Source organism: Fundulus heteroclitus, chromosome 1, assembly GCF_011125445.2.
Source record: "Fundulus heteroclitus isolate FHET01 chromosome 1, MU-UCD_Fhet_4.1, whole genome shotgun sequence".
NCBI lineage: Eukaryota > Metazoa > Chordata > Actinopteri > Cyprinodontiformes > Fundulidae > Fundulus > Fundulus heteroclitus.
The window spans coordinates 39,087,751-39,230,199 of NC_046361.1; the positions used below are offsets into that span (position 1 = coordinate 39,087,751).

The window sequence follows — 142,449 nt, forward strand, 5'->3', positions numbered from 1 at the left end:
CAAAACTGTAAGTTTTTACAAAAAGAAAAAATAATGCGTGCTCTCTGAAATCTCTGAAGGGGGCGGAGCTTGGTTCCTGGGTCTGCGTTGTGATTGGTTGGGAGGATGTAATGACTGTAATATTAACCTACATGGCTAGAATGTAAAAGGAAGGACAACTTTTTTTCTATTAAACTTTTTATTGACCTCTTTTTTTCTATCATCGATATACGTCTATTGATTGATGTATATTGATATTGAATTATCGTCCAGCCCTAATTGGAAGCATTTAATTCAGGAACATTTCAAAAGGTCAAATGAAACCAGTAATCTTACAGTCTGCAGAACAACTTCTGTCTTTTGTTTGTCTCACACTTTGTTGTGGAGGAAGTTTGACCCAAAAACAATGTTGTGGGACAAAAAAAAAAAAGTTTGTTTTCTGTTTGATTCTATTAAAATTGTTTTCAGTATTAGCTTCTCCTAAAACTCCTACAGCATTTTATTCAGGCTCAGGTCTGTACTTTGACTGGACCATCCCTTTTTTTCAGCAGTTCTGCTGCAGATTAGCTGCTGTGTTTGGGATCATTGTCCTGCTGATGAACCAGTTTGGGTCGGGCTTCAGCTGTCAGGCAGACGGACTCACGTTTGAGTCCAGAATACGATGGTGCACCGAGGAGTTCGGCGTCTACTCCATGACTGCAACGTTCCCAGATCATGTGACCACAGAACGAGTTTTATGAGGAGTTTGCGCTGGTATGCTGGGAATCTGGGAATCTGGACACTTTTCCAGAAGTCCTGTGGATCATTCACATCCAACACTGCAGACCTGATCAACTGTAGAGGAAGAGGTTTTCTCCTGCAAGTCATTCCAAGCAGGGTATACTTCTCTAGTGTTTTCTGGATTCAGACATTTAACATGCTAGTTGAGGCCTGTTACATCTTAGATGGCACTCTCAGGGGTTTATTTATGATTGGGATGACTTTGTTGCAATGTGCATTCCTAGATAGATTCACTGCTGACCTCAATATGTTTTAAAATGTTTCATTTAAACAGTCCAGGACCGATTGATGGGCAGCAACAGTTGCTTCTCAACGCTAATTTCTGATTGCTATTTGCTGTGCGTCCTGGTGCTATGTTAAAAAAAATACTTTCCAAAGTCCTTCTTTCAGATAAAAAAAATAAAAAATTAAAGAAGCATAAATTGTTAGAAGGACTGCTAAATCCTAGACATGCTCATCTGGTTCCACATCTGTTACGTTATTTCCACTCATCATAATTTGTGTTGTTCTCGGGAATTTCTCTTGGCAGTTTGACAAATCCAATAGCTAAAGCAAGACAAATGCATAGTCATCAGATCTGTATGAAAATCATACCTGGACACACGGTTGTTTTTTGACCTTCATACCAAATACTTAAACTTGCATATTTTAACTGTTTAATCCTTAGCCAAAAACTTAAATGAATGATTCTCTTCATTTATTTCACAGTTTTATGCTCATTCAACAACATAAAGCAGTAAAACCTTTGTGTTAGATTCACTTTAGGCTAGATTCACTGGCTGGTAAATTAGATTTGCTGTTAAAGGGATATTTCATACACTTACTGAACAAAGTATTTTTATGAAGCAGTGCTGTCTAACTGCTAAATTCACCTGGAGGACTCCTTGTGCAGGAAGAACATCAGGAATCAGATTTATGCAACTCATCCATCAAATTCAGTTCTTTTCTGATGGACAAGCTTTGTTTAAGCATCCATTTATTTAACATTTTTTTGGTTAATTGCTAAAAAAAATAAATAAATAAAAAGTGTTAATTTTCGGTACTCACTTGCCAATGTTTGTGAAGCTGCAGTCAGGAGCACCAGCAGCAGAGTGGACGTCCACATCATCTCGTCGCTGCGAGACCTCTCCTCACAAAGCAGGAGGCAGCACAGAAGGTCCTTTATAAACTCAGAGGTTTTATCTGCAGACGCACCGGCCTCCGCCTGCTGCACCACGTCTCTGCTGCACCACGTCTCTGCTGCACGCAGCTCCGCTGGATTACAGTCCCAGCAGACAAAGCGTCACATAATCACACAGGAATGTTCGGGTTTCACTTGAACCTCGCAGAAAAGCTGGGTGAGGAGTTGTGCATAAAGTGGGCAGAAGGACGGGTGAATGCCACAAATGCCATTTTAATGCATACAATTTCCAGTTTATGCATTAACTGGAAATTAAATGCTAAATTAAAGTGGTCTCGGCTGCCCTGGTTCACTTTTTTGGGCACAGGGCAACATACATTGTCGCAAACTCACAGCTATGGCCAATTTGGAGAGACCTATTAGCAGTTTTACTGTCATGTTTTTGGTCTATAGGAGAAAACCAGAGTACCTGGAGAGAACCCACCTCATGCACAGGGAGAACAAGCAAACTCCATGCAGAAAGATCTCAGGCCAGGACCTTCTAGCTGCAAAGCAACTGTGCTACCAACTGTGCTGCTGTGCAGCTGCCATGTTAGTCTGAACCCAGTAAATAAAATAAAATGCATTGAGTCGCTCTCAGAAGTCAGCCAACTATTAAATGCAGTCCACCTGTGTGTAATTTACTCTCCCAATTAATCTACCATAAGATATTTGTTAGAACAATAAGGGACTTGTTGATGATCAAAGAACACAGCAGACTGGACAGGATGGGTAAGGAGGGCCTAAGATGATCTCCATGGAAGGGTGGCGAGAATAAAGCATTACTGAATGAAAGCCACAACAGGTTCTGTTTGCAGTTTAGGCAAAAGAAAGTGAAATGAGACATGCAAAGCTCTATGTCTGGCAGAAAACGAGCATTGCAGATCACTCATTCACACTATGAAACATGGTGGTGGCAGTATCATGCTGTGGGGATGCGTTTCTTCACCAGGTCAGAGAACTGGAATTAAATACGAGGCAATCCTGACAGGAAGCTTAACGAAGGTTCACCTTCCAGCAGAACCAGCCGGTTCAGATCCAAGCGTATCCGTGTGTTAGAACGGCCTAGTCAAAGTCCAGACTTGAATCAAATTGAGTATCTTTAGCAAGACGTAAAAACTGATGTTTAGTGTTGGTTTGAAGCGTCGTACAAAGAATTAATGCCAAAAATGTGGAAAGCTGGTAGAGGCATGATGCTTGCTGTCTTAATGCATATTTTTTAAATCGCCGTTTTACATCTCTATGACGCGTTAGGCTGGTCTAGCTCATAAACTCCATGTAAAAACATTGAGATCAGTTAGTTATAATGCATCAAAATGTGAAAAAACTCCAGGTGAAAGAATGATTTTACAAGGCACATCTGTGGCATCATTTGGATGACTTCTTTTATCAATAAATATTACAATGTTTGGTGGTACTGTAACTAGATCATTTGTGTACAGATGACTATTAATATAAATGTCTGTTTAAGTCAGATTTTTGCTTGCACACATTCAAAATGGTGTAAATTGTTTTCTTCTATAGTCCCCGGACCCACTTTGTTCTGCCTCTCTGACTGTGCACAGATTTACTCTGAAGTCTTATTGCTCCAAGTCACTTAAATTTTTCCACCTGGAAGACTTTTAAAAAGTCTCGCATGTCTTCAGACTTAGATCTCCATGCTTCACTGTATGCTTTCATACTTGGAGAAAATTAGACCGTCTGTCTGATTGGGTGTAGATTTTTTTTTCTCATTAGAACAATAGGTTACACATGCCCACAAGGAAAGAAAAAAAAAAGATGGAAGGAATGCAAAAGTTAATGAGGATTACTGAGCCACTTGTGACTCTTAAAATTCATCCGGCTTTGTCCCAAACCCCAAAACTTTAATGACACGATATTAAGCTTTCCATTGTCTCCGTGTCATATGCCAAACCACAGCGCTATTTAAACCTCCTTTTGAACAATGTACACATTCACAGCAGCTCCAGCTCAGATGTGTCCGTCCTGGTGTTCGGCAACTCACTGCAGGCTCAGAGATCCGTCAAACCTACGCCTCGTCTTTCCAATACAGGCGGCTGACATTTTCATGTTTAAATATGGCAACAAAAAGAGTTTTAGTCATCCTTAGACTTTATTAGGTACCTGAAAGGCAATTTGTAGAGACCAATCAACCTAGTGGTCATGTTTTTGAACTGTGGGAGGAAGCTGGAGTACCCAGAGAGAACCCGTGCATACAGACGGAGAACGTGCACACTGCTTGCAGAAAGACCCCAAGGCTGGGATTTAAACCCGGGACCTTCTTGCTGCAAAGCAACAATGCTACCAGCAGCACCACTCTGCAGCCCAACCTACCCCATGCATTGGTATAAGAAAAGTATATAAACTTGAGCTGAAACTGAAGTTAAAGTGCAGCAGTTTGATAGCGACCTTAACTCGGTACATTATGTTTAAAAAGCCAGAGGCTGTAGCGCTGCGTTACACTGCAAAGCAAAGTTTTATGCATTCAGAGTCTGCATAGATCCGACTAGTGCTGGGCAATATATTGGGATTTTAAGAATATAGAGACTGTTTAAAAGAGATATAAGACAAGACCATACTATATTATATCGAGATGGTCTATGTTGCGTTAGAATGATACATTTATGTATTCCGGTAGGTTATTTTTCAGCTGTTTCTCATATTTATTTAAAGCTGTTTGTTAAATAATGTGCCTGCAAGACATTTGAAATAAGGCTTCATCCAGAGATGCCCTTTTATAATTACTTTATGAAAAGAAAAACATATTGATAAAAATATCATATGTCGGCATTCAGGCTAAGAACATCAAGATATTATTTTTGGTCCATATCGCCCAGCCACAGATCAGACAAACAAGTTAGATTAAAATAACTGAGAGGATAAAAGTGGACGGGAGTGTGGGGAAAGAAACAGAAATAACTGGTTAAAAGGAACACAGGCTAAAATCAAAACGCCAGCAAAGTGAACATCTGGGATGTTTGTGTTTTTGAGGAAAAGGTAAGATGCATTCTAGGGTTGGACTGATTCAGGATAAGAGTCTGCAAAATGGGGATGCAAATGTCTTAGCTGGAGGATGATTTAGGGCAGGTTTTAGTCATTGCATTTCTCTGACCTTCCAAAATCACAAATGTAAATAAACTGAACTTTTGGTATAATTTTGTTTGGTGAACACCTTACATGAGATTTTTCAGTTAGGAGGAACTGTGACAGCACCACAACATTTCCCTGTGTAATGGATAATACCAGGTAAATGTAATATATAACTGGAACTGGATATCTGCATAGACTGTATACAAAGATGGATAATCTTATTTTCTGTCACTGTAGGCCTGTTGTGAAAAGCTAAATGTTTCTATTAGCTAAACACCAGAATACTAAGAGATGTTTTTTTTATTTTTTGAGAATGTTTAAAAGCTTTCTTAAACTGGATCGTCACCAAAAGAAGGAGATCCTGGATACAAGCGGGCGAAACAAGGTTCCTCAGGAGGGTAACCAAGCTCAGCCTAAGAGACAAGAGCTCTGCTTTCTGCATCGGAAGGAGTCACCTGATCATGGAGGTTTTCACAGCATTCCTGTTTATAAAAAATTATGACAGGTGTGTCCAAAGTGCAGGGGCACCAGTCGTGGCCCCTGTACTGATTTTATGTTCATTTGTAAATTCATTTATTAAAATTGGCTAAATACAGCAATTGTTTACAAAGAAATACTGATCCAAATCCTGTTCCTATATCGCTGGAGCAAACAGTTAAAAAAATGTCAGTCAAGCCCAAAATAATCTGTAAACTTGGTGACCATCTTTAATACAGAAAATGAGGAAAACCCTTTTTACCATCTGACTCTGCAATGATTTACACATCTCTCTCCTACATAAAGCCCGACTAATTTGTTTAATTAAAATTAATATATTTTGGACTGCAGGCAAAAAAAAAAAAAAAAAAAAAAAATCAAAACATGCTTCTTTTTCCCCACGTTATTTTTAAAATCCTTTTATTACTTTTTGGCCCTTACGTACTTTTGACTTGCCGGTTCGGACGCCCCTGTATTTAGACATTCAATAGTCACGGAAAAATAATGATTAAAAAGTGAAACTGTTTTGTTTACCGGTGGGGTTTAGTATCTTACTATTTTAGATCAACTTGGGCAAATGTACAAGAACCGTACATTCGTACAAATATAGAAGAACCTTCCGCTCTGTCTGCAGGTCCCCGGTCTGTCCAGCAGGGGCGCTGTGGGGAGCCGGTCCGCCTTCCGGGGGCTTAGAAGGAGAGCAGCTCCAGTTTGATTGGAGGAAGTAGTTCATCAACAAGAAAAGATGGCTGAAGTGATAGAGCTGCAGAAACTAAAGGTTGGTACTGCCTTTAAATGTCTACCTCACGTTCACTTGTCGGGGTTAGTAGCGGGGAACGGGCCGTAAAGGCTGTGGTCACGGAACCGAACACCGGAACTGTGGCTAAATAAAGGTTTTACGGCGGTAAACGGATCCTCCGGGTGTGAGCGCTAGAACCGGCGTGTGTTCAATGAGCGGCTGCTAACAGAGTTAGCCTGGCTGGACATGAATAAAAAACATAAATACACGGATAGAAAATCCAATTAACTATATTCCTCATATCCAAAGCACAGAGTTTTTCCTTTTACGGTCTAATTAACTCAACTATGAGATAAAGGAGCTTCTGGGAGCTTTCGCTCTTTCGCGTCTCCCTCCCCCACTTCCCTGCCTACTTATATCAATCTCTATTGGAGCATCTTTTTTATTTTATTTTTTACATATCATTCAAACTATAAATTATGGCTCTGGTCAGCTGGACTCTGAATTTAACTGTTCAGATTTTCTCAATGAGAAGACTGGGCGGAGGAGAGCCGCCCTGTGCCCGACGGGACATGCGCAGCTGGACACCCGGTGGGAGGCGGATCGTGTTTGTCCGGTTTGTCAGTCGAGGATGTGAAACAAATCTGTTCAAAGTTGGATTTATGATAGCGGGATTTCTGGTTCTTGGAGCAGGCGGTAAATTGTGAAAACGTGGGCAGCTGTTTTAGCCCATGTGAAGGCTGCCTGATCTATGTGAGGGACATGATACCAGCACTGAAACGCTTTGGGACTGCAGGCCAGCTGCTGTCCCTGAACTTGCTGGCAGGATGGGAACGATCAGAGAGAAAGCTGGAAGCTGGACTCTGACAGAATGACCAGAATTTTGGCAGTTTTGGAATCACCATTGAGAAGAATCAGCGAGACTTTAAGGCAGACAGAAAAACAAGAGTCTGCCTGCCCAAAACAAATGTTATTATCCAAACTGGCTCCCCTGTAATCCTAATTTCTCCTGGATGGGATGTAAACAAGACGGTCTAACATCTGTGACTTTGAAACACTGAACTGCCTGATAACGTTCCATCACTATCAAAGACTAATGGCTGCAGGTGCTCTCTGCCACAGATCAGACTAACAAACACATGATTACACTAAGACACACACCGCCTCTGCTGTGCTATTCCCTTCTTTCTGTTTTAGCTGTAGTGTCAGAAAGTTTCAGATCAGAAACCAGAAACTGTAACTTTCTTAGATTTTTTTTTTTTTTGTGATGAATGTATGAAAGAATTCTAGTCAAGTAGTTATTTAGCTCGTTCCTTTGTTTTTCCTGTGTCTGTAATGTTCAGCACTTTGAGTGTCTTGTTACTGAAAAGTGCTTTATAAATAAACTTACCTTACCTAAACACTGGTAACAAGAAAGGTTCTGCCGGTCTCAGGTTGATAAGAACACATCTCGTTAGCTTTTAGCTTCAAAATATACTTTTAGAGTTTTGACTGTTTCTGTGTTAGCTTCGTTTAAAGTTGATGCCACCCTGGAGAGACTTAGTAAGGATGTAGATAAACAAAAATACCAAAACTGACAGAATTAAAAATAAAAACAGAAATATATAAATGGGCCAAATAAATAAACTAATACATGTAGCTATTTATAAAAAAGACTAAAATTCTATTCATTAATATGTCTTTGTTTAAAATATCTCATTTAAAGGGAAGGTGCATTGATCTGTGTGCAGCTCTGTTCCCTTTTAGTGCAGACATGCATAATCAAGCTGCACACGATCAGCTTCATGCGTGGTCGACCCGGTTCTTCTTCACTGTTCTGAGGACTAAATGAAGACATTGGGGTGACCGGGCTGCCTTAGTCTTGGCACCTAGACTCTGGTACCACAACCCCCTAGGTCTCCACTCATTAGCGCTGGGGGTGATAATTCGATTTATTCGAATTTACAATTTATTAAGGTTTAATTTTTTGGTAAATCAGGATTTTATTTAGCCAATAGTCTCATTGGGCTTCCATGCAGAGAACAGCTTCCAATACTGAATATATATTTAAGAAATATATTGTCAAATTTGTAAAAACAAAACGTTTTTTACCATAAGATGAAGCACTTTAATTTATTCATTTTTTAAAGTTAGTTTGAAGTTACGTAAGTGAAGTGAAGCCTGTTTTTTGCTCATTGTGCAAAACCACCAGCAGCAAATGTTGTTATATTTAAATTGTTTACAACGCCAAGGCCGCCATCTTGTTTTACAAACTTGTTTCACAGATTCTTTTAAGTTGCCCTTGGAATTCAGGTTAATTTCCTGACGAAATGCTTGAAATAAAAGCAAATTTTACATATAATTTATTTTTGTGACACAAAAAGGAGGTAAAAAACTAGATTAATCGGATTTAGGATAATAAAATCTGAGGGAGGAGTTTTAATACTCACTAGCACTGTAGGGTTTTATTCCAGACTTCTAACTTTTTTTATTTAATCTGCTGTGTTTTATGTTTTTGAATGATTTTTATGTTTTTACCATAAAACCTTTTCCTGTCTGGTTGACTGGTGACTTGATAGGACTGATTATTGCTTTGCTCCCCGTTTGGCCCCGCCGACTCATACGAATCAGGCCCCTGATCACACCCAACAGGTTTTAGCATCATTTGAAGTCATTCACTGCAGCGTGTTAAAATACCGTGTTTTTATTTTCTCTGCAGCTCGCTGAGCTGAGGCAGGAGTGTGAGGCCCGAGGTTTGGAGACCAAGGGAAACAAAGCAGATCTGATCGCCCGCCTCCAAGCCTACCTGGAGGAGCATGGTGAGGCTAAGTAGCGTTTGCGCTCTTATATTTAATGGTTGTTTAATGGATTACAACCACAGATGTATAATATAACCTTTTTGTGTTGGAAATGTCTTTGTTTCACATGGTGAACAACAGAAGAAGATGTGGACGTAGACGACGTGCTGGCTGAGGATTCAGTGGTGAAATAACTTCTCTCATTTTGTGCTCTTTCACTGGGCCTCCCATACCCATGTAACTTAGTTAAGTTTTAAAAGTTTCCATTTCATTTTCAGGACTTTGGGAAAGTGGAGAGCTCAGACACCATAAAAGTGGACAATGGTTCAGAAATGATTGAAAGTGAGCCGTAAGTATTTCATAATTCAGTTAGTTTCTGTTTCTCTTCTCTTTCAAAGCGTCATAACTGATTGTTTTTTTTGATTAACTTTACCTTCTACCATGAGAAATACGTCTTTGGTTGTTTTCGGAGAATCTTAAGCTGCCTGGGGAGATAAAACCTGAGCCTCACTGTGTTGTTTGAAGTAAAAAGGTTGGTTTAGTTTGACAAGAGATGTTCCTATGACACTTCGATAATGGCCAATAATTGATTAATTCAATTAGCGTGAGGAAAAAGCTACTAACAATGCATCGTTTTAAGATTTACATTGTATATAACTTTTTGAAAACCTGCAAATCTGTCCGTTGTAATACTAAAACGAAATATTTAAAGTAACTACACCTGATTCTGCACAAAATCAAACCGTGAGTGAGGACAGTTTAGTTTGAACAATAAGCCCCGCCCCCCCAGAGACTAAACATGTGCCTCAAGCTCGTGCACAATCCTCCGGAGGAAACAAGGCTTCCTCGAGGGATTTTTCTTCGTTTTCTTTGACATAAATGGCTACGTCTGAGGTAAATGATATAATATTTTTGTGAATGGTCAAAACTTACATGCATGCCGCGCTGCTCTCTTTACATCGCAGTCCTGCACGGCGCTGCGGGAGCTGCTGCTTATAGGGCTGCACGGTTCTGCCAAAAATCTAAATTGTGATATATTTTGTGCATATTTGCGATTTCGATTTAATTTAGACTTTTCTCTGCATTCACCACAAGCAACAAAAATGGCCTGTAAATAAAGATGTTTGTAAACAAGGACTATTTAAAACAAGAAATATAACTGTTTATAATAATAGTTTGTTGAGTTGGACATCAGTCCTTGCTGAACATAAAGTGCAACAAACAAACAAGTCTGTGTTAAACAGTTTGACCGCTACTTAACACTATGGTGAGATTCCTGAAAGTTTCTGCTAAAAAAGTATGATTATATAAACTCTAAAATAATAAAATTAGATTATATCACAGCTCTCTTCCTTTCTATGTGGAGCAAACCCACTTTAATCATAATTACCGACACCTAAAGGACGCGTCTGATCCATTAATTGCTACGTAGCCAAAAACTGCAGACTTCTGCCATTAGGAAATTAGCTGTTTTTTTTTTTTTTTTTATTGCTATTATATTGCAGCCCTAGCTGCTTAGCAACAGCTCCCCACCTCGTGCTGTTTGCAGAGAAAAGTCGTCCCAGATTTTCTTCTCTTCACTGCTTATTTCTACTAAAAAAGGCCTGGACTCGCTCAACCGTGCAATCAATTAGTCAATTATTATTTACAAATTATGTCTTTAACTCATAGTACATTGCATAAAAAGCATTTTTCTAACCAGACATAAATTAATTCAGGTATAGTTCCTTTAGATATGATAGAAATAAAACAATAAACACTATATGGTGACGTTTGGTTGCGTTGATGTGAAATATAGTTGAAATGGGCGTAAAATGACTTGTGAAGAGTAAAATTTAAGTTTCTGGCGTCACCTGATCTCCCTTCTGTTCTTGTTTCAGGCCCGCTGAGAAGAAGGTGGTGAAAATAAACCCGCCCTTGTCTGCCAGTGAAGTATGCATGACTTGTTTTCTCCTTCAGATCAATGATTCCTATTCTGTTTTAATTTGTGACATTTGACGCTGTGATGATCGGAAATCCTGAATATTAGTCAGTCAGTATAACGAAGGAGGTCGTCCTTTAACCTGACTTTCCTTCTGTAAAACAGAATATTACAGATGTATCAATGTTAGTAACATTTTAATTGTTAACAAGTTTATGATCGATATTCAACAAACATGAAAAAACAAAACTGGACTATTTTTCCGAAGTTTGAAGACGTTTAACAAACATGCTTTTGTCATCTTGATAATGGTCTTAATCATTATTCTTTACACCTATTTGGATTTTGACTTAAATTAAATTTTAATCCAATTCAAATTTGCTTGAATTACTCATTTTATTAATTGTAGTATAATGGTTATAGTAGTTAACAAAGTAACTTTATCATGAAGTTGTGCAGAGTCGTTAGAGCGTTACTGCAACAGGCACGAAACTCAATTACACACAATTAGTAAATTTTCTGAACTCTTCATCACTGTTAATTGGTGGTTTTCCTGTAACTCCACACCCAGCTCGTCTGCGCTTCATAGTTTAGTCTTCAGTGAGAAAAAGATGTTAACATGTTGACCTTTTTCTGAGCAGAGACTACAGAAAAGAGCCGAGCGTTTCAACCTGCCGGCCACCGCTGAGAGCAAGAAAGCCATACGTGCAGCAAGGTGAGGTTCGCCTCTGAGCCGCGTTAGGTTTGCTCCTTATCATCCTGAGTCTGTTGTCTTCACGCTTAAGCTCTTCCTTCACTGCTGTCATGAGAGGAAGCGTTAAAGTTTGGGGAAAATTCAAGATATCTAACAAGAACAAACAAATTTAAGAACACAGTTTATGTAATCTGAGTTGCTGTGAGCAGAAAACCGGAAGGAAAATATTACTTCAAGGTATTTATTTCTGCCCAGAGATTTAGCCGCTGTTTAATTAAACAAATTGGGTTTATTCTTTTAAGTAACATTGAATTAATTTAATATATTTTTGGGGTTTTTTTGTCCTGCAGGTTTGGCATGCCCTCCGATTCTTCAAGCCCCTCCCCAGGTATGTCACCTTGGGCAGGTGTACCGAGAAGATTTAGAAAACCTAAAAACATTTTTGTATTCTTAAAAAAACATCTTATTAACAACTCTGTGCAAACACATGTCCTTCTAAAAGACAGAATTCAGAATAAAAACTGAAAAGATCATGAATCAGTAAATGATGCAGAATCAGCTTTTTGTGTCACGTTTGGGACACAAACATGAAATTTGACTTCGGTTCCACTTTTACCTCGATGAAGATATTTTAAAAAAAATTAATCATTAACGTTAAAATGTTAGCGTCCCTTTTCCTGAGGCTGGACCTGGAAGTCATTGGTAATGAGAAGGTCAGCCCTGATTGATGGTTGTAGTTTGGACATAAAAGTAGGTCCAGTTTATACAGTTTATCTGCAAAAAACAGTTGATATTGTGGTGAGTTACACTTTAAACTCATCATTCTGCATATTTTTTTTCTCTTTTTGGACATTTCTGGGTTGTTTTAATGTGTGGTGGCAGGATGCTGTTACTACACTGTTAAAAAAATCAACGTTCGCTACAGGAGGTGCAGTTTTAGCCACTTTAAACCTTTTTGACAGGATGTGTCTGTTTTGGCTCTCGAGGGCCGTATCAATTGCCTTGGCGGCCCAGTTTCGGCCCACGCGCCTTGGGTTTGACACACGTGTGATCTACAACAACCATCAGAGGACATGAGTGTTGCAACAATGTTGTTGCAGCCGCTGGCTTTGGTGTCTAACCTAATGTCTCCTAGACATATCAGTCGGTATTACCTTCAGACCACCGACTTTTCTTCACGAGGTTCTACCGTAATTCACAGCAGATGTCGTCTAAAGACAAGCGGTCCGATTCTTATTCAACTCTTAAGAATCCCATCCGGTCCAAATTCCAGTCCTTCCGTATGATCTAATATTACATTTACTGAAGAGTTTTGTTCTTGTCTCTTTGTTTTCTTTTTTCACTTTTTCTTTTTTTCTTTTTTTAGGTGTTATAATAAAAGTGTAGCTGGATATTTTATCCAGCTACACTTTTATCTCCAACCTCCCGATCCTTTATCGAAACCCTCTAACTCAGGGGTGTCAAACTCATTTTGGTTTAGGGGCCGCATTCAGCTTAATCTGATCTCAAAAGGGCCACACGAGTAAACTCATTGCAAGATTAAATAGAACTAATAAATGTGGACTTTTTGTTGATTTTTATATTTTTTATACAATATATTATGAATAACCTTAGCGTTTTTAAGAATGTGCAATTTCAACAATACTTTTACTCAGTTAAACATGTACTTGTGCATTATGCATAAGAACTGATCACAGTGATTGTACAATGTTGAAAAACATTTATTCACATTTTTTAGAACTTAAAAACACTGTCCTGCATGACAAAATACATCAAACAGATAAAAATTACGAAATTATTTAAATTTTTCTACACCTGAAGCTTAATCTACTAATTAAAACTGCAGATTTTCAATTAAACGAAGTACATGTTTTTTTCAATAATTGTTTTATCATTCTCTTTCTTTTATCTCCTCTTTCTTTCACCTTTTCTTTTTTTTCTTCTTGTTCTTCCTTTCCTCTCCTACTTTCCCATTGTAGTGTCCATATAATTTGAGATATTCCCCACATGAATCATAATAAAACTAATCACATTCATAAATCAAGCGGAGCACTATGGCAAAAGCAGTACTGCTCTACTTGTGAAAGTCAAATCTGATGAGCTCTCTTTGGCATTAAGACAACAATTCTTATTGCCACATTGCCAGACAGGACACTGGAAGAAATTTTTTTTATTTTTTTTTTAAATAATAATGCATTTAGCCACCGGGCCGGACTAAATTGTTCGGCGCGCCGGATCCGGCCCGTGGGCCGTATGTTTGACACCCCTGCTCTAACTTATCACTTCTATACAACTTGAAATATTGGCTTTTAAGACGGCGGCGGCTGATATTGAGTCTCTTGATCAGTTTAAAGAGTTTTTAAACAAACCTCGTTGAGTCTGCATCTCGTTTTCATGCCGTTGAATCAGGAAACATTCAGAGTTTGATGTTGGCACAGAGAAAAAACGGAGCTCTGTATAAAATCTGCTTTAAATGACATAAACATCTGTACTTTGCATAGCGTATTATAATAATTTTCCCTTGTTCTTGTCTTGTGAACAGGCGTCGTTGCAAACAGCAAGGCTGCCGTGAGTTTTTCCGCTCCTGATTAACGCTCCGGCTGGTGCGGAGACGCCGTTTGTTTGATGGCTTTCTGTGTTCGGTGCAGGTCAACGTTGACGCTCTGAAGAAGCGAGCAGAACGATTCGGCATGAACGTTTCATCGGTTTCACAAAAGGTGACACACGTCTGCTCCTGAACATATTTGGGATTATATTTCCAAACATATTCGATGATTATCCTGGATGGTTTGGATGAAAAACGAATGAATCTGTTGGAGAATAAGGCGTATAACATGTAAAAAGTGGTAATAACCTGTCCGTTTTATTCATTTGAAAATATATTTTTTATTTTTTTTGCTTTAGATTGTGGAGGATGAAAAGCTGAAAAAGAGAAAGGAGAGGTTTGGGATCTTAACGAGCGCTCCGTCAGCAGGAGGGGAAGACGCCGAGGTAACGGCCGACGCTTGATTGGCAGTCATCGTTAGGATAATCACACATTGGATTGTTTGGTAATGCCTCTGTGTGCTTTCTCCTCTGCAGGCAAAGAAAATGAAGCGCGCAGAAAGATTCGGAAAAGTTTAAAAAGATGTCTGACTTTGTTTTTGTAGGTTTTTTTTGTTTTTCTAAGGCTGGACAGCTGGTTTTTGGGGGTGAAATCTCAGTGACTCAATCTGTGTCAATCAAAAGTACATTTAAATACAATATCATATGTGAGGGTTAGATTCTAGAAATCACTGTTGTCCTTTAACCCAAAGTTTAAACTTAGCTCAAAGCTGCTTATGTATCTGTCTTTACTTCTTAGGAAGTGTTGAGGAACAAACTAATTCCTGTTTTCCTCCAAATTAGCTCAAATAATGATGCAGCAGCAGACATTTTACTCCCTGCAGCTGCTTCATGGTAAAAGCTGTCCCCTGTGAATCATTAGTAAATAATCCTGCTGCATAGAAACAGCGATAATGATAAAAACATCCAGCTTTTATTGTGGCGTAGCGGCAGAAAGCTTCAGAATAGGACGAACCCGGCTCTGTTAAAGTGGGATGAGGGTGTCATTTTGGGGGCGACACCAATGTAGCTGAGTGACAGCTGAAATCAAAACGGTCCATTCAAATATTTTCATTTCTCTGATTGTTTAAAAGGTTACAAATAAAATGTTTTATTGTACTTTTTAAAATTTACTTGTACTTTTGATTCGGCGCACAGCCTTTTAATTTGTTATCCTTTTGGAGGGTACCATCCTATTATTGCTCCAGGTTATCTGTCCATTTTATAACCTTTTGAAATTTAAAATAAATTGTTTTCCATTTTTTGACTCCTGCCTAGTTTTCTTTCCTAGTTTGTTTGTTTTTTTCACTTGAATTGCTAAACACTGTGAAATCTGCGTTTTAGATTTCTGAAATAAAATGTGATGTGATATTATAATAATAATAATAATAATAATAATAATAATAATAATAATATAGAGAGATGTGAAAAAGTATTTGCCTACAGATTTCTTCTGTCCTGCCTTTTTGGCTCCCACCTTGTTTCAGATCATCAGTTAGTTTTATCAGTCATTTAAGAGGTAATCTGTGAAAAATATATTGCCCTGTAAGGCTGATAGCCAGTTGTAAGGTAAGTTTATTTATAAAGTACTTTTCAGTAATAAGTGCACTGCAAAAATGGATCTCATAGTAAGTAAAATTTTCTTGAAAGTTGTGTATTTTTCCTTGATTTGAGCATGTAATTAAGACCATTTGGCAATGGAATAAGATTTTTGCACTTAAAATAATATCATCTCCATCATCTTATTTCAAGTGCAGGGTATCTAATTATCTTATTTTAGGGGTAAAAATACTCATTCCATTGGCAAATAGTCTTATTTAGCTGTTCAAATCAGTGAAAAATACTGTCATTTCTAGAAAATTGTACTCACTTTTAGTTCCCTTTTTGCAGTGTGCTGTACATGAATAGAAAAATCATTAGACATACATGGGAAAAACAAAGGAATAAGCTAAATTAATCCTTGTACCACTCAAGTTGCATCAGTTAAATTCATTAACACAGGAGGTTTTGTTAGGATCAACAGCCTGTTTTAAAGTCAAAATGTAACGCCTGATTGTGATTAGGCTATTTCCAAAATATTTCCTCTTTAATTTTAAATCATTTTCAGGTGAAAATGCTGCTGTGCTTCAGATCATCACCTTGTTCTATAATTGAGCTTGAGCTTGCAAACTGATTCTGCCTCAGGATTTTCTGCAAAAAAAGAAAAAAGCAGAATTTATTATTCTGGCAACATAGAAGCCCCAGACATCACATTTATCACCAGGTTTGGCTGTAAGAGTTTTAAAGTGACAGGATGCAAACTGTTTACTAAGGTCAATATTGTCTCATCAGTCCACCAAATATTCTTCCTAGAGTTTTGGGCTTCATTAAGACGTTGTGTTACGGATTATTAGATAATTGCCTGGACCTGCAGAAAGCAGTTAACTAAAACAACAGATAAACCACAAACACTGGAGACTCAGAGCCTGACATACTTAGATTGGACAGAATGACTGATTAGGGGTAAATGGGTCAGCTTGGTTACGTCTACATTATGTTATGATCTCCACCAATGTGATGCAAGGAACACCGATGTCATACTGTACATGTTCATGTAGGGGTGGACACAACTGGTCCTACATAATGCTTGTGTGAGTAATGAACGTCTCTCATGTGGCCGGAAATCGACCCGTCTGGTGTTGTTGTGTATGAGAGTCCAGAACAGAAGCTGTAAACAGCCCTCTGTCTTGTTAGATTAAATATGTTAAAGATAGTTTCTGTTTCAAGAGTCTTTTTTTGTTGTTGTTACTACAGAAGTCACTGAAGTCTACAATTAGAGAACACCACATTCTTCGGGTAAAGAACCTCGAAGAACCACAACAGGTTGCAGTCAGTTCTCATCAGTTGGTAAAATGTGAGCCTGCAGTGCTTTGGATGTCGTTCTGGGTTCTTTTGGATTGGAGTTGTTCTTGGAGTAATTTTGATGAATCAGACGCTCCTGTGAAGGTTCAGCACTGCTCCATGTTTTCTGCATGGAGAAAATCTGCCGTTCACTTAAGTCCAAAACCATAGAAATGTTTCTCTAACCTTTACCAGATCAATTGATGGCTCTTTTTTTATATATATATATATAAAACAAAAAACTCCTTTCAACCTACCCCATGTTGTTAAACTTAAAGTGTCTCTTCAATTCTATAAGCTTGGAAGTAATCAGGCTAGGATGTGGATATATTTTAAAACGGTGTCAGGGTGGAAATCGTAATTTGAAAACAGCATTTTGTATTTACTCAGATCATCTTTGATATTAAAACGTCTTGTTGATGTGAAAGATTTTTTTTTTGTGACAGAATAAGCAAAAACAGAAGAAACATTTGGAAGAGCAAGTAATTCTTCGTAGCACTAAAACATTCTGAGATGTTCTGTCTGGTCCAGGGGTCTACAACGTCGACAAACCGAAGTTACACAACCTTTTGTAAAAAGGAGAAGCTATAATTGTGTATAAATATCCATTAGCTATAGCAAATTTGTAATTTTAAAGAACTGCTATTTTATCTATATTTCTGTTTAAAATATAAAAAAGTTCTACAAAAAGTGGGTTAATTTCCTTCAACATTATGTAAATTCTGTAAAAAAGTGACAATGTCTAGTCTAAAGTCAGAAAAATAGATGCAGAAATTATATTACAAGTGCTTTTAGTGTCACTCAGTGGAAAATCGATGCAATCTTTCCGTTAAAAATTCTAAAACACAACTTTTTTATATCTATATGTAAAAATAATGCGCATTAAAAAATATGTTTTAATGCGCATTACAAAGAGACACCTGCAGGCCCCTGTTCTATCCTTATTCCTCTGTGCTCAGTCGTTAACCTAAAAATGTTACTTTTGAGAAATGTTTTCTTTTTTTTTTTCCCCCATAACTGCATGTTGAAACTAAGACTCACCTCTAAATAAGAAACTTTTAATATCAAGGAATCGCTTACAAAATCAGTACTTCCAGTGACACTGACGTGAGCGCGAGGTTTGGAGACACCTGCTGTCCGTCTGCGGAACTGCACCGCGTGTGACGTATGTTCCTGTGACGCGAGGAAATTTTAAACTCTCGTCCTTCTCAGTGATGGCGGCTTCGTTTCGTTCTCTCCCTTCAAACTGTAACAACAAATGGTACTACTCCCGGCAGCAGATCGACAACAACCCCTCTCGGCGAGCTGGACTTGACCCGGACAAGGAGCTGTCCTACAGACAACAGGCGGCCAACCTCCTCCAGGACATGGGCCAGCGGCTCAATGTGTATCTTTTGTCGCGGTGCGTCGCACAGAGCTAGCGTTAGCATTAGCATTAGCTCTGCGGCTAGCAGCGGTTAGCTTCTCCCGGCACGACCAGCACCAGCAGTCCGGTTGCTTCATGTTGTTGTCGTGGTTTGGGTGAGGCTTTCTTGTTTATTTGTGTGTTTCGTGTTTTTTTTGCCGCTAATCGCAGCCCATCGTGGCTTGTTTATCTGTCCCGACAGCAGCCGGACATGCTAGCAGAAGCTAACAGGGCCCGTGAGATCCAAGGGCCTTAAAGACGTTAGCATTAGCTTTGGCTCTTTAATGTAGCTGTTTTAAAAACAAGAAACAAGCGGCGGAGCCAGAGCGCTTCTTATTCCTGTAATTATTTTATTTTGGGGCGTCTTAAACAACGCAGTTCTCGCGTAGAGCCAGCCTTCGGTGTATCGTTTGTACTTGATGCTTCTTCCGGCAACTCGCTGATGTTTAGCTAGCTTTGTTTTTAAGTTCTTCTGTTGTTTATAGAGTGGATGTGTGGCTTTCGTTCAGAGAATTTTGAAATGTATAGTAACTGATTTTAAGAAGATGTGTTTATGTTTAAAGGCAAAGCAGCGACAACATGTAAAAGCTGATATTTATGCTTAATAAAAAAACACTATAAAAGCTTGGACTTTAACAAAAATGGCTGATGGTCTCTTATTAGGTTTGTTACTGACATTGTGTTGACTTTTATTACCTAGATGGCAAGCAGTCCAATGTATTTGCATTGATTTCCTTAACTGTCCTGTGCCAGATCCCAACTAACTATTAATACAGCTATTGTGTACATGCACCGGTTTTACATGGTCCAGTCATTTACAAGGTTTCACAGAAACGTAAGTATTTGTTTTTCTTGTCATTACTGGCATGCAGCGGCCCACAGCTTAATGTTGACGAGCCTTATGGTTGTTGTTGTTGTTTTTCTTCTTCTTCTTCAGGTTATTGCTCCAGCCGCTCTTTTCCTCGCCGCGAAGGTTGAGGAGCAGCCCCGAAAGTTGGAGCATGTAATCAAGGTGGCACATGCATGTTTAAACCCTCAGGAGCCTTCACCGGACGTGCGCAGCGATGTAAGTGTCGGGGGGCCCGTGCAGCTAACCCGCGCACCCACAAAAAAGTAGTTTGTCGACGTATTTGTGGCGTTTAGATCCAAAAGAGCCTTTTTGTTTTATTCCACACGTAGACAAAGGGCGTAAAGCATTTTTAATTTTTTTATTTTAACAATCTCAATTAAGCCTGTCACGATAACAAATTTTGTTGGACGATAAAACATCCTAAAAATTGTCGAGATAAACCATAATATTGTCATTTGGAGACCTTTTTCAAAAACGGTTATTTGGCTTAAATCCCAAAAACTCCCACCCTGCAGCGGTCGGGTTCGGCTTTGAGGCCATTTCCATTTTCTTTTCCAACTAACGTTTCTCCGGCTCTCCTAACGAGGCTCTCATGCTAAACTTTAAGCATGTTTCTACCTAAAAAAGAGATTTAACTCCTCTTTCACTGACGAAACAAGGAAGTGGTGAGCAGACACTGATGCATCGTACTGAAACCTTTTTGTTATCCAGTCTCAGAGAGGAGAGGAAAACACAGGGGTTAAAAAAAAGCAAGCATGCATATGCAAATTAATGCTATTATTTCAATTAATCATGTGATTCAAATTAATCGTGGGATTGATTTATTGGTTATCGTGACAGCCCTAATCTGAATGATCCTAGATTTGCTGATTTTTACAGTGTTTTATGTTTAATTTTTATAAACAACACTTTTGCATTTCCAACATTTGTTAATTTCCTTTTAAAGGAGAAGGGGTGAAATTCTGAACTTTTTTTCCTTTTTATATAAAATGTTTATGTTTATTTTGGGAACATTGGGCCTTTTATCCATCCGACGATACTTAAGTGGCTTGAAATGTGGGTTGAGAGAGAAGAGACAAAACCGAAATCGGTCTAAGTGTCCGTTCTCCAGGTATTGTGATGTCTAGCAGTTGTAAAACAAGAGTATCTGCTTGTGCTATGTGGTGGTGATCATGTAGTCTGCAAGGCATCCTCAGCATAACAGGAAAGACGGGCTGTGGGACGGGGCGTCGTTTGTTAATTTCCTAATCGCCCGATCCTCGATTTTAAGGATTGGCCTTTCAGATGAACAGGCAAACATTTTAAAAACCACAAAGCATGTTGTGTAGCTCTTGTTTTGACAACAGTTAGAGGCCTCCCAGTGAGTAACATGCCTGTCCTCTCAACCTCAGGCTTACCTGCAACAAGCCCAAGACCTGGTCATTCTTGAGAGCATAATTCTCCAGACCCTGGGTAAGTTTAGAAGGAAAAACCGGGTCCCCTTTGTTTCCCTCCAGAAACGTCTGTAGTTTGTAAAGCTAACCTGCTTATGTTCACAGAAATGCCAAACGCACCATATCGCTGTTAGATGACTCAAACCAGCTCTTTAGTTCTCTCATTGTCACGTGGAAAGTCGTTTTTCTAACATTACTTTAGATTTCAGCTTTGAGTTTGGATTAATAAACCGATTTTCTGATTTTTCAGGGACGTTAATGTTACGTTTCCCGTGGAAACTGGATGTAATGCAGCCTAAACGGTTCACATGTCTATTGGTAATGTCCCGCGTTAACGCTTCTAAACTCTTCCACCTTTTTGTCCCCTTTTCATTGCAGCTTTTGAAATCACCATCGATCATCCTCACACTCAGGTTGTCAAGTGCACTCAGCTCGTGAGAGGTGAGCATCATATGGAAAGCTGTAGATGTTGGCAGGTGGAACTTGGTTTTTACCTGAAACTTATTTGTCAAGCTCTGTGTTTCCTTCTTCTGGTATTCCAGCCAGTAAGGATCTGGCCCAAACATCATACTTTATGGCCACCAACAGGTACACTCACTGTTAAATACATAGCTACATGTTTTTATTTACATTCTCCTGTATTGGTGCTTCTTTAGTCTTTACACATTTTGACAGATTACAAACACAAACTTTAACAGCTGTTATTGGGATTTTACGTGGCAGACCGGGAAAAAGCGATACCCGTGTATGAATTGGAAGAAATATACATGTTTTTTTTCATATATTTCATATATTCTCCCTTTACCTTGATAGTCAAAAAAAAAAGAAATATCCACTGCAATTCTCAGCGCAAATCCGTTCACACTGGTTCTGCTGTAGGTTTCTTCTTGTTAAAGGGGAGTTTTCCTCCCCACTGTCGCCACATGCATGCTCGGTATGAGGGATTGCTGCAAAGTCAACGACTCGATACAATCTGCCGGGTTTCCTTAGAGAGAAAACTTTTTTTAATCAATCTGTGAATGATCTGATTGAATCGACTTTGTTAAAGTGCCCTAAGATGACTGTTGTGAATTGGCACTTTCTAAATAAAATGAATTGAAAACTGAACAGCTGTAGAGATACTTAGAGCTGAGTTGGGTTATAAAGGAGTAGAAAAGTCTCTAAACAGAATCTCTGATCGAATTAGACCAACAATTGGAACTTCGTTGTGTGGTGAAGGAAGCTGACTCCCTAACCATTAAACATTAAAATGTGGACATGGAGCCAGAACTGCAGTAGAGGAATAGTTTAGATCAGAGTATAAAATCTGTATTTAAGCAGTCGTTAAGACCAGGGGTGTCAGACACGTTTCTATAATGTGGGGCCACTTTGGCATCATGAAGTCATTAAAAGGGCAGATTGCTCTTGTATAGATGATACTTTTGATTTCATAATTTCATTTCAGTTCACACAAAAATGTAAAAAACTTTCACAGTAACAGAGTAGCACATTAGACCCAGTTTATACAGTTTATCTGCAAAAATAAAGTTGATATTGTGGTGAGTGTCACTTTTTTTTGGACATTTCTGGGTTGTTTTAATGTGTTGTGGAAAAACTGACATCTAGTGGCAAATAAAAAAAATCAACATTAGCTACAGGAGGCAAGGTTTTATCCACTTTATACAATTTAAAAGGATATATGCCTCTACTTTATGACATTATATGCCTTTTGTGGCTCTTGAGGGCCGGAGAAATTGCCTTGACGGGTCGGATTCGGCCCACAGGCCTTGAGTTTGACACATGGTTTAAGCACTCTCCGTCCCATATGAGTTTCAGCTGCATTATAAAGATGATTGGGTGAGAATTCCCTTCTTAGATGTGGAAATCTGGGAGCCGATCGATTCACTGCTTTTGTTTCTGCTGCATAAAATCCCCAAAACATGTGTTAAAGTTTGTGTTTGTGGCAAAGTGTCCAAAGCGTTCCACATATTCTTCCTTTAGGTCGTGTAGTTTAACTAAAATCTTTTTTTTGTATGATCCGTAAAATTTTGAAATGCTAAAAATTGTTTGTCTCTGTTTTTTCTTCCTCTGATCCTGGTTCCTCTCCTGGATTCCTAATGCGACCCAGTCTGCACTTGACCACGTTCTGCCTGCAGTACAGTCCACCCGTCGTTGCCTGCGTGTGCATCCATCTGGCCTGCAAGTGGTCCAACTGGGAAATCCCCGTCTCCACCGACGGGAAGCACTGGTGGGAGTATGTTGACCCCACGGTTACCCTGGAGCTGCTGGACGGTATGCGCTGGATTCTGTGCTGTTGTGTTTGAGACAGCAGAACGCAGCAGTTTTTTTTTTGCTCAAAGACGGCTAAATATATAAGGTACTTTCTGTCTTTTGAGTGTCTTTGGGGCCATTTCTAATCGGTAAAATGTTTTTGCAGAGCTCACCCACGAGTTTCTTCAAATCTTGGAGAAAACGCCGAGTCGACTCAAACGAATTCGAAACTGGAAGGTAATTTGTTTTTATTTTTAACAGCAGCCTTTTGTCGCCAGGGAGAGTTTTTTTTCCATTTACTGCTAGTATACTATATCCAAAAAAGGCCTTTTTGTTTTATTCCACATGTAGACAAAGGGCGTAAAGCATTTTTAATTTTTTTATTTTAACAATCTCAATTAAGCCTGTCACGATAACAAATTTTGCTGGACGATAAAACATCCTAAAAATTATCGAGATAAACCATAATATTGTCATTTGGAGGCCTTTTTCAAAAACGGTTATTTGGCTTAAATCCCAAAAACTCCCACCCTGCAGCAGTCAGGTTCGGCTTTGGGGCCATTTCTATTTTCTTTTCCAACTAACGTTTCTTTGGGTCTCCTAACGAGGCTAAACTTTAAGCATGTTTCTACCTAAAAAAAGAGATTTAACTCCTCTTTCACTGACGAAACAAGGAAGTCTCAGAGAGGAGAGGAAAACACAGGGGTTAAAAAGCAAGCATGCATATGCAAATTAATGCCATTATTTCAATTTATGATGTGATTCAAATTAATCGTAATTTTTCAAATTTTTTCCTCTCTTCTTCACCCTTAGGCTGGAGGTCAGACGCCAAAAGTCAAGCCAAAGGTCCAGGAGGACGGTGACCAAAGGGACACCATGATCAACATGATCTCCATGGTCTCTCCTGAGAGCACCGTGGCGGGTCTGATGAGCCTCTCTGCTCCGCCGTCGGCCTCCTCTTCCTCGTCTGTGGGTGACAAGGAGCGGGCGGAACCGGGCAGCGCTGCGACGTGGAGCGGAAAAGGTCCGGTTGGGACCGAGGCGCCGCCCAGCCACGAGGTCCACGCCCCCGCCAAGGTGTCGCTGAGCGAGTACCGGGCCAAGAACGCTGACGTCCTGGCCGCCCAAAAGAGGAAGCTGGAGAACATGGAGGCCAGCGTGAAAAGGGAATACGCCAACGCGGCTCAGGCTCTGATTGGTCAGCACAGGAAGCATCATCACCAGCAGTCCAGCTCCTCCACGTCGTCCGACCTCAACCCCTCGCCCATTATCCTCAAAATCCCCCTGGAGAAGGAGCGGACCGACAAACATCTGAAAATGCGTTTTCCGATGCACGGCGGCGGCGACAAAGGCCAGGATCCGGACATTAAAGTCAAAATACGGGTGCCGGAGAAGTCTAGGGGGGCTTCTGGGGAGGAGGGCAAAGTCAGGGACAAACACAGGGACCGGTCCAACCATCATCATCATCACCACCAAAATCACCACCACCATCATTCCTCCTCCGGCGCCGCCTCGCTGTCCTCACACAAACACTCGTCCGGCTCCAGTGGCTCGCTGGGGGGCAGCAAAAAAGTCCCCGGCGATTCCTCCAGGTCCAGTTCTTCTTCCTCTTCCAGCTCCCGAAAGAGGACGCATTCCCAGGACCCGCTGGCAGGCTCCCACCCCGCCTCCAAGGTCAGCAAGAGCTCCAGGAACCCCTACCAGCTGCCAGCCCTGTCTTCCTCATCGGGACAAACTCTGGGTCACGGTTCCGACGTTCTGCCTTCCCTGGGCCTCTCCCACCACCCGGGGGCTTTCTCCCACTCAAAGGGGGACAAGATGGACACCAATGGGCACGGGTCGGCGGGCGGGGCCCAGTCCAACGAGTACCAGGACACGTTTGAAATGCTGAACTCGCTGCTGAGCGCGCAGGGCGTCCAGCCGACTCAGCCGTCCATGTTCGACTACCGGTCCCAGTACCCGGACTACCGGTTCCCCGGGGGCTCCAGGGGGAGCAACCCCAGACCCCCGCCCCTGCCTTCAGAACCGCCGCCCCCTCTGCCACCGCTACCCAAATGAGTTTCTGACCAGGAGACTGTTTATCTTTATGATTCTTTCTTTTTTTTTACTTGAAATCACATGCATCCGTCTTGTCATGTAAAAGTGTTGTAAAGGATTTTAGATTTTTTTTATTATTATTATTACTTTATTCACCCAGCATTGTTTTTTTTTTTTTTTAACGTATGTTTCAGGGTGACAGCAGAGAAATGTAATAATGCGGTTTGAGTTTTTTTTTCTCCAATTAACGTCAGGCAATAATGAATTTTAAAGCCTTGCAAACGTGAAAGAACAAAGATAATTTTATGTTTTCCTCTTCTGCTCAATTCCAAGGAAATGTGACGATAGGACGGAGTTCATGTCGATGAACTACTTCACACTGCCATCAACTATCTTTTAGCCCTTTTTATACTGTTTTTTTTATAGTATGTTATTTATTGAGTGCTTTAAAAAGAAAAAAACAGAAAAATAAGTCGACCTCTTTAAGGATCCCTCCTGTATGCGCAGGGCGAGACGTTTTCATCACGACTGTACAGGCGAGTTTGAGAGTGCATGTCAACAAAGCCATGTTTTTAAATGTTTCCTTTTTTTATTTTTATTTTTTAAAAAGGAAAAAAAAAAAACCTTCAGCCTCCATACCGTGGCGCTGTTTTATTTGTATGAAGATTGTATCGTGGAATCATTTTCTTTATTTTGTTACTGAAAACGACAAAAAAACAACAAAGAAATGTAAAGTAATGAAGCTTGTACTGTTTAGTTTTTAAGTGTTGCAGTCATTGTTTTAAATGGTTGTAAAATGTTCATATTCAGTTATTTGGTAAATACACTAGCTTCATACAGTGGGCAGACGCCTCTTCAGAAGGTTTAATCATATCTAGCCAGTATGTTCATTATGAAGGACAGACAGACGTGTATTATCATCTTTGATGGATTTATTAGGGTGTTTAAATGTATAATCCCTCATGTTAACACTGTTCTGTTTTACTCACGTTAAAGTTGGCTTTTGGCTTTCGACATGCAGATTTTATTAACCTTGAGCGTGTTCTTTTAAATCCATCCAAAAATGACCACTTTTGACAATAGTCTTGGCACGTCCTCCATAGCTACAGTCCTAGATGAGCGTACCTCCATCCCACAATCTTGAACATGTAGCCCCCTCAGAGAATGTTTAAATTTATGCTTTAGCAGATATACTATTTGTTGGCTGTACATTTCATTCACATAAAGCTTTATATGGGTTTGATTGTGATATTACTGCTCTTAACCTGCTTCTTTTTTCATCAGTTTTTATGTAAAAAATGTTTAAAGCGGATTTTGATAAGGCAGTACAATAAATCAGCCATGCAATTGTATTTCATTCCCCTCATAAATGATAAATATGCTGGAAAAGAGACTTTTTCTGGGGGCTTTTAGTTGTCACAGGGAAATGGTGAATGCACTGAATATTTATCTTTGTAGGTGAGCCTACAATTAAATTGATGAAGTGTTACATGTATAATGGTAAAACTACTAGAGTAGATTTCCAATATATTGTCATTTTTAGAACAAATTATCTAATTGGGACAAAAGTTTCAGTTTAAGTATTATGCTGTGAGAATAAGGACTTTTTGAAAGACCATATATAAAGTGAATGGAAGACACTCATGCAACCTAACAATGCAAAAAAAAAAAAATCACATTTACAAAAGCTTACGTTTCATGTTTCATTTCTTGGTGTTTTTATTGACACTCAGGTCTGGAAAGAAAAATATCGGATTTTTTTTTTTTTTTTCTTCATTTAATAAGTTATATGTGAATAATGTTTTTGATAAAAATGTGGTTGCTTTATTCCGGAAGTCAATAAATATTTTACGGAAAAGGGCGCTTTGGCTTTAATTTCTGTTTACGGGGCGTGGTAACTGGATTGGCCAATGACGAACCTTGAAATGTGTTCCAGCCAATGAGCGCTGGGAGTGGGCGGGGCTAGATCGAGACAGCGGCTGCGATCAGGGAATCCGGGGAGAAGTCGCTTTATTCGTACCTCGGGACGCTTTGGCTGCACATCTCACAGGAAGGTAAGCAGCTCTACGTCTACAAAACCAGGCTTTACGTACAGCACGGCGTCTACGCGTGTTAACGGCCTAAACACCGGCCGTTCGTTTTTGGCTGCGGTCGGTAGAGCTGTGTTTGTCGGGCCGTATTTAATGTAGCAGTTAGCTGGTGACGCCATCAGCCAGACAAAGATGGCGACGCTTCAACTGAAATAGTGACGCAGCAAAGAGGCGGGTTAAAGCCGGCAGCGCGTATTTGGATCCCTGAATCGGCGCTTTGTCCGGAATACAATGTCATCTTTTATAATTAGTTTAACTTTTATTGTTTGGATGCACCAGTTACGTTCACATCTTGTGTGAAAAAAAGGCATGTAGGTTAGTTAAAATGTGCAACTTACCCGTCCTTCAACCGTTTAGAATGTAACAGTTATGCTTCTAGATGTACGCTGTTTTAGGTACCTTAAACCCATTTTTTGTCTTTGTTTCTTTTTTGTGTATTTTCTATATTAAACGTAGCTTTAGGTTTTTTTTATACTATTTCCAGCTCATTTTGAACATTCTTAATAAACTGCTCTATCCCTCCTCAGACCAACAAGCTAATTTCATGTCCTAGATTAAACCAGTTAAAGTATAGGTTTGTGTTTTGTGCGTCGTCTATATTCAAAACACTCTAAAGTACAAGTGGGGGTCAGCAACCTTTAAGCCATTTTTGCTCTCCGTCCAGCTAAACAAATTTAGTTTAGAGCTTGTTTTTATAGTATACTATATGAAATTTGTTTTATTATTATTATTATTAAAGATCAACAGTTATTTAACCAACAGGATTTTTATGTTTAGGTTTAATACATTTTCTTCAATTGGACATTTGATTTTTATAGCAAATGGCATCAAAATGATGAAAAGGCAAGCTATTGACAAAAAGGTGCTTCATTTATTTATAGTAAAATATTCTCTACACCATTAGTTTCTTTCTCTCTGGAAATGTTATGCATATATTGCAGAACTAAATGCATCCTAAAGCGAGCAATTTTAAATTACCTTTACATTTAGAAACATTGACCAATTTTTATTTTTTTTAAGAGCCAAAGCTGAAGGTGTAAAGAGCCAAAGGTTGCAGACCCCTGGACTAGGAGGTAGGAGCTGTGTCTTAGGGCTGGATGATAATTCAATAAGAATATATATCGATTGATAGACGTATATTGACGATAGAAAAAGAGGTTCAATAAAAGTTCAATAGAATAACACTTTTTCTTAGTTTTGCATTCTAGCCATGTCATTAAATTCTCCCAGCCAATCACAACACAGACCCAGGAACCAAGCTCCGCGCCCTTCAGAGAGTTCAGAGAGCACACGTTATTTTTACTTTTTTAAATACTTGTAGTTTTGGTAAAAAGTTGGTTGAATAAAGGGTTGAGTTTGAATTCAGTGTATGTGTCTTTATCTAAATATAAGCTGCTAAACAACATAAAATGACCAGGGCTGCATTTTATCGATATACTTTTTTAATACTGGGTCTACCAAAGGTGTTTCACTGCCTACAGGGTTCGGTAGCTCTGACATGTTTTATTTATTTATTTATTTATTTAAACTAATTGAACTAGACAACCGTCTTCCATTGTAGCTGTAAGGCTCATTAGCTTGATGTTGGTTCTGGACCAGTTTCGGTACGATTACCTGAACTGGACCACATATCTGCAGCGTCATACATGACAAACTGCAGAGCTAGGTGTGTTCTGACGCCGTTCCATCAGACTTCATCAGCAATTTCAGCTACAGCAGCGCGCCCGGCGTACTGGACCACCCGGAGCCGCCTTTGCTTCCCTCATGGATCGATGAGCCGACTATCAGGGGGTTTGAAAGCAGAAATGCATCTGAACATTCAGGGCGCTGGTACCTGAGGACTAGGGCTGTGCATAAAAATCGATACAAAGATTAATATTGATGTTTTTAAAAGCAATTTCATATCAATATGCTGGGTTTCAATGCCGATGTACCTCCCAGCCCCATAGGGGGCGATATTACAGCGCGCCATCGCTATTCACAGCGAGGAAGTGAAAGGGAGACGAATCTGCAGAACGGCCGACAGGATTTTAGAAGCTCCTTCGTCCCTAAAATCAGACGTTTGGCACAATTTTGGTTTCTGTGATACATTAAATGCATTGAACCAAATGCTCTTTTTGTTCCTGTTAATATGTCAGTGTTCAATAAATTGACCATAAATATAAAATTTGGCTGGTTTTGGTGATTGAATGACTTTGAGCATTAATTTGAAAGTAATATCAAATCAAGCTGAGCTATGTATGGATAATCGTATCGGCTCATCCTAGACGAGGACTGGGATCGTCCACCGTTTCTTAAAATCAAAGAGGCCGGAAAACAAGCAACTTTTGTACCCTTTAAGTCCTGGAGGATATTTTTTGACTAATTTTAAAATAATGTCATACAGTGGAGAGTATCAGCAAATCCATAAATCCCAGATTTAATCGCCATGATTTATTTTTTGTCCTTCTCTCCAGACTTGAAATGAACAGAATACGAATACACGTTTTGCCCTCCAGTCGTAACCGGGTGGCTCAGCCGGCCCGGCCCCAGGAGCCCCAGGCCTGCGCCTTCACCCAGCGGCCGTGCACCCAGCCCCGCCTGGAGGGCTTCGAGTTCTGCATCAAACACATTCTGGAGGACAAAAACGCTCCGTACAAACTCTGCAGCTACGTCTCTGCCAAGAATGGCAAGCGCTGCCCCAACGCCGCCCCAAAGGCCGAGAGGAAAGACGGGTACGTGGACGGCCGTCTTCCATCTCCTAGTGGCTAACAGACTCACGCACGGAGCTTTTAAACCCTTCGGCCTCTTTGTCCCTCCCCCCCCGCAGGGTGACGTTCTGCGCCGAACACGCCCGGAGGAACGCGATGGCGCTACGAGCTCAGATGAGAAAGATGCCTTCAGGTCCGACTCCAGAGGCTTTGTTGTCCCAGCTCAGCTGCTTCAACCGGTCGGAGGGGCAGGGTCTCGACGGAGGACGCTCCGAGGCCAGCCGCATCCTGGGTAACGTACCTGTGGCTTTGGGTCGGGCTGGATTCTGGTTATTTTGGCATCTAATTGGCGTTCGTGTTGCAGATGAAGAGAGTCTGAGTGAGGAGGAGCAGGCGCCGCTGGTGCTGGACCAGACCTGGAGAGGAGACCCCGACAGCGAGGCGGACAGCGTGGACAGCGACCACGAAGATCCTCTGAAGTAAGAGAAGATATTCAGCTGTTTGGTTCATCTACTTTAAAAGTTATGATCTGCTTACATCTCAGATGAGCAGTCTGGGCTGACAATTAAAACTAGGGTTGAACGATTTTGGAAAATAATCTAATTGCGATTTTTTTTTTTTCTTTTCTTAATATTGCGATTTAATGCAATTTTTTTTTTTTTCAGTTTAATTTATCATGTCTTTTTAAATATATACAAACAACAAATCAATTTGTTTCCTCGCTGTGCAGATTAGTTGCTAAAAGACCCGCAGCGTCTAAACTCAGAGCAGAAATTATTGCGTTCTGGCTACAATATATTTCAACCAAAATTGCAATTTTGACTTTTCTCTGCGTTAACCACAAGCAACAAAAATGGCCTCTAAATAAAGATGTTTGTAAACAAGGACTATTTAAAACAAGAACTTTTAATGTTTCTATTAATCAATATTACTCAAGAGAACAGCTTTTAATTGATTTTGACATCAATCCTTGTTGAACATAAAGTGCAACCAACTAGCAAGTCTATGTATTAAACTGATTGACCTGTACTTAGTGCTATGTATGATTATATAAACTCTAAAACAAGTAATAAAATTAGATTATCTCACTGCTGCAACTGTCTTCCCTTCCATGTGGAGGCAAACCCACTTTAAACATTTTACCAACACCTAATGGACGTGTCTAATTTCCTAATTGTTACATAGCCAAAAATTGCAGACTCTGCGATTTGGAAATTGCGTTTTATTAAATCGTGATTATATTGAAAATGCAATTAATTGTTCAGCCCTAATTAAAATGTCTGTAAAGGAATGATGGCTTATTGTTGTAAAGCTTCATATCAAACACATTTCTGTTGTAATTAATTATGTAATTATTTTTTTATGCTGTGTATTTGCAGACATGCCGGGGTGTACACAGCGGAGGAAGTGGCGCTGATCACTCGTGAAAAGCTCATCAGGCTGCAGTCGCTTTATATCGACCAGTTTAAGCGGCTGCAGCATCTGCTGAAGGAGAAAAAACGCAGATATCTGCAGAACCGTAAACTGGAGCATGAAACGTTAGGTAAAAAAAAAACTTCCTTCAGCTAACGCCTTTTTGGAGAGATTTGTTCCCGCGGTGTTCTTCAATGAGCTGCGTCTGTTTCTGATGATGGCAGGAAGCAGTTTATTAACGGGGCCTGAAGGTCTTTCTATGAAGGAGAGGGAGAACCTGAAGAAGCTGAAGGCGCTGCGTCGTTACCGCCGGCGATACGGCGTGGAGGCCCTGCTGCACCGGCAGCTCAGGGAGAGGAGGCAGGCGGTGACAGAAGGAGCTTCTCAGGTAGATCCTGATGTAGGACGGGCACCTGTGGCAAGATGAGCCCGTGGCTCAGGTCCTGCTCTGCAGCATCCTTCAAAACAAAACCCTTTTATTGAACATACACAGGGGGGGGGGAGCACAATAAAATCATGACATAAAGGCACGGCAGAAAGAAAAAACACATCCACACAGTCGGCAAAGTGGAGTTCAGGATCCACAGACTGAACGGCCCGGTCCTGCTTAGCCCGTAGCCCCAAAGTGTTTGGTTACAGGCTGACAGAAAGGATCAGGAGTCTGGCCAGTCAGAGCCGGTAATTTAAACCAAATATTTACAATCCACTGTAGGGAGCGTAGGAACAGGGCGATATGAGGAAGGTCCCTGGGTTTAGGAAGAGGTCTGGCTGCTGCGTTCTGGACAGCCTGATACTGGAGATCAGTCCATGGAGGTAAAAAGAGGATTAGAGGCCTAAACACCACGTCCTCTGTTCTTTAGGGATGATATTGTTAAGGATTTATCCATTCTACTCTTAACGATGCTCCTTATAGATTTTACTGACAAAAGGGTAAAAAAAATACAAATAATGATCACTGACTGTTTTTATTTTTTACATTTGGAACAAGTGCTAACAAAAGTACAGTGTTTATAGAAATAGAGCAATAAAAACATAAATAACTATATAAAAAGGCTAAAACACCTTCTTGAATAAAAATAATGTTGTAGGAGAGAGAAATATCTACCGTATATTGACATGACAAAATTATTAAAAACACCAAATATACTCAAAACAAAAAAGAACTATAGAATAATTTCAAGTATTAAATAATATTTTAACCTAAATCCAAACTGCATTTAAACTTTTTTTTTTTTATGTTATCAATTTTAACAGCAGAGGCTCCAACAATGGATGAGAGGAATAAACCAGAGGCTGAGTGTGAATCAGTTACAGGTGGATCTATGCAGCAGTTTCAGAGAAAATAAAAACATTACCGTTAAAGATTTATTCTATATTATATAATCTAGTGGAAGCTTTGCTCATGCATGCCTCAGTTTAAACGGTAAAACAGACGAGTTGGTCTATTCTGACGCCGACTGACAGCTGATGGTTTGTGAAGGTAAACTCAGAGCGATCGCTGCCTTTACTTGTTGCTAAAGTCCCAGAAAACATGGAAGAAATGGGTAGAAAGTCACTAGAGCGCTCTGAAAAGTAGTTGGCAGCAGTGTTAGTCAGCCCCGCCCATCAGTGTCCCCCCCCCACGCCGTGTTTAAGGTGGAGAAGATCAGCAGAACCATGTTTGGGTTGGAGTCTGCCTGGAAAAATTAAACGTGAGCTTAAAACGCCGTTAAAAGGAGCGATGAGGCTGATGCCGTCCCCACGCTTCCTCTGTCCTGCTAACAGATTATTTTACTCCCCGCCACCCAGCGACTGGATCAAAGGTGTTTGTGTGGAAGTTTAAGTTCGTGCTGCTGCGTCTGTCTCTGTGCTTTGCCCTCCTGACGCCTCCTGTCTCGTCTCGTAGCTCCACATGAGGGGAGGGAGTGAAATCTGCGTGGCCTTCGCTGACGGAGTCAGATGCACCAGCCCCTGCCTCCCCATGGCCAGACACTGTCTCTCACGTATCCTTTGCTGCGGTGCTTCTGTTGCCGCTGTGCAGCTCGGCAGGTCTGCGTGTTTCTCTGGTTAACTCCAGACGTCAGACTCAACCCGGAGTTAAACCCTCCCGGGTTCCTTCTCTCTGCTTCGGCTCAGATCAGAAGCTGCAGCTTGCAGTAGCTGTTGGTTTTTCAAACAGAGCCCAAATAAAATCTTCCCATGGTCTGTTGATTTGCCCACAGGTTTACCGGGACTAATCAATTCAGTTGGAAGGAACAGCGGTTTTTAAAAATACTCCCCTGTACACTGACTTCTCCTGCATTGTCTACATTTAAATTGTTTACTATTAAATCACTGCTGCACCTTATACTGTAATTTAATTTTACTGCAATTTACAAGCTGTATGCAACGAAATTTCGTTCTGTACGCACTCTGTGCATAGAAAATGACAAAGTTGTGTAAGTCTAAGTTTTTCCATCTTCCTGGTTCTCTATTTAGAGCCCAGGTCTGTTTTAACGCTGCAGCACTTTTAATTAGTGTTGCCCCGATGCCATTTTTTGGCCCCGATACCTGGCTGGGCTGTATTGGCCATTACTGATACTATCTGTTTGAAATTGATGTGTGTGTGTATATATGAAGAACTGCATACTACTTAGGGTAGTAGAACTTTTTATTGCCTACATTGAATGGGTGACAATAGTTGAATAAACTTCTGACTCTCAAAGACCAAAATAATGCAACATTTGTGAAATTATAACATGTATAATAGTAGTGCAACAGTAAGACAATAAAATTACATTAATAATTGAATAATCTCTTATAAACCCTGAGTTTTGGCTCTCAAATGCTAAAATAGTGCAACTTTCATGAACTTATATAACATGTATAATACTAGTCGGGAGAGAGAAGGCTGCGTTCAAGTGACATACAAACATCAAAATGGTATCGGTGCCTATTTGTTGGTACTGGCCGATACCGATACCACCATTTTAGTGCTGGATCGGAGCCCTGTCCCATACTGGTATCGGTATCGGTGCAACACTAGTTTTAAGTAGATCATAGAAGTGCTGCTGTCATTCATACCGTCGCTGCTTTGACGTCATCGGTCCATGAAACAATGAAATGTGCTGAAACATCTCAGGAGGAGTTTAGTTTCACACCAAATCCTGTTATTGTTGGTGGTTTGTCGTTTTTAAGCGTGTTTCTGTGTGAATTTGTTATATTTTTCCGTAATAACGCAACACTCAGACATCTGCCAGGATGGTAATCAGGTGCTTTTTAAAACCTGCCCGGGGCTCAAAGACGCTCCCTGCGACCGCACCGTCCACATGGGACAGTCGGACGACCCCCGCTGCCCGCTGCACCTCACGCTGCCGCCGCCCATGTACCAGCCAGAGCAGGAGGCGCCGCCGCAGGAGCACTTCACCCCCATCAGCAAAGACATGTACCTGAGTGCAGCAGAGCTCCAGCCCACAGAGAGCCTCCCCCTGGAGTTCAGCGACGTACGTACAACCCGCTCTCTGCCACACAAACGTTTCACAAATGAACCTAAAAATGTGGTTAATTATTGCTAAATGACAATAGTTTAGTTCCCTTAATCAGCGCAAACTCAAATGATATAGTTCTCTGAATATATCTCTGAACCGTATTTTTGGACTATAAGGCACACTTAAAATCCTTAAATCTTCTCAAACGTTGATGGTGCACCTTATATATGATCACCGTTGTGCTTACTGACTGATTTTATGTGGTACAATGTGCTCAGAAATCTGTTAAAATCTGTATGACTTTGGTTTGCAACGTAGCCGCTTCGCTCAATGATCAACCTGATAGGACCCCTGAGCTGCCTACAACACTGCCTGACTGTAATGCCTAGAATATACTCGCACATACAGGCACCAGTCACACTATAAACTTCCCGGAGGCAGGAAGTATTTACATCACACTGTTTTCTATGTGACACTGAGCTGCTCCCAGCAGGCGGTCTGCAGGACGCAGCATCACCGTCCCTCTCACTGAGCTATATTATACACTGGAGTGCTGATTTTTGGCGAAAAACTGAAGTCACTGGCCGCCATCTTGCTACTCCCTACTCTCACAGAATCCCATAGGATTTGGTTGCAACAACAAACAGTTTTCTGGCTGAGTGAAAACGTTTCACAGGTAATTCTACAGTCAGTGGATGTACTAACACTATCAACTACTAAGAAATTAGGTGCTGAAATATTATACATGTTATTCATAATAAATATACATATATGTATATATAAGTATGTGTGTGTATATATATATATATATATATATATATATATATATATATATATATATATATATATATATATATATATATATATATATATACACACACACACACACACCTGGATTGAATTTATATATGTGTATATGTATGTATATGTGTATATATATGTGTGTATGTATATATATATATATATATATATATATATATATATATATATATATATTATATATATATACACACACACACACACCTGGATTGAATTTATATATGTGTATATGTATGTATATGTGTATATATATGTGTGGTATGTTATATATATATATCTATAATAATCTCTATCTCTTATCCTATCTATATATATATATTCATATCATACTCTATCTCTATCTATATCATCTATCTATAGTCTCTATCTCTCTATCTCTATCTGCTGTGTGTTGTGTATGTATCTATATGTTTTTGTCTGTTTCTCTCTTTCTCACATGTAAAATATTTCAGCACATGACTTTCTCAGTACTTGATAGTTTTAGTAAATAACATAAAAGTATATGGCATTTGACATTTTAAAAGTTTTAAGCCCCCCCTGAACATGAGAATATCCTCGTTATTCGATGACTGTAGCGCACAATTCCCCTAGTTACTGGGGGGAAATAGGGAGTACCAATATGGCGGCTGGTGGCTTCACAGCGACTCGTTCTAACAGACGGTGATTAGCACTCCAGTGTATAATATAGCTCAGTGATCCCTCTCTGTTCTCACTGACAGGTGGAGTCTGCTGGTAAAGAAACGTCTCTAGGTGCTCAGCTAGCTAATTAAACATTTTAACATCCGTTCCACCGCTTCATCCCACTGGCAGAAAGAAAATGGATGTTTCCTGGTTCCAGGAGGCCGTCATCCTTTCCTCTGTGAAACCGTTTGCTTTGGTTTTTAATAGAAGTTACTCCGATCGGGCTTTCAGAAGAATGTTCTGATGCAGTCAACTAAAAACCCACTAAAATCATATTTATCTTCAGTCTCAAAGTTTGTCGTCCGTGAGAATAAAGAGGCTCGAACAGTTTTAGTTACCGATGGTCCTCTGGAGCAGCAGCAGCCATTTATGTTCTGCTTACTGCGGGATTTCCTTCTCCAGAACTGGACAGACAGAACATCTGATTTGTGTTTTGAAACAAAAGAGTCTGGATTGAATTTAGGAGTCCCTTGTCTTAACAGAGATAATGTGCATTAATTTAATGTTCTGTTCATATTTAAAATGATATTCAGTATAAAAGTGCGTCTGTTGTCACTCCCAGGATGAGAGTAGCTGAAGACCAGTCGGCCCGAATAGGATGAGAATTCACTTTGGTGATTAATTTAAATTGAATTAGTTGGTATCATAAACGTTTAATAATCTGCCTATAAATGTAGGAAATTGTAGTTTATTCCATCTTTAGGCAACAGGGGGCGACGGTGAGCTGTTGAAATGCACTACATTGTTATTTTGTTTTTTTTTAAACAGTCATCATGGCATCTAACCTGTTCAGGTTCCCTAAACACACAGGCCGTCATTTCAGCTCATTGACCTAGAAATAAATACCAGCTTCTTCTTTTTAACAACTAGGTGTTCATAAAGCGTTATTGTGTGTTTTGAAGGACCTGGATGTGGAAGGGGACGGCATGCAGGGTCCCCCGTCCCCCCTGCAGTTCGACACGGCCCTGGCCCTGGAGGACCAGACCATCAGAGCCATCGCTGAGGCCCCCATGGACATCCTGACCGGAGAGGACCCGGACCCGGTGGACCTGGACACGTCGGGTCAGGAGCTGTCAGAGAGAGACGTGGACGCCATCATGGACGATCAGGTCAACGTTTAGTCCGCGGCGGCGCCGACGCACTCTGAGACGTTTGTTTCAAGGAATGACTTTCTCTGCTGTGAATAAAACGAGTCAAACATTTAATCGTTCTCTGTGATGCCTCAGAAATGATCCGCTGGGATCTTTGTGTCGCGAAGCACCGCTCGGTTAGGAGCGATTAAAGAGTTTAAGTTAATTACCTTATTTTTAAAGGTAATTAGTGATGTAGGGGTGTTCCGTTTACCGGTACTAATTTGGTATTTAAAACGGTGCTATGCTGCTCTTGGATGAGACCGGTACCTGGAAACGCTTCGTCCCGCCGCTGCCGGGCCAAGGAGAGCCGCTCCTCTGCGTGTTCAGAGGAATCCTCAGCAAAGCTGCTCCACAAAGCGAGGCTGCTTAACATGTTTTCACTGAACCGTCGTTGCACTAAAATAAATCTGCGTTAAAACGCTGCGCTGTGTGTCTGCGGTTTGTTTCAGCTGATCAATTAGATCCTGGTGGCTGTGGAAGATTTCTCCTCGTTATAGAGGCTTTTATTTCTGCTTATATCACGACTTTGTTCTCAAATCATCACCGCTTTATTCTGCCAATATCATGACTCTGATCTCCTAATCAAAAAATTGTCAAAGTACGGCCCGATCCATGCATTTTGTCTCAGTAACGATATTTTACTTTTAATTTGAAAAAGTATCTTTTGGTGATGTTTAGCCCATTAACTTCACATCTAGATCCTCTTTTAGAGCTCATCGTTGGGGCACTTAATTAAACATGTTTACAGGGTGCTTGCGCAAGTCTTGAAAGTCTTAATAAGTATGGAATTTTGAAACACTGTTTTCCAGACCTTGAAAAGTCTTGAATTTTGTGTGAAAGTCTTAATAAAGTATGGTTAAAAAAATGTATGGTAGAATTTTACAGTATGCTCAAAGGCATTGTGAAATGAGAAATAGGAAGGTAGGCTATAAAACTATAATTTTACTAACTGGTCACGTACTGTATCAGCCTAATGGAATCAAACACTTGTTTGATGTGAAATTCATGTACTTGTGATTTTCATGTTTTGAAACGTTTTCATCAGTAAGAGCATAATTTACTGTGAATAATGCATTTGTTCATTGAATACTAGCCTATAAAAATTAACATTTCTAATAAACAGTTTGTACAATCTCAACCTATGAAGTAGGCACACAAGTATACAAGTACATAAAGTTAAGGTCTTGGGAAAAAAAAAATATCAGTTTTAAAAAAGTCTGGAAAAAGTCTGGAATTTTAATTTGGAAAAATAGCAAGCACCCTGTGTTTATTTATTGGTTTAGTTCAGTCATGTTTGGAAAATAAGAGTTAAAAAAAACAGATAAATGTAATAGTTATAATCCACAGAGTTTGCATCTTAACAGCTTCACCCTTATGTTTAAAAGTCTAATTTTTGACAGAGGCATAAATGATGGACATCTGAGGCAGACTATGTGGAAAAGGTCGTTCTCTGACCCGGTGACAGACGCATTTAGTGGGTATGATGTGAGTGAAGAAATGGAGGCAACGTGTGGGAATAAACACATTTTAACATCTTTTCTCAGTGCATCTCTGTTGGCTCTTAAAATGTTTTATTCCCTGAACTCTAGGCCCTAATTTCCACACTACATTAAAATATTTGAATTTGTTCCTTCTTTCATCGAGAGAGTTGTAATTAAGACTGAGGGGTGTGGCTGTTTATTATGCAGCGGGGGAAAAAAACTACAAGACCCAGAAATCCAGGCGAACCTCTCCGTCTGGCTTGGCGTAGCTCGCTCCATGCGAGGGAATCAAAATCTAAAGCATTTGTCACCATCAGCTGAGGAGGTCTGGCTTAAAAACGTGTTCATCGTCGGCGTAAACTGATCCTTAGTGCCGGTGATGAAGCTCAACCCTGAATAAGGGAGCAGCTGAATGGACTCGGCTCTTCTCTTCCCCTCAGGCGTAGGTGGAGGAGGAGGAGACGGCGCCGACGGCTCGGCCCAGGACGGGACCGTGGCGGCGGCCGACGCTCCTCTGAACCGGACCCACTAACGACTTCAAGCATTTTATACTTTCTAATGCGAGTTTAGTTTCCGGAGAATTGGTCATTTCCTGGTCTGCTGAAACATCTGGTGGTACTCAAGTGTTTTTTTGTTTTTGCTGAAATAAAAATCTGTGCATACTTTACCAAACGGACCCTTGCTGCTGCGGACTCGCCTCTTTCTATCAGACGGTAAATGTTGATCCAGGCTTTGCTGATGTACGTACCAGGGGCCTCCGCATGCTGCTGTGTGGTTGCAGTTCTGCTAAGCTCCTCTAAGACGTCCAACTATGCAGCAGAACTAATGCTGGTCCATTAAACAAGGGAAATATTTAACAAAGCTGCTTCTCGTTAAGGAGACTTACCTGCTATTTCCCCTTCTCATTCCTCAACGAGCTTTTCCTGTAAAAGGTCGTTAGATACTGTAGAGTCGTCACAAGTTTGGCTTTTTAAGGTGAAAAACTATTTAGTAGTCTAAGAAGGATCCCAAGGTGTTCTCTGGTGACAGACAAGTAACTCTATGTGTTTATTTTTGGTCCAACACTGTTCTGTGATTCATGGGTTATTTGTATTTTTTTTTTAAACTATTCTTTTCCAGATAGGGAGCCATATTTTACCACTGATGAGGTCATTTTGTCTGGTGTTGCTGAGATGCACCAGTACGGCCTTAAACAGGCGGCTCCTGCTCACACCCCCCTTCATTATGGCTGAAATAAAGTAAAAAGAACCCTGCAAACATTTGATGGCAGTTTCTTTTCTATCCAAGGACGACACAATTATTAGACTTGGTAAATTGTTTTCTTAAGAAATGAGAAAATCATTTGAAACATAATGTGTATTTGCTCTGGTTTGGTTATCTTGGATTTTAACTCGGATCTGAAACGGTTAAGTGTGACAAAAACAAAGAAAATTAGAAATGGGTAAACATGGCAGCCACTCAATGCACTGAGAGGTACCTAATAAATAGTTTAATCTAATGAAATAATCTCTAATATTATCTTAAAGCGGCACGTGTTGATATTAAATAAAAGTGGCTTGAGAACGGATCCTTGAGGAACCCCACATGTGTGATTTATGTTCCCATTAATTTTTAATTGTCTAAGAGATAGAGATAGCTATTTTTGTTTTAGCTCCACAGAAACAATAATAACCATATTTTATTCTTAGTAATTGAGTAGTTCAATGAGAATGGGTAAAATTAGACAGATTTTTTCACATTTTGTACCCAAAAGTATTGTTTCTATGTATATCCTATATTATTAGGCATATATTTAACTTTCAGAGAAAACATTTTCACATCTCAGCCACTAGTTTTCTTTTACTTTTGATCATTATTTTAAGATGTGGTCGATCTAATTCCTCAACCCCGTTATGGACACTTTTTTAAAAGCTCTCTGAATATTATCATAAAATGAATTGGGATAGAAATCAACATTTTCACTTAGATGAAATGTCCCCCATACTAATTCAATGACTTTAAACTGAAAAAAAATGACATAAACCACACATTTGTGCCCTCTTATTTCCTTAAATAAGACTAATCGGGGAAAGCACTTTTCCTGAAAAATGTATTTTAGCCTATTAACTGTAACCAAGATCAATTTTGCATCCACTGTGTCACATTGACATAAATCAGGGGAAATTGGGAGCAGCAATCCTGGGGGTGGTAAATCTACATCCTGACCCAGATGTAGTTTTGCAGGTTTACAGTGAGGCTGGCAGCCAGCGCAGAAAAACGGGGCGGGTTCGGCAGTTTTCCACGCAATGACATCACTTTTCCTCCGACCCAAACACCGAGGAAGACGACGCCGAGGCAGAGGAGGGGTACAGCGGCCGCTGGCTGCAGAGGGAGCCGCCGCTGCGACGATGCGCGCCCGCCGCTTTTAGACGCCTCGGTTCGGCTTCGTCAGCCATCATGGTCCGGCGGAGACGCGCTTCTACCGCATGAGGTGAGCAGGAAACGGGGCGAAACACGCAGGTTCCGTGGGGCTCGTTGGCCCGGCCGAGATTTGCAGGAGAACCGCGACACTTCCCGGCGAGGCGGAGGTCTGGTCCAACGCGCCCCCGCGATGCCTTATGGCGGATGTTTGGTATTAAAGGTGTCCGCTGTGGGTGGAGGAAGCTCCGGGGCGTCTCAGCGCTCTCTCCCCGGCGGAGGGGACTCATATCTGGGCGCAGGGTTTTGGGTCTGCAGGCCCTGTCCTTAAAGAGAAAACGACCAATTTCACCGATACTTTATTCTAACGTGCTTATAGAGCTCAGCATCTACATGTGTTTTATTTAGCCTTCTGACTGAGAAAGAGGAACATGGAGTAGGAAGCGGTGCCCGTGTGGCTCCAGTTTCATCATCAGCCCAGGCTGCTGTCACGCATGGCCCCCAATCAGAATTTAAATTAAAAAGATAAAACTGGCAGCGGGGGGTGCGCAGCAAGATGAGCTCAGGATTCACTGAGCTGGGAATGGAAGGGGTTTAAATGTTGCATCATTTCTAAGATCAAAGCAAAATCTAACTTCCCTTGTCTGCAGGGGTGCATCCAGAAGGTTTTCAGAGGGGCGGTCAGATGGGGGGGCAGGATGAATGAATGAATAAATGAATTACAGCGGTCTGCGTACTTATTAGCACTTAAAGGGTCTCAATGGGTGACCCCCAGTTAGAGGCAGGGTATAATTACCGTATTTTTCGGACTATACGTAGGGCTGGGCGATAAATCGATTTAATCGATTAATTCGAATTTACAATTCTTTAAGATTTAATTTTTGGAAAATCTGGATTTTATTTTACCAATACACTCATTGGGTTTCCATGAAGAGAACAGCATGTGATGCTGAATATATGTTTAGCAAATGTGTTGTCAAAATATTGTTAAGTAGAAACGTTTTTTACCATAATGCGAGGTACTTCATTTACTTATTTACTTTTTTTAACTTAGTTTGAAGTTCACAAGTGCAGTGAAGCCTGTTCTTAGCTCAATGTGTAATACCACTAGCAGCAAATGTTTTGTTATATTTTCATTGTTTATAATGGCATGGCTGCCATCTTGTTTTACATGTTTCACAGCTTGTTTTTAGTTGCACTTTGAATTCAGGTCAACTCCCTGACGAAATGCTTGACATAAAAGCAAGGTTTTAAAATAATTTCTTTAATTTCTTTTTATGAAGCAAAAGGAGGAAAAAAAATCGATTAATAGGATTTGGTATGATAAAATCGGAGATTTATTTTTTAATCCATATCGCCCAGCCTTAACTATACGTCGCTCCAGAATCTAAGGCTGCATTCACACTGCAGGCTTTGATGCTCAATTCCGATTTTTTTTTTTTTTTGTGAAATTTGATTTATTTATTTTTTGCGTGGTTGTTCACATTTCCAAATATGTGCGACTTGTATGTGATCTCCTGTGTGAACTGCGTTCATACAACTTAAGTGTCCCGCATGCGCCGTTGAGGATGCGATGACGTCACACGTAGCAAGCATGCTCAGTGTTTGCAGAAGTAAACGTGGATTATAATGCTGGCGCGCATTTTGCAATCTTTAATTTCTTTTCTAACCGGAGCTTTCTCTCCATTGGCTGCTCTCCTCGTTGTTGTCCGCCATGGGTGTCGTCTTTCTTCCTGCTTCTGCATAGCAGGACGCAGAATAGTGACGTTTGTCTAGTATTGGTGACGTACAGGTCGGATAAATTAGAAAACATTAGAAAAGATCAGATACGTATCGGATTCAGGACAACATATCCAAGTGGCCTGGGTCGCATTTGAAAAATCCGATTTTGTTGTTCAGACTGTCATTAAAAGATCAGATACAGGTCGCATATGGGCAAAACTATCGGAATTCGGGTTACTTCAGGTTGCAGTGTGAACATAGCATAAGTCGCATCAGTCAAAAACACATTTGTGTGTGTGTGTGTGTGTGTATATATATATATATATATATATATATATATATATATATATAATCTCACACCAGCCTATAAGTTGCCTCTTTTTAGAAATTTATGTCACGCAGTCCAAGACTAAAAACTGACATTTAATCTGGTAAAGCAATTTATTAAATTACAGTTGCATCCACAACCGGCTGAATAACGTGGAGCATACCTGGGAGGATGGATGGGGTAAATTACCATGACAAGCTAGCAAGTTGTCAAAATTACACCTAAATCAGACCGTGAGCGTAACGGTGCTACGTGCTAAGCTAACAGTACAACACGGGTGTTTCAGAGCAACATAAAGCTGACGTGCATCAGCGAAGCTGTAAACCGCCCGGACTTTAGAGCTGTAAGCTAGCGCTAGCTGTTAGCTTCACTGACAGCCTGGCACCATGCAACGCTCCGCTGCGTGAATGCAGACTGAAACAGAGAAACAACAAACATACATGTGTTCTGTCTTTGTTGTCTATAAGTTCATGTTTTAATTAAGTGGTGCAGGAGCAGGATAGTTTTCACAAGCCTACAGCGCTCTCTTGTGGCCATAGACGGTAATGTTACTCAGCCAAACTATGGAAAAAAGGTGCGACTTTAAGTCCAAAATATACGGTATACATTTTCTACAAAGGTATTATGCATATGAGGCCCTTTTAACAAAATGCTTCATGTTGAAAAAATGCTTCAGGAAGTGACGTAGCTGGGCCCGCATCGGGGCGAGACGTATAGGGGCTAGCCGGTATGGTGGGTCCAGGGAGTTAGTGATGGCGTGTTCTTTGTGAGGACAGCTAGCTGCAGGATTTAAACGAGACACGATTCATTTCCAACGACTGGATTAAGGATGTGAGGTTTATATTTCAGGTGTGAAGCGTGTGCTTGTCCAACAACAGGATCGAGGCCTTGAGCGTGATGATGGAAATGTTTTCTGAAAGAGGCCTGAGACAGGTCGGTTCAGGGAAGCTGTGTCCCCCAGGTGGGCCACTGGTGCTGTATGCAGGATGTCATCTGAGGTTTGTTTTAGTACGGTTATAGTGGCTTCCAGTAGAAGTAGTATCTTTAAACTCTTACACAAACCTCAAGTTATTTTATGAGGACCGTATGTGATCGACACAAAAGTGGCGCACAGCTATGAAATGGCAGGAAATGATACGTGGTTGGGGTATGTCTCTAAAACCTTGGCACGTCTAGGGACTGAAATTTCCCCTTGATCTTATTTGCAAAAACAGCCTAACTTCAGATTGGATGGAGAGCATCTGTGAAGATCAGTTTTTAAATTCTAGCCAAGCATTCTGAATTGTATTTAGGTCTGGACTCTGGGCCATACATGAATGTGCTTCGTTTTAAACCCGTCCATTGTAGCTCTGGCTCTACGTTTACGGCTGTTCTGCTGCATCTCCACCTTCAGGTCTCTTTCAGCTTTACACAGGGTTAAAGCTACCAGCTTTGTCCTGCATTTAGCTCCACCATGAACCCCGTCTAGCTCCCTGTTCTTGCTGAAAAAGAACCTAAAAACCTGAAAAAGAACCCTGTGCTCAGGGTAAAGGATCCCGCATACTTGGCTGTACTGTGTGCATACTGTCACTATCTGCAGACGTTTGAGCCGTCATAGTCGAAGCGTACCCATTGCCTACGTTGATTGTGTCAAATTCCTGCATTGTACACTTTCTGCCAGTGGGAAGAGGCGGAGGAATGGATAGTAGCAAGTTTGATGAGCTAATTGAGCGCCTGGAGCCGTCCTTGCAACCGCCTGGTTCGACCAGATCAGTGTATGAAGTCGGTGTGGCATATAAAACATTTTGAAGTGAACACTTCTTCATGCTAAACAGTTTATAGTGTGACACCGCGTATGCAGTCATAAAGATTTAGTTTTGCGTGTCTGCCCACGCGGAGTCAACTTCGAGCATGCACAGACGTCCGCGGACTCGAGTTAGCGCATCTTTGTGGGAGCCTTAATGGTATATAGCCACGTTATATGGCTATACTAAAAAGACCAAAATCCAGTTGATTGATAGAATAAGGCTGTATACTCCAAGCGTCCGGCCAGATAATGTTCTAATTGTCCTTTTTGAGCGTAAATAGAACTCCAGCAGCGCGATGAGCTGATATAAACAGATGTGGCGCCATCTACTGGCAGTACTGCAGAACTACCAGAAAGCCACATGGTCGCCATTGATGCAGCTACTAAATAAAGTTACAGAAACATCATCTTGTAATTTTATAAACTTGATCTTGGACTTTACTTCTTCTTTTTTTTTCGCAACTATGCTGGTAGTTCCTGCCTCGCTCGCCTTCATTGCTTCGGCTTGTTGGCCAATTTTACGCGTGTGCAGTGACCCAACCTCGGTCACATGATGTTGTAATGGTAAATAAAAACAGAAAAGGCTATATTTGCTGATAAATTCTCAGAATATCTAAATGCACATTTCTGTAAAAGAAGCCTCAAATCATCGTTGTTCAATAAGCACCTTAGTACCTCATTATCTGTTGTCTGTGACTTTCCTAAACGCAAAAAAAAAAAAAAAAATGACCCTTGTCCATTGCTTGTTTCTCAGTTTGTGCCTTCATTATGTGTAATGTGAACCGGAGTGGCCACAGAGAAATTTCGCCGCAGTGACAAATAAAATATTCTTGATTCTTGAGTTCAGCAGAAACAAATCTTAAAAGACAAAAAAAATACTACTCCAGCTGGACATGATAATCATTCAGAAAAACGTTGTATGCAACCAGTGTGAGTTACTGCCGTATACATTTTTAAAAAGTCACGTGAATATTTACCTTTGTTCGTTTTACACGGCACACATGATTTTGCATTTATGCCAGAAGGTTCTTCTTCCACATGTTTGCCATTGCACGTTGCAAACTTGGCTTTTTAAAATTTTTCTTTCATCAATGGCTTCCTTCTGGTCAAGCTTCCATAAAAGCCAGATATTTGTGCAATATACAACCAGTATTGTCCTAATTGAAAGATTCTCCCACCTGAGCTGTGGATCTCTACAGCTCCTCCAGAGGTACTATTCCTTTGCTTTTTGATCAATACTCTCTTCGCCTGGCCTGTCTGTTTAAGAAGACGTCTTATCTCGGTAGGTTTGCAGTTGTGTCGTACCGTTTCTGTTGTCGGATGGAAAATATTAACTTTGCAAGATGCTCAGAATTTTGTTTTTTATGACCTGAAACCTTTAAGGTTAACTGAGTAAAAGAGGCAGAATACAAAAACGCTCCACATCTGTTAGACTATTGTTCAATATTTTTATTCACCACGCTGTATTGGTTTAACAAATAAAATCCCAAGGAAACACTTTAACTTTTGTGGATGTAAGAAAATAAATTCAAGGCTCCATTCATTATCCATTTTTAAAACATACTTTTACTCACTGCCCTTCAACCCAACTGAGGTTTGTTTTTGCTTAATTTTTACTGGTATGGTTTTTATCTGTATTTGCATTTTTTTATTGTGTTTTGTAGCAAGCTTCTTAATTTATTATTGTGTGTTTAGTTTTCCGTTTTATCCCTTTAGTGTCATTTTATTGCTTTGATGTTCAGCACTTTGTGTCTGCTGGTGGTAAAGCGTTTTATTAATAAAGTCGATGATGATGATGATGAAGACAAACATGCCCAGTTTAGAAACTCACTGCTGTCCTGTTCTCCAGTGTCAAAGGTGATTTTCTTCTAAGTGGGAAAATTTGTTTTATTTTCAATGAGGAATTTAAAGTTTTGTGGGGGGAAAATAAAACATTACTTCGTGCTGGGAGAGATTAAGTCATAAAAATCACATTTCCTTACAGTAAACTGAATACATCATTGAAAATGGCAGCCGTTAAGAAGAACCACCGGGCCGCCTCTCCTCCGGGTTTAAAAAAGCAGAATCCGTGTTGCTCTTAAAGACCCTTTTTTTCAGTAGTTGGTGCTTTTCAGCTAAGGAGAAACAAATGAGCCCCATTTGTCATTTAGGTCTGAGAAATAAACATCAGAAAAAGCTTTCAGGGCTTCGTGAAGCTCAGCTTGTCCACATCAGGATTTTCTCAGTGAAGTAAAGCAGGAATGGGAAAACCGAGCAGCGGCCCGGTCTGAGTGGATCTCTGCTGTTACAACGCTGCTTTTCTTTAATCAGGACGTTTTCTGCCTGGTTCTCTGTCACGAGGAGCGGATTGTTCCTCGTTGCTTTTCACTTCGTAAAGGATTGTTTCAGCAGGAACACATGTGTTCGTAATGCCAATAATATCTGGGCCAATCAGAGATTAAACTGGCTGTAAGACTTCTATGGCATAGCTGTGGAGTTATTAGAGAGTCTGTTGTTTTTTTTTTTTGCCGGGCCTAATGATCCCTGCGCTGCTGGTCTGACGCCAGAGATGTGCTCATGCTGTTTTCGTTGTCTTGTCGTTTTTTTTTTTTTCTTTCTGCTGAACAAAGAGCGAGTTTGACTTCAGAAGGAGCGAGGGCGGGGCGCCTGTTTGAACCTCTGAATCAGCTCGAAGAGACGGGAAGAATTCAGGCTGTAAATTATTTATCTTTCACTGAAGATCTCCTGAAACATTTGATGTTTTTTTTTTTTTTTTTAGTGTTTGCAGGCTGCTTTATCCTTATTTTACGTCTTGTGTTTTCTACACTGTGTTCTGACTTAGTGTTTGCAGTGTGTTGCTCTTGGCAGCGTCTTCTAAACACTCTGCATCATATAAGACGTCTGCAAATACCTCAAGGTTTAAACCTGATTTGTTTTATTTATAATCCAAACTTAATTTCTTCTTCTGTGACTCTATTGCAATCATGTCTGACAGAATTAAACAAATAAGGGCAATAATGCTGCGGATAAATGGGGCCTTTTGGTATTTTAATTTCTCCTGATGGTGATACTTTGCAGCTTGGTTGCCGGTTAGTAGTGAGAGACAAAATTTAACTTTCCCCTTTCAGTCAGTAAAATAATTGCCTATGTGGCGGCAGAAACTATATTGGCAAAAGCATTTGCTTCCCTGCCTTGTATATGAACATCAGTGACCTCCCAGTCTTAGTCCGTAGGTTCCGATGTGACGTTGGTTCTCCCTTTGATGCTATAACAGCTTCCGGTTCTGGAGTGTTTATGGGGATTTTTGACCGTTCTTCCAGAAGTGCATTTGTGAGGTCAGACACTGATGTTGGACGGGAGGGCCCTGCTCTCCGTCTCCGGTCTGAATTATTCCAAAGGTGCTCTGTTGGGGTGCAGATTAAGTTTTTTTATTTTTTTTAAACTGCCCTCATTTTCTGAAAAAGTCTGCTTTAAAGGTATACTATGCAACCGGGGTTGATTTTCCAGCGAGGCTCCCCCCAGAGGGCGAAAGTAAAAGTGCACTGTCATAAAGATGCTCAGCTGTTCTGGTTTCTCCATCAAGCCAGGCGCTTTGGTTGTTTTGAGCTTAGCAGACAGGCGAACGCAACGAAAAGTGGAAAAAACGGCAGTACAAACAATGACTAACACAGTGAAGGTATGAACACCAAGCTTCCCGCAGCGCTATCTTGGCGAGGCGGTCGCCGCCGCCGTGTCGCCAAGCCGCCGCCGTGTCGCCAAGCCGCCGCCGCCGCCGCCTCGCCAAGCCGCGGCCACCTCGCCAGTTTTATTATTATTATTATTATTATTATTATTATTATTATTATTATTATTATTATTATTATTAATAATAATAATAATAATAATAATAATAATAATAATAATAATAATAATTTATTTATTTTTATGTTGGCGAGACGCTACCGATGAATGCGGTTTCGCTCGGTGCTTGCGGTATGTGCCGGCCATGTTTGCCCGGTCGCAGCGCGACTTTGAGATGGCGTTCCCAAACTTTGCAGCATTACATCACGAGAAGTCGTGCCAGCAACTTATCCAAGCTGAACGGGCGGCATGAGTGCCGGCTCGCTCTCTGTTCGCCTCTGATTGTTCACAGATGTTCTGTCCCACATCTTGTTTCAGGAGGTTCGCGCTGAGACTTTATTACAGAGAGGAAACGTGGCGCAGACCAAGTGTTTGATTTGGACGCTGGGCCCGTTAACTGGTTCAGCTCATTAAAATATTTACAAGAGTTGCAAAAAAGGTTCATTCATCAAGAGAAAATTATTTAATGGTGCTTGTAACGAAACAAGACCTGTGTACCCCAACGTAGGCCTAAAGTAACTGTGCCAGCACAAGTTGAGCTTTATGGCCAATTATGTTGGATTTTCTATCAAGAAACAACTAATAAAATCGTTGCAAATTTTGTATATTAACCAGGAAACCTGAGTGCAAAACATTTAGGTGAAAAGTGTTTTTAAGGGATGTCTACCATTGCTTCCTAAAACATAGTTACAGGGTATAAATGTTTTCTGAATTTATGCACGATTAAAAAGTGAATCCTTTGAAGGGTTACAGTCTGGAAAAGTTTGTTTCAAGTGGGAATAAGAGTAGAAAGGTTAAATGACAGCATCAAAAGGTAAAATAAACATGACAAATAGAATTTCTGTAAAATAAGTATGCTTTTTCTAATGGTTTTTAATGACATGCACATAATTTTTCCTTCCGTCTGTTTGTGCATCTATTTATAAATTAATTTATCAACGTATCTCTCCACAAACTCCTAAATCCATCTGTAAATCATCCATCCATCTTTGAATCAGTGTTTTGGTACGTAAATGCATTCATCCCTGAACTAATTTATCCATCTGACCTTCCCTCCTTCCCTGCTTCCTACCTACCTAATTAATTAATTGGCTTTCAAACTGTTCAAATAGTGTCTGATCTGAGGGGCTTGGCTGCCTAATTAAGAATCTCATTATTCGCTTTATTTAAGTGTTTCTAACTGATGCAGAATGCTTCAGGTGGTTGTGGAGCAAAATGTGTGGCGGTGGTGATTGTGTTAATCCCAGCTGGGTCTGGTGAAAGGATTATACAGATGCAGGTGTTGGTGGTAATCTCCCACTTTTCTCTCAGTGTGACTGTGAAGAAAATCGAACCGTCCTGAAGTCGTTCAGTGTGTCTGTTCCTCTCCAGACGGCTGCATTTCCTCTGCTCTGCAGCAGTCTTCAGAGAACGAAACACGGTTTGTAAACCCAGGTTGCATGTTTTCATACGGTCTCCTGACGCCTTGTACATGAAATAGTCAACTTCTGATTGCTGAGAGGAAGAAGAGGGCTGTGCAGGACGAAGGACCATGGTAGAGAAATGTATAAGGACAGCTTATAAAGTAGAATATTAAATAAAAGTTCTATATTTGTTCTCTCTTATTTCTGACTAATGTATATGTAGAAGGTTGAGTGGAAGGAAAAAGTGTGGTAGGAAAAGGTAGCCAGGGGAGTAGGGGGAGTGTCTGAAATGAATTTCCTGATTCACAGGCCAAGTTGGCAGGTAGACATAAGATTCAACCGGTCAAGCATATTTTTTACCGGCCAAAATATTAATTCTGACTGCTGCTAAATATCTCCACATAATGCCACTACATAATTAGCCTGAGCTAAACGCTAGCTGTTAGCAAACGGAGATGACGTAGCTGCTGTCGTTCTCGCGTCACATGTGAGTGTTTGTGTACGTTTGTTGTCATACGAGTTGACAGCAGAGAAACATAAAGAAGCATCTGCTCAAATAATGACTGAAATACACGATTTATTTGGTGCAAACATTTACTCGCTACATGACAGCTAGCCTTCTGAAATTTACTCGCCAAACGGATAATTTACTCTCATTTGCCGTCTGGCAAGTGTTAATTTCGGACCCTGATTACAAAAGATGAATAAGAAGCAATTTCAGTTCAGTCGCAGCATATTTTTTTACTGGCCAAAATATTAATTCTTACTGACTCCTGCTAAATATCTCCACATAATGCCGCTACGTAATTAGCCTGAGCTAAACGCTAGCTGTTAGCAAACGGACACGACGTAGCTGCTATCGTTCTCGCGTCACATGTGTGAGTGTTTGTGAGCGTTTGTTGTCATAATAGCTGACAGCAGAGGAACATAAAGAAGCATCCACCCAGATGATGACTGAAAAACATGATTTATTTGGTGCAAACATTTACTCGCTACATGACAGCTAGCCCTCTGACATTTACTCGCCAAACGGATAATTTACTCATTTGCCGTCTGGCAAGTGTTCATTTCGGACCCTGATTACAAAAGATGCATCAGAAGCAATTTCAGTTCAGTCACAGCATATTTTTTACCGGCCAAAATATTAATTCTGACTCTTGCTAAATATCTCCACATAATGACGCTGCGTAATTAGCCTGAGCTAAACGCTACCTGTTAGCAAACATGACGTAGCTGCTGTCGTTCTCGCGTCACATGTGCGTGTTTGTGTACGTTTGTTGTCATACGAGCCGACATCATCATCCAGCACTAAGTTTAAAGGATATTTACACTCCATGTCTCAGTATTAAGCATTTGTTTTTCACTTCGATATTCTAAGAAGACAAAGGAAGACGGTTGAATTAATTAATAAATATCAATATGAACATAATTAATAAACATCTATGGACACTGTAGCCTGAACCGATCAACATAAGCTCAGACAGAGAGGAGGAATGGTTGTGGGAACCAAACCCTTCACCCCAACACACATGCACTGTTCAGACGACACGCTTACTTCTAAGATGTTCTACCATATCTCCTTCATTCCTTCATGTTTGGACCTGTGGAACACACTTTAAAACACAAACACACATATTGCATTATTAAAAACTGACAGCAAATTTCATCCTCCTTTTTTCATAAAAAGTAAATCTAAACATTTAGTTTGTATCTCTCAAATTAGACTATCAGGTATTGTATTGTATTCTGAACTAGAGATGATCAGACTCATTTAAAAAATCTAGAATAGCCCTTTAGCACCAATAGGAAGCTACAAAGCAGGCGCCAACTTTGACGTCGTTATCCACATCAGTTGTTTGCTAACATTCAATAATTACAAAAATAATAATTTTAGTTGTTGATTTTAAAGCGGTAAAGGCTTATTTAGGGCTTTTCGATCTTAGTTGAATCACAGCCTGACAAGTCTCTGTTTCTTCTTTAACTCCGTCTTTATAATGGGGAACGTTTTAGAAATCTGTTCGTCTCTTTTCTACTTTTTATCCTTGTTTCCTATCTGTGCATTGCTGTTTCCTCTCTTGCTGTTTCCATTTCGTACCTGTGTACACGCCATTTCATACCAATGTACTTAACACTGTTTAATAATTATTGTAGTGTAGTAGTTTCATGAACTATAGAGATAAATTAGCAAGAATCTTGTAATTTCTTAATTATTTTGTGCTATTTTACTTGCTCTATCAAGTATCCTGCATATTTTTTTCTTCTTTTCTGGTCAAAGTTTGTTACCTTTATGGATAAATCTGCAAAATTCAGAAGCCACATAACAGATTTCAAAGAAAACTGGAAATCGGCTTCTGCTAGGCAAAGCCTGATTGGTGGATTTCTAAAGTTATCCACATCTAATTGGTCTTCCCTGAAGCGCATCAACAGTACAGAAGAAAATAAATTACATTTTCAGATCTTTTTCTCAGCAGAATATTAATAAAACATGGAGTGGGAGTCCGGTTTCTCAAAGGGAACAGCGATTTCTACGACATCTACAAAGATATTGGTGGAAAAAAAAAACTACTGAATGAATTTGAATAGTTGTTTAAAATCAAACAGAGAAGTAAAATAATTTCTCTCTTGCCTAATCGGATATTCAGCGTACGTTTTGGCCTGTCGGAGTACATTTCATGGCTGGTTTCATGGATTTGACAAAGCCGGCTAACCTTGAGCGATCAAGGTTGGCCTGACTGTGAAATATCGCTTTAACAGGCCACCGTTTGTGGTTCTTACAGGTCGGACAGACAAACACGAAAACATTTCAAGTTTGATGTCGACTAGGGGAGTGCAGATGGGTCAGAACCTCCTGCAGGGATCCTATCTACCTTATGCGCCCCTGCGCTTTGCATAAATGGCTCTGCTTTGAAGCAGGGGCCCGGCTGGGACCGGGACCCCACGTTATCAGCAATCAGCTCGGCCCTTTATCACCTCGCTGTCTGCTGCATGCAGGTATGCAGTTTCCATGGTTATCCACCAAAGCTGCCTCCGGAGTTTGTGTTAGCGGGGGGAAAATATTCATCAGACGTCCCACAGAGCCGACGTGATCCGACAGAGTTCCCAGCGGGGGGGCTGGGCTGACTGGGAGCTCCGCAGGGCGCCATCGTCATCATCATCATCATCATCATCTTCACAACTGTTTGTGCGCACGCAGCAAAGAGTCTGACATCAAAGAAATATGCAATCTGCATTGTTTCCCCACAGGCGTGAATCTCGGTGCGTTGGCGGGAACATTATCCCAAGTGGCAAGAAAAAAAACAACTTCACATCCAGATTTAAAATCCTCAAGTTAATTTGAAATATGCATAGTTGAACAAGAGGACCCCCTTTGAAAATCCACCCAGCTCAGGAATCTGTGGCCATGCAAACACTGGAGCTGGCTAAGCGGCGCTTTTCGCTGCTGCAACAAGCATCCGATTCATCAGCGGGGGCCAGAGAAAATACGACCTGGAATGCTGCTTAATCGAAAAGCTAACTGGTCGTTGCCACATCCCCTTCAGCTGCACACACAAAAAAACGAAAAAGGTCCAATAGCTGCAGTTTTGTCCATTTGCTGTGCAGAGGAAATGTGAAATAATGAAGTGTGACTTTGGAAAACTCTGGGGGGGGCGGGACCAGAGACAAAGAGACACAGTGACACACGCTTCATTCGGGATGCCGTGCACAGGGTTGCTGTTGTGCAGCGCTGAAGCTTGTTTTAATTTCTCTTTAAAACGAGTCGTTATTGAGGATCTTGAGGCCCGGCTGCTGCGTTCACCCGCTCTTTATTCCCCAAACCCTCTGTGACAAAGTGCTGAGTTAGCTGCTGCTGCAGTGTCTTCACGTTCCCTCCTCCATCGCCCTGACTGCCCCATAGTTCCTGCACTCTTCCTCTCGGCTGAACGTGGAGGGAGGGGCGTGACTGTTGGTGGGGTCGGCTGGCGAGCAGATGTGTCCAGATGTGGACAGGTCGTCACCAAACGGCTCGTACAGATTTCTTTCATCCGCCGTCGCTCCTCTGAAGAGTCCCTCAGACTCTTCTCCAGCAGTTTGCCTCGAAGCTGTGAGCTTATGGTGTTTTTGTTTTTGAAGCAAAGAGACTTTTAGATTGAGGCAGAAAATTAAGCCAAAGGTTTGGTCGGGTTGACACAACCTTGGGAAAGAGGAAGAGTTTGAGCCTTTTTCTATCATTTATTTCATGGCTTACCATATTTTTCACATCATAAAGCCCACCAGATTATAAGGCGCTCTAAATATTCCTCCCAAGTGTGTAATATCACTCCTTCACGTCCACAGCTCTCTATCCGTCTCTGTCAGGAGGACAGAGTAGCTGGAATACACTGCCCTGTTTCTAACATAAGGCCAAAATAAACTTTGATATTGAATTAACTTACTAGGTTTATTGTTGCTAGCGCGTACTCCAGGCTGCCTTACATGAATGCACTTCTAGTTTAGACATTACAGTCAGGCAGTCTGGTAGACAGCTCAGGGGTCCTGTCAGGTTGATCATTGAGCGGAGCGGCTTCGTTGCTAACCAAAGTTATACTTAAACATTTTAACAAATTTTGAGCGCATCGTACCACATAAAATCAGTCAGTAAGCACAACGGTGATCATAGATAAAGCGCGCCAAGATTATTTTGAGAAAATAATTTTAAGTGCGCCTATAGTCCAAAAATTATGGGATCTTTTTTCCAATTGGACCGTAAAAGGGGGGAAAAATCTGCAAAGTTGTCCCAATAAATATATTTCTGCAGCTGCTAATTCGATGTTCCAATCAAGTTCTTGTTGCTACATAAAATGAAAAGTTCCTCCTTTTTTTTTTATATCGTATACGTGTGCAAAATTTTCTAAATGTCAGAAAAAAAGAGCAAATGAATTTTGTTTCATGGACAGTACCAGTGAGAAATTTAGCTGCACTCATCATGTGCATTTATTCTTATTTAAAGTGTTTTTCTCAAGTGAAGTAGTTATGCAGCAAAAATACTTCAGTGCCTCAAAACCAAACGCTGCCCAAGTTTGAATTCATTTGGATTTCTTCTCTAATCCACACAATTTTGAAATTATACATACTGAGCACGCACGATATATCTGCATTAACGTATCGGTATCGGTCCGACAACTAAAACTGAGCCAATATGAACAACCAATGTTTACTTTGTTGCTGTTTGTGTTTCTAGGAGGCGAAGGGGGGGGGCATGTTTGGTCATGTGATCGTGATACAGCACAGGTTTATGGGATGGGGCGTTGGGAGGGTAGGAAAATATCTATCGATAAATATTGGTTATTGGCCATTAGAGCGATATTAATATTGGATTTCAATATCGGCCCAATTTTCATATTGGTGCTAAACATTTACCCCAAAATCTGTGATAGAATTGAGGTCAAGAAAAGCTGCTTTATTTGTTAAAAAACGGCCGCCGGGTGGAAATAAACATCGGTTATCAAATTATCTGCCCAGTTTTACTTATCAGACCGATATGTAAATATAACAAAACAACTAAGAATGGTCCAGTACCCATGTTGATGCTGAAACACTGTGCAGCGTCCCTAGAAATGTTTTTAGAAGCTGGGTGCGTAGCAGGACACGAATCATCTCACATCAACTTAACCAATCCTTCAAGAAACAGTAGAAGAAGTCGACTTGCCTTTTAATAAAACACTTAGGGATGTTTCATCCTGAGTGACCAGAGTATCCAGCCACAATCACACCAACAAATTGTTGGTGGCTTAAAAAAAAACGGCACGGAAAAAATTGTTCATCACCATTCTGCCCTGAAACTGTGAAACTGTCCTTTAAAAGCTCAGAACTAATGATATGTGTGTTTATCCTGAGTGTCCTCAGCAGGGGCGGTTCTAGACAGGGGCCAAAAGGGGCCTGTGCCCCTGTAGAACTGTTCCTGGCCCCTGTTATGGACCCTGTATTAAAAACATGATATTAAATTTCTTAGGATGATAAATGCTCATTTGGTCATTTGGATCAGTTTTATTTTTATGTTTTTGTTTATGTTTTTACCCAATAATAAAATAACAAAATAATTAAAAAATAAATATAAAAAAACAACAATAATTAAAAATTAAGCTGTTTCACGTTAAGCTCCCGCTGTATTGAGAAAACATCAGGGGTCTGCAACCTGCAGTTCCAGAGCCACTATTGGCTCTTTGGCTTACTTAATATATTAAACGATAAAATGTTGACCTGTTAAGTCCCCCCGCCCCACCCAATTTTTTTGTTCTGTGCCTATGTGAAAAAACACTGGCCCCACCCTGGCCCCACCCTGGCCCCCCTGCTAAATTTGGTCTAGAACCACCACTGGTCCTCAGACCTCTCACCAGCACTGTGGCGGTAGCGTTTATGAAGACGTGGGTTTCTCTGTGATTTGCGTTAAGGTGGCCGTTAGCTGCAGCTCGGTCTTTATTTAAATAAGTCAGAAATTGTTGGAACAGTGACACATGTGCAGCTAACGGGTCATAAGTCCAAATTTCTGGACAGGACGGCCTTAAATCTGATCTGTTGCCCAGTTTTTCCTCAGAGTTCTGACCCGTAGAAGCGGATATTAGCATTTCTTCAGACTTGTCCTGGAAGCATCAGCTGTTATTTGACAGCTTTCAAATGTGTTAAATGTGCAATTCCTTCATTCATCCTCCTGCTGCTCCGCTTGAATAGCGGTCAGATTATCTCCTTGAGCAGTCGTCTTTATGTTAACGTGCCATTACTTGGCACCAGGCAGGAGTAGAACGTCTAAATGGGTAATTCCTCCCCTACTGTGCATTCATGGGCCACACGTGAGCGATGGTGTGTGTGTGTGTGGGGGGGTAAACCAGAAAAAGGCCGGCGACTACTTCCTGCTTTTGTCTGCTGCAAACAAGCTACACAAACGGCTGGAGTGAGAGAAGGTCCGGACCTATTGTGTCTGAGCAGGCATCACTAAAACTGGTCTGTGACCAAATCAATGCTTCCATAGTTTAAACAAGCCAGAAGTCATGATTATGTGTTTTAGTCGGTGAGGACCCGTCGGCACAGACGCTGCTGCTGCTCAAACGAGACCAGAGTCGCTTTTCATGGAGAAAACTGTAAACGTTGTAGCAACAGCCGACTTGTGCGCTCTCCGGCAATGTTTTAGCTCTAAAGGCTCAAAGGAACCCGATAGCTGGGTTTTTATCGGGTGAATAAGAAACGACGTAAGCGTAAATAAACTGAATTATAAAAGGTACGACTCTTTGCATTGCCATCTGTTAAATGATTCAATCCCTTCATCGTCTATAGTGGCCTCGGCTTGCAGGGTCCCAGGTAGGCCGGTGCCGAGCTCAAGCATCACTGGGCGGGGGGGTCAGGAAATCCTGTTTTCTGTCTGAGCAGGCCATCATGGCTGAAAGACTAGTCTCCATCACGAGAACATGTAGGTTTAAAAAAGAGCTTTCTGTTGTCTGTTGATAACTAGACTTGCTCTCTCTCTCTGTCTCGCAGCCTAAGTGAAGCACAGACTTCTTACTCTCTTTCCTTTTTAAATATTTCTTTTTTAACTCACCTCACCGATGATGAAAATGGCTAACCTTTGGGTCGTCTTCTCTCAGTAACAGCACCCACACCGAAGAGCATTCAGACGTTTTCACCGATCCCTTCTCCGTCCACTCGGTCTCCGGTCGGGGCTAATTAAGCTCAAAATGATCCGATTTCTTTTTCTAGGTGAATCTCTACTAGTGGTGTAACAAGATCCTGAGATAGAAGGCGCGTTTACACTACACTTTTTTAACCGAGCCAAGACCAGTCTGAGCTTGGATCAGTTAACCAAGCAAAGACGACCGTTTACACACCACACTATCTTGGTTGCTCCTCGCCTCCTAGTGACGATGTGCGGTACTACCGCTCTCTGGGATTGAAGGCGGAAGTAGCAAAACAAAATGGCGGCGCCCGTAACATTCAGGATGTTATGGTTAGACAGATTTGGCTTTTGGGACGTGGATAAGACAAACGAACGTCTTAAGGTCCATTCATACCCTACGTTTGTCCTACACGTCCGTATTTCTGTCCGTACGTTCTATCCGTTGACTCCTTCATACCTCCGTCCGTTGAGGTGCGCAATAACCAATATTTCCTCTAGGTGGCAGTGCTGGGTGCCAATAATTCGTCAAACATGGCGACGGTCCAAGACGTGATTTTGTTGTATTTGCTCCGTAAGTAAACTTTTTGTTTGTCCCTGTGCCCCGGACACGACACATCATATATGTGGGTAGTTGCGGACAAGCTCCGCAAGTCGTTCCTCGAATCTCGCCATTGTTTAAAGCCCAGAATTCTAACCTTCTTCGTGATTTTGTTGACATTTTGTACTACAAACTCAATAGCGCCCCCACCATTTCCGGTAGTATTGCTCCGTTTCGTCCGTAATCGTAAACTCCCAATTTTCGTGTCAAAATACGGACGAAATCGACAGTTAGAACGAATGAAACACTCCACACGTATCCGTCTTTTACGTGAGGTATAAATGGGCCTTAATAAGGATTTACAGACGCAGGAAACAACAACAGACACTGAGGTTCATCACGCTGCTAAGCAGAATCATCTCTGGAAACCGTGTGGCACGGTAAGGAAGCTGGTATTATTATGAATGTCTGAAATTTGTCTGAATGGAGTGTGAATCGGGACGTGCAGCCAGACACGCTGGAAAAACCTGTGGACAGTCAGCTGACTGTAAGGGGATGACGCGGTCTGCTCATGCGCTCTTTATCAGGTAACCGGGATAAAAAAAAAACCAGTCTGAGACCTACTGAGGAACTGGTCTGCAGTTAGCACGGTCCGGTTATGTTTACCGCGGTCCGGTTCAGTCTGCTGACCATTTACACACAAGAGTTATCTCGGTTACTGAGCTCGGACTGGTCTCGGCTCGGTTAAAAAAGTGTAGTGTAAACGGGCCAATTATTAACAGAAAACACTTTTTCTAGTCTGTTACCAGTCGCAGGCTTCAGTTCGGTTAAGTTATCAATATTTTTCAGTAGTTGAGATAAACAAAGAACAAAGGATGGACGGTAATTGAGCCATCGGGAAGGAAAACTTGTCTGTTTCCTATAAAGAAGCGGATAAACTGAGCGCTTATTCTGTTGCTTTTTGCATGCACATGTAAATGAATGCTACGCCCACGCATTCACTCAGTGCATGCATGGTAACAGAAATACGTCTGGTGGGGGAAAGAAAAAAAAAAACATGCGCTGGATTGCAGGTTTTACATGTTAAGCTTGGCCCCGTCATTACTCGGTCATCTCTGAAAATAACACAAGAATTACTGGACACCTAAAATTACCCTTAAATAACTCGTGTCTATAACTGCAAAACTGGGTTAAATTGAGAAAGCCGGCGTCTCAAAAATAGCCGCGCTGTCCTGCTCGGCACATCTGGTCCTGTTGGCTGCGGAGAGGCGCTGACTCCACCGCAGCAGCAGCAGCTCTGCAGCGTCGGGCCTGAGATCCGTGACCCGAACTCGCCAGCGAAACATTTCTCTGCCAAAGGTCTCCGTTCTGATGCTGAAACGAGTCGCTGGGGATCTGTAGTCAAAGCGTCTGCTGACACATATGGAAATGTGGTTGTGGAGGAGGACAAAATGCAGTTGTTCCTCTGGAGGGAGGAGGCCCGGCTGTGCAGCCAAGGGTCCGACTCCCTGCGCAGCGCTGCTCAGACCTGAGACCTGCTTTTTTTATGAGGATCTCTAGAAACGGTTTCCATTAGCAGACCCGGTAACGACTGCAAACAAACGGCGCGGGGAGGCTTTGCTAAAGTCTGACCGCACACCCCTCAGGGTTTCTAACAGCTGAAACTAAACATTTCTGTCCAGAGCAGCTACAATGTGTGTTTTCCAGGTCTCCGTGGGGCAGTTTTATAAATCAAAGCAAATTAGCAATCAAAGAACAATCTATTTACACGGTCATTTCTTTTCAAGAAGCTTTTAGAGCCTCTGAATGCTTTGTGTGGCGTAATTTGTTGGGTCTCAGTGAGACAACCTGTATAACCAAAGGTTGAATATGTTGAAATAAAGTGTAAAACGGGTCACATGACATCCGTCTTTGCTGAGCTGGCATCATCTTCCAGAGGCGTAGTCGCAGGAGCTCGCTGCATTTCTTAATCTTTAATGCAGCTGCCATACGTACATTGATGCATTTCTGTGTTAAGCTCTTAGAAAGCAGGACAATGAGAACATTTAGCTTTGATCAATTTGTTTTCAGGCAGTTTTTGAAGCTCCTTTGTTTCTTCACACAGCAAATTGCTTCAGCCATCACATTTCTCATTGAATGTTGATTTTCTTTTCTTGTATCTGTCTGGCAGTGTAGCATTAAGGATTGTTGTCTTAATGCCAAAAAGAGCCCAACAGATTTTACTATTACAAGTGGAGCCTTCCTGCTGTCACCATAGTGCTCTGCTTGATTTATACATGCAAGAAGCTTTGTTAGATTTTATGCAGGGACTGTTTCATGTTCAATGGACACTGAAACAGGAAGGTAGAAGAGGGGAAAAAAGGAGAGAAACAGATGAGACAAATGCTAAAAGGGAGAAAAGCAGAAAGAGGAGAGAGCGATATAACATCCTCTGTCTGCTTCTACACCTGCAAAGAGAAATAAAAAGAACATCAGAACCAGCTGATAAAGTATTACAGGTACAAACAACCAACACCTTGATACCATCACTGAAGAATATACAGTATTATTTAATATAACATGTAGAAAGTGACAGCTGAAGATAATAACAGGGGTTTTCTGTATAGAAGTGAGTCTGTAGTACCTGGATCCACCTGTAGGTGTTGGTGAGAGTGAACTTGTGTCTGTGAGGTTTAACTATGAGAAAAATGCTCAGTAGTGGTTGTTTAAGCAGCCAAAGACCCGCCGAGCACCGAGGCAGACGCTGGGGAACCAGAACCCCAGATGCCCGATGTTGACTTTCACCGCTGCTTTTTGACAAACACCCTCCGAGTTTAGGCACAAAGTTGATATATTGTAGCGTCGGCTAGCAAAAGACACGGCAGCCATCATGTTAGCAATGGAGCAGCCATGGATACAACCGGAGCTAGTTGGTCTGAAACGGATCTTTGGGCTGCTTGGTACCGGTACCTCCTTTGGTCCTGCCTGTCTGAGGATCTGGAGGATTTGGGGGTTTTAGTTTTTGTTTTTGTGTTTTTGGGAGCTGCCGGTTTTGGATTGCCTTACCGTTAAAAGTAATCCAAATACTGGCACTGCAGAAGGAGCTCGTACCTTTAAAGAGAGAAGGGACATGCACCCAGGGTGTAATGTATGCAGGAATCTCCTGCATTGTCAGAACTTTTTTTTTTTGTATAATGCTCCGTCCCGTCACTCCCAAGCTGAATTTCAGGCCCTGACATCCATGAATGTTCAGCCAAGCAGATGCCAACCCTGCCCTGAAACAACGCTGACCCAGCTGGAAAAAATTTCATTTTTACCTGTTGTCCATGAATCTTTTAAGACACATATTTAAAAAAAAAAAAAAGCTTTGGCATTATGGCCTCCGGATGAAAATAATCTACTAGACTGCTTCTGTAAATGTGGAGTTTCCATATTTCGTGGGCCTCTGTGCTGATTTCTCGTTCTCTCCTCAGTAAAATGCTAAATTAAAGATTTCTTATACGATGTCAGAAATTGCCAAATGTTTAAATCGCCACCAGCAACATCAATATTCAACATTTTTCTTTTGAAAGGTTCCCAGAAATATCTTTCACCCAAGATGGCGATTGCTTTTCGGCCAGCTGTCTCTGCGCTGCAGGGAAACGACGCTTTCTGCTCCCTTTGTGTCGCGCCGCGGATCGTCGCCATCATCCCGGGCTTCAGCTCCTGACTTCCTGGTGAGGTCAGAGCAGAGCGAGCTCGCCCCCCCCCCCCCCCCCCCCCCCCCCTCCCGTCTTTGATGCAAATCAACGCCAGGCACCGACTGCGGACGCTGCTCATCCCGGTGTCACATTTCTTGAAGGTGGATTAGTTCTGCATCCTCTCTCGGGGCTTTTGCACATTCCTTCCCATTAAACTGTCGTTCACTCAGTGACTGTTTGTACCCCAGACTCTGATTTACAACAGTCACGCAGACAGTTGCCTCCATTATTCTGCCCAACAACCAACCATCTGCCGTCGGATGTTTCCTCCCACCATCTTTACAAGAGTTGAGTGCAGTTTCTACGCTTTTCTTTACATTTTCTATTTTTTTTTTTTTTTAGCTGCTTTGCCATCCATTGAGGGAGGGAGGAAAGACAGATGAAGGAAAATACACAAAGAGAGAAAGAGGCAAGGGGGACAATAAAGGCAGGAAGAAAAGAAGGAAGCCTATGAGGGAGGAAGGAAGGATGCAGGGAAGCAGCCGAGGATAAAACGCAAAGAAGGAAGGACGCAACGTTTGACAATGCTGCAGGGAATGAAGTCTGCAAATACAGAAATGGTTCCCTAATTTTAGTTTTTCCCCATGCGTGCCTGATTTGTAAAATACTGAAACCAAATTCTAGACTTCTCCAGAGTTTGCAGGGAGCCTGTAAACCATCCATGGCTGCAGGAAGCAGGAGACAAACAGCCGTTCATGCATGTAATCAAACCTCATTTAAATGTCGTCCCCTCACCTGTATCCCCAACACTACCAACAACGGACGGAGAGGAAACCAGAGAATCCGGAATAAAGGCAGACTTTTCTACCTGGAAGGCCTCCATGCCTCATTTATAAACCAAAGATACAAAATAAAAACACCTAAAAGCTTCTAAGAGTCACACAGACGAGACTTAGACAGACTTTGACAACTTTATTTGTCATTCGGTATGCACAAAGCGCGTACAGAACTAAATTTCGTTTCGTACAGCTTTTGTAAATCGCAGTAGAAGTTAAATTACAGTTTTAGGTGCGGCAGAGATTTAGGAGTAAACAGTAGATTTTAAATATACAGTATACAAACAATTGAAATGTAACAAAAAAGAGACATTATTTATGTTCAGATTGGATTGTGCATGAATGCATTTATATGTGCAATTTTTAAGACTAGGAGTCCGATAGCATTTTTAATGCTATATGAGCTGCAATGATGCAAAAATGTGCAAATGTTGTGCAGAGTTTGTGGGTTGTAGTTTGGCAGTTCAACAGCAGTTTAACAGTCTGATGGCAACAGGGAAAAAGCTTTTGCAGAACCTGGTGGACCTGCAGCGGATGCTGTGGAACCTCTTTCCAGATAATGACCAGAGCAGGATGCTGGCAGACAGAAAGGATCTTTTTAATAAATACTGACAGGGTTCAGATTACTTTCTTTTTTTTTTTTAGTTAATTAGCTTTGCTGCGGTTTGTTGGGAAGCCGTTTGGGTTTCATCGTGTAATCAGGAGCTCCGTGGTGTGAAAGGTGCTGCTGTTGTTACACGTCTGCATGTGGAGCCCATCACATGCTGCGTGGGTCGGCCTGCAGAAAGCTGCGTGTCATAACCCTGATATCCTCACGCCGCCCTCCTTTCTTTTCTTTTTTTTAATGGGGGGGGGACAAACCGGGTGACAATAACCCTTTTATGATGAGAGTTCTCCTCCTTCACTGGCGTTAGCTGCGGGCCAACATGTGACGGGATCCGCTCAGACTCTGAACCTCTGAGTAAAGGAAACAGATCCTGCCATGTGGACTCTGCAGCGCTTAGAGAATGGACCGCTCTCTCTCTCTCGTTTGATCAAAGATGTCGTGGAAAAAAAGTCTTTAATTTAAATCCCACAAGTATTCACACCCATGGCAGAGCGGGAGGAAGCGTGGGAGCACGCCACCAACGGCGGCTGGTGCTGTCTGGTCTGATGTGGGGTGAACCCAGGACGGGTCGCCGGTCCATTTATTAGAAGGGTATAAATAATTTTCAACATGGCATTTCTTTTGGATAAAAAAAAAAAATAATGCACCGTTTGATGTGTTTTATCGTTTCTGAGAAACTGTCTGGTTTCCCATGAGAAGTGATTGGATAAAAATGACTTCAAATCAAAACCTTCCCAGAGTGTGGATAGTTTTGGATTAACTGTAAAAGCGCTAAAATATTTTTCAGAGACTTGATATTTAAAAATGTTTAATTTTTAAAGCCTTGTTTGAACTTCTCCCTTCTGGGAGACGCAGTCGATCAATTAAATGTGGGACATCGCGCCAAAATAAAAGCTTCTTTCCTGAAGCTGTGATGACTTTAAACACAAAGCTTTTTGTTTTATATAATTTATTTAGGTTTTAGTATTTGTTTTAAACTTTCTTTTTTGTGCCCCTCCAGTCGTATTAGATTGGGTGGCTATTGTTTTTGTTCCTTTGTGTAAATGTTAATCTTTCACTTGAGCTACTAGCATCTCTTTTCCAATGCGTTTTTTTTATTACAAGTGGCAAATAAACCGGCTCTGAATCTGATGTTGCTTATGAGGAAGACAAATTTAATGGGCAATTCTCTATTTTAATCAGTGAAATAAAATTATATTTTTAATAGAATTGAAGCTAAAGTACACTTCTGTCTACAATTAGCTCACATTTCCACAGAAATGTCATCAGATAAATTAAAGGCGAATAGAAGTATTTGCCTTTGCAAACATCTGAAGCTGTTTTTTAAAATCTGTTACAGTATTGCTGTTTTTGTCACTAATGTTTCCCACAGATGTTTGGGCAAAAGTTCTGCTGCACATGAAACCGGACCGAGCACCAAGACCCGCTAGAACCGCAGCTGCTACCACAAAATTCAAAAAATAGCTTTAAAATTCATAGACACAACACTAACAAATCAACGCATTTTTAATGAAAAGGAGCAAAGAGAGAAGCTCAATCTTATATCTGCTTCTTAACTTATCTTACAATACTTTTGTATCAGTTCTGTTACTAAATCTTTTTTCACAGTGTTTACATCCATCTAGTCTCAGTTATCCATATTTGCTGTAATTACATTTTACAGTATTCAAAAATATTATATAGCATCATTCAAAGTCAACTCAAAGTTCTTTACACAGAAACAAAAGAAAACAAAAACCTTTCTGCTTCAGAGAGCTTCATGTAGAAAAGAAACAAATACAAAATTTCTCTTAATAATATAATATTATTATTATATTATTAAGAGAATTTGCTAAAAGGAGAGAAACACAAGAATTCAAACTCCAGCAACTTATTTCACCCAACATGTTGATCTGTGACCTTCAATAAAAATCATCAAAAAATACAAAAAAGCCGCATTTCAAACAGACAAAGTTTATAATCAGTCGCAGGTTATGGATACGGGGATCGAGGTCTACAGGATTTCAGAAAGTTCTCGATTCAGTTGCTAAAGATTGCTGCTTTTTTTTATATAAAAGCAGTTAAATCATGTTACCTGTTTATTTGTCTATTCTGTGTTCAGCTTAGAGCCTTAAAAATGTGGCGTTTTCTCTCAGGTTTAAAATGAGCTGCATCCCAGACCCGCCCATTTGGGACGATGGGTCCAGAACATTTTGTCCGCTTTGCCACTTTGGATTCGGTGCTTCTGGACTTTTTCCGACCAGAACGTCGGGCTGGGGGGGGCAGCAGAGGAGCGATCTGCCGTCTCACATGGACCTTTGTGTCGGCTCGTATCTGCCCTGATGTTTCACACCCGCTGTGACAACCGGTTAAAGTCGTTCTCCGTGACGCGCTCGTAGTCTGCTGAAGGGAAATGTTGTTTCTGGAGTTTCTACCAGAACTGTTCTGCTCATTGGGACTTTGGTTTGACCAGGAGTCAACAGGCCCAGAGGTCAGAATCACAAATATCTTCAAATATATTCCTAAACCAAAAAAAAAAAAATGTTGAGTTTCCAGCTTTTTTTTATGACTATTTATGAACACCATCCGTCGTCTTCCACTTACGGCTTCAGGACAGAAACCCAGGTATCCCTCTCCTCAGCAACATCCTCCAGCGGGTTCTGGGGGGGGGGGATTATGGGATGTATAGTCCCTCCAGCGGGTTCTGGGTCTCCCCTGGGTCTCCCCTGGGTCTCCTCCCCCAAAAGGAGGCTCCCAGGAAGCTTCCTGATCTGATGTCCAGACTACAGGGTGACACGGCAGTGGATTTTCACTCCTGTCCCATCCCACTCCCACAGGAAAAATGCGTGTCCCGTCCCAATCCCGGGCCAGAATAACAAATAAATGTCTGTTCCGTCCCACTTCTAGTAAGATTACTCCCACACCCACTCACTATCACTCACACTCACACCACTCCCATTCTTGTTGTCTTCATTAAGTCTTTGGCAGTACAATAAACCTGAATGTCTATGAAGGGTCAGTTAAGTTCCTGTTTTAGCTGCAGTAAAGGCCAGTTAAAGTAAAGGAATAATAGTAATAAATGAACAATAAAAGTAACAAATATGTATCTTAGTTGAATAAATAAAATGTACAATGTTGCCTTTTACCAATTTATTAACTAATTGTTTCCTATGAACAGTGAAGTTACTTTTTATGTTTAAAATTGCTGAAACTAAAGAAAAATGCACCTAGCAAGAGATTTATACTCAATTAACAAAAAAGTGCACTACTTTAACAATTTAGATAATACCTCAATGGTCCAAAAACTCAGTTTCGTAAAAGAAAAAGTTGAAGATGATTCGAGCATATTAGTATTTGTCCACACACTAATTAGGGTTTACTATCAGAACTGATATATTCATCGAACATTAAACACATTCTTGGATAATGAGTCCAGGAAACACGTTTTATAAGCAGGATACTGAATGTTAGCACCGTGGCCAAGTTTGTTAATATTTGTGTCTTTCCTGTCAGCTCTGTGAGTTTAATAGATGAGTTTAATAGATGAAGTCCTTACTGCTGACTTTGCGTTACCATTAAAGGTTTCTTCCTCTATTGCTGTTTTTTGAGCGCAGGCAGAAAACATGGATCAGAAGCACTGTTGGCTTCTGGGTAGTGTAGTTCTTTTGACTTACATTATAGTTTAGGTTTCTTGGAAAAAAAACTACAAAATGGCAGCATTATTTTATTTTCTATTTTATTTTTTGGCATCGATTCTAGTTGATTCTAGTCTAGTTGAAAACCTCCTATTGGTTTTCTCCTGTCTGCTCCCGTTGGTATTTCCTCCTGTACCGTCCCAACCACATAATATTTACTAACGCTGACTCCCATCCCACGGGATTCCCTGGAAAAATGTCAGCCTCTAGTCCAGACCACCTCAACTGGCTCCATTCGATGCGGAGAAGCAGAGGCTCTACTCTGAGTCTCCCCCCCTCGCTCTAAGGCTGAGCCCGGCTCATGTTGATCTGTAATATTTTTGTATCAATTAATTCGCTCTAATTGATTTTTACCTTGTTTTTTTTATTTTTGAAGTGATAAAAAAATCCGGTTTGCATGGATTATACACCTGTTACGTGGGTTTCTAGCAAAAGAAAAGACCAAGACTGGCATTTGAGGTCCTAAGTTGTGGAAAATGTGGAATTATTTGGAAGTTTCCTTTTATCATTAAAAAGTGCAACTTAATGAAGAAAAGCTGTGAGATGAGTAATTTATTTCACATCTTCTATCTGTGCTGCAGGCTTTGATAGTCACCTTGTTATTCCCATATTAGGCCCAGTTGTTAACTTGCAACGTTTCATCAAATAAACGTTTTCAGCTGTTCGGCTGAGGTCAGACGAGTCAACTCAGGTTAATTTGGATTCTTTACAAGCAATTGATTCACATTAAAAAGAACCTAGACGTTTTTAATAAAAAGCAGTAATTAGTTGCTCATGGATGTTCTGCGGCTCTGGAGTTACCGGCGTGTACGGCTGAGCTCAGCCTGCAGCCCGGACGGACGTCTGGTCCGGAGGACGGACCGGGCCCAGGTTCCTGCATGTTTCAGTAATAAGGTGATAAATCCTCAAACGGTTCCTTTGACTGGATTAAGCCGAATTCGTCTGCTGATTTCTCCCATATGGGATTTACCAGCATGAGCATTCGTCTTGGAGAAAAAACAAACCCCCCCCACCACCACCCTGCTCTCATTTCACACACCAAAGCTGTAATTCCTCCGCAGAAATCTGGGGCAGCTCAGAAACCCGGCGAGCGGGTTAGACAGAGATCCGAATGACGATGGTTTGAAACAAGCGCTGTTCGTGTCGGCGGCCCTCAGGGCGGCGGCGGGTCCCCCCCCCCCCCCCCCCGCGTGGGACGTGAGCTGTAGGGATAAATCCATTCAGGTCAGATCTTTCTGTCTGCTGCATTCAGGCTAAAATGATAAAAAATAATCAACATCCAGGTTTAAAAAGGCAGGAATTTATTACACAAACCCTATTAGTACCACCGGTTTTTTTTGGGGTTTTTTTCCACAAATCACAAGATGGGGCCCTGAAGATGAGCTGGGAGCGGCCTTGGAGCGGCTCGGTTGTTTGTCCTGCACGCTGGTCTCCAAACCTCGTGTTTCTACTTCCCCCCCCCGGTTGTTGTTGCTGCAGCTATTTTGTCATCAGACTCTTAGTTTGTCTGGTATGTCTGGTCTGCAAGGATGATGTGGCTTCATTAACAAGGACAGCAGATGAGTCACGCTGGGGGGGGGGGGGACCTGGACAGATAAAGCACACGGAGCTGAGAACGAAGCTCCAGCCAGAGTCAGACGGTTTGGTCTGAACTTGCCGTCTCTGTTTGCGCGTCACATTTTCTCACGGAGACGTTCTCCAGCAGCTGGAGACGCTGGAAAAGCTCCAGAGTGGGTCAGAGTGGTGGTACAACACCGCTGGATGTTACCGTATTTTTCTTTTTCTAACCTTTCTTATGCTGAGCATCAATAATACAGGATAAAAATCTGTTTTTTTATATCTATTTAAGAGGAGTTTTCAAATGCTTGTGCAGAATGTCCCTTTTTTTTAAGTCTCTATAGAGTAATACTGTGATTATAACAAGCCGGCATGAAACTTTGGAAGGATATGCGATATTAATAGCCGTTATGGCTGGAAAACTGACATTTACCGATATTTTTTATTGTATATTATAGCACTTTAAATCGTCTTGTTACTGATAAGTGTATAAATAAATTTGGCTTGCCTTTATATTTCTTTACCCTATGAACACCATGACAGAAAATGACCAAACTACTGGGATTGCTTCTCTGGATTATCGCTGTCATATACTCATACATCCCATCAGAGACACATAACCAAAGGGCAAAAATATGGAAATAAACTTTGGTTATTATTATTATTGTCTGAGTTTTACTCATTAAACCGATGCTTATATGTTAACAGATGACTAACATAGGCCGATACTGATGTTAATGTCACGATATCGTGATCCTCTAATAAAAAGCAAACAGGCGATCCATTTAGGCATGAATTCACTTCAGCTGGGTTTTTATATATATATATATATATATATATATATATATATATATATATATATATATATATATATATATATATATATATATCTCACATTTATTACTCATTGTCTCAACCAGGGTGGCTCAGGAGCTTCATGTGGCTCTTAGTGGTTTTTAATAAACAATATAACAAAAATAAAGCTAATACAAAGGGCTAGTTTTAGAGGGTTTTCTTAATGTTTTAAACATTTGTTCTTTTTATTAGGTCACAAACTGCATTTCTTTAGCTTATTTTCCATAAATATAGAATTCAAGAAAATGCATTTATTGTTTTTTGAGTTTTCTTTGTAAAATGTTTAATGCTTTGCTTCAGTGTAAAAGATAAAAATGAAAATAAAATGCTGTTGTTGGATTTAAAGCTTTTACTTTTGTAAAAATGTAATTGTTATATATTTGTTAAGACTGTTAGGTAGCAGAAATATGTCTGTGTCACATCATACTTACACCACAGAAATACAGAAAGTTATGGACGCTCAATTTAAAAAGGTAAAAGCTAAAAAACTAATTGTGATTATTTTTTTTGCCTTTTTCCCCCAATGTACTAAAATTAAAAGTTAAATATTTCAGTAATGTTCAATATGACATCATGCTTCAGCAAAAAAAGATGCATTTATTTAAAGGCTTTTCTCACACACAGGCAGAGGTGGGTAGAGTAGCCAGAAATTATACTCAAGTAAGAGTATTTTTACTCAAGTCGTTTATAAACTCAGTTTTTGTGTCTCTGGTGCATTTTTGATTAAAACAAATGTTACAATTCCTCGACCACAATTTAGGAATGGTACAAATTTTACCTTCAAGCACAAGCTTGACCGTTTTTAGTATTGATAAGTAAATATTTTGTACAGAAAAAAGTCTGGTACAACCGTTTTTCACTCTTATTTTATTTGCTTTCAAGTGAAGAAGATCACAAACCAACTTTCAATCAGACGCGGTGAAGCGGTGGCGTTTTAACGGATGTGTGCATAAATGACGGTTCTGTTCCTGCTCGACTTTAAGGGTTAATTTCTTTGTTTTCCTCAGATCGTATGAGGTCTCCTCTCCGCTGAGCCAGCTTCTTTTATTCCTGTTGTGTGAATTTTATTCTACATTTCCAGCGGTTTCCGTTTTCCTCGGGGGGCGTCAGACGTTACTCACACGCGACACCTCTTGCCAAAGTGATTGAGGAAGTCAATCCTCTTAACACACAGAGCCTGTTTTTCTTTCTGTGCCGGCGAACCGCTGCGTGCCGTCAGCTCATCCCGGATGTAGGATATCCCCTCTCTGTTACGTCTCTTTGTCTGCGTTCGGACCCCCCTGCCCATCATCCTCGCCTCTTTACGGCCCGAGCCAGCAGCTGCAGGGTTAATGTTTAGCGGCGCCGGCAGAGAGGCAGGAGTTGGGAAGAGGAGGGAGGTGGGGCGCAGCCTGGGGGGGGGGGGGGGGGGGGCTGGTCCACAGCTGTTGTAGTAGGTTGGGTCTGTCGGGGTAGGACGCCTGCCTTACTCGCCCTGGAACAATGGGAGACACAGCAGCCTCTGCAGACACAGCGCTCATGCCCAAGGACAGACCCGCCGTAGCTGCAGCGTAGAGGGAGCCGGCTTCCTCGGCGAGCTCGGAAAGTGATCGGACTTTTAACAAGGGGAGGAGGAGCGGAGGTGAGGGGGGGTTCTCCTCTGCAGCCGGGGAACAGACATGTAAGGCCGAGGCCTCTTTCTCCCTTTTTGGTTTTTCTCCTCCGTTCCGGTGCCTTACACGTCGTTGGGCTGCAAGGAGATCCCAGATGATCTGACTGGATGACAGAGAAGGCGGCGGCGGCGGCGGCAGGAAGGTGAGCCGGCACAGAAACTGTCCTCTAACGGCAGAGGGCTGGAGGCTGCAGAAGGTGATGCAGCTTTTCCCGCTGACATGTTGGCGTGTTTCAGAGCCTGTCACCCTGCTGGGTCCTGATCTCTTTCACCGGGTCTCCCGCTGCAGGCCTGGTTCACTAAAAGTGTGCGTCTCGTTAGGAGCGCTGCCGTGTCCAAACTCGGTCTGGAGCGAGTCTGTTTGGGTTGCAGCTAACAAAGTGCCATAAATCTGCTGAGTGGGTGTCGGACGCCGCAGCCTGGAAGCTGCGTGTGTGGCTGTGGGATCGGAGAGGGATGCGTTTCCTCCTGCTCTCATTGCAGGACCCTTCCTTTCATCACTCTGATTGCTGCTGAGCTTCCAGCCCGTCAGCTCGGCGTTTGGGGGAGAGAGGAGCTCCTCTTCCGACCTGCATCCCCCATCCCCCCACCCTCCATCCCAAATATCACCCCTGCGCTGCGATTCGACTCGGTTCATATAGCCAAACACGAGACAGGAAGCGGCACGGAGGGAGCTTGTCAGCCCGATTCTGTCTCCCCCACATCGCTCCTCCTCTTTGATATTTATCTGCATCTGTGGAAACGCTGCAGACGGCTGCCTGGTTGTGGTGCGTCTGCGAGATTGGCCTAGATTCTTGTTTCTGTTTTGGGAAAAAAGGGAGGAAAATCTAGTTATCTGCTGTCTTTGTTGACGCCTCCGTGTGAGGATTTAGGTTTTAGTCTCTTTGTTTACATCTCCTCACCCACGCACTTTGCTTTACCAGCAAGAACTTCAGTATGCGTGCACCTCTCCGGATTGGCAGATGGAACGGGTTCCACGGTCTTTGCTGTGCCAAATCCCCAGGAGTGAGGTTGACACGATCTAAGAAGCTTTTGTGCATTTCTTCTCGCCCCTGCCACACGGTTTCCTCTGATTTATTGAGATCCTCCTGCTGCTGATGCTTTATGCCTTCTTTTTTTGGACTCAATCTGCTCCTCTAACCTCTGTGCCATTTCAGTCATTCAAATATCAGAAACCTTTAGCCCCGTATCTCCAACTATTCATCGTTTTTATACTTAAAAAAAAATGATCTAAACTATTATTACCGTAGAAAGGAGTGGGCGCTTTTAAATCGGTCGAAGGTATCATTTGAAGGCTTACTGCTTCTCCATGCTTGGAGCTAGAAACCTCATTCAGACTTTAAAGCCAGATATCAAGCTACTGTAAATCTCAACTCAATATCACTTATATTACTGATTTATTTAATTTGATGTCTTGTGTTGGTAAGAGGGAAAAAAAGAGAAGCAGGACGAAATGTTGTCAAGTTCCTGAGGTCAGGAGTCCATTTACTGTATGAAGGCGGCTGCCACAAATTCAGTTAACTTTGTTTTTATTCTAATTACACATTAGATATGCAATACGATATATTCAAGTGCAATCATCATTGGAATATATTTAACAATTTCTGTATCACAAAGAAATCCTTGTGTGTCACATTTACCAACTGCTGTTATTGTTTTGTTTTTTTTTCATTCCCACATCTGATCTGGCTCTTAAGGCTGTTGCTTTCTCCACGAGAAGCGATAAATATATGCCACCTGCGTTCACCTGTTTTACCCGTTTATTCAGTGATTGCAAATAACAACAAAGAATATTCCTTCTCTTCTGCTTCAAACATTTTTTTCTTCCTCCTCTTCCCTCATCAATATGAAAACTGCCCTTTCTGCGTTTGTGGTGTTATCTGTTGAATTTCCACAAACTTAACTGTGGGTGTGACGTTCTCCTTATCCAGGAAGTCGGGGTGGGTGGTTAGCCAGTTTTGCTAGTTGTTCTAGCCTTGGTTGCTGCTCTGTCCTGTGGTGAAGGACAACAGCAGAGGTGGGGAATCCAGGTTCGGAAAATAAAAAGCCGGTCCAGAGATTAGCTCCAACCATTTTCATTTCCAGCGCCACAGCTTAGACGGGGACTAAAATCACCTGGTTAAGTGAGCAGGATGAAGTAAAACCAGGCAGGGTTTTTACTTTCCTGAAGCCGGATTTTCCACCTCTGAAAAATAGCAACTTTTAAGATCAATTAAATGTCTGGTCATCTGGTCACCAACATAGGCTGACCAGATCATTTTCACTCCTGCGCCGGCTGTTAATCAAAATATGCAGCAGCGTCCCTCCTCGTGAGCAGCTGTGTGCCAGGACGATCGTGAAATAAACAAAATAAAACGTGCGTTTTTCTGATAAACTTAGAACAGCGGGGGGCCAAAACGAACTTTGTCCTTGTTACCTCAAGAACAAGGACAAATGTCTCAGTTCTCACAGAATACGTAACAGAATACGTCCTCCTTTTGGCACCCTTAGACTTAGATTTAGACAACTTTATTTGTCATTTTGTATGCACAGAGTGCGTACAGAACAAAATTACGTTTGCATACAGTTTGAAACATCACAGTAAATTACAGGATAAGGTGCAGCGGTGATTTTTGTAATCAATTGGAATGTAAACAATCTCAACAATGTAAACATGCAGGGAAAATGGACAGTGTGCGATTTCACAGTGTACAGGTGAGTATTATTAAAAACTGTGTAGTTTACGAATGTGGTACAGAGTCCATTTTTCCTTTCTTTTTGGCACCTCTTTTTCTTTATTAAGCTGATGTGTGACAAGTCAATTTCTCCACTGTGAGATCAATAAAGTCTATCTTATCTTATCCTAAAGCTACAGCCCTGAATTGCATGTAGCCTATTCCAACATGATAATGTTAGCATTTATAGCTTGTATGCAAATGTTAGCATAATGTTAGTCTCTCTGATGCTAGCCTATTACCTACCATTTGTATATTAGTTAATTTGCCTAATGACTAAAACTGTTTCATGCTAATGTTGGGTTGTTGCCTAATGTTGACATTCTTGCTACACAGTGGGCTTAGCATAGCACCTGGTATTAGCTAATCAGAGCTAACCTGCTCATTGTAGCATATTAGCTTATGCTAGCATAACAAAACTTTAGCACAATAGGTAATTTTGCTAATAGTCCAAGCTTTTGTTTATAGTCTGCTTAGCATAGCAAGGAGTGTTAGCAACCCTAAGCTAACATTGTAGTGGTTAGCTTTTTTAAGGACTTCTGCTCGGTTAGCTCCTATTCTTTGTGATTATAAAGACTAACAGATTGTTTTTTGAAAGATGTTTTTGTCTTCTAATATTAAAGTCTATTTGCATAGTTCCAAAGCTGTTTCAAGTCAGCTTATTACTCAGTTTACAGCATTCACACACCACTTAGATGGTGTTACACCTACAGAGTAGCTAAATGATTTTCTTGCCCTTGTTTTATGGTTTATTTTACCCACTTAACCTCTTAGAGAACCAAATATTTGACTCACTTTGTTTTTGTTTGAAACAGTGTTGCTGATGATTTCTGTTCCTGTTTTACTCTGATTCGATGGTCTGGGTGACGCTGACACAGATCACAGGTCATAGACCAGGTGTACAGAGCGTAGATCAGCAACACCGGATGATGCTCCATTAAAACCCAGATTGAGCTGGCAGATGCTCAACACCTCTAATCCCATTCCCGTTTGATAAGATCCTGCAGGATCAGGGGTAGATAGGGTGGCCTTTAGGAATGGGGAGTTATTGTTGCAACAAAACTGTGTCGATGTGACGAAATAAGGCTTTAGCGGGAGTCACGACAGCAGATGGAGTGTCCTGCTTTTAATCTGAACTTTCCCTTTCCTGACCTAATTAACGAGGTTGATGGGGAATCCCACATAGACTGTAAGAAGCCTTTGTGTCATGCTCGTGCAGCCTGTGCATCCCATGTGATCAGCAAAGGCTTAAGAGGCGAGTTCTTAAACAGCGTATCTGCTGAATTATTCATCGGTCCTCCTCCACAATGACTCTCAGATGAAAGGGGGAAAGAAGAAACTGAAGAAAAGGGCGAGAAACAGTAGTAGAGGGCATGTGGTCTTTCCTGGGGCTGCTAGGTCCCGAGGGCTACAGAGCATCGCCCTCAGCTCCCGGTTTCCTGTTTGCTCATGAGCAATGCAAGGTTGCAGCAGATCGCAGAGGTGACCGTGACCTAAAAGCAGCAAAATAACTCGACACACCCACTAATAAGCTTCTCTTGTATTGAAAAGGCGCTTTATTGTTCCTGTCTTATGATTTAGGACGCAGAGATGCTGGATAGATGTGAAAACGTCTGGGGGAGTTTATTATAGCTCTAAAGTTAAATAAATATGTTTAGTTCTTGCTTTATTGCACTGGTGCACCTAACGTTGCACATCTGGTTGTCAAACTGCAGCGTCTTTGTCCGCTCCAACTATTGCGCGTTGACACAGAGCCGATGCAGACAGACTTTTTCTCAGCTGACCACATGAACACTGGTCGTCTTTAACACTAAGCAGCTCCTGTCGCCATCATCAGACTAACGTAATATTGTCTTGTTGTTGGATTGTTTGTCAGGGCTCCATACTGCAGACATTAAGAAGGAATGTTGGCAATAATTTCCTATTTTTTTTGTATCAAACCAAATCTACTATGTCTCTAGTGCATCAAGATTAAAATATGAGTGTTAGAGTATTTAAATAATATTGCATTGGCAACAAGGTGAAATGCATTAAAGTATAAAACCAGTTGATTTATTTTTAATCCAGGAGCGGCGCTTAAGAAAATGATCTGAAGCACACCAGCCAAGTCCGGCCCTAAATGGCAAGAAAACAAATGACCATGCAGTATATGGACTGCCTGAAGAGGTTGGAGTGGCCTAGTCAAAGCACAGACCTGAATCTTGATGCTATAACCTTATACAGGCCATTCATGCTTAAAATCCCTCCAGTGTGGCTGAATGTAACGTATTCTGCAAGTTAGAAAGGGTCATTGGCAGCAAATGTTTGAGGGCAGTTGTTGTCCCTCTGTTAGGCTTAGGAGCAGTAATTATGTCATATAGGGTCAAGTTGGTCAGGATTTCTTTTTCCCGTTAAAGAAATCATCATTTGAAAAGAGATTTTTGTATTTCCTAATGTTATTTTTGAAGAATCTTGAAATTTCTGTGGCGAAGAAAAGCAAAAACAGAATAAATCTATATGGGGTCAGATATTTTGTAGAAGGCTGTAGCTGTGGTTTCGTTTCTGCTGCAGTTATTGGGGGAAAAATGTGGCTTTTAAAATATAATACAGGAGCAATGGAAAATGTACGTAACGCTCTGAACTGAAATAGTTATTCTGGGACCGTTATATTGTTTGTTTTAAACATCTCCTGGCGTTTTCTCTCCCTCAGCTCCGTGGCGTTGTTGTCGGGGGACAGAGGAGCTTGACAGGAGAATCATAACAGGAGCTCAACCCACAGGTGAGTTCAACTTCCTGACATCATTCACAGATGCTGTTTAATTTTATTAGCATATGATATGGTTTAAAAAATGTATTTTATTCCTTGAAGAATTTTTTTTCCTTTTGTTGTGATGCAGCCAAACAGATGAAAATTCATAGAGGATTCTTTATTTTTCTTAGGTGTGATTTTTTTCTTATATTGATTTGTTTAGATGACGATACAATATTTGTCGATACCACAAAGTCTGTTATGATTTATCGATGTGATGTCATCTGATCATCTAACACTAATATTTACACTGATCTTAACTCACCAAAAACCCAGACATGATTTTAACATTTTCTTCTAAACAGGCATTTAAATCAAAACCAATATCTTTTAATTTTAGAATAATAATAACCATAGATCACCTGTTCACTTTAGTCTCATTCCTTGTGAATTTCAAAATAAAGGTTCATCTTAAAAATATACAATATGATCAATATTTTATATTTGTATCGATGTAATTGGATCGTTAATCAATGAATCGATACATTGACGTAATTGATGTATTGTTAAACCTTACATTGTGGCTGTTGGTGATGATGGAGAGGTGTGATTCAAAGCGAGAGGAAGATAAATCACTCAATAGACCTCTAATGTGTCCCTATAATATCTTCTGAGATGATGGTAACACCCTTGACTGCTGCAAAGACATTTCTAGAACCAGTTTGGTTGGAAAACCTTCTTAGTTGAGGCACAAAGAAACTGTTTTCCGACTGAAAACTGCGTGATGAGTAAATTAGATGTGCTCTAATGTGCTTCCCATTGCAATGTGTCACTTCCCTGTTTAATTTCCTGCGTCTCGGCTGTTCTGTCATCAGGCTTCCTGTTAGAGAGACACTTTACTGAAAGTAAAAACAGAAAGGCTCTCTGTGTGCCAGAGGTTTCCATGCATGAAAAGTTAAACCGAGCCTTTCAGCTGCTGCCGCTGGCCGATTTGTTTAAAGCGAAGTTATAATATCTCTTTACAGCGCAGGTTAGCGTTTCCTGCCGTGTCACGTTGCATCACATTTGCGTGTCGTGGCTGTTCGCGTGTTTCATCTGCAGGTATCTGTTCGAGTCGCTTTCAGGAGGAACAAAAGCGCTCTGGCTGCGCTCGGAGGCCGAACACATGATCCCGCTCTTTTTGTTGTCTGATTGGAGCTGGACGTGGCGGGCGGCGCCTCGCTTTGTTTACACTCGGCCAAGTCTGAACGACTCGCTGTGCTGCTGGGAAAGCTGCATTTAGAAAGCAAAAAGCCTCTGGCCGTCCCCGCTGTCTGTGTACTCCTTCGCCGTCCTCCTACTTTATGATCAGCCTCGCTGCTGGTCCCAGGCTGGACAGGTGATTGCACATATTTGTGTTTCCAGGCGGTGGTTTGCTTCCTACGTCTCTCTGTCGGCCGGTTGATGGACTGAAAACCTCCTCAGGCTCTATTTGTCTTTATGCTCGGTGGGAATGAACAGAAAAGATTTATGGAAAGTTGTTTTATGTCGACTTGACTCACAAGAATAAAAGACTTCGGTTTCACTGACACTTCCTGATGAAAATCTAAAAATAAAAGCACTTCCTGTTTCGTCCAGTCAGACGTTTGAATCTCATTTACTTATTTACTTACTACACCTTTCCTTCTTCATTATGTTGTAATTTATACCTTAAAGTTGAACATATTTACTGTTTAGAGTTTTTAAATGTGGATTTAGAAAATAGTTTCCCAGTGTTACCAGATTTAGAGTAACATATAATGAAGGAGTGGACAATATGAAGACAGGGATAAACATGTGTTACCGTAGTTTTACACCTCACTAATTTTCAAAATAATATTAAGCAGCCTTTAGCAGTTTTCCTGCACGCTGAACGAAAAGTTAAAAGATGAATACATATTTTTAAATGAAAATTAATAGATTGAAAGATAATTATCAAATATTCATGGAAATAATTTGGTCCAAAGGACAAAAACGTGCAGGTTTGGCTTCCTGACCTATAGCGATGCAGAGCTACAGTTGACCTAGATGTTTGTTTTATTGTTGTATTTCTACCAACTATCGTCTTAAAGCAGATTTCTCTCTATTCTTTGAAATCAGACACGAAACAGACACACAGTAAAGCTGTGGAGCACAGGCTTAAGGTTCTACAACTTCATCACAAGACCAGATAAGCTGTTGATTCCTGCATCTTTTTAGTGTTATTAATATTATCATTATTATTATTTTTATTAGAAAACTGAACGTGGATTCCTGCTTGAACATTTCTGTCAGTTTTTGATAAACGAAGCTCAATAGTAACCAGGCATCAATGCATAAGGAGGAGCTGGTAGAGGGTTGGCTTTCTTTAGAGGTTCCCCAGCCATAAACTAAAGAATCAACTGAAGAAGGCACCTCCTAAGTATTTCACTTTATCAAATGGAAAGTTTTAATTCAAAAAAAGAAAAAAAGAAGCCCACATCTTCCTCCATTGTTTAAATGAGGAGCCATTTGCTAAAAGTTATCAAATATCGGAGCCCTCACTTCCTCAGCCTGAGATCGAGTTAATCTAAACGAGTCAATTAGCTGTTAGATTTTCACTGTCAGCTTTTAACGAGTTTTTGAATGATGTGGTGAAAAAAAGCCTTAGGTGACATCTTCTCGTCTCCTTCTGAATATCCTTTTTCAGTCCTTTAAACCTTTTCTTTACAGTGTTTCTCCTTTACGGCACAACAGACTGAAGCTCAATGAACGAGTAACAAAGAGAAACGGGTAAAAATCTGCTTATCTATGCTTCCTTTGTTGATGAAGCCACCTATAGAGCAACTCTCTTCTCCTTTTCTCTAACATAGAAAGTACTCCTGGTTCAATGTGAGCTTCTGTGCTTTCTGTGTCTCTGCTCTGTCTTCTCTAAGCCCCAGTGGGTGGAGGCAGATGAGCGTTCACACTGAGCCTGGTTCTGGTTCTGCTGGAGGTTCTCCTCCCTGTTAAAGGGGAGTTTTCCTCTCCACTGTCGCTTCATGCATGCTCAAAGGTAAACGTGGTCTTGCTTTCGTCACAGCTGGAAAAATGTCTGTTTTCACTGCACAGCTGACTGGTGTTGACGTCTAATTTCACCCCCGGATTGGTGGCGCTGTCTTTCCAATATGGAGCCAAAGGGCCGATATGGTGGGGGCCACCAGGGCCACTTGGGTTGGAATATTAGGATGAAAGTCTTTTTTATCATTGAAGCTGGAAAAGGTTCAGGAAAGCGAAGCAGCGGGGGTAGTACACTGCAAAAACAGAACTAAAAATAAGTCGAATTTTCTTGAAATTAGTGCATTTATCCTTGATTTTAGCAGGTAAATAAGATGATCTGCCAATGGAGTGAGTAAAATAAGTTAATTAGACATCCTGCACTTGAAATAAGATGATAGAGATGAGTTGTTCCTATTTTAAGTGTAAAAATCTCATTCCATTGGCAAATCATCTTATTTACCTGCTCAAATCAAGGACAAATGCACCAATTTCAAGAAGATTTGACTTATTTTTAGTTTTGTTTTTGCAGTGATATACTGTCGATGTTCTGTGGTGTGGTCGCACATGGATTTAAAATTTCAGCCCGATTCGGATTTGAACGATGCCTCTCCGGCTAAAGGTCACGTTTAAATGTAGAAAGCAGGCAGAGATTTTACGCTTGGGTTTCAGAAAGTTCAGTTAAAGTCCGTGGAAGCCACTTTTGAGGCTTTTTAACAATAAGACGCTCTCCGTAACGAATGCTGATGTGTTTCATTGTTCCTCTGATGCTGGGCGCAGGGCAGAGCAGCAGCTTTAAGCCGTTTTGCATTCCCCTCGTGGTTTCTCTGTGACAGAACCAGCGGCTGGGAGTCCGCCAGCCCGGCTCGGTGGAAGGAGCTCGCTGGCACTGCGGCGGCGCCGGGACACGCCAAGCCTCTCCAGCGCCGTCACCCAGGCTCCGTGTGCAGTCCTAGCCGCTCGCCGCCTCCTCAACCACAGCCATCAAGGCAATCCTGCAGCTTCCCCTCCTCCTCCTCCTCCTCCTCCTCCGCTCCGCCCAACCCCCATCCTGCTCACAGCGTGTTTCTGGATGTTTGGCTCAGATTTATCTGTGCCGCCCTTAGAATAGATGTAATATACATATGTTCTGGTTTTACCAGAGCAGTTTCTGGTTTCTGTGTCTTAAACACGGAAGCTTTGGTCATTTTTCTTTTGTTTTGACTTAATTCTTCATGAAAAAATCTAAAGTTTGTGAATTAAAAAGTTACATAGGCAGCCATTTTCTAAAATAAAATAAAATAAAGATTGGCCGACTAATCAGTGGTGAATATAAGCATTAGTGTCACCCACACACAGCTCAGATCAAGCAGTTTAATTTAGATTTGTATTAGCATACATAATGTTGCAATCAGCTAATTAGACATGGGTTTATTTATGTTTGATTTAGTGTTAATCTTCTTGTTTTTGGCTGTTTTTAAGGAGGAGTGAAATTATTTTAAAAGATTGCGCTTTTGCTGTTGGATCCGTTGACTTAAAACTTTATTTAAAACTTTTTTTGGCTTTTTTCTAAAAGACGATTGAAACACAAACTGCTGAAGACCCTTTCAGACCTAAACATGGTAGTTTAACCTGAAATCCACTCATTTTAGTGCTTTAACTTTTTTTTTCTTTAACGATCTGCAGCTTTTATGATTGAACTGCTGGTTTTGTTCGTGAATGAGAGACGTGACTCCAGGATTTCCTCGTTCCCAGTGAGACCTACTTTGCTTGAAAAGAAACCGCAGCGGGGGGAACGCACTGCCCCGTGTTCACGGGTATATTTAGCCTCTCTTTTGTTGCCTTTTTGCTCCATGCTGTAATTTCCACGCGCACGCAGAAGTACGGGCACGCTTCTCGGTGATTGCTGCCTGGAGCTTTGATGTGCATTAGTGAGGAGAGGAGCTGGTATTTATAACCACTCGCTATCATTCCTGCATCCAAGGTCAGCCGGCTGGTGAGAATCTGCTTCCGTTCTTAGATGGGCTTCATTGATCAATCCTCCATTATACGTGTAGATGTGCCTGTGGAGTCCATCGTGGCTCGCTGAGCAGCCTGAGCTCTGCATGCTGCTGCTCGCTGTCTGTGTTCAATAATCTTCCAGTAAACACTCTGCAAACAGCTCCTGTTACACCAGACCCGCAGGGTCACTGCTCCTTTCTTCTGGGCCTTTGCCATCATGTGTTGTGATATTTTACATTTAATATTTGATATATTTCGTTTGGTTTTATTAATTAAAAGCTCTGGTGCACAATATTTAGGACACTTTATGGAAAAACACCGAATGATTTTTGTTTTTCCTTAAAGTCCGACTGCAGTTAGGCGTGGACAATAATTTGATATCAATATATATCGCAATATAACTTTATTAAATAAAGGTGATTTATTTCACGGCATTTCAATACACATTACGGTGTATGGTTCCAGGTTTTATGTTCTATTTTTCAAAGCAAATATTAAAAAAAAAATTATATTGGAGGAGTTTTATAAACATTGAAAAATAATTGTCATAACTTTGTAGAGGGATCTGTTGTGGGAGTTCTTGGCATACTTCCTGAAGCTTTTATTTTGTTAATTTCGGTCGATACAAATATAATTACGGTATCGATATAAAGAAATATATGGTCCAGCCCTAACTGCGTGTTATTAGGAATGTTGTTCGCCATAGAGACGGAGGTTTATATCTAATTACATTGTGTTTCTTACCCGCAGGGTCCCTGCTCCTTTCTTCTGGGCCTTTGCCATCATGTGTTGTGATATTTTACATTTAATATTTGATATATTTCGTTTGGTTTTATTAATTAAAAGCTCTGGTGCACAATATTTAGGACACTTTATGGAAAAACACCATGATTTTTGTTTTTCCTTAAAGTCCGACTGCAGTTAGGCGTGGACAATAATCTCATATCAATATATATCGCAATATAACTTTATTAAATAAAAGTGATTTTTTTTTTTTTTTTTTTTTTTTTTCACCGCTTTTCAATACACATTATGGTGTATGGTGACAGAATTTGTCACCGACTGATGTTCCGGGTTTTATGTTTTATTTTTCAAAGCAAATCTAAGAAATTTTTTTATATTGGAGGAGTTTTATAAACATTGAAAAATAATTGTCATAAGTTTGTAGAGGGATCTGTTGTGGGAGTTCTTGGCATACTTCCTGAGGCTTTTATTTTGTTAATTTCGGTCGATACAAATATAATTACGGTATCGATATAAAGAAATATATCGTCCAGCCCTAACTGCGTGTTATTAGGAATGTTGTTCGCCGTAGAGACGGAGGTTTATATCTAATTACATTGTGTTTCTTACCCGCAGGGTCCCTGCTCCTTTCTTCTGGGCCTTTGCCATCATGTGTTGTGATATTTCACATTTAATATTTGACATATTTCGTTTGGTTTTATTAATTAAAAGCTCTGTTGCGCAATATTTAGGACACTTTATGGAAAAACACCTAATTATTTTTGTTTTTCCTTAAAGTCCGACTGCATTTAGGCGTGGACAATAATCTGATATCTATATATTGCAATATAACTTTATTGAATAAAAGTGATGATATTCACGGCATTTCAATACACATTACGGTGTATGGTTAAAGAATTTGTCACCGACTGACGTTCCGAGTTTTATGTTTTAATTTTCAAAGCAAATATAAGAATTTTTTTTAAATTGGATGAGTTTTATAAACATTGAAAAATAATTGTCATAACTTTGTAGAGGGATCTGTTGTGGGCGTTCTTGGCATACTTCCTGAGGCTTTTATTTTGTTAATTTCGGTCGATACAAATGTAATTATCAGAATCAGAATCAGACATACTTTAATAATCCCAGAGGGAAATATACGATATCGATATAAAGAAATATATGGTCCAGCCCTAACTGCGTGTTATTAGGAATGTTGTTCGCCGTAGAGACGGAGGTTTATATCCAGTTAGATTGTGTTTCTTCCCCCTCTGCCTTTGCAGGGTTGTACGGTAGCCCTGAAGGTACAAACCAAACCCAGGCCGTCTTCAGTAGGTGTATTTAGTGCCGTCCTGAGGTAATCAGTGTAACCAGGTCAGATATTAATGCAGAAAAATGAAAAGGGGCTATACACAGCTGACTGACAGCTAACAGTAAATAAGACATTTGATAGCTTGAAACTAGAATCCAGCCTTTAGGCGTGTTTCTGTCATACTACCCAAAACATTTTTCCCCAGAACTTTCTTACCCGGAACCTTAAATCTCGCTCGTTCTGTTTGTTGTGTTGGACTCTGGAGCTTTCTGTGTCAATTCTGTCCACTAATGTCGAGGCGGTTGCTTCTCCTCAGTAGCCGGTTGCTTGCAGGAGTGTTTCCAGCAATATTTGGGAGAGAGGGATTAAATAAAATGCTCCTCTGGAAAATGTATTTACTTTATTTTTCTCCACAACATTGTTTTGCTGATATTAAACCTCGGGTAATAGTCATCACTAGGGGTGGGTGTTGCCAAAGAAGTCACGATTCGATTCGAATCGCGATTCACATGCCACGATCCGATTCTATCACAATGCATCACGATACTTGAATTATTGCGATGTATTGCAATGCATTGGGATATTTTCACTGAATGCTGTGTATGATCTTGATCGTGTCTTCAATGATACATAACTGAAAGAAACTGAATTCATACATAGCTGTATTTATTGAAAAGACCTTTGGAGGTATTGCCATGAAAACAAATATTACTATTACTGGAGTGGACACACTGACAAAAAGTGCTTAGGATTTATAAAACTTAAAATAACAAAATAAGGATAATCAGTGCTGTTTACATGGCCTCAGTGGACCTTTAAACCAATGAAGTTGTATTCCACTTGTTTTTGGCTGATGTTCGGCAACCATTCATGCAAATTTATTTATTAGTTTTTTTTTATTAGTAATCGATACTTGGCGTCAAGAATCGATGAAGTAGATCGCGAAAATCAGTATCGCGATGCATCGTCATTACGATTATTTTGCACACCCCTAGTCATCACAGCACTTCACAAAGTAGCCGAGAACAGGTCCATGAGGAACCTCTCCGTCCTGCAACAGCGCACCACCAGGGGGCGATAATGTTGACATCAATGATCAAAAGAGTAGACTGATGGCTAAAGCAGAGCTAGGCTAAAGATCGTTCTCCGTTACTCGTTAACGTCTCCGTCTTATGTCAAAACAGAGATGGAACAAAGCGAGACAGATCTGGAAAACTTCAATATGTGTTTTATTTTTTATTATTGTTGGCAAAGCAGGTTCTGCAGACCCCGAACCAGCAGGAGTAAATGCAGGAATTTCTTCGGATCGTCTTTGAGCCGAGGATTAACCCAGATTGTGGCGGCAGCGCTGTGTGTGGGAGTGAGGTTAAATAAACGACATTGTGCTGAAGAACGGACGAGTAACCCAGTTTAACGGGGTGACTCAGCTGAGCTCAGAGGAATAAAAGCTCTGGTTAAATTAACGAGAGACGTTCAACAGAAGGGTGTCTTGACTTGACATATCCAGTGAGAAATCAGGTTTAATGGTAGATAAAACAGGCAGTGATTCAGCTGCATTCACTGCACCACAGCTGCTAACTGCCTTTAAATGATGTAATGTTTTCATTTAATCATGTGTTGCCGGTCCAGTTCAGGAGAACTGAAATCCGTGCCAGTGCCTTGCTGGCCTGCAGCCACCGAATCAGGCAGGTCTTATCCGCTCTAATGACTCCTCAGGATGCGTCAGTCGGATCTGAGCCCACAGCGACACACCCACCTGTCACGCTCGCAGACACTCGCTCAGGGACACACCTGGATCTCAGCCCGGCCGCCCGGTGCCCCGCGGCCCGGTGCCCCGCGGCGTGGCGCGCTCCCGGGCAGCCGGTGCCGCTCGGATCTGTGGAGGATGCGGACAGAAAGGCTTATCTCTGCACACAGTCGGCGTGTGGATTAACGTGGTTACACGGCGGACCGTCTGCAGCGAGAAGGTTGGCCGGTCTTTGTTTTGGGTCGCTCAGAGAAACGGATGCAGGAAGTTTACTACAGCAGCAGCAGCAGCGTCTGAAACAATAAACCGCTCCGTGGTAGCAGAACATTAGTCCAGGACAAGGTTCTGCTTTTGGACCATGTTGCATAATGACCTTTGCTGTTTTTTTCACCACTTAATTTGATTTTATACGTATTTTTCAGGTCTGGATAAGTAGAGACGATGAAGATAAAGTAGAATATTTGCAGTTTCAGTCTTTCTTTTCAACATGTAAAGCAGGGGTGTCAAACTCATTTTGGTTGAGGGGCCGCATTCAGCTTAATCTGATCTCAAGAGGGCCACACGAGTAAACTCATTGCAAGAATTAAATAGAACTAATAAAAGTGGACTTGTTGTTTATTTTCATATTAAATGAATTTCACTTTTACACAATATATTATGAATAACCTCAGCATTTTTAAGAAAAGTATGTGCAATTTCAACAATACTTTTACTCAGTTAAACATTTACTTGTGCATTATGCATAAGAACTGATCACAGTGATTATACAATGTTGAAAAACATTTATTTACATTTTTTGGAACTTAAAAACACTGTCCTGCATGACAAAATACATCATACAGATAAAAATTAAGAAATAATTTAAATTTTTCCACACCTGAAGCTTAATCTGCTAATTAAAACACAGCGCCCCTCGTGGACAATATAGGAACTGCATATTTTCAATAAAATGAAGAACACGTTTTTTTCAATAATTGTTTTATCATTCTTTCTTTTATCTCCTCTTTCTTTCACCTTTTCTTTTTTTCTTCTTGTTCTTCCTTTCCTCTCCTACTTTCCCATTGTAGTGTCCATATCATTTGAAATATTCCCCGCATGAAACATAATAAAACTATTCACATTCATAAATCAAGCGGAGCACTATGGCAAAAGCCGTTCTGCTCCACTTGTGAAAGTCAAATCTGATGAGCTCTTTTTGGCATTTAGACAACAATTCTTATTGCCACATTGCCAGACAGGACACTGGGGGAAAAAAAAATATATATATATTTTTTTTTTTTTTAATAATGATAATGCATTTAGCCACCGGGCTGGACTAAATTGTTCGGCGGGCCGCATCCGGCCCGCGGGCCGTATGTTGACACCCCTGATGTAAAGGGTCCAAACATGGATACCTCCGTTCTTCTTTCCTTCCTTCTGTCAGTCCATCCGTATTTAAAGCCTGATCTCATCCATCCTCAATTCACGGTAAAAGTTTGTGTCTATAATCTGAAAATAGCCTAAAAGAGACGAAGCACGGTTTATTTTGGAAGGGTAGAAAGTTCAGAAACCGAGAAGAGGAACTCACCTCGCCGTCTTCTTCTCTAATCTGGTTGAACTTTAACTCCTGGTTACGTTAGCTGTTTTTATACCGCCCCTGTATTTTGTTAATAGGAAGCTGTAAAAATATATTCTGCGTGCTTTTGACTTTAAAATCAACATGTTCTACATGTGCAGTTATGTTCTTCCCTTAACTTGGAGATATGAGTCTAATATTACTCCCTCCTTTAAAAAGAAAAACATCCCCAGCAACTCCTGAGGCCCCACAGATTAGAAAATATTCACAGTCATCCTCAGTCACAGGCTCAGCTTGCATAAAGTGATCCAGGAGGTCACAGAACAAAAGATAAAGCTCGACTGCCTCGTTTAGGGTCAGAGTGTAAAGCTTTGACTGGTCAGTATGACTGGAAAAGCTCTGTATAAGTTCAGTCCATTTACATTTACCATTCAGAAGCTGTGCGTCCTGATTCATCTGGTGTAAAACTACGAACATTTCAGAAAAACGTTGTACCAATAATCAAACACGGCGGAGGTAGTGTCATGATCCGGGGCTTTGATGCTTCACAGTCTGGAGGACTTTCTGGTGGAACCATTCATTCTGAATGTCCGGCCTTTGGTTCATGAAATTATGCCTAACCACAGTCGTGGCCTAGTCAAAGTCTGGGTTTGAATCCTAACATCAAATGGAGATGTAGGAGTGTGGCCTTAAACTGGTCGTTCATGTTTAAAGGTCCACTAATGGGGCCAAATTAAAACAATTTGGCCCTAGATCCCTCCAGAGAGACATAATAAATGAATGAGCAGTTGTAGGAAACACAGGTTGGCAGCTGTTCCCACCAAGTTAGGTTTGGGTTTAGTTGCTTTTCCACTTTAGTTTTCAGTTGAGTTGGTTACTATTTACTCTGGTAATGTTTTTCAGAAATTAAAACCTGTTTGGTGGCAGCGTGATTATAAAGACAACCCTGTCTTGGTGTAAAGGTTTTATTTAGTCAGGAAAGACAATCAAACTTTAATTGGTTTTCTTTACAAGCAACTGTAAAATAAAATAAATGTATTTATTACTTCAATCACTATTAGCTCGTATGAAATGTGCAGAAATTATCGATTTATGACAATACAAATCGTATCACACTTTAAGGATTTTCCTCTGAATGACCTGGATTAGTGGACTTTAAAGGCAAAATAAATTGTGAATTTAACTTCTTTACATTTCATATTTGGACATACTTTAAATATAGACTCAATCTTGAAAAGTGTTTTTTTTTTTTTGTGTGTGTTTGTGAAAGGTTGTGCAATCTTGGGCGCCCTCTGCTGTCTTGGAGGATCTAAACAGCACCTTAGTTTGGTTTAGTAAAGCAGGCTCAGTTTAATTTGACCAAAAACTCAACATGTTCATTTTGCTCCATAGCACAAAGCTTAGAAAATCAAATCAAGTATGTTTTTAAAACTCATACATAATCTAAATCCTCCTAAATATTAGAGTCTGTATTTTAGTCCCAAAGCTGAGCTCACAGGGCGGCTGATGCAGCGTCGGGTCATTTCGCATAAAGATGGCCGCAGCGATGGCCTCACATTTTCCTCTGTCTGTGTTGCAGATGAGAACAATGTCTGATGAGGCAGAACAGAGAACGTGTGATGAGGATTTTGGTTCCGAGGAGGAGGAGGGCGAGGAAGGTGATGTGGAGTCCTACCTGGAGGACAACAGCAGCGAGCTGGTGGACCGACTCAGAGAGCTGGAGGTGAGTTAATAAGACAGAAGGGCTGTGCATTAAAATAAAGATTAATAACAATGTTTTTCAAAACGATTTAATATCAATATTCTGGTTTTCAATATTGATATACCTCCCAACCTCTAGGGGGCGATATCACAGTGAGGAAGAGCAAGTGAGACGAATTTGTGAAACAGCCGACAGGATTTTAGAAGCGCCTTCGTCCCTAAAATCAGACGTTTGGCACATTTTTTGGTTTCTGTAATAAACGCATTGAACCAAATGCACTTTATGTTCCTGTTAATATATCAGTGTTCAATAAATTGAACATAAATGTAATATGTGACTGGTTTTGGTGATTGAATGGCTGAGCGTTCATTTGAAAGTAATAAATATCGATTTTGGAGTCAAATCAAATCAAGCTGAGCTATTTATCTAAAATCTTATCATATCCTTATCATATGTATGGAGAATCGTATCGAATCGGCTCGTCCTAGATGATACCCAGCCCTACACAGAAGTGAAGAACTTGCTGAAGATTCTCAGTCATCCAGGTCATGATCCATCCAAAGAAGGTTAAAAAAATAAAACATCTGGACTTTTATTCTGAAGCTGAAGACGTTTCGCTTCCCATCCAGGAAGCTTCATAGACCTGCAGGCTCTAACGAGGCCTCGTTAGAGCCTGCAGGTCTATGAAGCTGGAACTCCTCACTACTCCAGACATTTTGAACTGAGAAGGCTTCCTGGATGTGAAGAGAAACGTCTTCAGCTTCAGAATAGAAGTCCAGTTGTTTTATTTTTTTAACCTTCTTTGAATTGGCTGGACCTCCTCAGATCAAAGCCATCAGGGCAAAAGAGGAAGAGGAGAAAGAGGAGAGGGGGAAGAACAGAAAGAAGATCCCGGGGGTTGAGATGGAGTCAGATAATCGGTTGTGGCGCCCCCTAAAGAGAGCAGAGAGCTATTATTTTCAGACTTATTCCCATGTTGTTTATGTAATAAATGTTTTCTCCATAACTATATTTATTGGCTGCTTTTTGTTCACTTCTTGCAGCGCCACCATGTTTCTGTAAGGTTGGGTTATCTCCCTGACAGAACGCGCATGGTCTCTATCTGACGAGTCTGCGTCCTCAACCCGTAATAAACCTCCGATTTTTAACCCGTTTCTTCGCCGATTTGCAGGCAGAGAACTCGGCTCTGATGTTGGCGAATGAGAGCCAGAGGGAAGCTTACGAGCGATGCTTGGATGAGGTGAGAAACGGATCGCCGTGCGCTCCGACAAACGCAGCGACGCGGAAATGTCTCCCCGCTAACGGGTTTTCTCCTTCGTTAACAGGTGGCCAATCACGTGGTCCAAGCTCTGCTGAATCAGAAGGTAACGTGAAACTTCCGCTTGTCTCGTGTCTGAGCGTCTGCGCCTTGACTCTGGCTCGGCTGTAAACATGGCCTCCCTGTGATCCGTCTCTGAGCAGGATCTGCGGGAGGAGTGCATCAAGCTGAAGATGTTGGTGTTCGACCTGGAGAGGCAGAACCGGGCCCTTTGTGAGCTCTTCCAGCAGAAGCTGCCCAACCATCCCACCGCTCACTACCAGGTAACTCAGCTCACAGTTTAACGCAGCAAAACAAATGCTAGAAATGTTTATTGGAGTATTTTGACTCAGAGCTTTGAAGATGCAAATCATCTCTTATATATTCTGTGATGGTGCCGTCAGGTATGGAAGGTCCACAAACGGGATTTTAACAGTCAGTCTGGAATATCTTCTGCTTTCTTCTATCAGGCAAAGAAGTGAAGATGTTTTTACTTCATTTTTGTTCCACAAACTAATAACAACCAAAAATATTTGAGATGCATGTTTTTTTCCCCCAGCTCATAAACCGAGATTTAGGCGCTGAATACAGAGTTGTCTGCACCATTAATATAGAAATCAAACTAAATTTAAGAAGCTGGATCTGTTAGATGTTCTTGGCCGTACAGCCGGGTTCTTAAACCAAATTTTAAATATATCCTCCCTTCACATCCTGGAGCGTAGATTGTTGCTCAGTGGGAAAAGTTCACATAAAAAAATATAAAAGATTTCACAGTAACATAAAAGTAGCACCATAGGCCCATTTGAACAGTTTATTCGCAAAAAAAAAAAACACTTTAAACTCTCATCATTCTGCATCACTTTTTCTCTTTCTGGACATTTCTGGGTTGTTTTAATGTATTATGGGAAAAACTGACATCTAGTGGCAGGATGCTGGTACTACACAGTTAAAATAACGTTTTAGCCACTTTACACAATTTAAAAGGATACATATATGCCTCTACTTTATGTCATTATATGCCTTATTTGGCTCTTGAGGGCCGTAAAAATTGCCTTGATGTGCTGGATTCGGCCCGCAGACCTTGAGTTTGACGCATGTGCTCTAGATCATCCAGAGTCCAGTTATTTCTCACGTGGAGGGTGGGAGGGGTGTGTGGTCAATTAAGGGGGACCTTATTTGATCAGACAATTAAGGTGTTTCCACTGTTTAACTTTTTCACATTTCTAATTCACTGAATTTTGTGGTTTTACTATCTGTGAGCTATTATAATCAAAATTACAAGTAAGTACACTTTTTTTATATGGCACCTTTCACAGGATAAAAACCACAAAGTGCTTCACACTGCAAAAACGGAACTAAAAATAAGTAAATGTTTCTTGATATTTGTGTATTTGTCCTTAATTTGAACAAGTAAATAATATTATCTGCCAATCGAATGAGATTTTGCACTTAAAATAGGAGCAACTCATCTCCAGCATCTTATTTCAAGTATATCTAATTATCTTATTTTAGGGATCAAAATACTCATTTCACTGGCAGATAATGTTATTTAGCGGCTGATCCAGAAAAATCAGTCAAATCATGGACAGAAAAACTCATTACAATTCTTTTTACTTATTTCTAATTCCATTTTCAGTGCACAAACAACCACAAAATAAAAAATACGAAAGATAAAACAGCGTAAATGCAACATCATAGCATAAAACTAGTTTAAAAACAAGTTAAAAGCCATTCAGTTGGTCTTCAGCTGCTTCTTAAAGGAACGAACAGAGTCAAAACAGCGTAAAGGCGACGCCTTCCACAGTCTGAGGGCCACAGCTTTAAAAAAATTTAATTAGTTCCTGGAACCTTTAAGAGCCTTTAACTGGAGGATCTAAAGCTACGAGAAGGGGAATATGTTTGTAAAAGGTTGATAATATAAGCCGAATCTTGGCCACTCAGGGCTGTAAAAGTCAAAATGTAAAAAGACTAAAATGAAAATAAAATACTTAAAATGAACTCTAAAATGTGCCGGTAGCCGATGTAAAGAGATTAAAACTGGGGTTATGTCTCTTTTTCTTGCAGCAGCATTCCGCACTAACTGCAGACGGCCGAGATCTGTCTTAGTCAAACATATAAATTGGCTGTTAGTCAAGACGAGATGAAATAAAAGCGTGAATAATCATCTCTAATTCAGCCTTTGACACCGAAGTTTGAAGCTTAGAAATATTTCTTAGCTGAAAGAAGCAGTTTTTGATTAATCTGTGAGAACGACGCTCTGGTAACACGGCAGAATCAAAGAATCAAGGCTTTAAGTATTTCACTGCATGTAATTAACTCATTAAATTAGTTTCACTTTCTGAACTGAGTGACAGCATATATTGAACTATTTAAGAACAGTCTGAAGTAAATTATCATTTATGCAGTATGGTTGGTGTTTAGTGCAGAATTAAATGTTTTAAAAAGTCACTGGGTGGTAAGTTGGTCGAGGCATTTGTTGTTTCAGCGTTAATTCATATTAGCTTTGATAGTCTGTTGATTATCTGTGATCTGTTTGCTATGAACATGAGATTAAATTAAATATTTCTTTATTTAACCCAAGTGGTTTGGCTATTTCAGCATTCACCAATATTATTTCTCATTGGGTGTTTTCCTCATGAACAGCTTCTGTGCAAAGTTGTTAACGTCTTCTGTCTGGTTTGTGTTCAGCAAGAGATGCGGCCGCCGCATAAAACCTATAAAACCTATAAAATTCAGATTGGCTGAAAAGATTACGTCACGATGAAGAGACTTGGTGTGTGTTGGTAGGGCTGGAACTCAGCAGGTTTTTTATTTCTCCAGTGTTTATTTATCAATCTGATGTTTAATATATATATATATTAGATATTAGTAAATTTGTGAGAGACAAAAATAAAAACACAAGTTTGCGCCCTTGCTTTAAAAAAAGGGGCCCCCTTTGGTGTAAACGTGTTAAAGGTGGCAGAGTTTATGAAACTAACTTCTAATTCAACCTCTGAGAGCTTTCCTTTCCATTGAGTTAAACGTGGAATCTAACCAGCAACCCGAGCTGCCGTGTTTTTGCTCCTACGGTCGTCAGAGTGAAGCGTCTGGCTGTTGTCTGCGTAGCGTAACCCTAATTGCCCGGCGGTTCTCCTCCTGCAGGTCCAGGCGGGACCCGTCCCAGACTACAATGCACAGCTGCACAATGACTCGGCCAAGCAGGCGGAGCCGGCCCAGACCGAAGCACAAGCCAAGGTGATTATCAGAGAACCCAGCAGCCCTGGGCGTTCAGCTCCAGCTGCTAATCTCTTTCACGCTGCCTTCCTGTACGCATGCCCTCAAAGGTCTCGGTGAACTGAATTGTTCGATTCGTTTAGGCGACCGTGTGTCGAACCTTAATCTCTCTCTTTCAAAAGGGAAACGGCCTCCGCACACAGCACGCCTCCCCGGGCCCCCGCGGCCCCGCCGCCTCCATGGAGGCCCTGTCTCCGTTCTTTAAGAAGAAAGCGCACATCCTGGAGGTCCTGCGCAAAATGGAGGAGACGGACCCCCTGAAGTTCCACCCGTCCACCACCAGCTTGTCGTTCTGCGACTACAGCCAGGTGCTGATGTCGACAGAGGCTGTTCTGGCCACCGCGGACCCCCACCCGGCCCCGTGCAAACCCAACCACGCGCACTGCCGCTGCTCCTGCGCCGACGCCGACGCGCACCAGCATGTCAATGGCAACGGGGCGGTGAAGCCCGAGGGAGCAAGCACATGCTGTCCGCACTGCAAAAGAAGTCCGGACAGCGCTCCGAACCCGTGCAACCACGTCTGTAGTCCTCCGAAAGCCAGCTCGTCCGCCCAGAGCCAAGCTGCTGCCGCCGCCGTGGGCGACTGTCACAGCAAGGCCAGGCCAGCGGAGTCCAAGCAGTGTCCTGTCACCAAAGCCCCCCAGAAGCCAGCAGCCGACTCGGAGACGGAGACGCTCCATCAGAGCCTGAAGGGGCCCGGAGCGGGACCGGACGGCTCTGAAGGTGGTGTTTCTGATCTGCCCAGTCCTGTGAAGGAGGTGCAGATCCCTCGCTGTGACACGGATCCAGGCGGCGGGATTCACAACGGCTTGGGTCCGTCGTCCAGCGCCGCTCTGAACGAGCCGTCGGCCGCGCCCGAGACAGACGCCACGGACCAGGAGGCTTCCGCTGTCCGAGCCGGCGCGTCCGTAAGCCCGAGTCCGTCCTGCCTCAGCGACGTCAAGGCCGCCGCCATCAACTCCCCGTCCAAGCTGCTCAAATTCCTGAAGATCCCGTCGATGGGGGACAAGGCCCAGGCGCCGAGCCCCGCGGTCCGCCTCAGCCCGCAGCTCACTCGCAACTCCAGAATCCCCTGTCGCACCAACAACTACGAGGTGTACCACTCTCCGGTTCCGTCCCGCAGAGCCACCACCACCGAGAGGTGCAAGCAGCCCCCTCCGCCGCCGTCCAGGTCCGAGTCCTACCCCGCCACGCACTCGGCGCCAACCTCCCCTCCGCAGCCCGAAGACGTTTGCTCTCCGCCCGCCAAGGAAATAAGCTACAGCAGTCTCTCCGCACCAAAAACCAGCGACGGCTCAAAGCTGGGACATCTGTCTGCTGCGTCCGCGGGCTCTCCCAGAGCGTCTCAGAAGGTCCCCCATTATGAAAACGTCCTGGATATGTCTGGCACCAGGGAGGAGGAACCGACCCGTGGTCACGAAAAAAGAAGCACGATTCCGTCTCAAACGAAGGCAAACGGCGGGGAGAGGAAGCTCGTTAAATCTCTACCAGAAAGTGTCCTGAATCCGTCCCCCCAGCGCAAGCAGTCGTCCTCATCGACGTCGGAGTCGACGTCGGACGACGACGAGGATTCGGACAGTCCGGTATGGGTCAACCATCACAGTTTGCCCAGCACAGCCGGCCTCAGCAAAGCTCAGAGCCAAGCCAGCTACCCGAGGACAAGAGACAAACACGCGGTGGACATCACAGAAGTCAACGCGCCGAGCTGTGAGGTCTCTCAGACGCCGCCTCCGCCTCCGGTCCGACGCAGCGACTCGTCGTCCATCCCCAAGAGGCCTAGCTCCGCGGCCGGGAGAACCCAGGCTGACTCCAGTCACCACGCTTTCAAAGACCGGCTGGCAGCGCTGGGCAAGCTGAGGAGCTCTGAGGACTTACACGCCAGGCCCGTCGACACCGGCACCGAGGCCGCCCATGGAGAGGAGAAGAGCAAGACGGCAGAGAGGTCCACGGAGGTCCACAAAGAGGAGCAGAGGCACTCAAAGTTCACAGACTCCTTGGACGGGAAACCTAAAACCAGCAGCGTCGGTTTGAAGTATCCCGCTTCGTCTCAGCTGTACGAACAGACCGGAAAATCTGGCAAACAAGAGCTGTGCGTGCCCAAGGCTGAGGGCTCCAAGAGCAAAATCGGCTTACCGTCCCCCAACACAGATGCTCCGCAGGTCCTACGCAACAACATCAACTGTCCTGGCTCCCTCAATCTAGCTTACAATGTCAAAGGGGGTCCCCAGAGTAGCAACAGTCCTAACAAGATCCCCTTAAAGTCGCCATCCAAGCCTTGCCCAGGAGTGTCCGTCCACCGAGGCGGGAAGCCTTCAGAGGCCCCGCGTTACTCGTCCAAGTCGGAGGAGAGGACTAAAATCAGCGGGAAAGGAAAGAAGAATCCCATGTATGGAGACAGCCTCCCGCCTCCTCCTCCGAGACCCCCGACGTCTGAGGCGGAGAAACCGCCGCAGCGGGCTCCCGCTCTGCAGTCCGCCATCGAGCAAAAGGTGATGAAGGGGATCGAGGAGAACGTCCTAAAGCTCCAGGAGCAGGACCGAGGTGGGCAGGGCGGCGAGGTCAAGCAGAAGGCCTCCAACGGCATCGCCAGCTGGTTCGGGCTGAAGAAGAGCAAGCTGCCCGCGCTGAGCCGCAAGACCGACGGCAGCAAAGCCAAGGACGAGAAGAAGGAGTGGAAGATAAACATCCCCTCGGTGGGCAGGGACTCCGCCAAGATGGCCAGCCGGTGCAAAGAAGGAGTGGAAGGTCTGAACATCTCAACCCTGATGGAGAAGGCCGAGGGCCTGAGGAGGGCCCTGGAGGAGGAGAGGGCCTACGTGGAGAGGTCTGGCAGGGGCCACTCCTGTGAGGTGGTGATGGACCAAGCTCAGGGACAGCTGGCTGTCATGTACAGAGGGGGACGCTCCGACAACTTCATGCAACAGCTGCTTAACAGGTGAGGGCTCCAAGATGGAGAGTTGGTTTGTAGAAATATAGCCTCAGCCAGCTTCAGCAATCTGGGGAATGAACTTTGTCTTTTTACTGGGATAAAAGCAGCTTCCGGTGATCCAGCACTTCTAGCGTTTTATATGGGGGGGGGTCACCGGTGGCCTCACAGGCTGATAATCCTTCAGATTGATCTAAAGACAGTTTGTGTGGCAATTCTTTGGTTAGTAATAACCTGAACAGATATCCTTCTTCTTTCTTTTACAAGCAATCCAAATATTCTCTCAACAAGCCTTAACCTCTTAGGTTTTAACATTTTTAAAGGTTATTTTCCTGTTTGTGGCTTTTATTCGCTTATTTAAAACAATTGGCACTTTTTAACAGTACATCACGCCTAGTTTCTGTGTGGAAATTTAAATAATGTTAATACAGCCTGAGCAGTTTTCCACCATCTTAAAACAGCAGGGATCGCATAGTTATTTTAAACCATTTCCATTAGGTATTTATTTACCTGGAAGTCCAGTTATTCACACTGAAGGCAGAGTTTCCTACAGTAAACGCCACATGAGAAATGTTCAGACTGGTTCAGACTGTCAGTCCATGAAATAACCTCAGCAAAAACACTCTGATCACACAGCCAAGAGTCACATCGTCTCCTTAATTTGACAGGTGATCAAAGCACCAACCAATGTTCAGTGGCGATACCACTATGCATAAAAAGGTGAAACTAAGCTGGTACTGCTTCTTATGGCTGGTGAAAACGAGTCTCCGTAGTGGATTTTCTGTCCTCTCTTACTTCATCTTTGCCGTCGTCCTCTGAAACGGCTCCGGGTCAATTTGCTCCTTTGCCACTTTGTACCCACTGTACCCAGCGATGCATTTCCATGTATCCCTTTGTCTTTCGCATTCCTACTTATGTATCTACCAGAGTCTGATCAAATATGACGGATTGTAGCCCAGATCAAACCACAATGACTATAAGCGGCCTCTTGCTGGTAGATATTATTAAACGACGTCCACTTTCTTTCAGCCGACTGCAGAATAGAAAATGGCCGTTAATTGGTGGTTGTAGGAAACGACATCTGGTCTACACGAAACCTCTCGAGCAAAACTTCTCCATTCCATACATGATGCCCAGAACTACAGGAGTACAAAATGACCAGCATCGTATGAACTTCCTGTGGTTTCCCGCTTCTCTGGGCTCATGTTCTTTTTTTTTTTCCAGTATAGCCTTTCTCCTTCCTCTGTATTCAAACCATCTCAGTCTTGCCTCTCTAATTTTGTCCCCAAATAGCTCAACGTGACCTTTTCTAATCCTGTCCAGCGGAAACTAACTCCTTGTCCATTATGGAAGCCTTTTCAAAAATATCCATCATAGCAGACCTCTTCACTCCTGCAGCTATTCCTTTGTCACAACTCGGCTCTGACGCCAATCTCCATCAACTCTCTTATTGCTTTCCTTCCATTTATCTCTCTTTTCACTCCCAATTGGTTTGATCAGCGGACCCCTGCTACCTAAACTCATCCACCTGTAGTATGTCTAATCCTTTCAGGATCTTTAATCCACCTGTCTCCCTCTCACTCAAACACATCCAGAGTAATTATTTGATGCAAACCTTAATTTTTTTCTGCTTGCAGATTGCAATAGTCTTAGATCCGAATGGTAATAACTATATAGACATCAGTGAAAAATATCCAAACATGACAGTTTTCTAAAGATTTGCAAGTTGCCATACACAAAACCAGCTATGCAATGTTTGAGACTGATTTTTGTTTTGTAAACATGGTTGAAACCCATCTTTGTATCAGTCCACCTCTGACTACCCATTAGCTTTGAGCAAAATGAATCTGTTAATGTTCAGAACATTAACAGATTCTGTTAATGTTCAGATATCCGTTAGAGATATTTACTACACATGACATCTATATAAAGCCATTCCTCAAAACACCAAAACCATCTTGCAAAAGTAAATGTTGTTTGGAATCTTAATCAATATGATAACTAGCCTGCTGTTAGCTAGGCTAGCGTAGCATAAAATCATTTCCAAAATAATAATAAAAAAGTTCTCATTCTTGCATGTTAAAAAAAAAAAGTAAGAATAAAGAGTAAAGAGGATGGCTGTACCTTTTTTTGGACTCTGAAAACTGTGTTTTTGTTGCCATATTTCCCTTCATGCTAGTTAAGCTAATATCCCCTTTGGTGACTTAAGCTAGCTTCTTTTAACATATCTTGTTCTCAAACAAAAGCTTGCTATTAATTATTTGCAAGGCATACAGGAGCAAATTGTGATAATGTGGATGATGGTGAACTTGGATCTGGACACGACATAAAGTCCAATTTAACCTTGTTTCGCTTTGCCGTTTGCTAACATATTTGTGATTGGGCTAACTGTTAGCGGTCAAAGCTAATAATAAAGCATTTTCTCTGCATTTTGTGCATTTAAACACGGAAACTACATGTTCATCAAAGGAGTTTGTAAACTGTTTGAGAAAGTGTTTATGAGATAGTAAAGTCAGAAGTGCAAGTGAACAGATCTTATTCTGATTAGGACTGTATCTACAGGGCAGCCATATTGGATTCTGAGTAGGATGACCAGGCGTTCGGCTTTAGGTCAGACAGTCCCGATCTTCAATGCTCTGTCCGGCGCCGGAGGCGTATTTGTCCTCCTTTTTGAGGAACTAGGCTTCAACAGCAGATTGTTTCCATCTTTGCTGGGCTGCAGCATAATATCCAATCATAGACTATAAAAAATGCATCCAACGCAGCAACATATCTAGTCTAACAAATGATTGGCTAAGAGCAGTGCTAGTGTCAGATGAACATCTTGTCATTGGTTAAAAAACGCTGCGCTACGTCATACGACATTGACAGAAAGTTAGCATCACGCCACATCGCAAAAACTCGTTTAATTCTGAATGGACAAAAGAGCCTGAATTTATAACGAAAAGTAAAGACTCTTTCCATGGCTTCTGCACACTGCCAACAATTCTTCTCTTTTCAATAATATTTGTTCCTAATCAGCTACACAAACATCTTTAAACCCCTCAAAATTGTACTATAATTGAGCGTATACCAGAGTCCTGTGTACACTGAAGTAATTTACTGATATGCCACATTTATGGAAATGGTCACCCTAATTTTGAGGTATGTAATGGTGAGAAACTTTCGACATACTCACCTTTCTGTTAATTTTTACTACTTAAAAGTTGCTGTATCCTTCAATCAATTATCCAGTGCCACATGTTCTTCTTTATTTGCTTTTAATGACATAACACAACAAGCAGAAGTCCTGTAGCGTTAAAACGTATCTCAGGATGGTCGGACTTGGAAACCTTAACATTTGCCGAGGTGTTGCTTCTTATAAAAAGTCTGTGTTTGATTGGGATAGATCATTCATGAAGTGGTGTCAGCCTCCTTATCTAAGGAATAAGTAAAAATCTATCTGTAAATAAGCCCTGAAGGGTGTACTGAGGTGTAAAATGTCATTTTGTGGTTGTTGAATGTAGGGTGGATGGGAAGGAGGTGATCAGCCTGCCGCAGCGCCGGCTCTCATTCGACTGCAAGACCTCCAAGCCGGTCTTCACTCAGCAGACCAGCGTCATCAGCCACACCATCAGTCATGACGACATGGAGAAGGTACCTCTATAGTTTCTCATCTTTACTTTAGACTGCCTCCGGGTAAAAATAAGCACTCAGAACGTTAGTCACTTTATCCTGTTTACACTACGTCATCTTGAAAGTCCAGACTTGGCATCAGACTCCTGGGGTTTGTCTCCCAAACGAAGATTTCAGAACATTCACTGCTTTTTTGGGTCCGTATTTACTTTTTCCTCTCATGCAGGGATCAGAGAGAATCAGCAAGATCACATCAGATGAAAACCTCGCAGATTCAGTCCACTCTCAGCACTTTGCAGGTAAGAGACATCTGCAGGGAGTTCTGGGTGTACTTTCAGCGGTTCGTGACATCTGTGGATCGTTTGAGAACATTCCCGGCTATTTTTAAGGTTTTAATATAGCGGTCAGAGACTCCAGAGGGAAGAACATGCTTTAAACATTACTTATCTGAGGAGTGAGGATGTACTCTACTTTGATGTGTTCATCTATGGATCCATCGTCCTCCGCTTATTGAGGGCTGTAGGAGAAAACGGTCTCATTTTCACCCGTCCTCCTCGTCCTGCAGGCTCCGGTGCGTCCACATACACCCTGGACAGCGGCATCGGTACGTTCCCGCTTCCCGACTGCAGCAGCGGAGCCGCAGGCCGGGGCCCGTCCAAGGCGAGGGCCGGAGCTGAGCATCACTCCGCCGACTCCCCGGGAAGATCTGGGCGACGAGCGCGCACCCTGGACAGGGAGCTGACGTCGCAGGAGGAGTGCTTCGCGTCGCACAAGCAGCTCATCCCGACCATTCAGTACTGCTCCATGCTGGAGGGGAGGAGCTCGGCTGGAGTCATCCGTGAAGGTACCAATAAAACAACCCCCCCCCCCGCTCCCATTTTTACTTGCTTACCTCACCTTCTTGTTGTCCACAACAAAGGTTTTTAAAGGTACACAGCCACAATATATGCATATACCAAAAACACCAAAATCCAGTTGTTATGATAGAATAAGGCTGTATACTCCAAGCGTCTGTCCAGATAATGTTCTAATTGTCCTTTTTGAGCGTAAATAGAACTCCAGCCGCACGATGAGCTGACATAAACAGACGTGGCGCCATCTACTGGCAGTACTGCAGAACTACCAGAAAGCCAGATGGTCGCCATTAATGCAGCTACTAAATAAGTCCTGACAGAGCCTCACTGAAAGCCGACAGAAACATCATCTTGTAACTTTTTACACTTGATCTTGGACTTTATTTTATTTTTATTTTTGCTCGCCTCCATTGCTTCGGCTTGTTGTCCAATAGTACGCGTGTGCAGTGACTTAACCCTGGTCTCATGATGTAATGGTAAATATATGCAGAAAAGGCTATATTTGCTGATAAATTCAGCAAAAACAAAGCTTAAATGACAAAAATAACAAATACTAAGCCAGCAGAAAAACGTATGCAACCAGAGTGAGTTATTGCCGTATAAATTTAAACGATATGTCAAATAAGGTGAATATTTACCTGTAATTAATCTCATTTTATCTGCAGACAAGGACCCCCATGGAGCAAACCTGTTCTCTCCTCGCTCCAAGACCTGGACTTTTCCCAACCTGAAGGCTCCAGCAGGACCTGCAGAAGTGTACCTGGCTGTGGAGGAAGAGGAGGAGGAAGAGGACGACGCAGTAACGTTCGGATCACCGTTCAGAGGGGTGAGCGCTACAGAACGCGCCGTCTGGCTTTCATAAAAGGAAATGCATTGAAAAAATCGGACAAAAAAAGTTAGTTAAAGGAGGATTTTGATCAATTGGAAAATCATCAAAAAGGTAACGTGAATTAAAAAAAATAGAAGATCCTACATGGATTCATTACACACTGTGTTTTCTTTCATGCCAGTTTTTCTTATCAAACCCCAAATTCAGGTTTTCATATTACATCAGACCAATAAAATTTATTTTTTTTTAGGGCTGGGCAACTATTAAAATATTTAATCGCGATTAATCGCATAATTTGCCTGATTAATCGCATTGTATTTACAAACTCCAAGAATGAATTCAAAAGTAGTGTAAAGAGCACTTTTATTTTAATGTTCTGCTGCCATATAAACAAAAGTGTTGTAACATTTGTAGCACTTATCAGTAACACATATTTAGTGTAAAGCTCAACTTAAACATGTAAAACAAAAAATAGCAATAATAATAAATTAAAGCTTATTGCCACTGACAGGGAATTCTCTTTATGAGGAAAAAATCTACCAAAAACAGGCAATTTCTGAGGTAACAGCAGGGAGCAGCATTACCATTTTATGTTTAATACCAAAGTTTAACTTGGCAGTGGTTACAACTAACTTGTTTCTGTCATATTCAATGCTGGAAGAACTGAAATGCTTGCTAACTCGATATGCTTGCGTTTATTTGACGTTAACACGCGGTTTTTTGTTGTTGCTTTCTCGTGTGCATATAGTGAATGGCAGGGAAAAACAGGCAAAAACACGTGGATACTTTGAAACAAGAAGCGACTTCACCGACGGCGTCTAAGCAGCCCCCCCCCCCCCCCGCTCCGCACAAAACTTGTTCCGTTCGCCAACTCACCGCCTCGCCTAAGCAAATTCCTGCGGGAAACACCGCCTTCCGCATGTCGGCTTAGTTTTTTTCCGGCTAGCACCTTTCTTCCTCAGAATCAGAGGCTTGGCTGACAGCGAGGTTATTGGCGCATTATCGCCACCTACTGTTCTGATTCAAACCCCTACACCGCAGCAACAGACCTTCACAAAATAAAAGCATGTGAGCAACATGCGTTAACGCGCGTTAAAGAAAATATCGCCGTTAATAGTCTAATGAGTTAACGCGAAATTAACACGTTAACTTGCCCAGCCCTAATTTTTTTTAAACATAAAAGTGGGCCTAGTCAAAGTATGACCGTTTACTCTTCCGTATCTGCGCTCCACTCTTGGTCTGGGCTCCTTTTGGACGAATTGCTGCATCCATGCGGCGTGGCATGGAGGGGATCCGCCTGTGGTTCCGCTGAGGTGTTCAGGAAGTCCAGCCTGCTTTGAGAATTGCCTTCATCTCATCTGTTGGCAAACCAAACACAGTCACAGCAGAACCATTAGCCCAGTTACTGGTACCTTTGGCAGCGTGGACCGGTGCCAACACCTGCTGGAAAATGAAATCAGCGTCTCGTTAAAGCTTACGGACTGAGGGACGTGTGCATTGAGACGCCTTGGTTTGACGGCTTGGCTGACCTGATGAAGCTCAGAGGAAGACGGTGGAAACGTCACGCCTCCACACTCTGGGACCAAATTAAGTTAGAAATTTACTTTCATCTGAGAAGTGAACAGCGTCTGTTTCAGGAGTGGCTAAACGTAAGGACACGACAGTGGTAGACCGTGTCCTCCAGGGGCCTTTAGGTTCGGTGCTGCCACACTTTTTCCTTCCACTCAACTTTTTATTAATGTGCAAGCTTCTTTAGCCTCGCCATCGTAGCATCAACCGTCTTCCCTCTGACTGTGTAAGGCTAGAACGTAACATTTCTGGTCTGATGTAATATCAGATAAGCCGAATGTTGTTTGTAAGTGAAATATTAGCCGGTGTGTAATGAATCCACAGATGTTACCGGATTAAAATTTGCCGGTCATCTGCTGAGTTCATACTGAGCCTGGTTCTGGTTCTGCTGGAGGTTTTTCCTTCCCGTTAATGGGGAGTTTTCTTCTCCACTGTCGCTTCATGCATGCTCAGTATGAGGGATTGCTGCAAAGCCATCAACAATGCAGACGACTGTCCACTGTGGCTCTACGCTCTTTCAGGAGGAGGGAATGCTGCTTGGAGAGACTTTGAAGCAATCAATTGGTTCCCTTATTTAGGACATTTTTGACCAATCTGTATAATCTGATTGATTCTGACCTTGTAAAGTGCCTTGAGATGACATGTTTCATGAATTGCCGCTATATAAATAAAATTAAATTAAATTAAATTAAAATGAAGGCGGATGTTTAATGGTGATCTGATCCGAACCTCTGACACAATTAATCGTTTAGATCAGAAGTTAGATTAGTTAAAAACGAAGGGCAGAGTGAAAGAGGCGGCGTGACGTACTTCACAGCTGACACATCTTACGTAATGCAAAAAAAAAAAAAAACACAGAACCGCATTCACCCCCTCAGAAATTAATAATGAGCTGAGTATTAAAAATTCACGGATGCAGCCCACTTTTTGTCTTCTGCATAAGCTGACCTAAACTGTTTTCCCTCTCAGAGCCTGAAGGCCGGGGGCCCCTCCTCCAGCCGAGCGGTCGACCCGGGCAGCCTGCCCGTCCCGGCCCAGTCCGGCCTGAGCCGCAGGGGGAAGACGCGCGCCCCCAGCGTCCCCGAGATGAGCCGGGAGGCGGGGCTGGAGCTGCTCAGGGAGCGGCCCGAGGAGGCGCTCTCCCCCAGCCGCCCTCAGGTCCTGGAAACCCCCGAGTCTCTGAGCGACTCTCTGTACGACAGTCTGTCGTCCTGCGGCAGCCAAGGATGATAACGAGCGAGGGCGGGGGGGCGGCGGGGGGGACGGAGCGCCCATCTGGTCTCCCAGTCGCTCGGACGCCGCTGACACCTTCAGAAAAAGACGAATCTGTGCTTCTGTGTTGTCGGTGAGGAGGAATCGGCGACGACTCGTCAGCTGGTGCAACTGGAAGGACGGATTGAACTTTTCTCCTCAGGATTTCCAAAAAAAACACCTGAAGCCAAAAGCCACCCGAGTAATTTAGGTTGCTCACTTTTTCACAATCAGACTGGGACTGTGAGCACCGGCAACCCCGCATGGCCACGCTAAAGATGAGCACAAAAGAGGACGCCACTCCTGCTAGTCGCTCAGAACTGTTATTTTTTTTTTTTGTTTTTTTTAATCCTTCTGGTAGAAAAGTCTTCATTGTGTTCATCATGACAGCAGATCGATAGACGAAGTACTTTATCGAAGCATCCGTTCAGTTCTTGACATCATTTCACTGTAGACTGTGTTGAGACGAGACTTAAAAAAACAAAAATAATAAAAAAAAAAAAAAAAAACACGAGCGTCTAGAAAATAAAAACGAATGTTCATGTCTGTGTTCTCTGGCTGCTTAACTCATGCATCACAATGTTTAATGTAAAAAAAAAAATAATAATAATTTTATTGATCACGTTGGTATTGTTTCACAGCCAGCGACGTGTCTGTTTCTGAATCATAATGCATTTAAAAGGTAATATATACCAGCAATAATAACATAGACGAGAAAAAAAAAATGGCTACATCATCTGATGGGTATGTATTTTTTATTTATTTATTTTTAAATCTTCATTTGGGGTCATCTTTATGTGAAATCTGCAGACGTCGTCGCCGTGTAGATTCAGCTCAGCTCTTACGTTTCGCCATCTCCGCCGTTTGTTTCTTAGCAAATAGAAAGATCCTTACTGCCGTTTTTCAACTTTCTAAATTAAAGTGTTTTGATTTAGTCTGTGTGCTTCAAGTGTTTTCTCCCCCCCCCCCACCCCCACCCCCCACAGCCTGCAGGATTCAGATGCAACAAAGTATATGTCGGCTCCATCTATATCTTTCTATCTGAATACATAAAACATAAACACAGGGAACAAAGACGTTCACTACTTTCTGCCACATACAATATGGCGCTGACGTCGACGTACAAACCTGCGCCCAACGAGGCGTCTATGTTTAGCTGAAGTTCTGCAGTGACACTGAAAACATCTCAAATGAAAAAAAGCTGCAGCATAAAATGAGAATATGATCATAAGTTTTTACTTTCTAACAATGTTTGACTTGTTAGAAAGTAATGTTTGATTTCACAATGCCAAATCTGTTTTCAATGTCCCCTACTGCCACCAAGGAGTCTTACGGTATCCCACAATCCTTTGCGTGGCATGACGTATGAGCACAGCCCAGCTCACGGAAATCAACTAAAATGTCTGGAGAGTAGAGAGCAGTTTCACTCAGCTGTCAGCGTTTTCCTGGGTACAAAGCTTGTATAAAGTGGTCGGATTTAACAAAACGACCGTCGTAACATGGAGATTAAAGGCCAGAGAGGAGATGGCGTCACACAAGCAGACTTCTAGACGGCCATTTAGGCTGCTGACATTATTACGCAATTACAGTAAATACTTACTCAACTCCTTTTATATATATTCTTTGTAAAATTCTACCACTTTTTAATTCATTAATATGTTCATATTATTTATTTATCCTCAAAATGACATTACCAGAGCCGCGGCTTTAACCCGTCAAGCCACTGAAACTAATTAATTCCTCTATGGGGATGATAAAGCTTATCTATATATTAATTGTATGATTAAGGAAGTTTATGTGCTCATTTCCACTGTTCAGGTGGTGGATCAGCCAATCACCTCTCTCCGTTTCCTCCATCTTCCTGCTTTTTCCACTTTAGGAGCTCCCTGAAGGCCTAAGATGCTTTTGTGAATAACTTTTATCTTAACAGGGTAAAATTCAAAGATTTTCCCTGAAATGACGTTGCTAAGAGCTACTTTGTGTTTTTCCTGATGCCCGTCCACCACTTTGTTCATCATCCAGTCGTCCCTCCCACAGACATCATATACGTAGACGCGTCGTTGGGCGCAGGTTCTCACGTCAACGTCACCGCCATATTGTATGTGGCAGGAAAAAGTTTAGTTGTAATGAACGTGGATCAGAGAAGATGCCTCATTCCTGGGCTGATTTCACTATTGGGGTGGGTGTTGGTGGGTGTTAGAGAGATGAGAGAGAGAGAGAGAGAGAGAGGAGAAGAGAGAGAGATAGAGAGAGAGAGAGAGCGAGAGAGAGAGAGAGGAGAGAGAGAGATGATAGAGATAGGACACAGAGAGAGAGAGAGAGAGAGAGAGATCACAGAGAGAGAGAGAGAGAGAGAGTAGAAACAGGAGAGATAGAGAGGAGAGCGAGACACAGATGAGAGAGAGAGAGAGACACAGAGCAGAGGAGAGAGAGAGAGAGAGACACAGAGAGAGAGAGAGAGAGAGAGAGAGAAACAGAGACAGAGCGATGAGAGAGAGACACAGAGAAGAGAGAGATAGAGAGACACAGAGACAGAGAGAGAGAGAGAGACACAGATACAGGAGAAGAGAGAGAGAAAGAAGCGAGAGAGATAGAAGAGAGATGTAGAACAGAGACAGAGAGTATGAGAAAGAAGAGAGAGAGACACAGAGACAGAAGAGAGAGAGAGCAGAGAGAAGATACAGACATATGAGTAGAGATATAGAGACATATACATATAATATATATATATATATACATATACATATATATATATACATATACATATATATATATATATATATATATATGTATATATATATATATATATATATATATATATATGTATGTGTATATATGTGTGTGTTATGAATATAAGGATCAATATGTTAAATCTAAACATTGTGGTCTTCATTATTTCATAAATCCGTGTCACATGTGAACCTTTAGGAACAGACAATTTGGGGGAGTATTAAAGAGGTAAAATTACTAATATGAGAAAAAAAGACCTAGGACAATCAAGTAAAAAAAAGAAAGAAATAAAAACACACAAAAGTGGTAATGTTATGAGAAAAACATCATATTATAAGAATTAAGAGGGAACATTTCCAGAATAGTCACAGTTTGCAGAATTATTTCACTCCTGGAGTAATAGGGCCAGGTTAGATTATTTTAAATATTTTTATTCTTTGGGAGAATAAATTCAGGAGAATGAAGCTAAAGGGATACGAAAATAAACTTGTAATATTACAAAAACAAAAATACTACAAATACAAAGTATATTCAGAGATTAAAGTCCCTCTGATACTGTTTAAGTGACTGAGTGAGTGGAGATTTGCCACATTTAAGATGGCGGACGCTCTGACGCATCGCAGCATAGGCAGAACCCGCCCAATGACGCGTCTACTTTTATATTATGTCTATGGTCCCTCCGCCTTCCTGTCTCTGGATCAAACCGTTCCAGGATTTAATGTCTGCCAATCAGGATCTGGGAGCATCTGGAATAGTGTGGGAGTTTTTTTGTCACTGATAAAGAGCGTACGCCTTTATTTCTACGCTTCGGCCTCCGTCCAGATTTGTCGCCTCAGAAATGTAGACGTCTCCTCCTGAGGCGGCCCGGCTGGTCTCGTCGTCTCGGCAGAGGTTGTCAGATTCAGAGGTGAGCTGTGAAATATGAAAACGGCTGAGCGGCCGCCTGGAGGACAGTTTTGGCTCATAGTTTGTTTTCTCAGGTAAAAACTTAGTGGATGCTAATTTACTGTACTCAGATGTTATTTACCAGCTGTATTAATGTGTCCTCTGATTTAACCCATCCCTCGGGGAGACGTGGGCCCAGAGTGGCATCAGTGGGAGTTGAACCGGGGAACCTGAAGGCTCTCTAACCACCAGGACCGTCGCTAAGAGTGAAAGAGGCGTTGGACTCTAATTACTAAAGAAGTTCAGCAGACAGGTTTCACCTCCTGTGTCTTCCTGAATAACATCTGATCTGCCACGCAGCGCTGTGTCTTCCACTGTGGATCTGCACTAAACTGTTTTCTGTTCAGCAGATAATGGTTTATTTGGTTTATCTGGAGTACAATCCATTTTAAAAAAAAAAAAAATTTTAAATCATCTGATTACCTCAAGATAACCAACAAACAAGAACGTCCATTAATGCTTAGCTCTGTTTATAAAGCTCTGTTTCCCTTCTGAAACCACAAGGCTGAATGTAGTTTAAATTTAGATGTGCAGCTAGAAAAAGGAACTCGTTGGGCAACATTTTCATGGTGTTTGCTCTGAGCTTCATGAAAGAGTTTTAAATCCTTTGTTGGAGCGTCGAGTCCTCAAAACCCTCGGCTGCTCGTTCGCTTACATATTTACTCGTTTGGGTTATTGTTTCACACAACTCTTAAATAATTCCTACACCCTCATGTAGAGCTTTAACATTTGATTACTCAGTTAACGAGCTACTTTTTGCTCATAATTAGTTTTTCCCCAATCAGCCTGCTAATAAACGGCTTCAGAGACAAGTCTGTGATAAATCTTCACACAGGTAGTCTATCAGTCTATTGTATAATAATTAAAGTTTTTCCATGGGTGCTGACCAAAAGTAAAACCAAAACAAGAGTTTAACACATTTATTGAGCAAATGTATCAAATTAGTAGTTTCCATTATACATCAACAGAAATTCTTCACAGTTTACACTAAAAAAAAGAAAAAAAAAGTTATTTTGGACTGATGCCAAATTGCCTGGTTAACATTTTTTGGCGGAGTTATGGTTCAACAGCAGATTATAGGGAAATTTTACAAGAGGTCCAGCTAACCGACCTGTCGCCGTTATACAAGCTGGAAAAGGAAAATAAATGGACAGATGGCACAGTCTCGCTCCTCGCCATGACTGAAAGCATGAACCAGTCCATCCAGTGACTTAATGTCCATCTGGTTGGGTTTAATGTGATTAGTGGTGTCTGACAGGTCTTCTGTATGATTCTTTTAACACAAAACAGACATTTGATGGAACTAAACAAGGGGAAAAAACTCAAAGGCTCTTTTCTCCAATTCATGGGACACTAATCTTACCACATTTCACTAAAGTCAACCGAGGAAACCTATAAATAAGCAAATCAAATCGAAATTAAACCATTCAGTTTCTGGAGCTTATGTGAGCCTTTAGAAAGAGTCTATTGTTTTAATTTATGGCACTAAAGAGAAACGTATGAAGCCTATATGAGGCAACGCTCCCCTCTGCAGGCCGAACGTGGTCACTGCAGTGTTCTCGTCTCCAGTCAGCCACGATGGAAGCTACCATCAAAGTACCACAAACTTACATTCAACCCTTCTAAGATTCAAAAACAAGTCAAAGAAATAAAAAAAAACAAAAAATAAACCATAAGACCACAAGAGAGTTAGAGAAGGAAAAAGTAAAAAAGCACCAAGTGCATTGCAAATTGTGCCTTTTCCGGTTTTAATTTTACCACAGCTCCTTCAGCGTTTACTTTTTTTCTTTCTTCTTGTCCTGGAAAAGAGAAGATAAAGTCAGTTTTATGGCATAAGACGACTTAATCCTGAGGTTTAACAACGATTTAATCTCATCAAAACATGAGTTATGTCACAATTCTTTTGTGGCTCGTAAAATGCTTGTTGGAGGAAACGAGGTGAGAACACCGTTCCACGCTCTACCCGGTCACACTGACAACACTCTTCAGTGTGGAGGCTGTTACAGAGTGGAGACAAAGTCAAAAGCCAACAGGAGAGGCGTACAAAAGACTTTACGGAGGGCAAAATAAAAGATGCCATTTAGAAAATGTGTTATTTAAAGGCGCGTCGACTGGCATAGAAAGAGAAAACCTTTGGAACATAACAGGGAGGCCGAGCATATTTCGGCCGTCGCTCCACCTGATCCGTTTCAGCTTCCAATCTCCGTCTCATGGAACGTGCCGGATTTCTAAATCTGCACCAGTGGTGGCAACAGCTAACCAAAAAGTTAGTTTTGCAAACGCATATCCCGCAAAATGAATAAATAAAAATTAGCTTCACAACTGTTTGATGATAAAAAAACAATTAAATTTAAAGGAAGCTAAAGTCTAGTTTACAGCTTCTAGTTGATTTTTGCCCCGATCCTCCGCTTCGCCTGGCGCTGACTATCAACGCAGCTCTTCAGATGATCCCAAGAAATATTCCTCTTGAGATTAACGCCGTGTGTTAAAAGTGATCCGGTCCACTCAGAACCGCTCTGACCTCAAAATGTGGATATTCAACATGTTGGCCTGATCTATCCTAGCGTGTTTGGTGTCCACCGAGGATAAACGAGCGCAGCCTGTTAAAAGTGACGTGTAGCCAATCAGAATGGGCGGTGAGGGAAGAAACAGCCAACCTCCATCTCATAGTGTCACGCTGTCTCCACTCCTTTAAGCTGCAGCTTTTCTTTTTATGTTATTTCTCTGTGACAATTAGTCCACAAACTATCGCCGTTATTCTTCCTGGTTGTCAAAGTATTACAAACTTTCTGGTCTGACATCTGACTGATCCTGAGTAAAATCCGTGCCGTGCTAGTCGGCTGACTGAGGACACCACACTGTCGGTAAACCTGTTTTAACTACGATTTGTTATCGTCGAGTGTGGCGTCTCTCAGGCTGTGACAATCGGCCGACTATTTTAAAGTTTTGCCGTGTGAACCGGCCTCAACGCGAGCCGCTAACCACCGGCTGTCAGTCAAGTGTCACACGTCTTCAGACAGAGGATTCTGCGTGTTTGAGGGGATTTCTGTTTTAGTTCAGGATAAATTTTAAACTGTAATTTTCACGCGGCAGTGGGAGATCCTGAGAAGAACATTCTGTCCTGCTGTGCAGAGATCGCAGCATTAAAAAAAAAAAAAAAAAAAAGGTACGTGCGAGTAAGGAAGCCAGCCCAGTGTTGCCAGATACTGTGAGAGAAACAAGCAACCAAGCTCTATTAGCTCTACTTTGTAAACAGTATAAATGAATCATCAGAAGTGGTAACACTGCTGGAAGCCTGGAACACAGTGCTGAGTGTTTCACTCTTTAACAGACATTAAATAAATCATGGCTGACTTACTGTTATTTATTAAAGTCAAAGTGTAAAATGTGTTTATTTGTTCTCTGCTGAGCTGAACCTTATTAAAAGTAGCTTGGAGTGTTTCATCTTTATCCAGTGACGACTCTTAGTGCATTAGCTAGGTTTGATTTCACTCTGGTGAATAATGTACCTTATCGTTCATGGCCAGGATGATCATCAGTTTTCTGAAGATTGCGATGAAGTCCAGGAACAAGTCCACACAGTGCCTTAAATAACAAAACAGACAAAAAGGTAAGATTGTCTTACCGATGGTGACTCTTAGCTACGGATGATGCATTTGCATTTTATTTGCTTAGGAAAACGAGATTAAAGAGCGGCACGTTAACAGCAGACAGAAGCCCTCACCACACGTAGTCCTTGTCTCCGTTCTCTGCTTTCTCGATGATGAGCTGAGTGTCAAAGAGGACGAAGCCGCACATGATGAGCAGCCCGAGGTACAAGTGCGCCTGTCGGGGACAGAAATACAGAACCTGATCAGCGGTTATGACTCTGATGCCGTCACCAAGGCAGATGCTGTGGGAAACTTCTTTTCTTTTGGCATCTCTGCCAACGCAGGCACAGAACTCTAGACCAAGTTCATTTTCAACATAATAGCGTAATTAATACCAGATCATAACAAATGCATGAATTTAATCAGCAGTTTACCAGGAATAACCTCCAGTTAGGCGTGACAGATGAGGAGAGGTGGCCTTTTATGTTCATTAATTTACAGTCCATCACAGGGAAAACAACCACGCACACACCTACTCAATCCTGAGGGCTTTGAGGGACAAATACATTTTATTTTAGGGTTAAGCAGTGGAAGGAAACTGGAGTAACAGGAGAGAAATCAGCTAGGATTCAAACTCAGGACGTTCCTGCTACGAGTCAAGAATGCTAAAACCTGCGTTACTTGTGTTTTACTCTTTAAGTGGAAAAACAATCTGGAAGTGATTTGCATATAAAACAGATGCTAAATATTTCATCTGTTATATTGATTTGCCCTTCAAGTCTCTGAAAAGGAAGAGTTGCTGCAGACGACGACATCTACCTGTGGGCAAGAGTCCAGGAGCCGCCCTGGGTAAAATGGAGACCAGAACAGCAGCAGCATGTTTGCACTTCTCCAAGCTGTGCGACAAATACGCCGCACCTAAGTGAGTTTTTAAAAAGTGCCGTTTGGCATCTGCACCAGAAACACTGAAACACTAGAAGGTGCGTTTACGGTTTCCTGGGTTTGGGCACATCTCTGCGTGTGATTGGATCAGAATCAGACATACTTTAATCATCCCAGAGGGAAATTACATGAACCGTTGTGTGAAGTGGGCCGATGAGCTGAGCGTCGCAGGATGTGGTCATCCAGAGCGGCCGACTCAGGAAAACTTCAATTCACCTTCTTTAAAAAGGCCAACGAGCGTGTCTGCACTGATCTTAGGTAGTTTAGACACTTTTACCAGTTTGCCAAGAACAAAAGATATTAAATACGTTGGCAGACTTAAAGGAAACCACTTTGCCCAACTAAAAAAAAAAAAAACATTTTAACTATTTTTTTTAAAGTAACAATAAAGCCACTCAGGTAAGGTCCACCATAATAATTATCTAGCATAAAATGTTATATTAGTGCTTGCACATTTACCATAGTATGAGTTTAAAATCATTATTAGTTTTAACAGCAGTTATACCGGTGATGAATGCTTTTCATCACTCTCTCACCAACACTCTGTGCTGTGAATCCGTCATAAATAAACTACAATCTGCAGCCTGAACACATCCATCACACCCAGAATCCAGACTGCTGCCTTTTACGGCCAGAGGATCCTGTAAACGGTTTTATTTACGCATTTGATGATCTGGAAATGTTGGCAACCTTTTAAAAGTCTCACCTGAGGTAAGACACCACTCTAATTAAAGCACAGACTCCTGTCCTCTAATCATGACTTGTCTTTTAATCATCTTAATACACATCCAAAAAACAAAATAACAAAAATCACCCCGAAAACATAACTGATAAAAACCGAGTTAAGAGACAAAAAGTTCTCGTCTGTTTTCCACAATGTTGCTACACACAACAATCATTGTGGGTTTATATGTCAACATGAATGTGACAAGTAATAACAGCCTTTTAACTCCATAACTTTCAGAATTGAAATACCGGGATTTTTTTTTACAGGGGTAAAAGAAATTATGCGTAGTCAGCATGCCGCAGAAAATCTATTTAAAAAGAGCAAAAACTAAGATATTTACTGAAAAATCAACCTAAATCGTTCTCATTTAGCACCCAAGATGGAAGTAACTTTCCTTATAAACATTAATCCTCTCTATCAAACACGTTTTTCTCCTTTCAAACCTAGAGGAACGGTCCAGAACTACTTCGGCTCAGAGTGTAGCCTTTGTTTACTTCCTGGTTCCTCAGCCAATCACATGAGAGTTCCCAGGGTTCCCAACACAGAGCGCAGCAGCCTGATCTCAGCATGTTTCTGTTATTACCTTGAACAACATCAAAGATCCGAAGAAAAGGTTCATCAGAGACATGAGGAGGAGCATGGACAGGCCGGACATCAGTGTGCCTGAGAGGAACGCAAACGGACTCAGGTTAACGTTATAACGGCGTTTCTCCAGTGGATAAAAATTAAGTGCTGCTTCAGAACTGGTGGCTACCTCCCAGGAACAGGTAGCTCCTGCGTTTTGCATAGAGAGCGCTGAGAGTGAAGCAGATGAAAATCACAGAGGTTCCCATGAAGGCCGTCACGATGATGCTGGGAGGAAAGCAACCAGAACAACAATAGAGTAAATTCAGGAGTCAAAGCTGTGGACGATAACTGGACACTTAATGTTTGACAGGTTTGACTCTCAGTAGATAATAAGCTCACGCTAATCTTTGACATACCTCGGATTGACAGCGATGACAAAGTCCAGTGTGGGGCCAAGGCCGACGCCTGGAGAGGGAGAGAAGAGTGTAAACACAGCTTTGAACCTTTACATAACAGACTAACTGCGCAGTTATTTTCCAAATGCACAAACTGAAGCAAACTAATTTATTTGAAGCCCTTCCAGAAAGTGCTCAGCCAACCTGTGAGGAAGGCAAATGCAGCGAGGATCCCCAGCCTCTTCTTCTCTGTCTCAGGGTTGTGGGGCGTCATGGCGAGCCAGAACATCATGGCCAGGGAGCCGAGCACAGATAACACTCCGCCCTGGAGAAACGCCACACAGCAATGTAATCCCACACGCCTCAATTCTGGTGGCAAATTCCTATTCTAACGTGTGCAGAGATCGCTTTTAACATCTCTCAAAATGGTTGTAATCTGAAAAACTGCAAGTAAAATCTAAACAGTGAAATCTGAAAACTGTGAACATCCCCAAACAGAAAGAAGCTTTAAGAGGATATATTATATTACCTTACATATCCTACATTAAATACCTATTTGGCGTATCAAGTTAGTTGGTGTTAAGCTAGTCGTTTTTAACAACTGTCCACACAAAACATGGTTGCACAGATGTCTGTGCTTTTAACTACTTCTACTATATCACTGAAGAATTGGTACTTGAAGAAATCAGAAAGTAAGGATTTGGACAGGAAAAGCTTAATATTTACAGCTTCCAATTATGCAGATTAACTGTATATTAGAAATTTGAGCAGGAGGCCCCATGATCTGTGTCAATTAATCGCGTATTGCATATTTTGTGTAGCAGTTTGCTTTCACTTTCTCTAAAAAGTGAGTCAAGTGGAAAGAGAAACCATGCTGTGACATAATTTAAAGGTTTAAAAATATCTTCACCCTAAACCAGTTCAGACAGACTGCAGGAGACCTCTGAATGTTTACATCCGGCCCTGATCCATCAGTTGGAGGATGCTGGTGGTGTGACTTTTTTTAACCAATCTAAGGTACGGCATCTTTATCTGTCCACACCAGCCTCCTCACATCTATCAGTGAACCTTGGCTGCCCAGAACTCTGTCTCCAATTAACGTGTCTCACTTCTTTATATCACATTTTGTGCGACTTGACTGTTGTCACTCAAAGCTAATCTATTCCTCCTCTGCCAAATGTCATCGTATGGAGATAGTCAAGCTTTTTTTAAAAACAATTAACTGTCGGTCATTACACTGAGCAGTGGGGGTGTAATCAGTAAAGACTTTCAGTCCATTCAGTCGCACCATTTTGTCGTGAGGTCAATCTACTCCTGTACCCTGTGGCGCTGAGTTCATACCAACCTGCATGAGGCGTGTGACAACGTGAACATAGGAGCCCGCTGCAGCCACAAACATACAGACAGCCAAGCTGGAGTACACATTCTTCAGGTGCACCTGGGTGGAGTGAGATCTGGACAGAAGATTACAAAGAAAGAAAAAAGGGCATGAGAGATGGCGACATAAGTTAGAGCATATGACTGCCACAGCCACCAAATCCAAAGCAAGTATACATACATTTGGGAGAACCTGAAGAGAGCGTCAATGTTGATGGTGCGGTCAAACACGTTCATGATGAGATCAGTTATGCAGGATCTCAAGAGTGTTTTGATCCAAGAACGTAACCTGTGAAGACAGAGGCAAATTAAAATTACTGCGTAAGGACTCACAATTCATTTTCTAATGTTTAATTTTTTCAGTCATTTCATACTTGGAAATAAATATTTTGTAACAAAGACGTAAAAATGTTATGGCTGTTAAAGAATCTGGCGTTGCAGGGTATTTTAAAGCCATACAATGGTGATACTGATAAATATTCTGATGAAATAAAGTGGAAAACTAATTAAAATGTCATCCTGTTTTTAGTATTTTTTTGTGAATATTCCCCCTTTGCTCTAAGCAAAAAGTGCGTTACTAAACAGTCAGATCCTATAAATCCAATGATCACCTAGAAATTTGCTTTTGCCTTTAAAACGGTTTGATCTATAACCTGGATATAAACTCGACTGTTTTATCATTTGTAAATCTTTAAGCAATTTCAAATTAAACCAGTTATTTTGCCTTGTAAAACACTTCCTAACATTCCCATTACAATTAATGTCAAACGTAAGATATTGTCAACAATAGTTGTTGTTTTACTTTTTTTTCCTACTAATCTGAACGTACATAGCAGGACATAGCCATACGAAATGTGATAATTACTTACTTAATGTTTGGATATAGGAACACAAAAAGCATTTAAAGACAAGAATTAAGGATTAAAATGTTCACTAACAAAATTATAACAATGACTCACTGGCATATATATGTTAATCAACTACTTACTGCGAAGTACAACGTAAATGCGCAATTTACCGGTTTAAACGGGAAGTTAAATGCCAACGGCTGACTAGCGCGTATCAAAATACACCGAGCTAATAAAAGCCGTTCAGACCGACGCTAAACTGCAGTTTGAAACTTGGCTGGCAGTTAAACCAAAACTTTGATTTATATATAAACACCCTAACGGGTTGGATAATGCGGTCAGAACAGCGCTGACGTTTATAAAAGCTAACGTTTGAGTTCAACAACGGCGTTAGCCTAGCTTGCTCCTTTGCTAGCTTAAGGGTTGCTAAAGATGTCAACACAATTCGACGTTTTTGTTTTTTGTTGTTTTGTTTTTTTCCTACCGGGAAGCCGCGGCTAAACCAGCGGGGGCGTCACGGCTAAGCGTTTTAAAAATACACCGGTGGAAGAAAAGGCCCTGGCCCAACTCACCTACCGAGCTCTACTTTCCGAACTGTTCGGGTCGCTTATCCAGAGTCGCTGCTACAGTTCGTTAGCGACGCCGTACGTGTCCGTCAGCGCGAGACAGTCTGCTGATGTCACCATGGAAACACCCAGAAGGCTAGGCGCTGAAGTCGGCGCTCGATTTGTAGTCCTTGGAGGGGAGAGTGGTTCAGCAACTACATCAGAGCAGAAGTGAGTCGTTCTACACTGATTATAGATTCTAGAGATGCAATTTGTTGATTTATGAAACCTTCATTGTATCTGTGAGGGAAAAAAAACAAATTTACTTTAATGACATCAATATTAGACATCATCTAGGGGAGGCAGATCATTCACTATTACCATCTAACATAGAAAGTACTCCTGGGTCAATTGAACCTGTTTTGGTTCAATTTGCATGTTATCTAAGCAATTACAAGACCTTTGTTGGGCAGTATTATAAAGCTTGGAACTCCTCACTACTCCAGACAATTTGAATTGAGAAAGCTTTCTGGATAGGAAGCGAAACGTCTTTAAACTTTGGAAGAAAGTCCAGTTGTTTTGTTTTTTTAACTTTTTTGGTGTGGGTAAATACATTTCCATATAACTTTCTTGTGTAACAAAAGTGCCTTGGCATCCTCTTAGGGGTGGGCAATAATTCAATAACAATATATAACCAGATATAACTTTATTCAATAAAGCTGGTATGACATTTCTAATCTTTGATTACAGCATTTGTTATTGACTGACATTCTGGATTTATGTCATTTTAATGTGTTTTATTGTTTAAAGCAAATATTTCTAAAATGTTATATTGCTGGAGTTTTAAAAACACAGTAAAATTATCATTCATTTTGATACTGATAAATATTAATTTTGTTTATATCTTAATTATATTGTGTCGACCAAAATTAAGAAATGTATCGTGATGTAAGTTTTGGCCATATCGTCCAGCCCTACTCTGTCTTGATAGGTTTGAAGTTGTGCCAGTTGTTTCCATGGTGGGGTAATGGATACCACCGAGCGTAAGGTAATTGTTTAATATTGTTTCAAAAGTCTCCACAACTTTCTCACTTATGTTACAAACCTCTGAGGAGTTAACAGAACAGCCACCTTTGTATTGAAATACACACATTAAAATCATTGTTGTTTTTTTTTACATATTTAATGTTTTAACATTAAAGCTTTTGCAAAGCTTGGTGGTTATACCGCGCAAATTAAGCATTCAAATTTTGCTTTTCACATTTAGTCAAGCAAAATTGAGGTTTTCCCAAACTAAGGTTGTAAAAATGCCAATAGCATTTAAATCACCCTATTTATTTATTTATTACATAATAAATAAAGATATATAAAGGGAGGCTTTATAAGGTTAAACACGCTGTTTTCCAGAGTCTGTGGTCAATTATTCAGATAATTCTGAGCATTTTGAGCGATTAAGTTTTAACTAGAGCGCATGAAGCTGCGAATCGGACGCCAACTTCAGCCTCGCACAGGAGCAGCAGTGACGTCCGTGTTTCGGCGACGTCAACGCGTGTGGTAAATAAATAATAATAATAATAATAAATAACCTGCCCCGGTTTATGTAAACACTGTTTGTGGAAACCAAACGTATAATTTTATAACAGAGCCGCCGCTTGTCGACAAACCCCACTCCCACTTCCTGTTGTGTAAGGCTACGGACGAACGTTCACCTAAAATGGCCGTCATGGTGACCAGCCGGGATGACGTCATCACACGATCAATAACGTTTTTTCAGTTTTTGCGCCAATCACGTGTCACGAGGGTCACCGTTTCCGCGAGAGAAAATAGTTTCAGCTCAAGGGGATAAATACAAGCAACACATAGATGGTCACCGCATGTTTTTGGTGATTTTAGGGAAAAACAAAAGTTTTTTTTAATTGTTTTCGTTTTAGAATTGTTAAATCTTACATACAAGCGGTTGTGTCTGTGATCCGAAAACGATGTATAAATATGTAAATTCAGTTTAAAATAATAGAGGCGAGAAAGGAATCGCTAACAACAAAAAATTGGCTAAGCTACGGTTATATATATATATATATATATATATATATATATATATATATATATATATATATATATATATATATATATACATACACAATACAATGTATTATAGATTAAATGTATAATAATCCTACATATTTGTTAGATGCATTTATATATATATGTATACAAGTTACACATGGATGGTAGCCTGTATTTAAATCAAACACAGTGGTTATCTGATGTAACCAACAGGACAAAGTGCAACGTGCTGTAAGGCAAGGCAAGGCAAATTTATTTGTATAGCACATTTCAGTACAGAGACAATATAAGTTCTGTGTCCCGTTACATTTTGTTAATGTAATTTAAAAAAAGAGACACGTAAGCAATTTAAAATGTCCAAATATCAAATGGAAATATGGCCCAATATTTTTTTTTCCATTTTTATATATTATTTTTATTATTTTCTATTCTCTTGATGAAAATAGAAAAATTAATAAGCAGAAATTTAAATGTGGTTCTATGTAAACATCAACTATTATTCTATATTCCAGTAGAAGATGAATAACTGCAGTTTTAAAAATTTTTCTGTAGCTAGCTACAGTGTTTTTATGCACAATTATACACTCGCATGTTGTACATTTTTAGCATACCTTACTCAGTTGCGCATTTCATTTGAGTCTGCCATTGTATTTTTCCTCCATACCTGCTGTTGATCCACCTGAATTTCCCCACTGTGGGACAATGGCAGGTTCTACTATTGTCCATTTTAAATTGTGACAGTAAGAAACGCTTTTTATACTATATACCCCAAAGGTTTCCTGAATATTTTTCCCACCAGAAAAAAAGCATAAATGAAGAATATAAAGGCTAATGTAAACACATTGACCATTTGGAGGCCTTTGAGTGTGGATAAAAACTTTCCTTTTTGACAAAGCTTCTAGTCAGAGTGGCTCATGTTACCCTGAGCTACCTCTATAGTTATGCTGCTATAGGCTTAGGCTGCTGGAGGACATCAGGGTCTATTTCTCTCACTGCGGATTTCTCCTACTGCTCTCCAATCTGCGTTGTTTGTTGTTATTTCAGTTTTTAACTTTTTGTTCTGCGTCATTTTTCTCTTCATAGAAGGTACACCTGGTCTGGCGTTCTGTTAGCTGTGACATCAACAGGGGAGGCAGATCACCCTCTATTACCATCTAACATAGAAAGTACTCCTGGATCAATGTGAGCTTCTGAGCTTTCTGTGTCTCTGCTCTGTCTTCTCTAAGCCCCAGTGGGTGGAGGCAGATGAGCGTTCACACTGAGCCTGGTTCTGGTTCTGCTGGAGGTTCTCCTCCCTGTTAAAGGGGAGTTTTCCTCTCCACTGTCGCTTCATGCATGCTCAGTATGAGGGATTGCTGCAAAGCCATCAACAATGCAGACGACTGTCCACTGTGGCTCTACGCTCTTTCAGGAGGAGTGAATGCTGCTTGGAGAGACTTGATGCAACCTGCTGGGTTTCCTTAGAGAGGAAACTTTCTCACCAACCTGGAGGATCTGATGGAGTCTGACTTTGGAAAGATAAAGATGACACGTTGTTGTTAATTGACGCTATATAAATAAAATTGAACACATATTTTTGATGGTATTGTGAGCCTGATGTGGAAAACACTCATCTGTTTATATACGCAGTGATGTCTTAGGGTGAAGCGATACTTTGACGGCCAAAGCTGAGGGTGTCTAAATATAATAAAAAATTGTATTCCCTGTTGTTGCCAATTGTTTTTTAATTACTATTTTAACCTTTTAACGCCTGATACAGGCAAATGTGAGGAAACTTCACATTTAAAAAAAAGAAAATCTTTTTAATTAAATAAAATTTCAGGTTTTCAAACTTTCTTTGTATTGTAATTGATACGTCAGACCAAAAAAAATACATTTTCCTCATGTTCTCTGCATTTTTATACAAGGTGTGTAAATATATATATATATATATATATATATATATATATATATATATATATATATATATATATAAATATGTATTTGTATCAGACTTTGTTTTAGACGTAGAGTTCTCAGAAATGATAGATTTGTGGTTATAGAGTTAAATACACAAAACAAAACCTAATTTAAATTTCTGGTTATCCATTTTTGGTCACAACAAAATAATTAAATTAAGTAATAATTTGAATTTTAGTAGCAGTTTGTTTTTCCATTACTAGTTTCTGGAAAACCTTTGACAACCAAAACATGCATGAACTGCAAACAAAGATTTGATGTATTTAAAGCTACAGTTTAAATGAAAAGTGACAGAAACACATACAAAGAATGTAAAATATAACCAAATTTTATTTTAAAAAGCAAAGTTGGTAGCACCTTTTTTTTTCTTTTCTTTCTTTAAAGAGTTTTTGGTCGGATCAGGTATAAAAACGTTTCTTTTATTCCTTTTTTTTTTTGCAACACACAAGAGAATTGAGACTTCTTCAAATACTTTTGGTCATCACAACATACATTTCCATATTCGACTCATATCGACATGCAGGCGATAATAATCGCATCAGACAAACTTTGTGAAGAAAAAAAAAAAAAACTACCAAAGAAAACTCATAAAACATGTCATGATGAATTACAACTGAATTAAAAAAATGATTTAATGGCAAGATTTCACGCTTGTTTGTAAATTATATTTACTGCAAGCGAACAGGTTTGCGATCGTTCCATCGGCAGAAAAAGGTGTGATAGAGGCACAGATAGACGGTTAAAACAAGGCCAGCCTCAGTAAAGGCAAAACGGATCACAATAGAAAATGCTGAGCAATAACAAGTCCTGGACAATTACAACTTTCTTCTGGCCAATAAATACATAAAAAAAAAAAACACTCGGCTATTTCAAAATCTCAAATTTGACAGCTTCAAGTGTTGTACCAGCGCCGCTGCACCCCCGCCGGGCTCCTGGCGGCGTCTCCTCACGCGCAGCATGACCCCTCAGGAGTGAGCCGGCCCCCCAATCTCTGTTCAGGCTTCTCTCTCCGTCCCCCGCTCCCAAAGGCACAGTTCATACGTTCAAGCACTGTCCATATAAAACAAGTGCAACTTGTTTGGAGAGGAAGGGGGGAAAAAAAAAAAAAAAAAAAAAAAAGAAATAAAAATCCCCGCAGTCTGAAAACTCTTTAGATTTATATCATCCTATGTGCCAGCTTATCCAGTGTAACGGTCTGCAGCGGACCGGCGAAGATCTTGCCCCCCTGTTCACCCAACCCGTTACCAACAACATCTCAACATTATTTATATTGCATGTCTTTTAAAAAAACAAAAAAAGGAAAAAAAAGGGTGTTTTACAGCACAAATGAGTAATATCCACTTTGTTTTGATGTAAATACGCATACAGCATTTGCAGTGGCATGAAAAAGTTTTCACCCCCTTTTACAGATTCCTCGAGCTTTTGCTTTTTCTGTCACTTTGAATGTTTCAGGTCTTCATGCCAATGGAACGCTTTTATTTTAACATTTTTCCTAAAGTCTTCGGGTTCATCCAGGATGCTTTAGGGGGAATTTGATGCTGTGGGCTCCGTTTATACCGCAGGCCTGAAACAATTGTCCCACCTCGCTTCGTTTTTGTCTGTCCACCAAATATCTGTGCAAATGTCTCAGGAATCAGCAGAGAGTCTACCATAGAGACCTTTCCTGCCCAGAGCTTTTCTTATTGCTGAACCGTGAACACTTTTTTTTTAAATCTGTAAATTACGCTTTACAGATTTTTCTCTTCCATTCTCGCGCACATTGACCAATCAAAATGTTGCCAACGTCCACGCAGGCCAATAGAAACGCGTCTTTGCGCTTCACTCCGGAGGAAAGCCCAGTGAAGGTGATCTGATCTGTAAAAAAATGTAATTTGAAAAGAAAGCAATTCCTAAAAAACTCAATCTGAAAAAGAGAAATTTGAAAAAATTTAAATCTCTAAAAAAAAAAAAAATTTGATTTTTTTTTTTTGGGAAAAAATGAAATATTTTTTTAAATTTCCAATTACAAAACGTGTTCTTTGCTTGCAGCAATAATGGGACAAAATTCACTCATAACTTAATATATAACTGTGTCTCTCTGAAGTCCCAAAAGCCTTAATAAAACTCTTTGCGATCCTTTCCTGTTCAGATCAGAGCCGTGTTGCTCCTGACCGTGTTGTCTTACTGGTACTATTTACATTTCTAGATTGTAAAAGTTAGGAAAGATTTAGGTTGAAATTTAACCCCAAAAATGTGGTAAATCACAGATAACTCATAATTTAACAAGGGAATATTGCTTCTTAGCACAAGATTGGTTTGAAAAGCTTTTTCTCCCTTAAGAACTAAAATCACAATTTAAAAACTGTTTTTTTGTATTTCCTCAGGTTGTTTTTCTTCTGATTTTGAATTTTGTTTGAAGATCTGAAACATTTAGCGGGACTAAAAAAATAAATAAAAAAAAGCAAAGCAGAAGAAATCCTGTAAAGGGGGCTGGACTTTTTCACAGAACTGTTCATCTGTCGACCGCGAGAGGTACACCATGTGATCACCGAGCTGGGTTGCATAGAGAAACATTGTTCAGCATTTAAAAATAGATTTCCTTATTTTAAAAAGAAAAAGGAAAAAAAAGAGGAATCTATAAATGTATAAAAATCTGGTGGAATAAAAAAAACAAAAAAAAAAAGTGTTTTTCTCACTCTTGTTCCTTGAAAGGCACAATAAAGCAAACCATGTCCAAAAGTCAAGTGAGGGCAGGCAGACGTCTGCTTTGGCAAATGATTCACTTTCATATTTAGACCAGCTGGAGTGATTGTGACGCGATGGCTTTGGTTCACCCCCCAGTCTCTCTCTCTCTCTTGTAGTGCTTTTTAAAAAAGTAAAAAGTGGTAGTCAACGTTGCCAGGTCTGGGCTGGCTCCCCAACCGACCGCCCCGCCAACACAAAACGCTAAAAGGCGGCGTTTTTTTTTTTTTTCTCTGGGTACGCGTAGATCTGCTGTGTTTGCAGGAGGAGGAGGAGGAAGAGGAGGAGGAAGAGGAGGAGCTACTGCTCCCGCAGCTGGTCCAGCCGGGCGTAAACGTTCTCCGCCTTGCTCAGCTCCTCGAAGACGGGCAGCAGGTTGAGCAGCTCGGTGTCGTCCGCGTCGTCGAACCACGACACCACGGGAATCTGACGGACGAAAAGAAACGAAACGTGTCGTGACTGAGAAACAGGTAAGAAAGCCCCGAATACAAGCGATGAGGTCATATTTACCATGATGCAATTAAATTATAACCAATATCATGGATTAAATATCATCGTGTTATTATTCTTAAAGAGAAATGCAACGTCTATTTCTGCGGCTGCTAAAACATAAATATTATTAGCTACTGTGATGGCATTTTATAAAAAAACATTTAATGGATTTTTTTATACCTTTTGTTGTGCTTCTATGCGTTAATTTAGTTTTCCTGCTACTCCAGGTAAGAAAGCCCCGAATGCAGGCGATGAGGTCATATTTACCATGATGCAATTAAATTATAACCAATATCATGGACTGAATATCATCATGTTATTATTCATCCATGGTTCACACGGCAGGATTTTCAGCCATCGCTGTGACTGTTAGGATAATCTTGAGAGATATTCCTGCTAAGTGTGGCGAGTTAAAAGCGGTCGGGTCCGCCTGGTAGAACGTCAGGACCTAAAATCGGGGATAATGAACCTGTTGGATTGTCTTCCGCTGATCTATCCTAGCGTGTTTGGTGTCTCCTGAGGATAACGAACGTGAGTAAGTGAGTAAGTAAGTAAAATCTTATTGAAAAGAGTGCATTTTTTCTTGATTTGAGCAGGTAAATAAGATTATTTGCCAATGGAATAAGATTCTTGCACCTAAAATAGGAACAATTCATCTCCATCATCATTTTTCAAGTGCAGAGTATCTAATTATCTTATTTTAGGAGTAGAACCACTAACCCCATTGGCAAATAGTCTTATTTACCTGCTCAAATCAATGAAAAATAGACTAATTTCTAGGAAATTTTGCTTACTTTTAGTTCCCTTTTTGCAATGCAGTAACAACCTGCACACCTAAGAGCGTTGTCACTGCAGCGTCGTCAGCTTTAAAATCATCTGACTACCAGCAGCGGTTTTCTTGGTGCCTCATTAAAGAGTCAAAGTCAAAATAGCCACAAAAAAATACAAGTTTCTTTCTTTCTTTGCCAAAAAAAGGACATTAGTGTGATACTTCGGGCTCTGAGACATTTATTCAGCAATGAATTAAAAGTTATTTCTTCAGATCGGCCTTTTTAATATGCGGAAGATATGATTAATAAAATGGTTTCTGTAATTTGTCTTTTTCTTAACGGACTCACACACTGCAAAAAGGGAACTAAACATAAGTAAATTGAAATGAGTGTATTTGTCCTTGATTTGAGCAAGCAAATAAGATAATCTGCCAATGGAATAAGATTTTCACAATTAAAATAGGAACAACTCATCTCCATCACCTTATTTCAAGTGCAGGATGTCTAATTATCTTATTTTAGGGGTAAAAATACTCATTCTATTGGCAGATAATCTTATTTACCAGCTCAAATCAAGGAAAAAACACTCATTTTAAAGAAAAGTTTACTTACTTTTAATTCACTTTTTGCAGTGCAGGTATTTCCTGAATTGGGGCTGCAGGAGATCAGAAAATCTTGTAAAATCAGTTCATTATTTTTTGCTTATCCTCTTCCTTCTTACCGGCGCTGCCATCACTCTGCTGCCTTTTAACATTTTTAACATTTTGCCCGCTGTGAGGATCCGTCCACCTGGCTAAACATCACATCAGCGCCTAAAACGCAACTTCCCAACACTTTGGAATATATCACACTGCAGAAAGGGAACTAAAAATAGGCAAAAATTTCTTGAAATTATTTTTCCTTGATTTGAGCAGGTAGATAAGACTATTTGCCAATGGAATGAGATTTTTGCACTTAAAATAGAAACAATTTATCTCTAAAATAAGATAATTAGACATCCTACACTTGAAATAAGACGATGGAGATGAATTGTTCCTATTTAAGTGCAAAAATCTCATTCCATTGGCAAATAGTCTTATCTACCTGCTCAAATCAAGGGAAATTACAATGATTTCAAGAAAAAAAATCACTTACTTTTAGTTCTGTTTTTGCAGTGCAGTCGACAATCGGTCTCCAACGCCGACGTTGCAGCGACATCATACTTGCAATATGTTTGCTATGAGCCACCATGTGACACTTTCCTCATTTTATACTAGGGCTGGGCGATAAATCGATTTAATCGATTAATTCGAATTTACAATTCTTTAAGATTTCATTTTTGGAAAATCAGGATTTTATTTTGCCAATACACTCATTGGGTTTCCATGAAGAGAACAGCATGTGATGCTGAATATATGTTTAGGCAAATGTGTTGTCAAAATATTGTTAAGTGGAAACTTTTTTTTTACCATAATACGAGGTATTTACTTATTTACTTTTTTTTTTAACTTAGTTTGAAGTTCACAAGTGCAGTGAAGCCTGTTCTTAGCTCAATGTGTAATACCACTAGCAGCAAATGTTTTGTTATATTTTCATTGTTTATAATGGCACGGCTGCATGTTTCACAGCTTGTTTTTAGTTGCACTTTGAATTCAGGTCAACTCCCTGACGAAATACTTGACATAAAAGCAAGGTTTTAAAATAATTTCTTTAATTTCTTTTTATGAAACAAAAAGGAGGAAAAAAAATCGATTAATCGGATTTGGTATGATAAAATCTGAGATTTATTTTTTAATCCATATCGCCCAGCCCTATTTTATACGTGCTTTTATTAATACACTTGCCTGATTTGTGTATTTTGTTTCTTAAAGGAATGAGTGTGGAGGTGCGGGGAGGTCCACTCACGGCGTTATTGGGGTGGAAGATGTACGAGGCGGGGGAGTTGTCCAGGATGAGCGTCCTGCTGAGGTCCCGGCCCAGGCGGCTCAGGTCCTTCACGTAGCAGCCCTGGTGGAAGACGCAGGACTCCCGGAAGAGCCGGGTCCGGAACACGCCGCCCTGATCCAGCAGGTCCGTCACGGGGTCTGCATACTGGGGAGCAGGGAAGGTGCGAGGGACACGCTAGTGAGGAACGTTCTACGCATGGTTAGAGCTGCTCGTTCAGGGCGTCTAATAAGGCGACTAGCGGCTCGTTAGGCGGCTCTAAAAAGAGGAACTACAAGACGAGAGAAAGCAGAACAACATCTGACAGATCAGGAGCTAAACGGCCCACTTTGACCTGCTGACACCACTTAAAGGAGAAGTCCGGTCAAAATCAGAGTTCAAACTGCTGAAAGCACTTTAAATATAAAATTATTACATACTGTTCAATAAATGATACGTTTTTTTAATTAAGAGTAATTTCCATTTGAATGTGCTTTAGTGGAGGCAGCCATCTTGATCAGCTGTAGAGCAAGTCCCAATGCTCTATCTGTCCCCTTGTAAATAAATACCCGTTTTCATGCTGAAATATTGTTTTTAACCTCTTAAACAAAAATAGACACGGCATTAAGCATTTAAATTAATACTAATTTTACATTTTAGAGACATAAAAAGACAACAAATAAGCATTAAAGTACGGTTTATGGGTTGGGTTCTGCAATGTTATGAGTATAAAGCTCATCTTAGAACCAATCTCTGCTCCAAATGGTGATCTGCACCAAGTAATCTACTTCCAGCATTTATCATCAGTTATTATAACCGTAAACTGCAGAAAATACGGTCAGATTGGCTTTTTCTGAGTTTACTCTGCTCCTGTTAGAATGAGCCGCAGTGCGTTATGAGGCGGAGGGATATTTCAGCATCACTTAGTTTAGACCCCAATAGACATAAAAAAAACTGCAACCCACAACTCATGACATTTACAAGCGACTTCAGAAAAAAAATAAAACCAAATTCGCATAAAATAAGTGGGCTTGGCAACAGTCAGCATTCTTTCTAATTGTGTCGTATCCCTCCGCCGCTCTGGCCGGTAAACAAATTTTCCGGCAAAAAAGAAAAAACGACTGAAAAGTCTCGTTCTCATGTCATCTTGAAGACATTCTTCTTCGAAATGTTGGCTACAGACGACGTTTTCTCTCTGGCCAGAAGTTCGATGGCAAATTGGTATTCCAACAAAACAGCCTATGGTGGATCATGAATCGGAAAGGTGAAAAAACTAATGTTTTTTTTTTTTTCACTTTTACCCGACATTACAACATCCAACTGCCATGCATGTGAGCATTGTTGCTTTAACTATAGTTCTCGTGAATTTCAATGGTTAAGTCCTCTGGAAATCCGAAATAATAGTTGTTGTAGAGCGCAGTGCCTTACCGCGACATTACGTCACAGGATGTGACAGGATGCCCAAATATGGGCAATAATGGCCGCCCCCAGACACAGCGATTGAGACGACAATTTATGCTTTTATTTTCTTATTGATTAACGCTAAATTCATTAAATCACCACGAACGTATTAGTTTTAGGTATAAGTAATGGTCTGATTTTTCCTTGTTGACCGGACTTCTCCTTTAAAAACGTAATAATAATAAAAAAAAAAGAAATTAATAAGACAGATAAAAGATGAGAGTTCTGTTTTGGTACCTTAGCAAGACTGGCTGTAAACAGCACACACTCAAACATTTCCCCCATCCTGCGCAGGAACTCGTCCACGTACGGCCTCTTCAGAACGTACACCTGGAGAGGCACACAGGCTGTAAGCAGAGACCATTAACACCCCCCCCGCCCCCCCCCCTACACACACAAAACAAATAAAAACCCAACATGTTTACACGTCAGCTGCTCATGACCGCTTCCTGAAACAAGTAATCAAGAATAGGCCGTGCCAGCGTGAACCAGCCTATCCTGGATTACTTGAACCAGGCGGAGGCCCACCAGGGATTCCTCGTCAAGTCCAGAGGAGTCACATTTCTCACTTGATTCCATCTCCACATGTTTACAGGGAGGGGGGGGGGGGGGGGGGGGGGGGGCATATTTATGGAAACCAATCTCCTCTCGCCTCCACTTTCAGTTCAACATCCGGCCAGCAGGGGGATCCGTGCGCACGTCTTTGTGTGAAAACCCCAGAGACGGACTCCCTGTTCAGAGAGACGCCGCCCGCCTCTCCAACATGGCCGCCTACCTGGTGTGTGGTCCCCTCTATCTCCACCGGCACGATGAAGTCTGCGTTGCTAATGGGCTGAAGGGAGAACACAGAGAGAGAGAGAGAAGAGAGAGGGGGGGTTGGCACACCGTGTGCATTCACATGGCATTACATAACAAGCAGCGAGACGCACAGGCCTCGGCGCCGTTGTAAATCAGGGCAACAGCGCTGCACCCCCAACACGCGTGGAGCTTTTTTTTTAGTGCAGAAGCGTAAGAATCACGGCAGAAAAGGTTTTTTTTTAAAGCTGAAGGGTCGTCTGTACCTTGAAGGAGCTGTGCACCAGGGTCTCATCCAGGTCTATGACCACGCAGATCTTCCCCTGGTCCTGGGCCGTCACCTCAGGCAGGAGGCTGACGTCTGAGAGCTGAGGAGACAACACCAGAGATTTATCTGAAAACAAATTAAACCCTCAGTAATTTGATGTGCTCTCTGGGAAAAAATAACAAAAAAAACAACAAAAACAGGGATGGCCGTGTGCTTTAACCGCGCCTCAGGTAAATCTTTACATGCTTTTTGTTCGTATTTCTCAAAAAACCAATCCAAGTCGTTTCACTCAGACTAATTAATTATTAACATATTACATAACGGGAATGGCTCATCCATTAGGAAGGGAAAATTAAGTTGGAGAAAGACGTTTTCTGACCCCAGACCAGGCGTCTAGAGCATCCAGAGGAGCGAGCGTGAGCGGCAAACCCGACCCACAGCCGGCGCCGGTCGCCCGTTAAAAACACGAGCAGCGAAGCTACTCGCTGTATTCAGTTACAGTTTCAAAGGCTGCGACGTTGCAGCTGCAAAGGATTGCCTGCGTGTAACATTCAGTAGGATGAGCCGATACTAGGGGTGGGTATTGCCAAAGAAGTCACGATTCGATTCACGATTCACATGCCACGATCTGATTATATCTCGATGCATCACGATACTTGAATTATTGCAATGTATCGCGATGCATTGCGATATTTTCACTGAACTCTGTTAGAAAAAAATACAGCCGTTACCAGTGGCTGACTGGCTGTGTATGATCTGGATAGTGTCTTCAATTGATACATAACTGAAAGCAACTGAATTCATACATAGCTGTATTTATTGAAACGACTTTTGGGGGTATTTCCTTAAAAACGATTACTGTTACTGGAGTGGACACACTGACAAAAAGTGCCTAGGATATATAAAACTTAAAATAACAAAATAAGGATAATTTTGGCTGATGTTCGCCATCCATTCATGCAATTTTATTTAGTAATTTTTTTAAATTAATAATCGATACTTGGCGTCAAGAATCGATGCAGTAGATCGCGAAAATTAGAATCGCGATGCATCGTCATGACGATTATTTTGCCCACCCCTAGCCGATACGATACGATTATCGATATAATCCAGCTTGATTTGACTCCAATATCGATATTTATTACTTTCAATTTAATGCTCAGAGTCATTCAATCAACAAAACCAGTCAAATATTATATTTATGTTCAATTTATTGAACGCTGATATATTAAACAGGAATATAAAGTGCATTTGGTTTAACACATTTAACGCATTATAGAAACCAAAAATGTCCCAAACGTCTGATTTTAGGGATGAAAGAGCTTCTAAAACTCAACAACACTTCCTCGTTGTGAACAGTCATGGCTGCTGTGATATCGCCCCCTAGGGGTTGGGAGGTATATCGACATTGAAAACCAGAATAAAAAAAAAAAAATTATGTTCAATTTATTGAACACTGATATATTAACAGGAACACAAAGTGAATTTAGTTCAATGCATTTAATGTATCACAGAAACCAAAAATGTCCCAAACGTCTGATTTTAGGGATGAAGGAGCTTCTAAAATCCTCAACAATTCATCTCACTTCCTCACTGTGAACAGTGATGGCTGCTGTGATAACGCCCCCTAGGGGTTGGGAGGTATATTGACATTGAAAACCAGAATTTCGATATTAAATCGCTTTTAAAAACACTGATATATTAATCTTTGTATCGATTTTAATGCACAACCCTAGTCTTTGGTAGGAGCTTCTAAATTTAAGGGTTCTGCATTTACGCTGATTTACGTCTGTCCAGATGGGAGACAGCAAAGCTTAAAGGGTCAGAGCCTGGTGCCAGGAAGAAGGCTCCCCCTAAAAAAACAAACCCCACCCTGATCTGGACGTCTGGCGTTACCTTGACAAGCGTCCCGTTTTCCTGAGACTCCAGCAGTGCATGCTGGGAAGGCGGCGGCAGTGGCGGCGGCGGCGACTTCTGGCCATCCTGGACTTTGAGGCAGCAGAAGAGGGCTTTGAAGATGTTACAACTGCGAGGCTGTTTGAGGGCAGAGCGGCTCACCTGGCCTGTCGGGAAAAGAGAGAGAGAGAGAGAGAGACGCGTTCAGCGGGTTGGGGGTTTGAATCCCACAACTTCCATCCACTAAATGCCTCACAGCAAAAAAAAACAACAACAAAAGTCATCATGATTTAGAATAACTAGATCCAAGTTGTTAGTGAAATCTACGCTGAACGTCCCATTTTCCTGAAGCCCCCCCCCCTCCTGTGTGTTTTAAAGCCTCTGCTGCTCCCGCTGAAAATGGCCGGTGCAGGTTACATAACGGCAGAGAGCGGGAAACCCACACGTCTCACAGACAGCAGCCATTCTGGCCTCGTTAAGACCCCCCCGGGCCGCCTGAACCCAGCCCCCCCCCCGGCTCCAGCTAACACCTGTGCCGCAGACAAAGAGCGGGGAGGGAGAGGCATTCCTGCCGGTCCCCCTCCGGCGCTTTGCTTGTGAGGACTTGCAAAGAGACGCGGGGGTTTAAACCCATCATGGCCGCGCTGAGATGGACCAATCAGAGACCGGCGGTCCTCCTCAACGTGAAAAACACACAGAAGACAAAACGACGTCCAGGAAGTGTTGGAATAAACGCTCCTTCTGTAAAATATGTCACATTTTTTGGTAAACTTCCAAAAAAAAGTGCATCAAAGTGTCAAAGGTGGTGACTGCTCTTAAAACGAAGGGGATTGATTAAATTATCTGCATTTAATGGATAGAAGAAGAACAAAAATCTGGTTTTATTTTTTTATTTTTTAAGTATTCGACCCGTGGAGAAAAACAAAGAAAATTGTGTTCTGCAGCCGATCGACTGGAGCATCTGTGCAGATTAACTCCCTGCAGGAATCTTCCACAGACGCAGTCGCTTTGAACCCAAACAATTAAGCAGTTTTTATGCATGTTTCCCGAACATGCATCTGATTTTTGCTAAACAACAAAAAAACAAAACAATTTTAGTTGATGCATTCATAAGAAACGGAGGGACTTTTCATGTTTGGATGCATTTAATGAACAGGAGGGGGAGAAAAAAAATGTTATTTTTCAAAATTTGCCTGGTTCTGATTTCTAAAAAAAAAAAAGCCCTAAACAATGAATTCTCCAGCCTGCAGGACAGAAGACAAAAGGACGTCCAGGAAGTGTTGGAATAAACGCTCCGTCTGTAAAATCTGTCAGATTTTTTGGTCAACTTCCAAAAAAAGTGTATCAAAGTGTCAAAGGTGGTGGCTGCTCTTAAAACGAAGGGGATTGATTAATTTGTCTGCATTTAATGGATAGAAGAAGAACAAAAATCTTTTTTTTTTTTTGTTTTTTTTAAGTATTCAACCTGTAGAGAAAAACAAAGAAAATTGTGTTCTGCAGCCGGTCGACTGGAGCATCTGTGCAGATTAACTCCCTGCAGGAATCTTCCAACGACGCCGTCGCTTTGAACCCAAACAATCAATCAGTTTTTATGCATGTTTCCCGAACATGCATCTGATTTTTGCTAAACTAAACAAGCAAACAAAAAAAAAACATTTTTAGTTGATGCATTCATAAGAAACGGAGGGACGTTTCATGTTTGGATGCATTTAATGAACAGGAGGGGGAGAAAAAAAATGCTATTTTTCAAAATTCGCCTGGTTCTGATTTCTAAAAAAAAAAGCCCTGAACAATGAATTCTCCAGCCTGCAGGACAGAAGACAAAAGGACGTCCAGGAAGTGTTGGAATAAACGCTCCGTCTGTAAAATCTGTCAGATTTTTTGGTAAACTTCCAAAAAAAGTGTATCAAAGTGTCAAAGGTGGTGGCTGCTCTTAAAACGAAGGGGATTGCTTAATTTGTCTGCATTTAATGGATAGAAGAACAACAAAAATCTGTTTTTTTTTTTTTAAGTATTCAACCTGTAGAGAAAAACAAAGAAAATTGTGTTCTGCAGCCGATCGACTGGAGCATCTGTGCAGATTAACTCCCTGCAGGAATCTTCCACAGACGCAGTCGCTTTGAACCCAAACAATCAATCAAGCAGTTTTTATGCATGTTTCCCGAACATGCATCTGACTTTTTGCTAAACAACCAAAAAACAAAACAATTTTAGTTGATGCATTCATAAGAAACGGAGGGACTTTTCATGTTTGGATGCATTTAATGAACAGGAGGGGGAGAAAAAAAATGCTATTTTTCTAAATTTGCCTGGTTCTGATTTCTAAAAAAAAAAAAAGCCCTACACAATGAATTCGCTGCAGCTCTGGAAGCGTAACGCAAAGTCGGCAACAGCGCTGTTACACAACGCCGTGTTGAGACAAAGCGCGCTGCGACTGGACGCTGTAGCTGCAGATGAGCCTCTCTGCCCAGCGAGGAGACGTTACAGATTTAACCAGTCGGCCTTTTCTGCATCCAGGGAGGGGGACGCGTGTGACATAAGAGCAGAAGTCCCCTCCGCATGGAAAGATTAATCTCTCAGAGGTTTATCAGTGGCAGGCAGATGGATCCCAAAAAATGCTAAATATCACCCAGAGCCCACACAATGTAAAGCACAAAGCAAGGCGGGATTATCTTCCACGGGGAAAACAGGAACCGGGAAGCTCTGTGGAGCAAAGTGTGCAAACAGGGCAGCGTTTGAAAGGCGCTGCTGCGATGGGCGTGTTGAGGACGCCGTGTTTGTGCATTCCGCTGTCAGCAGCAGCCGCCCGATTGTTCCTCGTTACGACCAGCGAGCGGCGGACAAACGTCCCGGCAGTCACCCGCAGCAGGACGCACGCCCACTTCCTGCTCCGCCCGTCTCACCCCGGGCCAGAAAACACAGAACCGGCCCCCAGAACCGGCCTCCAGAACCGGCCTCCAGAACCGGGTCCCAGAACCGGGTCCCAGCAGACGGCTCCAGGGGCCCAGAGCCTCTGATCATCACAGCACAACTTTAACTTTTAGATTTAACGTCTAAATAAACTATTATCTTTAAGAGTTAACGTCTTAACATTTAAATCAACTATTACCTTTCAATTTTTTTGTCCTAAAGTTTAAATCAACTATTATCTTTTAGATTTATCGTCTTAAAGTTTAAATCAACTATTTCCTTTTAGATTTAAAGTCCTAAAGTTTAAATCAACTATTATCTTTTAGATTTATCGTCTTAAAGTTTAAATCAACTATTTCCTTTTAGATTTAAAGTCCTAAAGTTTAAATCAACTATTACATTTTAGATTTAACGTCTTTGTTTAAGTTAACTATTAACTTTCAGATTTATCGTCCTAAAGTTTAAATCAACAATTAACTTTTAGATTTAACGTCCTAATATTTAAATCAACTATTACATTTTAGATTTAACGTCTTTATATTTAAATCAACTATTATCTTTTAGATTTATCGTCTTAAAGTTTAAATCAACTATTTCCTTTTAGATTTAAAGTCCTCAAGTTTAAATCAACTATTACATTTTAGATTTAACGTCTTTGTTTAAGTTAACTATTAACTTTCAGATTTATCGTCCTAAAGTTTAAATCAACAATTAACTTTTAGATTTAACGTCCTAATATTTAAATCAACTATTACCTTCTAGATTTAAAGTCCTAATGTTTAAATAAACTATTACCTTTTAGATTTAAAGTCCTAATGTTTAAATCAACAATTATTTTTTAGATTTAACGTCCAAATGTTTAAATATTTATTTAAAACGAATTATTATGTATAATAATGATTCAAATATAATTATAAATGAATAAATCTAGGTACGGGGTAGTTCCTGGTATCCCTACATGCTATAAAATTAGCTTTAAACCATGTAATTTATTGAAAAAACCAGCTGTGTGGGGCGTGAAGAATCACAGTAATGGCCCTGCCTATAGCTGTCGCTGCACACTGCATGTCAGCTGGATGAAAACAGCCTCCTACCCTGTTACCTTGCTGGGACGATTGTTTTTTCCTCCCCTTTTGGGACATTTAGTCAAGGCTATTATACTGAGATAATATCACCCTGTCTGATACCAAAAGACTTACAAAGCTTAAATTCATGTAGCAGAAATATTATACATACAAGCATGTATGTTACTGTCAGCCAGTCGGTGCCGTTTGTGCTCCAGGTAATCGGTTTCCTGCGTCCAGAATGCCTACAGATAATTCGCCAAATATCAAACGTCATGTATTTCTTCTAATTGGTTGTGTGTCTGCGCGCGAAAGCTCAGCTATCCGACAGAAAATTACATTTCTATTAAAAAATTGGAAAATTTTTCTCTCAGAAATGAAGGTTAGCTAAACGTCTCTTTGTCTCTGTATACTCCAGCTTTATCGTGGTTGAAATGTAGCAAACGCGACCCATTAGCTGCAAAAAAAGGATTATTACTAGCAATTGTATTTATTCCAACATTTAAAAAATTATTTGAGGTTGTGAGTTAGAGGTGGTGGGTGTGACACTTCCTCTCTCTTTATATACACACGCAACCATTTATTTAGCTTACGAATATAATTTTACTTTGTTATACCTGTATTATTTGTTGTTGTTTTTAGTTTTTATCTAGGTTGTTCCTATTCAATGCATCTGATTTAGCTGGTTCTCACCTGTATTATTTGGTATTATTTGTTAAAACAAAGCTAGCGATAACTTAACTTTTCCTCTACTAACGCTGGGAAATGTGGTCCAAACATCTAACAAGAGTTCTTGTTGTACCCTCTTTTTGTTTTGTTTATCTTTCTTCCCTTCCTGTGTGTTCACACTTTTGGTTTGTTCCCATTTCCGACAAAAGAAAAAAATAATAGCAATTTTTTTTTTTATTAATCAACGTAAATTAAGGGACAAAAACGACACCAGAATTAAGCTTTTAAAATACAGTAGGCTTTAAATTGTTAACATCTTTTTATAGTTTTAACTTTCTTCCATTAATCTACCAGGCAGAACGGTTTGCGTCGACGTGTTCCTAATAAAGGGGGTAAAATGGTGCCCACTGCCGGCCTCCCGCCCCGGCCCGGCCCCTCCTCGGCGCCGCCCCTGACAACAACATGAAGACGCACAGATTTGCAGCACAAACAGGTCCAAACAGCGAAAATCACGGAAAAAAACACGATTATACAAAACAAGCGTCTTCAGCTGTAATTTTAAGCTTTTTTTCACACACACCCCGCCCCCCATCCTGGTGATCTAACACAGAAAACAGATAAATAACCTCCCAGCTTGTTTGTTTGTTTTCTTTGGCGCCATATAAACCGAGGATAAGCGTGGGTATTCCACGGTGATCGCTGGATCTGAGTGGGGTGGTGTGTGTGTGTGGGGTGTGGAGGAGGGGGGGGGGGGGGGGAAGCCAAAACAAGGCAGCGCGCCTTTCAGACCGCAGCCCTCAACTGTCAAATAAAAGCAGGATTTTACTACAGCGGCTCTGGGTCCGGCCAGCGGCCGCGGACAGGGCGCGCGTGGGCGGCGGAGCAGCTCACCTGCTTTCGGAGACACCTGGACGTCTTCTTTCTGCACTTGGGTGATAACAGAACTTTCCATCTGACAATCACGGAGCCCTCGAAATCCTCAAATCCTGTCCCCGAGCACCGATGGCCGTCCCTCATTGGGGTTCTTTGGGTGTTTTTTTTAAATCTTCTTTTCCAGCAGTATCCGCCGCGGGCTGCCGTGCGACGCCGCCTCGGTTACGGTCCGGGTTTATCTCGCTCCTGCTCGGCTCCTTTCTTCTCCCGCACCGCCGCTTCTTGCTCCTCTGTCGGCTGCCTTCGGAGGAGGCGAAGAGAGGGGGGGCGAGGCACTTGGATATGTTCCCCGGTGGTTGTCTTACCCTCTGCCCGCTCCGTCTCCTCGAGTGTTCCGCTACAGTTTGGTGGCGACAGCCGCCGAGTAGCCCCCCCTTTCCGCCGTCACTTTTGCACCAACAACATGGAGAATCCAGGCGAGGGAAGGAAAACAACCGAGGAAATGGGGCAAGGGAGGCCGGTTTCAAGCCCCCCCTTACTACAGATAAACAACACCGCCCGCTCGGCCGGAAAAAGCGGCGAAAACCGGCGTCTGTCGCTCCGAAACGTAAAGCCCGACGCAGAAAAACGCATTCCGTGCGGTAGTTGGCTGTAAAATGCGGGTTTTGATGTTATGCGGGGTTTTGTTTTTCCACGGACCGCACTCCTAGGGCGCCTGGAAACCGTCTCCGCTCTCCGATTGGACGATACGGACGGAGGGAGGGGGGGCGTGGTTAAGGCATTCCTCCCTGTCGTGCACGCGCGCGGCCGAACACATTCCAGCGCTTCTCGTGCAAATGGGCGCGCGCCTTGTTTATGAAATGTTTTTTTTTTAAAATATATAAAAAATAAGCACCAACACGAATAACGTGGACATAAACTGTTTGATTATTTTGACTTTAAGCTGAATTATTATTTTTTATTCTAAAACGCAAACGCCCCGAAAATGATCCACCCCTCCTCCCACAGATTCCTATTGTTTTTGTTTTTCTGTTTCGTTTTTAGATATTCAAAAATATTTAACATCAGACAAAAAGATTTGCTGAGAAAATAAAAACTGCATTTTTTAAATGATGATTAGGGGAAACAAATGCAAATGTTCTTACTAAAACCATGAATTAACAGCAATTAAACGCATTTACGGAAATCTGGTTTTAACTTCACAAGCCACACTGAGGCCTGAATCAAGAAATCCGGTATGTTTGTAATTCTCTGTATTTCTGACAGTATTTACTTTTTTTTACTCATTTTTATTTATATTTAATTAAAGGTTAGCTTTGTTGCAACTCTACTCATTTTATATACAAAACGATACGGCTGTTTCTGTTTCCCCACCTTTCCAGAGCTATTACAACGAAACATTGTCCAGTGAATGACAGTGAAGAAGTCTGACAACGTGAAGTAGGCTAAAAGATTAATACACTTTAGCCTTATTTAAAGAGATTTAAGAATAAATAAATAAAAAAACAGATCTGCGACATCGATCAGTCTGGAAAGAGATACAAAACCGTTTCTAAAGATTTGGGACTTCAGCGAAACACAGTGAGAGCCATTTCTCATTAATGGAGAAAACATGGAACAGTGGAAAACCTTCCCAGAAGTAACCAAAATCACTCCAAGAGCGCATCAACAACTCATGTGGGAGGGTACAAGAGACACACAACCACATCTTTAGATCAACAGGCCTCACTTGGCTCTGATTCAGCAGTAAGATAGTTGTTGTTCCAAAATGACATCCATTTATAGAAGGTACACCTGGTCTGGCGTTCTGTTAGCTGTGACATCATCAGGGGAGGCAGATCATCCTCTATTACCATCTAACATAGAAAGTACTCCTGGGTCAATGTGAGCTTCTGTGCTTTCTGTGTCTCTGCTCTGTCTTCTCTAAGCCCCAGTGGGTCGAGGCAGATGAGCGTTCACACTGAGCCTGGTTCTGGTTCTGCTGGAGGTTCTCCTCCCTGTTAAAGGGGAGTTTTCCTCTCCACTGTCGCTTCATGCATGCTCAGTATGAGGGATTGCTGCAAAGCCATCAACAATGCAGACGACTGTCCACTGTGGCTCTACGCTCTTTCAGGAGGAGTGAATGCTGCTTGGAGAGACTTGATGCAACCTGCTGGGTTTCCTTAGAGAGGAAACTTTCTCACCAACCTGGAGGGTCTGATGACGTGTGTTGTGAATTGGAGCTATATGAATAGAATTGAACTGAATTTAAATTTTGGCTAAATATTTTGTGGACTGACACAAAAAAGAAGTTTCTATTGTCCTGGGCCCACGGTAGAGGGAATCTGATAAATATTCATCAGGGTTTCTTAGCGCCTTCAGAGAGGAAAACGCAGATGACCGAGGTGCAGCTGCAAACTTTAGGTGACAGTGGAGCAGGATGGATAATTAAATTGTCGTATTGTTGTTGGTTGTTAGAGGCGCGTTGCTCAGGTGGTGGATGCGGTAACTGAGAGGAGGTTCTGTGTCTTGATGTGAAAGTGATGGAACGGCTGCCTGACCCGGAGTCAGCTTGGTGCTTTATCCACCTGGAGGTTAGCAACCCATCAAAGAAACAAGATTCTGCTCCAGGCAGGCGCTCAACAAGAAGCTAGACTTCAAGTTATGTTGGGTGTGCAAGTCAAAATGCTAGAAAGCAAAGAAAAGGTGATTTCGCCTTTTGCTGAGCTGGTTAACCAATCAGGTTCTAGGGTTTATTTACTTAGACACAGACAGAGGCAGGTAGAGTAGCCAGGACTATTACTCGAGTAAGAATAAAAGGAAGTCTGCCAAGAAATTACTCAGTTAAGAGTAAAAAGTATTCAGTAAGAAGTTTACTCAAGTACTGAGTAACTAATCTCAACAGCTTATGATTTAATATTTAAAAATTATGTAATAAGAGAGACAAAAATATAAGGTGATGTGCAAATTCTGGTATTTTAAAGACAAAAATGGAATATATACAAAGAATAACATTGTTGCAAAATAAATTCAGGCAGAAGAAAGTTATCTTAATATATATTTTTTAACATTAAATATGAAAGTAATGCTTACAGCAGTTAATTTATATACAGTATGTTAGTAAAAATACAGCAAATGTAACTAGTTACTACCCACCTCTGGACACATGATGTACTTTAGTAGAGGGAATAAAAAAAAATGAAACATTTTTGTCTGGTTTAACAATATAATTAATTTAAAGTTTAATTAAGATGAGAGACAGAAATATGCACATCAGCACTACTTTTGAAAGGCATAAATCAGGCCAACTTCAAGCCTCTTGAATGGTAATGACCTAAAAGCTATTAAAATGTATGGTCTACGCTTAAAATGCACAGTTTTGCCAGGAAATCAACAAAGTTTCACCATTAATGTTGACTTGAGGAGTGAAATGTTCAGCCAGAATTTTTTTTATCCCCTGATTATCCAAAGATTATCACGGGTGTATGTATACATTTGAGCCTGCAGACATAATTGTGTGGAGGAAAGAAAATCCCAGATACATTCAAGCTTGTGCTCCAATTATTTTTTTTTAAATCTATTGAAGTTATTTGCTGTATAATCATATTAACCAGAACAGATAATTTACGGTTTGCATTCACACCCAGGACGTGTGACCAGAACCTCATTCATACACCATAAGTAGTAAAACATCTTAACCTGCTATTATATAACCAGCAAAATGAAAACATACTTTAAAAAAAAACAACCTTTAAACAAACATTTCATTTCATTTCTGCTACTCTTGGCTTTTTTTAAATCCCCACAATAAAGAAGGAAGATGTTAGCAACGGTCTGTTTGTTGATAACTTACACTGGTTGCAGATTCTGAAGCAGGCGGATCATCGCAGTTTCATTTTTTTTTTTCCTGTTTTCTCTGTCGCTGCATCCCAAACGAACCTCCCTGTGAGTGAGGGAGGCTCGGTTTGTGGACGCATCTCAGAGTTGAGCAAGGAAGGTAAGAGAGGGCAGAGTGAAACCGATGACCCAGGCTCCTTTCATGCCTCTCTCTCTCTTTCTCTCTTTCTCTTCCCCTCTCGCTTTCCTTTATTGACACAGTCATAAAATGAAACTGTAACTTGTTTTGCTGAAAAGAAAAGCACCAAAAAAAAAAAAAGAAAAGAAAAAGTGATCGAGGCCGGAGGGCGTGGAGGGTTATAATGAGGCAACGTATTCTCAAGCACTTGTGCAACAATGCTCCTGATATCTCAACATGACGACTGCAGCATTGTACAAAAAGAAAAAAAGCAGATGTTTTTTTCTACAATTAAACAGAGTTTGCACATCTGCTGTTTATACTAATATATCTGGATGTCCTGACTGTAGTTGCATTCTAAGTGCTGAGCTCAAACACACTACATATTAGTTATAAAAACGTAATATGCTTCTTTCGCCCTTATCCACCTTTGAGCACGTAAAGCCCAGAAATCAGAGCCGGAGAAGATTTTTAAAGCTGAAAAGGGTGAAGAACTAAAGTTTCTGCAGAGGTGAGGTAGTCCAGGCCGAGCGAGCACGTGTGAGCCCACTACGCCCCGGGCCCTGCCAGTGCCCGCAGCGGCCACAAGGCAAGACATAAACAAGAGTGGCCCCCGCTGTTTGCATTCCTGGTGTTGGACGTTTCAAGGCAGCACTGACAGATGTGTGTAAAAATACACGCGGCATAAGGACGGACCGCACAGCTGGAAAATGTCAGGCGCTCTGAAGCTGATGCCGCTGTTTACCGCTCCCAATCGAAGGCCATTATCTACGCCTGGCTTTTCTGCTGCGGGCGAGCCGAGGGGACACAAAGAACGGTGGCCGGGGTCAGCCGCCGTGGAGGAGCCCCCCCCCCCCCCCCCCTCCCACCGCGCCGAGGGTACGGGGAGGCGCCTGGAAGGCCTGATCAAAACAAGCTGCCCAGAACGTCACCCACCTGCACTGCAAAAACAGATCTAAAAATAAGCAAAATGTTCTTAAACATAGTGTTTTTGTCCTTGATTTGAGCAGATAAATAAGATCATATGCCAATGGAATGAGTATTTTGACCCCTAAATTAAGATAATTAGACATTTAGCACTTGAAATAACATGATGGAGATGAATTGTTCCTATTTTAGGTGCAAAAATCTTATTCTGTTGGCAAATCATTTTATTTACCTGCTCAAATCAAGGACAAATACACTCATTTTAAGAACATTTTACTTATTTCTAGTTCTGTTTTCTTTTCATTCTTTATTCCTCTTCTTTGTTTGTTTCCTGTCTGCGGAGCGTTTTGGGTGCAGGACGTGGGGCCCTCTGGGCACGGAAAGCTTTGTTGACCACCTGATTAGTTTGTAAAGGGAAGACGGGTTTAACACACTGCTAAAACGGAACTAAAAATAAGTAACATTTTCTTAAAATTAGTGTATTTGTCCTTGATTTGAGCAGGTAAATAAGATGATCTGCCAATGGAATGAGTATTTTGACCCCTAAATTAAGATAATTAGACATTTAGCACTTGAAATGAGATGATGGAGATGAATTGTTCCTATTTTAAGTGCAAAAAATCTTATTCTGTTGGCAAATCATCTTATTTACCTGCTCAAATCAAGGACAG

General features: G+C 41.3%; 7 protein-coding genes across 13 annotated transcripts in view; 4 read left to right on the plus strand and 3 right to left on the minus strand.

The window, feature by feature from the left end:
• Positions 1–1,939, minus strand: part of pmelb (premelanosome protein b) — a 14,632-nt gene extending 12,693 nt beyond the window's left edge. The window contains exon 1 of the mRNA XM_021319857.2: positions 1,807–1,939. Within this exon, the coding sequence (XP_021175532.2) occupies positions 1,807–1,867 (61 nt within the window). The 5' untranslated portion in view covers positions 1,868–1,939. The remainder of the gene's footprint in view (positions 1–1,806) is intronic.
• A 4,188-nt stretch (positions 1,940–6,127) lies between these two features.
• LOC105930808 (SAP domain containing ribonucleoprotein) lies at positions 6,128–15,466 on the plus strand. Its single transcript, XM_012869186.3, has 11 exons — positions 6,128–6,263; positions 8,923–9,022; positions 9,143–9,186; positions 9,280–9,350; positions 10,882–10,933; positions 11,564–11,637; positions 11,967–12,004; positions 14,159–14,184; positions 14,265–14,333; positions 14,521–14,607; positions 14,698–15,466. The coding sequence occupies exons 1-11, from the start codon at positions 6,231–6,233 to the stop codon at positions 14,737–14,739; spliced, it is 636 nt and encodes a 211-aa protein (XP_012724640.2). The 5' UTR covers positions 6,128–6,230; the 3' UTR covers positions 14,740–15,466.
• A 2,785-nt stretch (positions 15,467–18,251) lies between these two features.
• Positions 18,252–26,741, plus strand: ccnt1 (cyclin T1). 3 transcript variants are annotated; one of them, XM_012869211.3, is made up of 9 exons: positions 18,252–18,466; positions 19,238–19,319; positions 19,422–19,550; positions 20,726–20,786; positions 21,146–21,208; positions 21,301–21,355; positions 22,875–23,038; positions 23,184–23,254; positions 23,831–26,741. In XM_012869211.3, exons 1-9 carry the CDS (start codon positions 18,294–18,296, stop codon positions 25,073–25,075), a joined length of 2,043 nt encoding a protein of 680 aa, XP_012724665.2. In that variant the 5' UTR covers positions 18,252–18,293; the 3' UTR covers positions 25,076–26,741. The 3 variants fall into 3 exon arrangements, with proteins under 3 accessions (XP_012724665.2, XP_035998518.1, XP_035998521.1); XM_036142625.1 differs by lacking the exons at positions 18,252–18,466; positions 20,726–20,786; XM_036142628.1 differs by lacking the exons at positions 18,252–18,466; positions 20,726–20,786 and having other exon boundaries at positions 21,310–21,355.
• Positions 26,742–27,012: 271 nt separating this feature from the next.
• Positions 27,013–37,398, plus strand: kansl2 (KAT8 regulatory NSL complex subunit 2). Of its 2 annotated transcripts, none has more exons than XM_036142631.1 (9): positions 27,013–27,108; positions 29,601–29,858; positions 29,954–30,126; positions 30,199–30,313; positions 31,214–31,377; positions 31,472–31,635; positions 33,133–33,229; positions 34,455–34,708; positions 37,096–37,398. In XM_036142631.1, exons 2-9 carry the CDS (start codon positions 29,608–29,610, stop codon positions 37,312–37,314), a joined length of 1,437 nt encoding a protein of 478 aa, XP_035998524.1. In that variant the 5' UTR covers positions 27,013–27,108; positions 29,601–29,607; the 3' UTR covers positions 37,315–37,398. The 2 variants fall into 2 exon arrangements, with proteins under 2 accessions (XP_035998524.1, XP_035998527.1); XM_036142634.1 differs by having other exon boundaries at positions 27,018–27,108; positions 29,643–29,858.
• A 3,648-nt stretch (positions 37,399–41,046) lies between these two features.
• Positions 41,047–105,282, plus strand: nckap5l (NCK-associated protein 5-like). 3 transcript variants are annotated; one of them, XM_036142641.1, is made up of 13 exons: positions 41,047–41,277; positions 76,664–76,732; positions 88,611–88,754; positions 89,905–89,973; positions 90,059–90,097; positions 90,195–90,314; positions 93,172–93,264; positions 93,426–96,238; positions 99,736–99,865; positions 100,071–100,143; positions 100,410–100,688; positions 101,364–101,524; positions 104,066–105,282. In XM_036142641.1, exons 3-13 carry the CDS (start codon positions 88,611–88,613, stop codon positions 104,324–104,326), a joined length of 4,182 nt encoding a protein of 1,393 aa, XP_035998534.1. In that variant the 5' UTR covers positions 41,047–41,277; positions 76,664–76,732; the 3' UTR covers positions 104,327–105,282. The 3 variants fall into 3 exon arrangements, with proteins under 3 accessions (XP_035998534.1, XP_035998537.1, XP_035998528.1); XM_036142644.1 differs by lacking the exon at positions 41,047–41,277 and adding an exon at positions 71,038–71,403; XM_036142635.1 differs by lacking the exons at positions 41,047–41,277; positions 76,664–76,732 and having other exon boundaries at positions 87,916–88,754.
• Positions 105,283–108,931: 3,649 nt separating this feature from the next.
• tegt (testis enhanced gene transcript (BAX inhibitor 1)) lies at positions 108,932–117,169 on the minus strand. 2 transcript variants are annotated; one of them, XM_012869248.3, is made up of 10 exons: positions 117,041–117,169; positions 115,802–115,909; positions 115,589–115,697; positions 114,448–114,568; positions 114,265–114,313; positions 114,036–114,133; positions 113,865–113,944; positions 111,747–111,847; positions 111,532–111,607; positions 108,932–109,821 (listed from the first exon to the last, which is right to left on the minus strand). In XM_012869248.3, exons 2-10 carry the CDS (start codon positions 115,855–115,857, stop codon positions 109,798–109,800), a joined length of 714 nt encoding a protein of 237 aa, XP_012724702.2. In that variant the 5' UTR covers positions 115,858–115,909; positions 117,041–117,169; the 3' UTR covers positions 108,932–109,797. The 2 variants fall into 2 exon arrangements, with proteins under 2 accessions (XP_012724702.2, XP_035998547.1); XM_036142654.1 differs by having other exon boundaries at positions 117,045–117,157.
• Positions 117,170–123,029: 5,860 nt separating this feature from the next.
• On the minus strand, positions 123,030–137,576 carry ctdsp2 (CTD (carboxy-terminal domain, RNA polymerase II, polypeptide A) small phosphatase 2). The gene is made up of 7 exons (XM_012869237.3): positions 136,876–137,576; positions 131,342–131,508; positions 129,444–129,545; positions 129,158–129,214; positions 128,620–128,712; positions 126,904–127,089; positions 123,030–124,183 (listed from the first exon to the last, which is right to left on the minus strand). The coding sequence occupies exons 1-7, from the start codon at positions 136,934–136,936 to the stop codon at positions 124,058–124,060; spliced, it is 792 nt and encodes a 263-aa protein (XP_012724691.2). The 5' UTR covers positions 136,937–137,576; the 3' UTR covers positions 123,030–124,057.
• Between the last annotated feature and the right edge of the window lie 4,873 nt (positions 137,577–142,449).

Coding starts and splice junctions, on each gene's coding strand:
- LOC105930808 (XM_012869186.3), top strand. CDS start 6,231: ATGGCTGAAGTGATAGAGCTGCAGAAACTAAAG. Junction 12,005..14,158: donor TTCTTCAAGCCCCTCCCCAG/GTATGTCACCTT, acceptor TCTTGTGAACAG/GCGTCGTTGCAAACAGCAAG. Junction 14,608..14,697: donor CAGGAGGGGAAGACGCCGAG/GTAACGGCCGAC, acceptor TCTCCTCTGCAG/GCAAAGAAAATGAAGCGCGC.
- ccnt1 (XM_012869211.3), top strand. CDS start 18,294: ATGGCGGCTTCGTTTCGTTCTCTCCCTTCAAACTGTAACAACAAATGG. Junction 18,467..19,237: donor ATGGGCCAGCGGCTCAATGT/GTATCTTTTGTC, acceptor GTCCTGTGCCAG/ATCCCAACTAACTATTAATA. Junction 23,255..23,830: donor AACGAATTCGAAACTGGAAG/GTAATTTGTTTT, acceptor CTTCACCCTTAG/GCTGGAGGTCAGACGCCAAA.
- kansl2 (XM_036142631.1), top strand. CDS start 29,608: ATGAACAGAATACGAATACACGTTTTGCCCTCCAGTCGTAACCGGGTG. Junction 29,859..29,953: donor AAGGCCGAGAGGAAAGACGG/GTACGTGGACGG, acceptor CCCCCCCCGCAG/GGTGACGTTCTGCGCCGAAC. Junction 30,314..31,213: donor GACCACGAAGATCCTCTGAA/GTAAGAGAAGAT, acceptor GTGTATTTGCAG/ACATGCCGGGGTGTACACAG.
- nckap5l (XM_036142635.1), top strand. CDS start 88,566: ATGGCCGCAGCGATGGCCTCACATTTTCCTCTGTCTGTGTTGCAGATG. Junction 93,265..93,425: donor AGACCGAAGCACAAGCCAAG/GTGATTATCAGA, acceptor CTCTTTCAAAAG/GGAAACGGCCTCCGCACACA. Junction 100,144..100,409: donor CCACTCTCAGCACTTTGCAG/GTAAGAGACATC, acceptor CTCGTCCTGCAG/GCTCCGGTGCGTCCACATAC.
- tegt (XM_012869248.3), bottom strand. CDS start 115,857: ATGAACGTGTTTGACCGCACCATCAACATTGACGCTCTCTTCAGGTTC. Junction 115,698..115,801: donor CTCTTCAGGTTCTCCCAAAT/GTATGTATACTT, acceptor TCTTCTGTCCAG/ATCTCACTCCACCCAGGTGC. Junction 114,314..114,447: donor TGCATTTGCCTTCCTCACAG/GTTGGCTGAGCA, acceptor CTCCCTCTCCAG/GCGTCGGCCTTGGCCCCACA.
- ctdsp2 (XM_012869237.3), bottom strand. CDS start 136,936: ATGGAAAGTTCTGTTATCACCCAAGTGCAGAAAGAAGACGTCCAGGTG. Junction 131,509..136,875: donor CCAGGTGTCTCCGAAAGCAG/GTGAGCTGCTCC, acceptor TTTTCCCGACAG/GCCAGGTGAGCCGCTCTGCC. Junction 128,713..129,157: donor TAGAGGGGACCACACACCAG/GTAGGCGGCCAT, acceptor GTGCCTCTCCAG/GTGTACGTTCTGAAGAGGCC.